This window comes from Panicum hallii, chromosome 7, assembly GCF_002211085.1.
Source record: "Panicum hallii strain FIL2 chromosome 7, PHallii_v3.1, whole genome shotgun sequence".
Taxonomy (NCBI): Eukaryota; Viridiplantae; Streptophyta; class Magnoliopsida; order Poales; family Poaceae; genus Panicum; species Panicum hallii.
Genome location: NC_038048.1, coordinates 30,556,819 through 30,673,096, shown reverse-complemented (window position 1 = coordinate 30,673,096; position 116,278 = coordinate 30,556,819). Strand labels below are relative to the sequence as shown.

Genomic DNA, 116,278 nt, shown 5'->3' with positions numbered 1-116,278 from the left:
GCCGCCGATGCTGGACATCATATGTCCACGGCATCTGCAGCCATCGGCGTACCAGAAATCGGTCTTGCATCCTTCCTATGATTCAGTTAGTATAGACGATGATCAGGACAGCGACGGTGGTTGCACCTTGGCTAAAGTGATAAAAGGCTAGGGTAAGAAGACCGCCTAGGAGAGCGGAAGCTCTCCTGGTAACGATCTTTTGCCCAGCCATCCGCGGGGACCAAGAGCCACTGTTCAGAAGCGCAAGGTGAGCGCCTCACCAGTTGGCGACGACATCGGAGCGTCTAGGTGAGTGCTTGTCATTGCATTCCGAGTACTTTTCCTGCTTTTGCTTGGGTATTTTCTGATTGAATTTCCTCCTTCTTGACTCTTTTTCGGAAGTTCCCCGAACCCCAAACGTACCAGGGGTACAGTTGAAAAGGAGATCGGGGATGAGACTGCAAGGGGACAGGGCGTGCCCACCGTTGTAGTGGACCCATCAAGTGGTATTGCTGAAGCCGTGCCGGAGCGATCGCCATCCCCGGCTGACCGCAATTTGATGGTGACCGTCGCGGTTGCCCCGCTGGGGCAAACGCTGCCCTCAACTAGCGAACCTGCGGCGATGAGTGCTCTTGGTACTAGACCAGTGCCCTGAGTACTTAAGAAGAAAGTATGGTCGATAAATAAGTCTGCACTATAATTATTCGAGTGCTTTTCCTTTGTTTATTGTAGGTTCTTATCTATCTGATAACAACTCATAATGTTGTTTCCCTATGCAGGCCGTCCTTTGCTCTGGGCTTGGAGCAGGCTGGCCATGCCACGGATGCCTAAGCCCTCGAGCCAGAGAAGGTGGTTGATGCGACACCAGCGGCCATGGAAGTTGTTGAACCGTTGTAGCAGCCAGGTGCCTGTGTCCCCTCACCCACAGGAACTGAATTTGCCGGTGAAAGCTAGGTGCCAGTCGCTGAACTAGAGCCAGCGAACATAGAGGAGCCTCAAGAAAATCCCATAGGTAGGTTGCATTGATCTGCATTTCACGCGAGTTTTTGTTGCTTGCATGTTTGCTTATGGAGTAACCATGTGACAAGGAGCCCGTAGACGCAGCAGCATGACCCTATCGAGCAAGACGCTGTGAGTAGTTCAACAATTGTAGCTCCGACGCGGCCGTCATTTTTAAGAGCGGCATCTCGTTGGAGCTCATTGATGACCCAATGCTCGTAAATGAATGAATGAAAGAGTTCAATGATTCATTCCGGGATTTGTTCCGGTTCTCCATGGTTAGTGTCCTGAACTATCCATATTTGCTGTTGTCGAGTAGTATTGCTTCTCAAACTTCTTCTCAATGTCGAACAGACCATGCCCAACCGATCCCGCATCAAGTCGGACAAATTGCGAGCCGTGGAGATCAAATTCCAGTAGTTGCAGATCAGGGAGCAAGATATCGAAGCACAAGCAGCAGAAAATGTTAAGGTGCGGTGTGAACTGGATACCTTGAAGCTCAAGCACACCTGGGAGGTTTGTCTGCTGAGGAAAGAGATTGAAAATCTTAAGCACAGAAACAGACTATAGGCCAAGTCTTATCGAGGTAATACTCTATCGACTACTTTATCCTTGCTTACCATAAGTGGAGAGTAGTATTTGAACTAGTAGAAGTGCTTCTCCATCTCCTTTTGCTAGCAGAACTTAATAATATCATAAGAAATAAGGATGACGAGATCACTGACTTGACGAATCTTGTGTACCGTCGTTCAGATGACATGGAGAAGTTGATTCAAGCCCTCCAAGATGTAGATGTACAACTCGTAGAGTGTATGACACGGATCAGGGAGATGACTGCTGCAAAAGAGGCAAATAAGAGGGAACTTGAAGAGATCAAGGGTGCTGCCCAGGTTGTGGTCGATATGTTGGGTCCGCGCGAAGAAGGAGTGCTGAGCAACAAGATGCTGTTGGAGCAACTTCGCGAACGCCCCCCCCCCCCCCTAAAAAAATTTCCAGTTATGTATCAGAGACCACCTGGACCTACGTGGAGCATATCTTAGGACTCTTCAAGTCCTATTGGTCTAAGGCCAACCTGGAGCCACTAGCAATTGGGATGTCTGTAGACTGCACCGAAGACAAGTTCAAGGAACTTGCTGGTAGCCTAGAAGCTAGTCGATAGCTTAGAGCAGGAGTAGGTTCAGATGTGCAAACATTGAATACTCTGTCGTAGCTATGTATAACTGTAAATATATGTACTAGATGCTTGCCTGGTGATGTGTTCGGTGTGCTGACTCATAGAGTAGGACCAAAAATTGAGGACTTAGAAATAGTAGAGACGCCCATATAGAGCTACCCAGAAGGCAACGCTTCTGGAGGTAGTCAATGGTTGTGCGTTCAAAAGTTACACCCAAATAGGGATGCAGATAAACTAGGGTGAAATCGTGTTATGCGATGTCCTAAATTGTTTTGTAGGCGTAGAAGCCTCTCCAACTATATCATAGTAACTAGAGCCATTAGTTCTGGTGAACTGTGTAGGGTAGTACTCGAAGTAGTCGGTTGTGTTCACAAGTACTCAGTGCTTGGTGACCCGTAGAGCCGTTGCGAAGTAGTCATGTCAAAACATACTCGTGGCATAGCCCCCGAGTATAATGGAAGACTTATCATAGTTAGCGTATTGTTAGTACTCGTGGTGCAGCCCCCGAATTCTTACAATGTAGCTAGAGAAAAAGTAGTCGTTTTAAGACTGAATCAATTCTTTATTGATGGCAAGATGCTGTGCTGCAGCTGACAACTTTGTATACAAGTTATCTAAGGGTAGAAACGGCGTATGTGCTTGATAATCTAGGAGTTTGGGACCTCCTGACCATTAGGGTATTGTAAGCGATACCGCCCTGGTCTTGTAACCTTGAGCACGATGAAGGCCCCCTCCCATTGCGAGTTGAGCTTATCCAGCCCAGTTTCATCCTGGATACGGCGAAGGACCAGATCTCCAACGTTGAAGGATCTTTCTTGAACATTCCGGTTGTGATAATGATGAACGTCTTGTAAGTAGCGGACTGACTGGAGCAGGACATTACATCTGACTTCTTTTGCTGAGTCAAGTTCGAAATGTCTTGCATCATTGGCCTCACCTTCCTTGTACATCTCCGGTCGTGGAGATTGCCACATGACATCAGCCGGTAGTATGGCTTCGGACCCATAGACGAGAAAGAAAGGTGAATGTCCTGTGGCTTATCTTGGTTGTGTGTGAAGCCCCCCTAGACTACTGATGAGATTTCATGGATCCACTTGCCACCCTTTTTGCTGTTCTTGTTGTAGAGTGTTTTCTTCAGTCCATCAAGAGTCATGCCGTTGGCGTGCTCAACCTAGCTGTTGGCCCACGGGTGAGCCACTGAGAAATACTTGACCTCAATGGCGCTACGCTCGCAGAATTTCCAGAATTTGTGCGAGTGGAAATTGGATCCTAGATCCGTGATGATAGTGTTAGGAAAGTCGAATCGGTGCAAGAGGTCGCAGGTGAAGCTGACCACTCGATCTGCGGAGAGCTTTGTAATTGGCTTATACTCGATCCACTTCGTAAACTTGTCGATGGCCACCAACATGTGAGTAAAACCTCCTGACGCAGTTGTCAAGGGCCCTGTCATGTCCAGGCCCCTAGCATGTGAATGACCATGAAGGTGGTATGGTGATGAGATTATGAGCCAGGACATGGGGTTGCCTGCTGAAAAACTAGTAGTTGGTACACTGGCGGATGAGTTCTTCGGCGTCTGCCAAAGCCGTCGACGAGTAGAACCCAGATCTGAAAGCCTTCCCAACTAGCGTGCGAGATGCAGCATGGTTCCCACATGCGCCTTCATGGATCTCCTGGAGTATTTCTCTACCTTCCTTCGTGCGGACACACTTCATGAGTATGCCTGATGCTGATCAACATTTGTATAGGTTGTCACCGACCAGAACGTACCCTTTGCTCCACCTTAAGATGCATGCAGCCTCGTTGCTCTTCTTGTTGATGCCGGGGGGTAGTTTGTGCTCCTTGATGAAGTCGATAAAAGTCACCTGCCAGTCAACCTTGATCATCACGACCTCTCGATCAGGTTCTATTGGACCCTGGATGATGATGCTTTGATCTGGTATCTTGATGGATGGGTGATGTAGCTCGTGGACAAAAACTCCTAGTGGGACATTTGCTCGATCGGAGCCCAGCTTCGAGAGCACATCCATCCCCACGTTGTTGTCGCGGATCACATGATGAATTTCCAGGCCTGAAAACTTGTTCTCGAGCTTGCGTATCTCTGCGATGTACGTGTCCATGGTGTCCATGTTGATATCCCAGTCCTTGTTGACTTGTTGGACCACCAGTAAGGAGTCACCGTAGACAAGTAGTCGCTTGATGCTCAGAGAGACTGCCAGGCGTAGCCCGTGCAGTAGTGCCTTGTACTCGGCTTTGTTGTTTGAGACCTCAAATAGTATCTGGAATACATATTTGAGTTGTTCTCCTTCTGGACCGATGAAGAGTAATCCAGTGCCACCGCCTCCGAGCTTGAGTGAACCATCGAAGTACATCACCTAATGCTCTAGTAGGTTGGCTGGAGCTTCCACTTGGTTTTCTCGCCATTCTGCCATGAAATTGACTAGTGCTTGCAACTTGATGGTGGTGCGAGGCTTGAAGTTGAGAGTAAGAGCCCCCAGTTCCACTGCCCACTTGGAGATACGTCCAGTGGCATCCTGATTGTGGAGTATATCCGCCAATGGGAAATCAATGACAACTGAGATCTTGTATGTGTCGAAGTAGCGGTGAAGCTTCCTGGAGGTGATGAGTATAGCGCAGAGTAGTTTCTGAATTGACGGGTAATGAACCTTGGATTCAGAAAGGACTTCGCTAATGAAGTAGACTGGCCGCTGCACACCAAAGGCATGGCCTTCCTCCTGGCGTTCCACCATGATTGCCGTGCTGATGACGTGAGTAGTCGCGGTGATTTAGAGTAGCAGGTTCTCGCCGGGTTGTGGAGCTGTGAGGATGGGGGGCGACAGCATATGATGCTTGAAGTCTTCCAGCGCTTGCTCCACCTTTTTGGTCCACTGGAACTTGTCCTGTCATTTTATCAACTTGAAGAAGGGTAATCCCCATTCTCCAAGTCACGAGATGAATCTGTTTAAGGCCGCCATACAACCTGTGAGCTTCTGGACATCCTTGATCATCCACGGAGCCCCCATGTCTGTAATGGTGGTGATCTTCTTCGGATTTGCTTCAATTCCTCGGTGACTGATGATGAAATCGAGTAGTTTCCCTTGCGGTATGCCGAAGACGCACTTGGTCGAGTTGAGCTTCCACCGGAATTTGCGCAGGTTGTTGAAGGTTTCTTTGAGGTCGGAGATGAACTCGTCATGGGTTCTGGTCTTGATGACCATGTTTTCCATGTAGGCTTCAACATTGCGATGTAGCTAGTCAGCGAGGCATGGTTGGATAGCCCGCTGATAGGTGGCTGCTGCGTTCTTCAGCCCAAAGGACATAGTTGTGTAGGCATATGCACCAAACGGGGAGATGAACACCGTCTTGATCTGATCTTCTTCCCTGAGAGCAATCTGATGGTAGCCCGAGTAGCAGTCAAGGAAAGGGAGCAGGACGCAGCTAGCTGTGGAGTCAATGAATTGGTCCATGCATGGGAGCGTGAAGGGGTCCTTCAGGCAGTGTCTGTTGAGATCAGTGTAATCCACACACATCCTCCATTCATTATTATTCTTTTTCAAAACTGATACAGGGTTAGCTTGCCACTCTGGGTGGTAGACTTTTTTATTAAAACCAGCCGTGAGTTGTTTTGCTAACTCCTTCTTGATGGTCTCCCTCTTGTCTGGAGCGAAACATCATAGTCGTTGCTTCTTCGGAGTGGCTTTGGGGTCGACTTTTAGGCGGTGCTCAATCAGCTCCTTGGGCACGCCCGGCATATCCGCTGGTTTTCACGTGAATGTCACGGTTGGCCCTAAGAAAATTGATGAGCGCGCTTTCCTATTTGTCACTCAAGCTGCGTCCGATCAGAGCGGTCTTGGATGGGTCGCCTTCTCGCAGCTGGATGGACTTGATGCCGACATTGCTGGGGTTCGGCTTTACCCTGGACTGGCTAGGCATCTGATTGGAGACCTCCATCTCTGTGTCGGCGAGCTTCTGTGCGGCCGCGAAGACTTCTGCAGAAAGTTCTAGCATGCGTGAAGTTGCAGCGTACTCGATCACCTCTTGGTCGCAGTCATACGAATTCTTCAAGTCGCCGCGGAATGTGAGGACCCCTGTCTTGCCTGGCCGCTTGAGTAGCACGTAGACATAGTGGGGTACGGCCATGAACTTGGGTCAACTGTGAGCCTGCCACGATAGGATCTAGGACGAGCGAGAATTTTCCCAGCTCGGAGAAGCGGGTCCACTAGTCCTCCCTGGAGAAGGAGATTGGGACCTCGCTGTATCTCAGAGGTTTCTGTGTGGCCGAAGATGATGTTGACGATGTTCTTTGGATCTTGGAAATCTTTAGCCCTTGACTCGTCACCCTCATCATCATCCTCCTGATCCTTGCGCTTGCTGTCTTGATCAGGGAGTAGGGCATTGAGTGACTTGCAGAAGCTGACGCACTCGAAGAGCGAATGTTTGGACTTCGGGTGCATCGGGCATTGCTCATGCAGGACTTTTCAAACTGAGTTTGATTGTTCCCCGACTTTTTGCCCCGCAGATTGCGCTCAACAACCGCGACATCATTGTCTGGGTTGCATTTTCAGGGGTTTCCCGAGTTGTTCCGCTGGCCTTTGTCGGAATGGTTGTTGTGGTTGCCCTGCTTGTCGTTGTTGCGCTTGGGGAAGCGCTTGTTCTCCTCGTCCTCCTTGTCAGCACACCGTGCAATCATGTCATGGAGTTCCACGACAATAGTCGGGCGGTTGCATCCGAAATTGTGGTAGGTGTGCTTCAAGAAAAAGCCATTCTGGAAGCAGCACGTCCTCGTTGGTGATGTTGGTGATGGTGGCTCGCATCTCGAAGAATCATCGGGTGTAGGACCTCAGGGTCTCGTTCATCTCCAGCTTAACATGAGACAAGTCATGACAAGTACCTGCTCGAATCATGGATCCCTGGAAGTTGTCGATGAAGGCCCTCTTGAGATCCTCCCAGGAGTCGATGGAGTTTGGCTTGAGGCTCTCGAGCCAAGTGAGAGGCATGGATTCCAAGGCAACTAGGAAGTAGAGCGCCTTGGTAGAGTTGGATCCACCTGACACCTTGATGGCAACGGAGTAGCAGCAAATGCACTGGCGTGGGTCTTGCTTACTGTCGTACTTGGGATGCTGACTGGTTTGAAGTCCTTGGGGTAGGAACGATCAGTAATGTTGGAGGTGAACGCGGGAAAGCTATCACTATCGTCAGTGCCATGGTATCTGTCAGGTTGGTCCCTTCTCCTTTCCTTAATGACGCACCGCGTGTCGCGACCATCATTGATCTTCTACCTTAGATCAGCCGTAGGGGCGTTCTGTAGGCTGGCCTCAGGCTAGGCTTCGCCCTAAGCCCTTGTGGTGTGCTGGCTGCAGGGTGGTCGCGGAGGTTGTTGCACCTCTTGGTCGACGTTACCACGCGCGGACTGCTGGCCTTATCGATTGTCGTGACCGCGCTGATTATCTTGGTTGCGCTGGCAGTTGTCGCCCCCCCTGATGTGAACCCGCTAGGGTTTGTTTCTGATCTTTCGATGAGAGGCGTGGGATAACTCGATTGATGGAGGAGACAACGTTCACGGCCCAACTACAGCCTTCCAAGGATGCTGTGCCTTAGCAACCGATACACCACCTCCTATGGTTGCCGCGATCTTGTGGAGCGCAACACCCGGCCACTAGGGCACTCGTCCTGCAAGCAATCGAAGAACCAGCAAGAACAAGTAGAACAAGTACTAAAATTACAAGATGTAATTAAAGGTTTCAAACCGAATCTTAATTATGGTGGGGTTCCAAAAATAAGTGGACGGGCGGCTGGATCATCACGCGCGTCTACAAGGAAGTAGCAAAAGCTAAACTTGCATCTAATAAAACCCAAGTGTTCTTGACGGCGGCTAAAGGTTATAAAGAAGTGGGAGAACGACCACAAGGGTGTTGGGGTTGTGTTCCAACCCTAGGATGCGTCTGAATTGGACTCAACTTGATACACGGCCCGTTGGGCCAAAATAGGGTGACGTAGCACCGTGGCTGAAAAGGACTCTGTAGTAAATCAACGATTGCGGTTGACTCCGAACAGATATGGAGGTGATTCTGAATTCTTTGGAAAGTAGATTTGACAAGATTTCCAGGAAGTACTTGAATATCCAAAACGGAGTCCGGATGAAGTTGTGGCAGCCGTCACAAGTCGTGTTTGTTCTGCAGCCCGAATCCAGCCTGCGTGATGCCTCTTCTCTTTTGATCCAATACATTGTTCCTGAGTAAAAAAAGAGTGCACATGTCTCCATTGTCTAAATATGATGAACCTGAGCTTAAGAGTGAACTTATTTGATGGGTACGTCGACGAGCACGAGCGCGAGTAATAGGACGAAGAGGTGTTGTCGAAGTAGATACTGGTGTAGGTGTGGATGTATCATTGGTGGCGATGTCCTCATTATCCTCCCCTTCTTGCATTTGAGTCATCCTCGACTCAATCTCATCATACTCTCCCAAATATGGCTTCAAATTTGCAATGTTAAATGTGGGACTAACCCCAAAATCCACAGGCAGGTCTAGCTTATATGCATTATCATTAATTCGTTCCAGCACTTTAAATGGTCCATCAGCCCGGGGCATCAATTTAGATTTTCTCAAAACAGAAAACCTATCCTTTCTCAAGTGCAACCAAACCAATTCACCAGGTTCAAAAATCAATTGCTTTCTACCTTTATCACCAGCAAGCTTATACTTAGAATTCATGCGCTATATGTTTTCTTTAGTTGTTTCATACAGTTTTAACATCAGTTCAGCACGTTGCTTAGCATCAAAGTTCAATTTTTCAGAAGTGGGCAAAGACATTAAATCAATAGGAGCACGAGGTATCAAGCCATAAACAATCTCAAAAGGGCACATCTTTATAGTAGAATGCATGGAACGATTATAAGCAAACTCAACATGAGGCAAACATTCTTCCCACAACTTAATATTCTTCTTTAAAACAGCCCTTAACATGGTAGACAAGGTGTCGGTGTTTAACCGGCTGCCCACCGAGGGATATACCCAAGGTGGTAAGTTTTGGGTGAGGAGACGCCGAGATCAGGAACTCGAAGGTGCAAGGAACACAAAGCTTAGACAGGTTCGGGCCGCAAGATGCGTGACACCCTACGTCCTGTATGGTGGTTTGTATTGCCTTTGGTGTTGAATGACCTAATGATCTTCTGTTTTGAGGGGGTCCCTGTCCTCCCTTATATATCCGAGAGGCCAGGGTTATAAAGATACTAACCAACACCAGTTGGGGAATCGTACCAGAACATACCTCGAGTAGATTCCATCTGTATCGGTTATCTCTATCTCCTATTTAAACGGGATAAATAAGAGATAAACGAGATAAATAAGAGATAAGACGGACTTAATCTCTTAGACCTCCTTAAACTACGTTACGTACCCAGTCCCGTGGCCCCGGGTCTGACAAGCCCCTGAGCTCTTCGTAGCTGAGTACTGCAGGCTTATCGAGTACTTTCGAAGCAGTCTTCGACTTCTTCCGAAGCTTCGCCTTGAAGTCCTTCTTCGAGTACTTGTTTGGCTGCATCGAAGTTATGAGGTGCTCATGCCCCAAATTTTTGTTATGGTGTGCGATTAAAAATCACACTCCATATGGAGTAGCCCCCGAGCCTTAGATTGAATCGGAGAATCAGGCTGAGGGTCCCATTAGTCTGTAATCCTCCTTATCCTTCAATGAAATTTGAAAAAATAAGTAGTCGATGCCACGTATCTTGCAGCCCCCGAGCCTTGAATCCAATCCCACAATTTTGGAGATAAGGATCTGAAAACTGTGGCGTGCAGGTTAAAAAATGACAACTTGAGAAATTACCACAATGATGATACAAATGATGGACATTAGATCATGAATCCGGAAAACCCCTTTTTTCGGGCGAATTAGCCCTGAAAAAATGATTAATCGAATATTTAATCCAAACAGTCCACCAAATGACCTCTCATCTTCGGAATATTCCCAAAAAACGACCCTTCAACTTCGGAACAGTAACTTTTCCCCACCCCGCTGGTTATTTAACCCTGCGACAACAGTGGGAAAAGACTGTGCTTTCAATCTGCATTTTGCCAAGAACCGCCAAAATCCCCAATCGGGACCAAGCGCCGCCGCCATCCCCCAAAGAGATCCTCCCGCTCCGACTTCCCCACCCCTCTCCCCGCAGCCCCCGAGCATCTCGTGACCAGCGAATCGGAGATGGCGCCCAAGAAGTTAGAGATCGAAGGGAAGAAGAAAGAGGCGCAACCATCGACCGCGGAGTGGACACACAGTAAGTGCTCCCTCAACGATCTAAATAAACTAGTTTCCGAGGGGTTGCTGCAGGAAAAGAACCTTGTCAACTGGCGCCCCTCTTATCATGAACCTTTCCCCATGGAAAATATTGACGAAATCATCACATTTCTCCATTTTGCCGAATGGGGATTGGCCCTCCCCACTTGTTCCTTCTTTCGTGGCCTACTTTATTATTACGGGCTTGAGCTCCATCACCTCAACCCAAATTCCATCTGCCATATTTCTATTTTCATCCATTTCTGTGAAGCCTTTCTTGGAATCGAACCCCACTTGGATCTATTCCGCTTCCTCTTCCGCGTCAAACCCCAGCCTACCACGAAGAAACTTTCCGTTGTAGGGGACGCCGGCATTCAACTGCGTCAGCAGGCCGGCGAAAGATACCTTTCATACAAATTCCCCTCCAACCTCCCCGGTTGGAAGAACCATTGGTTTTATATTGAAAATCATGCCCCAGCTCCCTGGGAAAACGAATAAACCAGCTGTAGTGAGGCCAGAGTGGAATCTTGAACTGACCAGAGGAGACCTGGATCAAGTCGAGGAGCTTTTAGAAGTTATAGAAGCGCTCAAGATGATGGGAGTGACCGGCGCGTCCGTTATGTTCTCCTTCTTCAAACGCCGAGTCCAACCGATCCAACAGCGCCACAAACTTGGATTTGAGTACTCGGGCACTGAAGATTCGTCTCATATGTGCGTAGAGGAACTGACAAATGAAGCCGCACTCCGTCGAGTCGGACGAGTACTTCTGGATGTGGATGCAGTCCCATATGTCCCATAGCTTTACACTGCTCAGAAGGCTCCAAAGCCGGTAAATGTTCGACTACTTTATAATAGGAACAAGTTCTGTTTCGCCCATGCTAACTGACCACCTTCTGCAGGGACACACGGAGTTGTACCGCAGCTACCCACCGCAGCCAGACATCCCTCGGCCAGACCACCTTCTTCCCAGCACCGCTGCTGAAGCCAAGAGAACTCGGTTGGCTGCGGGACAGCAAAGCAGCGAGTCCACGGAGGGTGGGAGCCCCCTGGCGGGGACGGTCACCGAAGGGGAGGTGAGAGGGGATAACTCCCCCGGACCAACCGTGGAGTTAGCCGCGGCTCTCCCTCTGGTGCCCCCGGGTCGTCGGGTAGTGCGCAAACGAAAGGCGCTAGAAGTTGAATCTCCCAGGTACTGGTTAGCTGTTTTGTTGGTTGCCAAATATCCATAATGTTGTGTACTGACGGTGTCCACGTGTAGTCTTCCTGCTCTACCACCCGTGGCCGGACCTGAAGAGGTGGAAACAGGTCTGTCCGCCACCGCGGCAGTAACCGTTGCCATGGCGGGGGCTGCCCAATCGGCTGATCGAACCCCGCCGCCAGCAGCAGGGACTCCGCGACGGGCCTTGCGGGTGAAAAAGGCCGTCAAAAAGAAGTCTAAACTGTGAGTTTACCTCTGGTCACATGAATATCTTGCTCTTTTCGGCTTGTGTGATAATGACTTCGGCATCATCAGGGTTGCAAGCGTGGTGCAGCTCCAGCTGGATCCGGGCACGGCTACCGCAGCCCCAGAGTCATCAACCCGAACTAAACCTTCCGGCGCGGAACCGGCCCCAGCCGCTGCAGCCTCCGAGCCGTCGGCGCCTGGAGAACCAGCACCCACGGAGCTGGCCCCTGAAGCAGATGCGACGCTCCCCGACTTGCCGCCTCCCAAGCTCCGACAAGACGAAGCCAACGCTGGTGGCGGGGAACAAGTCGAAGCCCCTGATGCCGCTCCTACTGATGGCACAGGTAAGCGTTTATCCGCTCGCGGCTAGCTACCGGGATCTGGGCGCAGTATATTGACAACCTTTGTACTTGCAGGTGTCCGGCAACCACCGCTCGAAGACATCGCAGGGTCCTCGAGGGATCCCCGTGAGATACTAAAGGCAGGACCGGGGTACGAGAATGTCATCAACACCGACCTGGTGGACGACCCCCTGCTGACAGCCGAAAATTTAAAGACCTTCAATAGCACCTTCAAGGAGTTGTACGATTTTTCCATGGTAGGACGTGAGTAATGTTCCGATTTGCATTTTGATGAGCTGTATTGACCCAATCTCTGCCTTTTGCGCAGCATGTAATCACTAAATCCTAGAAAAAATTGGAGAAGCTCGGCGCGGTTGTGAGTGGTGCGCAAGAGTTAGCTGCCCTGGACAAGCGCATCTCCGACGAAAAGATGAAAAATTGCTATCTGCAGCGGGAGCTTGACATACTGAAGCAGGAAAGAACTCGAGAGACTTGGCTACTCAAGAATGACCTGAAAAACCTCGAGAAGGCCAACTCCGAGCTCCAAAAACAGCTCAAGGAGCAACAAGCGGAGTACCAGGAGCAGCTCAAGGAAGAGAGGAAATCGCACCAAGGTAAGCCCTCGCATCCCTCGAGTGCTTTTCCTTAGTAATTTCCCTTGGTTGCTGAAATATCTTCGCCCAGAGCTTAGGAAAATAATAAAATACAAAGAGGAGCTGCTTACTGATGTGAAGAATATGTTGTATCGCCGTACAGATGATGTCGAAAGGCTGCAGAAGGTGATCGGCGATACTGAACGACAGTTCGTCGATTGCCTTCAGCAAATCAAAACGCTGGGCGAGAGGGACGAGCAGCAGCGGATGGAGCTGGAAGACCTCAGGGGGGCCGCCCAGGAGCTGGTGGACATGGTGAATCCCCCAGAAGAAGGCGAAGCGAGCTCGCGGCCCCTGCTGGAGCGACTCCGCGAAGCCCCGAAGAAAGTGCTCAAATTTCTATCTGAGGCTCCGGTCGCATGCGTCAGCAACGCCCTTGCGTATGTGAAATCCTTCTTGCCGAACGCGCGGCTAGACATATTTGCGTAGGGAATGGCAGCGGACTGCACGGATGAACGATTCGACGAGTACCTGCGAGAGGCCTAACCTGTAGCAGAGCAAATTGTACACAGTGTACTGCAAGATTAGGGTGTGAAAGACAAGTAATCATTCCCTTATGCAAATACTGCATTTGATATCTCTACTTGTTTGCGTGCCTTAGCTGAATTGGGATCCAGATTTACAAGGCTCAAGTAGTAGACGCTTCCCTGGGTGCAACGACCTGAAGGGTAGATAATATTCGTCTAACATATTAGCCACAACTCGATCGAGCGGGTCTAAACTTGTTAGGAAAGAACGCGAGCATCGTCGCAGAACTGCCGTGCGTAGGGCAGAAAAACAAGACTACCCCGAGTGCAGCGACTCTGGACGTAGTTAGGGTCGCTCCTTGTATGAGCGTGCTCTCTAAGTTAGATAGGACCTGGACGGACGGATCGGACTTGCTGGGAGCGAATGCGGGCGTCGCCGTTGGTATGCCGTGCTCTTGGCAGGGACGAGACTATTCTGGGTGGAGGATGTAGTCGAGGCAGCTCTTTGCACGAGCTCATCCAACGAACTGGGAATAAACGAGTCGAGCGGGTCGATTATGTTGGGGAAAATGCAACTGCTGTCGTGTGCGACCATCCAAGGTCACGGCGGAGATCGATATGTAGAGAATTTGGGTGGAGCGGAGGGTACCGTCAAAAAATGAAGTCAATGAGACATGATCGTGGCCATAGCCTCTGTAACCTTTACGACAGGAAGTCGATTTATACAAATGTTGCACGTGACCGCGGCCTCCGTGCGCCCAGAAGGGAATGTACAACTCGAATCTTGTGGCACATAGCCTCCAAATTGATTCAAGGAAAAGGGATCTTCTAAACCCCCGGGGATTTAGCTATCTCCGGACATCTTCTTATGGGTAGAACTTGCGCAAGTTCTGAATGTTCCAGGAGTTCGGGACATCCTGACCCTCAGGATATTGTAGCCGATAAGACTCTGGCCTTGTAACCTGCTTGACGACGAACGGGCCCTCCCACCTTGAGTTGAGCTTGTGTAGGCCAGATTCGTCCTGAATGCGATGCAAGACCAAGTCACCAACACTGAATGACCGCTCCCTGACATTGCGATCATGATATCGCCGGATCCCCTGCAGGTACCGGGCTGACTGAACAAGAGCGGTGCAGCGAGCTTCTTCCACAGAATCGAGCTCTAACTGCCTAGCCTCGTCCGCCTCGCCTTCATTGTACATTTTGACCCTTGGAGACTTCCACATGATATCGGCTGGTAAAATAGCTTCAGATCCATATACGAGGAAGAAAGGTGTTTGTCCTGTGGCTTTGGACGGCTGAGTCCGAAGCCCCCAGACAACATGTGGAAGCTTATGCACCCATTTGCCGCCCTTTTTGCTGTTTTCATCATAAAGTCTCTTCTTGAGGCCGTCAATTATCAAGCCGTTTGCCCTTTCCACTTGTCCATTGGCCCTTGGGTGTGCGACCGAGACATATTTAACTTCGATGCAAGCATTCTCGTAGAACTCCCAGAACTGGTTTGCCGTGAAATTTGATCCCAAGTCCGTGATGATGGTGTTGGGGAAGCCGAAACGGTGCAAAACATCTGAGATGAAGTCGACGACCCGATCTGGCGTGAGCTTGGCTATCGGCTTGTACTCAATCCACTTAGTAAACTTGTCGATAGCCACCAGAACATGGGTGAAACCGCCTGGCGCCGTTGTGAAGGGCCCGATCATGTCGAGGCTCCAACAAGCGAAAGGCCAGGATGGCGGTATGGTGATGAGGCTGTGAGCTGGAACATGAGTTTGTTTGCCGAAGAATTGACAATTTTGGCACCTGCGCACGAGATCCTCCGCGTCGGTCACTGCAGTGGGCCACCAGAAACCAGCCCGGTATGCTTTCCCCACCAGCGTTCTTGAAGCTGCATGATTTCCGCAGACGCCCTCGTGGATCTCCGCAGTATGTCGTAACCATCGTCCTTTGTGACGCACTTCATGAGAACTCCTGACCGAGTGCCGCGCCGGTAGAGCTTTCCGTCGACCAAGATGAAACCCTTGCTTCTGCGCAGGACGCGTGCCGCCTCTGCGCTCCTGGTGTCAATTCCCGCTAGTAGCCTTTGCTCGCGGATGAAGTCAATAAAAGCCTCTCGCCAGTCCTCCCCTAGCATCATAACCTCTCGACCGAGTTGTTGGGGACCCGTGTTGATGGTTACCTGTGGAGAAGACTTGATGGATGGCTACTTGAGCTCCTGGACGAAAACCCCAGGCGGGACCTGCGCACGTGTTGACCCCAATTTGGACAGGATATCCGCACCAACATTGTGCTCCCGCAAAACGTGGTGAACCTCCAAGCTGGAGAATTTGCTCTCCAACTTGCGCACTTCCTGTACATAAGCTTCCATTGTCTCCTTGTTACAGTCCCATTCTTTGTTGACCTATTGAACGACAAGAAGAGAATCGCCATACACAAGTAGTCGCTTGATCCCTAGTGATATCGCCAAACGAAGCCCGTGAAGCAAGGCTTTATACTCGGCTTCATTGTTGGATACCGCCCACAGGATCTGAAGGACATATTTTAATTGTTCACCTCGTGGGGAAATAAGCAGAACACCAGCGCCGCCGCCGTCGAGCTTGAGAGAACCATCAAAGTAAATGGTTCAGTGCTCTGGCTTGTCTACTGGAGTTGGGACTTGATTCTCCCTCCATTCAGCCATGAAGTCGACTAGAGCCTGTGACTTGATTGCAGTGCGTGGCTTGAAGTCGATTGACAAAGCCCCCAGTTCCACTGCCCACTTGGATATGCACCCCGTGGCATCTTGATTATGAAGAATATCCGCCAACGGAAAATCCGTGATCACAGTAATTTTGTACTCGTCGAAGTAATGGCGTAGCTTTCTTGATGTGATTAAGATTGCATATAAAAGCTTTTGAACAGCTGGATACCGTACCTTGGATTTGGAGAGGACCTCGCTGACGAAGTAGACAGGCCTCTGCACTCCAAACGCATGGCTTTCCTCGCTTCGCTCGACTACAATGGCACTACTGACAACATGAGTTATTGCCGCGATGTAAAGTAGTAGATCCTCCCCTGGCAACAGTGCTGTAAGGACCGGAGGTGACTGAAGAGGATGTTTTAGATCCTACAGGGCCCGCTCGGCCACCTCCGTCCATTGGAACTTATCTTGGCATTTCAGGAGCTTGAAGAAAGGTAGTCCCCTCTCCCCGAGTCAGGAGACGAACCTGTTTAGGGCCGCCATACAACCTGTTAACTTCTGCACAACCTTGATTGTGGCCGGGGCCTCCATATCAGTGATGGCCGTGAAATTAACAGGGTTGGCTTCGATGCCCCGGTTGCTAACGATGAACCCGAGCAATTTCCCTGAAGGTACTCCAAAAACGCACTTGGTAGGATTGAGTTTCCACCGAAATCTGCGCAGACTGCTAAATATTTCCTCCAAATCTGCAATCAAGTCGCTGGACTCCCTGGTCTTGATGACTACATCGTCCACATAAGCTTCTACATTCCGGTGCAGCTGATCCACGAAACACATCTGGATCGCACGCTGATAGGTTGCTCCTGCATTCTTCAACCCGAAGGACATGGTTTTGTAGGCATAAGTCCCATTCGCGGTGATGAATGCAGTCTTGATTTGGTCCTCCTCCTTGAGCGCGATCTGATGATAACCTGAGTAACAATCAAGAAAACAAAGAAGGACACAACCGGCCGTCGAATCGACCACTTGGTCAATGCGCGGCAGCCCAAAATGGTCCTTTGGGCAGTGCTTGTTGAGATCAATGTAGTCGACACACATTCTCCATTCATTGTTCTTTTTCTTTACAAGAACGGGATTCGCTACCCACTCTGGATGGATTACTTCTTTAATGAATCCAGCCGCGAGAAGTTTAGCGATCTCTCGTTTAATGGCCTCACGTTTGTCGTGGGCAAACCTTTGCAGGAGTTGCTTTTTAGGCGTAGCCTTCGGGTGTACATTCAAAGCATGCTCGATCAACTCCCTGGGCACCCCTGGCATATCCGCTGGTTTCCACGCGAATATGTCTCGGTTAGCCCGAAGGAAGCTGACGAGCGCGAGTTCCTATTTGTCACCTAAGCCTGCGCCGATGATAGCAGTCTTAGATGAATCTCCCTCTTGAAGCTGGATCGTCTTGAGGGCCACGTCATCAGCCGACTGGATGCTCGACTTGCTGGTCTTCTTGGAGGGAATCTCCAGCCCAGACTGGGAAAGCTGCTGCGCGGCCGCGAGTACTTCTCCCGAAGCATCTGGCACGCGAGTAGTCGAAGCATACTGGATCGCCTCCTGATTGCAGTCGTATGACTTCTTCAAGTCGCCACGGAGGGTGAGCACTCCACTGAGTCCTGGCATCTTAAGAAGCAGATAGACGTAATGCGGCACTGCCATGAACTTGGCGAGTGCCGGACGACCCAGTATGGCGTGGTAAGAAGATTCGAAGTTAGCCACTTCGAATTTGATGAACTCGATACGATAGTTCTCCCACGTGCCGAAGGTGACTGGGAGGACCACCGTACCAAGCGGGTGTGTCGCGTTACATGGAACGATGCCATAAAAGGGGGACTTGCTGGGAACCAGCATATCCTTGAAGTCTAGGCCCATTTTCTTCAGAGTGCTGACGAAAATAAGATTGAGCCCGCTCCCGCCATCGATGAGGACCTTGGTGAGCTTGATCGCCGCCACCACAGGATCCAGGACCAAGGGGAACTTACCGGGCTCCGAAAAGCTCGTCCACTGGTCGTCGCGAGAGAACGAGATGGGGACCTCCGACCAACGGAGTGTCGTTGTACCGCCGGCACAATGGATAAAATCTCCCAGAGAAGCAACTTCTGGTCCCGCCTGGAACCAAAATCCTCATCTCCCCCGAAGATGACATTGACGACCTTCGAGGCGTCTTGAAACTTCGAGTTGCGCCCGTGATCCTCTTGATCATCATCCTCAGGTTCTTTGTCCGCAGGCTTCTTGTTCTTCTTGCCACCACCGGAGTTGCTGAACGTCCTCCGAAGGTGGTAGCAGTCTATGGCGGCATGATTGGCACCTGGGTGCCACGGGCACTTCTTCTGCAGGAGCTTCTCAAACTCCTCCTGCGTCGTCGACTTCTTGCCCCACGAAGGACGATCGATAGCCGCGATGATATCATCTAGCTTTCGTTTCCGGGGTGGACCCGAAAAGTCCGGCTGGCCTTTGTCGTTGCGGCTGTCGTTTGGGCGCCTCAGATTGCTATCTTGACGCCGCGGGAACCGCTCCCGCATCTTCTCCTCCTGTTCGGACCAATCGTGCATCATATCACGAAGGCCCGCAACAGTCTTTGGCCTGTTCCGCCCGAAATCCCTGTAGATGCCCGGGTCGGTGATGCCGTTGTAGAAACAATCGATGATGTCGTCCTCCGAGATGTTCGCGATGGTGGCGCGGACGTCGAAGAAGCGACGTGTAACACCCTAAGGTAATTTCCTTAAATTTTAATGAATTTATTTTGGCTCAAATGAAATTTCCAGGTTTTTCTGAAATTTCTGTGGCATTTAAAGCAATTTATAACACAAGAAAATAAAACTAATTATAAGGTCAACATGTTTGTGCATTCATGCTGGAGCATTATTTTTCTTGTGTTGAGCTTGTAGGGTTTGAATTCAAATTTATTTGAATTCAAATAGTTTTGTTTGAATGTTTGAGTGTAGAAAAAGAAAAAGGAAAGAAGAAAAGGAGAAGAAGAAGGAGAGAAAACAACCCTAACCCTTGGCCCAGCCCAGCTCTCTTTTCCCTCTCCTTCTCCCGTATGGGCCACGTCGGCCCACTCACCCCTTCCCTCTCGGGCCCCCAGCTCTCCCTTTCCCCAACCTCTTCCCGCGGCCCAACCCGAGCTTCTTTTCCTTTTCCTCTTCTCTCGCGCTCAGCCGGCCTGGCCCACGGGCGCTCGCCTCTCTCCGCTCTCCCTCTCTCTACCTGGGCTGCGACACCTCGCTCTGGCCCAAACAAAAAAAAACTCCTGCGCGCAGCAAGCCCCGCCGGCCCGTCCCCGCTCCCTCTCACCCCTCCTCCGCTCACTGGCAGGCGGGACCCGCATGTCGGGACCGTCTTCTCCCCGAGCCAGGCTCAGATCCGAGGCCGAGCCCGGCCAGGCGTCCGACCGCACCGCGTCCGCCCGACCCGCACGTCGAGGCCTGAACCAGACCTATTTAAGGCGACGCCTGCACCTAGGGTTCCCCAAGTCGCCGCCATACCCCCCGCACGCCTAACCCGAGCCACTAATCGCGCTGCCGCCGCCGGTGCCGCGGGCCGCCGCCGTGCTGTCTTTCCACCGCTCTCTGCCGTTGCTCGGGCACCGTGGGGATTCCCCGGTGGGGTAAGGTCGCTCACTCGCCTCACTTCTCCCTCGGCCTCGTTTCCCCGCAGCCGCGCGGGCTCGCCGGAACTCCCGAGCCACGGGCCGCCGCCGCCCGGTCGCCACGGCCAAGTTGGCCGTCCCTCTCTCCCCCAAAACGATTCCCCGTGCGCTCCTCTGTCTTCTCGACCTGATCCCGTCTCAAACCAACCACGGGAGCGCGGGATCGCATGTCCTCCGGCGAAGCGCCGCCGCCCTCCTCTGCGTCCAGTCTCTGCCGCTGCTGGAGCTCCGGCTGGGGATCTTATCCACCGCCAGATCCTTTCCTCAGCCGATAGATTTAGATCCGACGGCCGTGATCAACCCAGCCCAGTCAACCGAGATCTATACCGGTCAGCTGTGCGTTTCTTTTGCAGTTTAGCCCTTAACGTTTTCGGGAATCAACCCGCGCTCCTGCGTAGTTCAAAAGAAATTGCTGCGAGGTCCTGTTTTATTCGTTTAAGCCCCTGAACTTCCTGGAATTAGTGGCCGCAGTCCATGTCTTGTGTTTTCACGCGCTAGCCCCTGAGTCTATGCTTTAATTATGTTTAGGTCCCCAGTTTTCGCACAGAACCCCCTGGAAGTTCTGTTTTCCTCGCAAATAGGTCCCTGGATCTTGTTTCAAGCGTAGTTTTCGCGTCTTAGCTCTGTTTTAGGTGTTCTTTATATCCACGCGATCGTTGTAACGCGTAGAATAGCTTTAGACCTGTTTTATGTGCTGTTCTATTGTGTGATGTACTGTTTCTTATATTTTGCTATTATTTGCATGTGTGTGCATGTGTGGCCCATGTATTGCTGTTACGATCGTGAATAGACGTCGAGCCATCGGAGCAGTACCAGGAGCAGCCATCTTCCGAGCAGTTCGAGCAGCAGCCGGGAGAGTACGAGGAAGGCAAGTATAACATGAACCTCTTATCACTTTTTAATACAATTTCATACTGCATTTTAATACTGTATGCCTATAAGGATTTCCTAGCCACTTTTATCCCGTATATTATACCTTGGGTTGCATTTTGGTTAGTTGTGCTAGGTGCTGCGCTCTCACATATTATGGTCCTTTTAAATTAATTTGATTAATGGTTATATGCAACTTAATCATGCGAGTGGCTCTCTGTGCTGTGTGCTTGAGTGGCTCACATCTCCTTAAAATATGTTTTTGTTAGAAACTTGGTTTAGGGGGGCCAGCACGGTGCTTAGTGCTTGGTTGGCTACTCTCCATAAGGACTGGTTCATAGAGCGACAACCTGGGACAACCGCGCAACCACAAGACTGGAATGGGACGGTCTTGACTTACTAATTAGGTCGTGTTGGTTCGGGAGTAACTTACTTGCGTGGGCAAGAGGGGTGGTAAGCTTCAATGGTTCCTGCTCCTCCGGCTTGGTCTGTGCTGTGTGTCTTGTACCCCCGGAGGTGGGCCCCATCGTCGCTGATCCAGAATCCTTAGCGGTTACACCTTACCAACGTGGTCCTTTGTAACGGTCTCGTAGTGTGCTTGCTAGCCATCTCACCTAGGGAAGTGTGATGAACAACTAGCGTAGCTCACGACTTGTGGGTAAAGTTGTGCAACCTCTCGAGAGTATAAAACTGATATATCAGCTGTGCTCACGGTCATGAGCGGCCCAGATCCTCCTTTTGATTAGTGGGGTTATCAACCTTTGATTAGAGAGATTCCACGGGTGGTTGTGGTTTGGATGGTTCTCAGTAGTTCTTAGTTAATACTGATTAATTTCTTATGCAATTGGGTTATGGTAATTCATCCACTTGTAGTAATTAGCTTTAATAAAATTTGCCAAGACTAAAAGCTAATGCAGTTGAGTCAGCTAGCCTAGAGCCTCATAGTCTGTGTTATACTTGTTGAGTACTAGTTTGTACTCACACTTGCCTCTCTACTCTTCTATTCTATTTCGGATATCTTCGACTGCTGCTCAGTGCCCGGCAACGTGGAGGACTACGTTAGCGGCTTCGACGACTTCTAGGCGTTTGTCTCCCAGTCGACGTCCCTGTGGCGCCCAGCTCTTCATGTATTCATTTTACGCTTCCACATTCCTTGAACTGATTCTTGATTCAGTTGTAATAAAGATATTCATTTTATAATTTATACGCTTTTATTCGTGACATGTGTTGTGATATCTTGATAATCTGTTGTATATATGCGTGACTTGATCCTGGCGCATATATGATTGCTCGATTTATGTTCTTATAAATCGGGTGTAACACTGCACGAGCAATCGCTCCCTGGAAGTTGTCGATGAAGACCTTCTTGAGGCGCTCCCAGGAGTCGATTGAGTTGTTGCTGAGACTTTCCAACCAAGTGAGCAGCGCAGGGTCCAAAGCCATCGGGAAGTAGACGACTTTGGTGATATTCGACCCCCCTGCGACCTCAATGGCCGTGGAGTAGCAACGGAGCCACTGCTGAGGGGCTTGCTTGCCGTTGTACTTGGTGATGCCGATCAGTTTGAAGCCCTCCGGGTACTTGTAGCTGCTAAAACGTGCAGAAAAAGCAGGGAATTGGTCGCTACAGTCAGTACCTTCAGTTTTGACTTCTTCGCGGACCTTGCGCATGGAGGAGATCACGGTCCGCACGTCGCGACCTTCATTGATGTGTTGGCGCAGGTCCTCTGGAGGAAGTCGATGATTGGCCTGCCGCGGATGACCCCCTGGTGGTGGCTGCTGCCTCCCGCCAGGGGCCTGGCTTCCGCGAGCGTTGTCGTTGCTGAGCTGGTGTCGAGGACGGCCGCCGGCCGTTCCGCTGTGAGCCTGACTCCGACTCTCGCCCATGCGCTCCTCCCTGATGGTGGACGCCGGGTTGTGCTGATCCAGCTGGATCCAGGCCCTCTGCGCATAAAGGAGCGCTTGACGCACTTCCGGATCATGACTGCGCTCGAGGATGGCCATCACCCTGGCGATGTTGGCCACCAGAGTCCTAAAACCCCGTTCGCTTACGGCGGCGAACCCAGGGTCAAGCTTGCGGTTCGTAGATCGCCTACGCTCATTGGCCCTCCTCCGCCGGATTGTGCGGGCCCTGTTCCTAGCCCGCCGCGCCTCACGATCGGCATCGTTCTCGTCGCTGGCGTTGGCCGTGATCTCATCTTCGGAGACCGCTTCGAAGTTGATGATGGGAAGATCCCCATCGTTGTCGCCTTCTTCCGCCATTAGCACCTGGCGGGAGGAGAGCTTTCATCAACTAGTTCAGTCAACCCCTCCGCCGCGGTAGCCAATGGCCTGCTCTCTTGAAAGGGCAAGGGCTCGAGATGAGCCACAAGTCGACCCTCTGCCTCGAGTAGATCGGAGAACATCATGCCCTTCCAATGCACGATGCGCCCCTCCGGCAAAGAGGTGATCACCAGATTGCTGGTGCCAGAACAACCCGAAGCCCCCCGACACGCGGTGGCTTCTGGCTCGCCATCCTGGAGCAGAAAGTCCAGGTCCTTCTCTAGCGTGGAGAGGAACCCAGAGATGTTGGCCTCCTGACGATCAGTGGCCGGCTTGCATAAACCGAATTGGGACCGGCTATGCAGATCCTTGGATTGGAATGAGTCCAACCCAGGGGAAGTTGCCGCAACACTAGAAGAAGTCGAGCTTGGAGCAGGCTCCATCTCGATCCCTGTTGCAGAAGCATGGAGCGGCAAGTTGTCGAGCCCGTCGATGAACTTGTCGAGGTCGTTGCAGGAATCCGCAGCGGAAATCTTTGGCCTCATGTCGACGAGGAATCGCTAAAAATTGCCCACACCGTCTGCGACGCAGACCCACGAGCCAAAAATGAATGTCGATCCCTGAGAGGGAACTGACCTGGAGAATTTGAAAGTTGCCATCGAGCTCGCCGATGGATCTTCGACGCGTCCCCCTACCTAGCGCGCCAGCTGTCGGTGTTTAACCGGCTGCCCACCGAGGGATATACCCAAGGTGGTAAGTTTTGGGTGAGGAGACGCCGAGATCAGGAACTCGAAGGTGCAAGGAACACAAAGCTTAGACAGGTTCGGGCCGCAAGACGCGTAACACCCTACGTCCTGTATGGTGGTTTTGTATTGCCTTTAGTATTGAATGACCTAATGATCTTCTGTTTTGAGGGGGGTCCCTGTCCTCCCTTATATATCCGAGAGGCCAGGGTTACAAAGATACTAACCAACACCAGCTGGGGAATCGTACCAGAACATATCTCGAGTAGATTCCATCTGTATTGGTTAGCTCTATCTCCTATTTAAACGGGATAAATAAGAGATAAATGATATGAATAAGAGATAAGACGGATTTAATCCCTTAGACCTCCTTAAACTACGTTACGTACCCAGTCCCGTGGCCCCGGGTCTGACACAAGGTTCGATTAACAACTTCAGTTTGACCATCAGTTTGGGGATGACAAGTGGTAGAAAATAGAAGCTTAGTTCCCAATTGTGCCCGTAAAGTTCTCCAAAAGTGGCTAAGAAATTTGGCATCACGATCAGAAACAATTGTGTTTGGCACACCATGCAAACAAATAATTTCTCGAAAGAACAAATCAGCAACATGTGTAGCATCATTAGTTTTATGACATGGAATAAAGTGTGCCATCTTAGAAAATCTATCCACAACCACAAAAACGCTATCACATTCCTTCCTAGTTCTAGGCAATCCCAACACAAAATTCATAGAAATATCCTCCCAAGGAGCACTAGGAACTGCAAAGGCATATACAAACCATGCGGATTTAAACATGACTTAGCTTTTTGACATGTAGTGCAGCGTGCAACAAATCACTCCACATCTCTTCTTATTTTTGGCCAAAAGAAATGACCAGCAAGTACATCCTCTGTCTTCTTTGCTCCAAAATGCCCCATCAAGCCACCTCCATGCGCTTCCTGTAATAACAACAAACGAACGGAGCTAGCTGGAATGCATAGCTTGTTAGCTCGAAACACAAACCCATCATTGACAATGAATTTGTTTCATGCTTTTCCATCCTTACAATGCAGCAAGACATCCTTAAAATCAGCATCATTCACATATTGTGTTTTAATTGTGTACAAACCAAAAATCTTGCAATCAAGTTGTGTCAACAAAGTATATCACCTATACAAAGCATCAGCAATGACGTTCTCTTTCCCTTTCTTGTGTTTGATGACATAAGGAAAAGATTCAATAAATTCAACCCACTTAGCATGTCAACAGTTCAGTTTTCCTTGACTATGAATATGTTTCAAAGATTCATGATCAGAATGGATAACAAACTCTTTGGGCCACAAATAATGCTGTCATGTTTCCAATGTGCGCACAAGAGCATACAATTTCTTGTCATAAGTAGAGTAATTCAGAACAGGTCCACTTAATTTCTTACTAAAATATGCAACAGGTTTACCATCTTGTAACAAAATACCACCGAGAGCGTAATACCCTGCATCCTGTGTGGTGGTTTGTATTGCCTTAGGTGTTGATATTTTTCGAGGGGGTCCCTGCTCTCCCTTTTATAGTCTGGGGGGACAGGGTTATATGGAAATCCTAACAAGATACGAGCTTAGGAGTCCTACCCGAGTGCTACTCGGGTAGTTTCCTTCTATTCCGACTAGTCCTACTCTGGTACAAGTAGTTACAACTAATGTAGGACGTGGGCCATGTCTCATCCCTTATTCTAGAATATGTATGCCATGTGCGCACACACGTGGCCCCGAGTCTGATAGGTTTGTCTAGCGAATGTGGATGTTAATACCTAGAGTAGGTGATTGATGCACCAGACATTTTGGGGCTAGCAAAACAATGGGTACGATAGGAGAAAGATCGGTAGATGACAAGTACCTTCCTCGAACGGACTCACCATTCAGCAAAGCTCAAAACAATTCAAGATAGCATATGATAGTTCAGATAGTAAAATATTATAGCTCTGGATAGGACATGTAAACCAAAGGGGAAACCTTCACCATGATTCTTTTTCAAGAAATTCTAAGAGGTTCCTTACTAGAGCATGCAATTTTATTCTCATTCCAACTATCTCAATCCTCACAACAACTTAGACTTAGAAGTCAAGCTCATGCTCCCACAAACTCATGATTTTCAATGATAACAATAATGATAACAATAACCAAGTGCCAACAAATTCAAGTACTAGGAGAGTAAAAAGCTGTAAACAAGGCACTTGCAGAGTATGAATAGAGCAACTATTCATCATTTCCAAGATAAGAGCTTACACGGATTTCTACACAAACAAGTTGGGAGTTCTTTTATTCAAAGCATGAAATATTTTTTGGGGGTTTTTTGAACATAAGACTCTAATACTGTAATTTATATTTTTATTATTTTTTTATTTACAACTAAGGCATGGCAACTCTTGAAATGGACGGGTCGGATGACTTACTTGGATACACCTCCAAGCTTAGATGAAGCTCAGTTCTACTAGTTGGGGTCGTGCTGCTGCTGATCGGGGTAGTAGTGGTGCTGGTCGGGGTAGTAGTGCTGCTGCTGGTTAGGACTGAGGCCTACATGGGTGAAAACACCGGAGAGGTCGTAGTGCATGGCCGAGGTCATCCCCCAGTTTTGCAGTGTAAGCTCGGTGTTGTGTGCAAGGTCCTGGCTGATCTGATCCTGCTGCTGGGCCAGAGCGTTGACTTGGGTTGTGAGGTTCATGATCCCCCGCATGATCGGGTTCTCATAACCATAACGTGCCGAAGCTGATGGTCCTACCTGTGGTCCATAAGAACTCTCATACCTAGGGTGTAGTAGAATCCCTGCCTAGTGCCGTACCCTGTGCTGCCTCCGGCGGCGGTGCAGCCACCTTGAGTATAATGCTCATAGGTGTCCTCGAAGCTCATGTGTGTTGTAGACGGTCTGGCCTGCTGGGAAGTGTCTGCCTAGGGCTGCAGCTACGATGGTTCTGCCTGATCTTGCTGGGTGCTGCGTCATGCCCGGCCTCGTGTTACTGGACCAGCAACACTATGGCAGGCCGGCTCCTTCTTCTCCATCTGTAGAGTTAGTCGCTTGACCGAGTAGAGAGAGAGCTCGAGCATGGGAGCTCGATTTCTCTATCGTACTCGGGATAACACATGAAGAGAGAGTTTTCCGGCCCCACACGCATCAGATGTCCCCTCACAAAATGCTCTAGGCCAATTTGGAGTTGGTACGCTTCCGTCAAGGCAAGTAGGTGACCTGAGCATTCTCCAATGCACCGACATGTGCAGCAATGAGTGTAACCAGAGAGGTTATGTCGATGGGGCCTCTGCCCGCGATCATCTTCTGCCAGTGAGCTAGCATGCTCATGACGGGAGAGTACCTCACCTTGTGGGCCATAGCAAAGAGACACTACAGCTCGGGAGAGCTACAGAGGCGCAGATCGGAGTGCTGGTGCACAACCATGCAAAGTCACTTTGCTAGCAGCCTAAGCGTGGGGCTATAGATTTGACACTATACTATTCTTGCTGCTAACAGGTTCTTCAGAAATTGAGTTCCACCAGGTGGTACGGTCATATTGATGATCTTTAGTGAGGGCATCAGGATCTACTAGGCACTTCTTATTAAAACCAAGCGCTACGCTAAGCTCTTTCACTGTTAACTCATATTGTTCATTAAAGAAATGAAAATATATTTTAGTTGTTTTGCCCATTTCTTCAATGCTAAGAGACATGAGGAATTATGTGGATAGGAGATGCGAACTTGCCTCTGTGATGTCGGTGAAGTCCTCCCAACCGGCATATGCGAAAACGGGGTTCATGTCTTGCTTCAAGCCCGTCTTGATGAGGAAGAGGGGCTCAAAGATCTTGACGTGGCTGAAACTCTGCTTCTTCAACAGTTCTAGTGCCTCCCGCTCGTAATCGTTCCGAATCACGATCTGTTCGATCATTTCCAGGATATGAATACGGATGTCGACGCGGCTCCTGGGCACTGCGGGAGTTATGTCCTCCTCGAAAATACTAGTTCGGCGGCTAGAGTCCACCGACATCTCATCCCGGAAGGATGCCGAATTCCACGAGTGCCTGGAGGAACTGGCGGAGCTGATCTTCTTGAGCATCTTCTTGAAGAGGTTTCACATGCTGCCTGCAAAAGATTAGTGCACGAATACCCGAAGGACTAACAAGAAAGATTAGTCGGTCGTTAGTCGTCCTTACTAACTTATTCAAGCATGCCACAATTTTATTCAAGAAGGGAAATATTTTTCTGTTTTCTTATTTAATGATGATTACTAACTTACTAATTGTTTCTGATTAGTACTAACCTTGATCAGTAATAATCCCTAGCTACTGATTTTTTGTGTGTGTGTGGGTGAGCTAGCACTAAGACACTTCACTTAACTAGCTCAAAGAGCTTGATTAAGCAAAGATGATTAGGAGAGGAAGAAGGGATCTCATACTCAGAGAGGTGCTTGTGTACTTGAGCTGGTGGTGCCAGGATGAACGTCGCGGGCTGCGGTTTTTATAGGCGCTCGACGGAGAGAGGCCGGCCGGCCTGGGTCAGGCTGGTCGACCTGAGGACGGCAACTAGCACACCACGGCGACCCCCTATGCGTAGACCTGCAAGTGCTCGTGCTCCGGTTGGTGGCAATGTGATGGCAACGGCGAAGGAGAGGCCGGCCGGCTTGCATGGGGCCGAACGGCTGCTGCTGCAGTGTCACGGGCACTCATTTTTTTGGCATGCTCTCTGCCCATCATCGTTCATCCCTGCAAGCACACTCAAGCCACTCAAATCCACGACGGGACATGAGCGGCGAGGAAATGGCCGGAGCCAAATGACTTGCACATGCATGATGATGGGCGCAATGCCCACTCAGTTCTGCTCCTGCACGTTAGTGCTTCTCCTGCAAGCTGCACCCTGACCAAAGGATGACAAGTAGGGCCAGCCGGCCAGCAATTTGGCCGAAACTTTTTGATCTTTTTTATGCAGTGCAATTGAAATAAAAGTTTGAAATTTAAAAATGCACTTTGCAGAAATTTAAACCGTCCATGATGTGGTTAGAAAAACATTATGCAAGGAAATAAACTATCCTATATGCAAATGCAAGAATAGATAACTACCATCTTATCTCATGGCGAGAGCTCGGGTTTTGAGTCCTGAGCGGGACTCTCCTTACCTTTGGTTTGATTGTCGTCGCCGGATGCAGATGTCGTCGGTGTTGACACTTTCTTTTGCCACATCTTTCTTGTGGGCTTGCTTGTTTTGATCTCTTTCCGTTCGAGCTCTAGAAATTTCTTATGCTGGATTCTTCGCTTTGCGTTCCGTTGGTTATGCACCTTGATCTCCTCTTGAATTCGAAGATTTTCCACAAATTCAATGAGGGCTTTGTTGGATGGGGTTGATAGCTTCTCCGGCTCTTTCTCGAACTTCTTCAGTTGAATGTCTTGACCTGGGCACATTATTCGACCTTCGGTCTGAAGGCGAACCTCTTTCTGCCCATTGATGTTGAGCTGAATTTCTCCAGCTCCCACATCAATGTGTGTATGCCATGCTCAAGAACGGCCTTCCCAATATGAGAGGGGTCTTGGTGTCGACTTCCATGTGAAGAACAACAAAATCAACAGGGATGAAGAAATTCCATATTTGCACCGGAATATTCTCGACGATTCCCACGAGGTAACGAACTGATTTGTCCGCTAGCTTCAAGCACATGGTAGTAGGAGCAAGCGTATGATGGTTAAGTTTATCATAAACTACCTTTGGCATGACGCTGACGCTTGCCCCCAGATCATAAAGAGCGTGCTTAAAGTGTTGAGCTCCGATTGAACATGTGATGGTGGGGCATCTTGGGTCCTTCTTTTTCTCCGGGAAAGGATCAAGTATAGCTACGCTACACTCCTCCGTAAGCTGCACGCCCTCGGTGGTCGGCAGGCACCTCTTGTTTCCAAGGATATCCTTAAGATACTTGGCGTACGTGGGAACCTGCATAGCATCAAGAAGCGGTATGTTGACATAAAGCTTTTTAATTACCGCGACGAACTTGCCAAATTGCTCATCGGCCACCGGCCACCTTCTCCATTCCGGAAATGGTAAGGTGGTTGTATCGTGGTACTCTCGAGAAGCCCTAGGGACTTCCTTAGTTTCTTCTAGGGTAGCAGTGGTGTTGGATTCATCGGCCTCCCCCTGCACTTCATCTTCAGCATCGGTATTTAAACGGTTGCGGTCATCCATCGTGTACTTGCATCCTATGGATTGGGTGGATCCTGCGTGGACTTTCCAACCCACGTAGTCACCGCATTCACACTTTCCTTCAGATTTACTTCTGGTTGCCGAGGTAGCTTTCCCTCATTATGGTTAGGGCAAGATGAGGCTAGCTGAGCCACTTGAGTTTCTATCATTTTAATAAAACTCAGCCAATTTTTAATAATAGAGTTAAAGCTCTCCATTTGTGCAGCTAGAGGCTCCAAAATTTTCTCATTAGCTTGAAACTTCTTACTAATATTATCATTAATTTGTTTCTGGCCATACACTAAGTCCTTAAGTGAGGACTGAAAACTGTTATTAAAGTGGTTACCTTGCTGTTGCCGAAGGGGAGGTTGGGCTTGGAGTTCCAACCTTGCTGAGGATGGTAACCTGAGTTATTGGGATTGTTATTCCCAATGAAATCCACAACCTTTTGAGTCAACGGGCAAGTGTTGCCCGAGTGCCCAGTATTGCCACATGTCTCACATGTGATCCGAGATCCATAATCTGGTTGACCTCCTAGTGTGGAGATTCCAGATTTTTCATGAGAAGTTCCATCTTGGCTGCCAGCATATCTTCTACACCATCAATCTGGTGCACTCCTTTAGCACATGACAGCTGCCTATCTCCCTTCCAACTGTGGTTGGAGGCAATCTTGTCACGAGCACCTTAGCTCTTGCAACGTCGAGAGAGAGGAATGCTCCTCCCACTGTTGCGTCTATGTGGTCTTGTGCTCGCTGGCTAAGGCTATAGAAGAAGTTCTGAATGATCAGCCACTCCTCCATGCCGTGGTGCGGGCATGCTGTAATGTATTCCTAGAGATGTTGCCAGGCTTCCGAGATTGTCTCATCCTGGAGTTGTTGAAAACTGGAAATCCTATTCCGAAGAGCATTGGTTTTGCCCACCGGAAAGTACTTGGCCAGGAATGCATTAGAACATGCATCCCATGTGGTGAATGCATCCTTATTGGTGTAGAACCATATCTTTGCTTTCCCAAGCAGAGAGAATGGAAATAGATGAAGATGAATGTTATCCATTGTAGTGACTTTTTGGTTGATTGTGCTGCTCACTTCCAGGAAGTTCTGAAGATGAGCGTTGGCATCCTCCGATGCCTTACCACAAAAGGGACTTGCTTGGACCATGTTGACAAGCCCAGTCTTCAACTCAAAGCCTTCATTGCCTTGGTCGGTGTTCAGTCTAGTAGGGATATGGCTGCTGGACGGGGCTGAGAACTGACGGAGTGTCTTCTGAGCCATGGGTGATGAAGCTGGTGTTGTCAAACCTTGGCCTAAGGAAAGTTTCTTTTGAGGTGGGATGACTCTTCGTCGGATAATTCTCCCAATTTTTTCTAGATTCGGGTTGAAGTTATATGGTAGATCGAAACCGGTCATACACTGCTCTGCATATATCAAAAAGACAAAGTGAGCAATGGTAAGCCCGCTAAAATTAGCAGCGATAAATCAGTAAATTTTATCAAAGTATTCAACGATATCTTTAGCCAATAGCTTTCCCAGCAACGACATCAGAAATGCTTGTTGGTGTTTCTTATGCCTAATAGAATATGTATTCCGTAAGCGCACAGAATCATCGTTGTAGCACTTCACCTTGGAGTATTCCAGGGTATCATAAATTTCCTCGAGGAAGCACTATGGTTTAAAGAGTATCAAAGAAGCGAATGATAAACTTTACCAGAGTTATCAACCAACTAACTTAGTGGGGGTAAGCCGGATATGATAAGGTAAGATAATGGGCAAGTATTGACCGTCTGGAGACTCTAAACCTTAGAGTGATAAGCAGCTGTGAGGACAACGATCGAGAAAGACTCATAAAACACTTCTAAACTAACAAGCTAGCCTCACTAGATTAAACGTTGCTTCTAACTTGTTATCAGGAACCAAGAGCTTACTTCGGCTGCCAGAGAGAGGAAGGACTGCAGAAAGGGGTGGGAGGGGAGTCCAACGGCAAACAGCAACTACTGCTATTAAAACACCCGAACCTGGTGGACTACGAGGGACGGACTGGGCTGTCACCACTTGCCACCTACCACACTGTTCTGTGGGGTGGAACACACTTTCTATCTAACACTAAGCCAGACACCACGTCTGCACTCGATATTAGGATTTCTCTTGTGGCTAACAAGAGAAATCCTCCTCAACCTAGGAAACTAACTTGAGCCCCCTAGTCTGGGCGAGAAAACCCGCGAGGTAAGATCCTGATAAATAAGAAAGATAACAAAGCCTAAGTTAGAGGAAAGGACTTCAGCACACAAGCTGGATAACTTGGAAAGATAAATAAATATGGAAAGTAAAGGATGACTCGAAAAGTAAAGAAGATAAATTATATTGATAAAATGTCAAAGGGAAAGATACAAGAGCTATACCAGACTTCCGATGATGACTCCGGAATTCCGAGACAAGCTCGACTCGACTCTAACTCCCAGACTACTAAACCAAACTCCTTGGTGTGTCTTTACAAGCTGTGATGCCCCTCTATTTATTGTGTGGAGGAGCTGAGGAGGACGTCGGTAAAACGGTTGTGACAGTTGTGTGAATCCTAAGTCGGTCGGCCTCATCCAGGCCAGCCAGCATGGGATGGTGGCCGCATGGCACCGCCCTTCTCCTGGATGGTCTTGATGCGCTTCTGGTGTCAGTGGAGGTGGCGTTTGTCCGAAGCAAAGCAATTGGAGGCCGGCCGACCTGGTCAAGGCTAGTCAACCTGACTCTAGCACCTCTCGTCTCTCCATTGCACCGACTTCATGATCAACGCTTGCATGTCATCCAAGGAGGCGGTTTTCAGATGTTTGCCCGAGTCTTGCATGCAGTTGGGCCCTTTAATCCATGGTGAGTGCCTTTTGGGTCATTGGATCAAACCATCTTTAAGTGCACGGCTCAGGATTAGTTTGAGTGTGTTTCCTTCGCCCTAGATCAATGGCGTGGTCAATCGTGGAGGTGCCAGGCCAGCCGGCCTAAGGGAGGCCCGTCAGCCCGGGTTTTCACCCATTTTGCCTGAAATTTATGCCACGTACTCCTGCAATCATAACTCATCCAACACTTGTGGAACTTTATTAGTTTAAATAAAATATGTATGGAACATGGTGCAAAGCTCTATTTATTCCGAGAAGTTGACGGACAAAGTGGGATTCAATGGCCATCAATAGAAACATGGACTCGTCCCAAAGTTAATGGAGGTAAAAATGACTTTATCCTTTATATATTTCAAATTCAACTCTTGAATTTTTCATAACTTAGGCCCCGTTTGTTTCAGCTTATAGTTGATTTTGAAGGCTCGATTTTGAGAAATCCAAAAGTCAAATGACTCTCAGAATCTAGAATCGAGAATCAAAATCAGGTGGATTCTCGATTCTGGGGTCATCTGATTTTTGGATTTCCTAAAATCGAGTTTTCAAAATCGGCCATAAGCTGAAACAAACGGGACCTTAGATAAGTGCTTTACCAATATACGTAGTGTAGTAAATAAATAAATGGAGTTTAGCCTCTTCTGCTTACTATGACTAGTTATTTCAGTTTTCTATTGGCTGCTTTAACTATAACTGAGGGGTCCAGGGACCTAGGGTCCCCAGCGGGCTCACTTCCTGTTGGCACTCTGGATGGTCTACGACCACGCGTGGATCAAACGGGCGCCCTCTTGGGCCGTGACTTTCTCCAGACCTCCAGCCCACAGTGCCAACCGGCCGGCCGGTCAGCTGGAGCCTCTGCCCGCGTCCCCGACCGAGGGGACGACCAAGGCCTAGGTCCGTACTATGGTCCCGACCTAAGACGTCAACCGAACTCCGCCATGCACGTGTCACTTTCCCTGACTAACAAGGTCGGGGGCTGACCGGGCCACGCACACTGACCGTCCCCGGGGCTAGGTGCTAACTTGCCGTACAGGCCAACCACTCCCTCCACGGGGGTTACAGTCCCCTCTGTTGCCACAGTGGGGGGATACTATTCCACCTGCCCATCCTCACGAAGGGACAGGACGCAACATCATCATGACATGGTGGACACGCCTCCACCACAAGAAAGTGACGGGGCGTAGTGCCAGGGACAGAGCATGACTACCGTACCGTACTTATCGTTGCACGCTCCCCCCCCCCCAACCTAAAAGTGTGCTAATGGATCCCGATTCGGGAACCCGACCGACCGAGTTCGAAGGCTGGTCCATGGAGGACTCGAGGCCGCCTCGCATCAAATTGAGCCAAGGGAGAAAATGCAGATGAGCCCCAGCGGCCCTCGCCCGACCTGCTCAGGCAGCAATTCGTGTCATCTCAACCTTCTCGTACGATCCGAACCTCGAGCCATGCCCACAGAATCTCTATCGAGGAGAGGCCAGCAGACCACCTGAGTCAGTTGGACAACTCAGGCATCTGCCAGGAGGCAGGTCGCGGAGCAGTGGAATGCCACCTGCGGGCTATGCTGACCCCGTCACAAACGATGGACCCGGATTCCAGTCGAACATGCGAAATTATGCTCGGGCACACCCGTTAGGAGCTCATCGAGCCCGTCACTCGAGCCATCAAGGCAAGTGATGCCGGTTCAACCCCTCCGATCATGGAGACCACAGATAGGGGCCACCTCCACGCATATACGCACACCACGTCATCGACCTGATTGCCCTCCTTCGTAGCAAAGGTGCGGTGAGTCGGGGCACCGCATTTCCACTCGAAAAAGATGACAAAATTCCAGCCCCCGACCAGACTCACGGACGGGCGCGGCAAATACAATACACCCCAGGATAAACATGCTTTATTCCTGGCGAATAGGTATTACAAAGTACAGTCAGCCCACGGCTGTTACAAAGTACGAAAAACCAGTTACCACTACCAGGGTGGTAATGCTGGTAACCTTGGGAGGGCTGCTCCAAGTACGGGAAGACTGGGAGGAACATCTTTCTTGCAAGTCTTCTTCATGCAACCCCTCCCTCAAGGATGCCTTGGTAGGGGACGACGGCGAGTAGTCCATCTACCGCCGACAGAATACCCATGCCGCCTCGGGCAGGCCTCGAAAGCAGACAGCCGCTGTCGCTGCAGCGTCTTCATTTCACGGACAGGCAAGAGCAACCCTCGATTGACCCATGGTCGTAAAGGGTAACCCGTCGCACGTTGTGCCTCCCTGTGACTTGGACAACATGATGCGACTACTCACGCAGAGCTAAAACATGGCGCGGTGAGAATAGCGCCTTTGCGATTAAACAAATCGCAAAGCTGCTCGGGGGCCTCTGACAGGTCCAGGGACCTGGGGTCCCAGCGGGCCCACTTTCTGCTGGCACTCTGGATGGCCTAAGACCACGCATGCATCAAATGGGCGCCCTTCTGGACCGTGACTTTCTCCAGGCCGTCGAGCCCACGGTCCTGACCGGCCAGCCGGTCAGCTGGAACCTCGGCCCACATCCCCGACCGAGGGGACGACCAAGGTCTAGGTCCGTACTATGGTCCTGACCTAAGACGCCATCCGAACTCCGCCAGGCACGTGTCATTTTCCCCAACTGATGAGGTCGGGAGCCGGCCGGGCCTCGCACACTGACCGTCCCCGGGGCTAGGTGCTGAGGATAAGGACGGACACACCGAAGTCCACTTGCAGTACAAGCCAACCACTCCCTCCACGGGGGTTACAGTCTCCTCTGTTGCCACAGTGGGGGGACACTATTCTACCTGCCCGTCCTCGTGAAGGGACGAGACGCAACGTCATCACGACACGGCGGACACGCCTCCATCACAATGGAGTGATGGGGCGTAGCACCGGAGATGGAGCATGACTACCGTACCGTACTTATCATCACACGCTTGCCCTCCAACCAACGGAGCATGACGCACAGGGACAAGATAAGACGGCCACCCCACGACGCAGGACTTGAACGGTGGTCATCGGAAGGCCCCGACTGACAGAGTTGGCGGTCCCGACTGACAGAGCTGGCGACTCCGACTGGCGAAGCAAGAAACACTCTCTATTTCTACCTCACTCTTTCTACCTTTGGTTCCCCTATAACGGAGACCCCCTTTTGGACTATAAAAGGGAGGGTCATCCGCTTAGGAAATGCACCTCTACAGATCTCGATCATACCACGTCATCCACTCGCAAGCTTGTAACTCCCCAGATTCTCACGAGCACCTAGACTCAAGCAATACAACCGACTGATCCCCGATTGGACGTAGGGCACGATTGCCTGAACCAGTATAAATCTTGAGTTATTGTGTGCTAGGCCACCTCCGATCATGACGCGCGATACACACTTCGAGTTGGTATAGCTGCCGGCTATTTTCGAAACCAACAATAACCCTAGCTCTATTTATTGGCTTGAACTAAGATATGTCTTATTTGAAATGAACTGAATGAATAAGTTGGAAAAGAAGAATCTTTCTTTTGGATCCTTGGTATTCTTGACTCTTTTCCACACTAGTTACCAATTAAGTAGTAACCAAGTAAATAAGAAACCATAGAGATGACAAACTGATGAAGTTATCTCTTTCTCTTTAGTCTATTGAAAGTTAATGGTAAAATAGGCATCTTAGTCTCTCAATTTTACCCTAACAATCAAGTTTGTCTCTTAACTTTCAGATTGGTCAATCTAGTCACTTAATTTTGCTTTTTGATCAAGTGTGTTGATGTGGTGCTCCATATTAATACAAAAAGTCTTTTTTACCCTTGACTTCTTCTTCCCCCCCTCAATTTCAATATGTGTCGCTGTGATCAATCAATCGTAGGATGCATATGTTCGTTGTTGGCGTTCAATTACGACACCTTTTTTATACTATTTAAGTGGCTTTTACATATTAATTCTTACATTAACCTGCCACTTGGTGCTTGAAATAACCTCATATTCGCATTGAGGAGGCGAAGAAGGAGATAAGGAGAAAGAGGATTTAACATGAATTCTTACACTAGCCAATAATTTGTTATATTGACCTATAGTAAATACAGCATAAAATCAAAACACAATTTGTCATGTTCTTTTAATTCGGATCGTTCTAGAGATGACCTTTTTCACTTTTCATTTAACATGTACTAAGCAAATATGCCCGTGTGTCGCTACGAGCAAAGTTAGTATTAACTATTGGATACGTATAGTTGTCTATGCGTTAATTTGCAGGGATCTAGCAAAGTAATTATCTTCAAACAAAAGAGGTACAATACAATGTGTGCATCTAATTGGCACCATTCTGGCTAGGGGTGAGAAAAAGAACCGAACGAACCCAAAAAAAACCAAAGCGTCACCAACCGACCTTTTTTTTTCATTTTTTCGTTTTCGTTTTAATTTGTTTGAATTCATGTCAGTTTTTATTTCGACGCTTTCCTTTATCTAGAAACCTCTTCAATTGAAACACCAATAAACCAAAACCCTCAACTCTAATGGCACGCATGACGCATACAAGTCCATACCACCGGTACGAGGAGGCTAGGGCCCATTATTATGTAGCATTTTCTTTTTCTATCGTCCTGCACTCACGATTGCATTTGGTTTTCAAAAACTAGTTACTAATGGTAAAACCAGCTTTTTTTTGAAAAGTTTGAAAAGCTATATATGTGGATTGCCTTTTAAACGAACAAAATGAATGTTACAGTCTGTTCTTAAAAAAATATTCATAATTTCTAAATATGAAAGACTCTTAAGAGTTGGGAATACGGGCACCCATCTGTATCTGATTAGGCCGCCTCCAATAAGCTTGACGACGTCGCTGACCAACGTAGAGCTCAGAGACAATAAACAACGGAAAATTTTCTCTTAGATATCCTCGATACCTATAGCTCTGGCAAACACACAGTCTAGCGGCTTTGGCCAAACGTGCTATGCGCTAGCGACCAAACAAGAGCTAGCGCATCAGATTTTGCATACTCTCTCTGCCACATCAGACCAGGTCGACGATATCGTCGCCCGATGGAGGCGGCCTTATGAATGGACACTATGGTGGCCACTCGCACGTCTCGGAACGGCAAAACAATTGACCTTGCACGAAACGTACTGGTATCATTGTTCCACAGGAAACATTGGTCCTGACTGCTAACACATTGGAATTGTATGAATAAAACAGTTGCAATCCTCTAATTAACCAAGGTCCATAGTACGAGGCTTGTGTCTGGTTCACACATGCTGGCTTCTTGCGTGCAGCAAGAGTCACTTTGCTGCTGCCAACCTTGTTCATCCACCTAGGCAACGAGTAATGGAAGCAGGATAGATGAAACGAACTTCGCACAATGTCAATGATCAATCGTGATCGCCCTAACATGATGACTATTTTACTTTTTAGCCACCTCTGGAAATCAGGAGTTCCCAAGATTTTTTTTAAAAAAAATGACACTTGGAGTAGTATAAAATTAAAACAGACGAACGAACACAAATGCAGCCGGCAGGCAGTGGTGTTTTACCATAAAAGAATACAACTCTCACTCTTTGAGGAGTTAAATAATTTCAACTTTGATCAAATTTATATAAAATAGTATTAGTATTTTATTACAAAATAATTATAAATTTTTTATGCTAAATTTATTTGAAGATAGAAATATTAATAGTTTTTTATAAATTTGATTAAACTTAAATTATTTGATTTCTTATAAAGCGAGAGTTAGATTAGAGAGGAGAAAGTATTTGTTTTGAGCGGGGACCTCTTTTATTGTGGAGACAGCGGGCCCACATCACCTACCTCATCTCCTGTTGTCCCGCCTGGCTCCTGCACACTGCCGAACACACGCCACCCGCATGAGCACGCCATCTTTTTTGTCCCCTGCTCTCCGCCTCCGTGCTCCGGGCTCACCGTGAACCACATGGCGGCAATAAATCAACAATAGGAAGCAGCAGGCTGACTAGGTCCAGTGCCCCTGCTCCACCGTATTGTTGGAGTTCCCTGTCGATAAGGGTACCCGCCCGTCCCCACCTGCCTCACGAAGAGCTGGCACTCACTGCCAACCACTCCACTTTGCATGTATTTCTCTTTCCTAATATTGCTTTAATATTATTTAGGGTGCGTTTGGATGTCGATATTGAAAAGTTTGGCATTGAATTGAGATCAATACTAAATTCGACCTGTATTGGAATTGAGTTATAAAAGTGACTGTTTGGATGCAGATGAATCAGTGAGATGGAATTCAACACGCTCGAGCCCATCCATCATGCTATCCATCCCCTCCTCGCGACGCCGAAAGCAGCGGGCGGGCTGCCGTTGGAGGAGCGGCACGGCCGGCTATCAGCAAGGCAGCAAGGCACTGGGAGTAGCATGGCCATCCGACGGAGGAGCGGGGCGGGCGGCGCGGGGCTGGGAGCAGCAGGCGGGTGGCCTGACACAGCGCCCAGGCCCACACGTCGGGTGGCAGTGCGTGCTTGATCGGCAGATCGGGAACAGCGCCCCCCACCCCCCCCCCTAGCGGGAGCGGCGCTTACGTCGATGGGATTTAAAATGATTCTTCTGTTTCGTAGCCAGGCCCCCCAGCGGGAGCAGCCCACTCGACTGGAAGCGGCGCGAGGTCCGAGCAGGAGCGGTGCGCGGGAGAGCAGAGCGGGGAGGGAGTGGCGTGGGGAGCACAACGACGACGGAGGAAGCGGCGCGGTGACTGAGGCAGGGAAGAAAGAGCCTAGGGGTTATATAATTAGTTTTATCATTAGTCTACATTTAATACTCCTAATTAAGTGATATGACTAAAATTTAGCCCTACCGGATTCAAACAGAGGCTTAATATGTTTACAATTGGACTACCAAAATTCTATTCCACTGCCTCGTCTTGCCTCGTCTAGTGATTTGAAGTAACGCTTTAGCTTCTAATATGCCAAAAATTTACAAACACTTCAGCTCAAATTCAGAGCCAAACTTGGCCAAAGTTTGTCCGCCTTGTTCTTTATTTTTTACTAGAATTCAATAAATTTTCATATGGCCTTAGTTCCTCAATTTCAGTACAAGCCAAACAAGCCCCTGCCTTGCTAGCTCTATCTAGGCAGCACGATTCATTGCATTTCAGTGTGGTCCACGGTGGACAGGTCTTTTCTTGCCTGCACGGAAATCTAGGGCAGGCTCCTCATTGCTCCTGCTAACTTTTTTGAGGCAAAAGAGTCCCGGCGTCGAAAGAGATGAAAGACCACATTTTATATACTTATTATATAACACTACTAGCGGATGGGAGTAAAGATAAAAAGAGCATGCAATCTGTTGACCATGCCACTTGCTAGGGCTAGGTCTGCCAGTCTAGTGTTCTCTCTCCAATAATTGAGATCTCTCCAATAATTGAGATCTGCCAGTCTGACACTATGCCACCAACAAGGGTTTTGCATAATCCATCATCAGTACAAGTAAGAAAAAAGAATTATAGATTAAGTTCACCTATAATTCTTTGTGTTCAGGCTATCCTAAGACTTTTTTTAGTGACCACTGAGGCACTGATCAAGCACATGCATATGTTCTGGAGATCTGTACCATCGAGGGGGAGATGAGAAGCATGGATCTGTGCAGCAGATGACAAGCTGACAAGGCTAGGAGCTGTTGCACAGGCTCTTCAACCGCTTTGTTGTGTGAATGAAGTCCAGGATGACTTGCAACTCGTCCAATTGCTGCTGATATTTAGCATTGGGAGGGCACATGCAAAGATTAGATGATCTATTTTCGTTGTCGTCCCAAGGGAATTGTAGATATGTTCTATCCTATATGGTGGCAAGCATTAGTTGGTTGCAGTACCTGTGACTGGAAATGTTGCTGTACCCCATGGACGAGCTCCTCCTTTGATGGATTCGGGTTCATGCTTACCTGCAAAGGTTTTCAGCATTAGGTGGAAACTACAGCATGCAAAAGTCTAAAACAAGGCTAGTTGGTTCAGCGCGAATGGAGCAGCCAGGCTACTCACAAGATTGAAGTGCTTCCAGTATCTCCACAGTGTGGGTGTTCCGAGCTTTGTCAGATTTACTTTCTGCAAACAAATAGAGTTGCAATACATTTGGTTCAGTGCAATATGATGCGATAAAAAAACACATAATAAATTAGGGCATTAGCAGATGGTTCAGAATGATATGTCACTCGCACAAACTTGGCCTTGGCTAGAACAAAGCAGGCATGCATGACAAAATGGGTGAGTCCACAAAACTGCCTAATGAAACAACAAATTCTACCAAACCATGGGCCATGCCACGTGATCCCAGGTTACAAACTTACAATAGCTCTGGAACTAGATGGCACTACTTTATCTATCAAATTGTACTAATCTACTACTACTGTTTTCAAACCATGATAGTGATTACCGCTCTCAGCTTCGAAGTCGAATGAAAATTGGCTCGGTTGCTCAACTTTGCGCAGGAGGACCATGGCTTTGTATGCCGAACTCTTGCCTTTGTTGGCTTGTGGTCTTCTATGCATGCTACTTGCAGAAAAAGAGCAGAAGAAAATCAAGCTCATTGAACTATTGGCAGTTTGAAGCAACTGCAAAAATGCAATTGCTGTTGTGTGGTCTTACAATAATCCATGTCTTTCTCGCCCATGTCGGAGCTGCTGCAGAATGAATTGTTGCCATCGATATCATCGTCATGTTCGTTGCCTGTTGGTGCTTCCAAGACACTCAAAGCATTCCTCTGCAACTTCACCTCTACACCATTGTTTAGAACCTGATTTGGCAAGAATATATCAGGAATTGGAACAAAATACCACACTCTGATGACATGTTCCACAAAAGCTGCACATATCTTGTCTGCTTTGAGTTCTAAGCTCATAAAAATCAGAAAACTTTGTGGTATATCTGGCTTTCTAAAAAGCAAGCATAAACCATTGAGACTTGGTTAGATAACATGATGATATTTCTAAAACAAAAAAAACACTTAAACCTGTATGAAATTGCTTAACTAGAATATCTACTTTCGGAAAAGTGAGGTCAATGTGGTTTTTTTCACTTGTTAGGCACCCATTACAAATTTACAATATTGACAAATCAGCAACTAAGCAACGTTTTAGTGGAATGATTAATAGTGGGAAGGAAGACTCGTGCCATGACCATGATGGTATTTCTAAACCAAAAAACAAAACTTGAAACAGTATAAAATTATTTGAGTAGACCATCTATGTTCTGAAAACAGAGGTCATTATTATTGTCACTTATTAGGCACCCGTTACTAACTTACAATATCGCCAAACAAGCAACTAAGCAAAGTTTCAGTGAAATGCCCACATAATTGGAAGGAAGACTCACCAACCAATGCCAGCCTCCAAGGCCAACAACCTTCTTGACAACGCCTTGTAGGCCAACCAAGACAGACTTTGTTCGGTTGTTCCCAGTGACAATAACCTTGGTATGCCGGGGAAGCACCGAGAGCTCCTCATCACCACTCTCGTCTCGCGGAAGTGATAGAACTCTGGAAGAACATCGTTGAGTCCCCATCATCATGTTGCCACCGTGGCCTGATCTCCTCCTGGTGAAAGCTGTGGAACCAAATTGAATTCAATCAGTACACAACCAACTTAACACATAAAAAAAGGATATGATTGACTTGCAACGGCAAACAATAAATAGCATCATAAATCCAATGGCAGAGCAATTTTCAAAATTAGCAGAGTTCACAATTTATTGCAGAGTGCAAGAATCAAGTGTCTAAAATCTGGTGGATTGGTTGGCTTTGCTAAAACAGCATATCCTGATTAAAACTATGCAAGCTGGAATCAATCAGATTGTATTGCTAATACGTTCTACATCTTTTCTGTGCCGGTGATTAGAATCCATCTCTTTCCACCCACTCAGATCATTTAAAAAAAAACTTTTGAATTGTAAGGATTCTAACCCCCAAATAATGCCAGAAAAATCTCTCAGCGTGCAACGAGTAATTTCCTATAAAGTTCAAGGAACTTTTCTGCAAAACAATTTGCAAGGGTCAGGCAATATATCCTGAAAACGACCAAGATGATGTGATGCCTCCATGCAACACGATACGGATCAGACTGGAGAGCATTGCTGACTCCCAAGCACCAACCATGATGGCGACCAATCAGCAGAGACACTTATCAGGCCCCACCACCAGCTAAGAGAATTGCTAGTTAGTTGCTGGATTAGCAATTTTGAAAGTGATGTCTCTAAGGAATATGTGCAAAAGCAACGTGGATACTAGCCTTCCATGCATAATTAAATATTTGTGAAATAATGTATATCTTGATCAGATAGTTCAAATGTGTTTCTGCAAAATTGCACAATTAAGTATCATCTTCACAATAATCTTGGATTCTGAATCAAAAAGTTATCCGGAGCCCCCTCATTCCCTCAAGAACTTAAAGTGGTAAATTTTTGCAGGCCCAGATCTTCAGTAAATTTGCATTGAAAGCGAGTGATGAGATTTCAGACAACAGTAACAATCCAGATCGATTATAATAGTGAATCTATAGTGCCATGTTGCAGTTTATTTTCCCCAATTGATATTAACAATTTTTCAATGCAATTCTAATCGTGATTCGTGAAGCTACAAGATCATAACTTCGATCTATTAAATGCAAGGATCTTACTCACCCAATTAAAAAAATGAATTTACTTTTAAACCCAAGATATTCACAATGGACAAGAAAACTGAAATGAGTTAACTTCACAGATCAAGCAGTTTCAAGATCTTATTGATGCAGCAAAGATTTTAATTTTACCAGAGCATTAAATTTGCATGCCAAGTTAGAGTTTCACTGGGATGAATTTTAGTTCTAAAATGGGATCTCCAACTTCAGTGAACTGAACTTGAGTACTCTGCCTCAATGAAATATTCAAGATACAGGATCCTAGTACCTGCAATTAATTGCACCTAATCTAGTTGCAGATTCCAACTTGAACTTCGAAATGAGCAAAGAAGATGCGAAATTCAAAATGTACGAGGCATAATTTATGAAGAAAATCCATGTCCAAGCAAATAAATTAAGCACAAGAAGATTGATCTGATCCAGGAGACCAGGATCGATACTCGCAGATTTGAGAATGCAACTCCAATGAGAAATTCCGGGCTCAGTCATGCAATCCTTCAACTCAACTGGAAGTAAATCCATCCAAATTGAACAAGATAAACCCAAATCAAGCCACCAAATCCAGCAGTTGAGCAGGGGAATAAAACTGCAGCCTTGAGCTACCACTGAGCCACTGAGGTAAAACCGCAATTAAACCCTGGAGACAGAATTCGATCCAGAAAACCAAACAAGGGGCGGATCCAGCATATATAGGAAATGGGTGCACATATGCACACCCGATAATTTCTTGCAAAAGAATCGAAGTTCGCGGGTATAATGCACATGTATGCACGTAATTGGGTCAGATCCGAGTACAGGTAACTTACATTAGGGTCTGCGGTGCCCGATTTCGCACCGCGGAAAGGGAAGAGGCCTGCCTGGTGGGTGCTCGTCGCCGGCGAAGGGCGACGTCGCTCGCCCAGCCGTCGCTCGCCAAGAAAGAAGGCCACGACAGAGAGAGAAGAGAGGGATGAGAGAGTGCACGGGAGGGAGGTGAACGGGGGAAGGAAACCAAGGGTCTCCTATTTATTTATCATCAGGCAACAGGCGTCCTAAACTTTCCACAGAATGGAACAGCCCAGCTGGCCAGCCCGGGTACATTTAACATTTTCCCTCATCCTACTCTATAGTATTTGTGGAGAAAATATAATTTAAAATAATTTATTTAACAATCGTTCAAACATAACCATGAAATGTGGAACATATTATATGTATATCTTTAGAACATGAGGCTCGATGCATCGACCAATATGGTTATTCGAAAGAAATCCAGCGTTTGTTGTTGGCCTGGCGTGAGCCTAAGGATGGCAATGGACACGAATTATCCGCGTACCCGCGGGTAAAAAACCGTTGGGTATGGATTTGGGTACCATTTTATACCCGCGGGTACGGATACGGGTAGCAAATAATATCCACGGATATTTTTAAAACGGGTAATAAAAATTACTATCCATACCCGAAACCCGAAATCCGCATCTGACATGTGGGTCCACATCAAAACCATATATATAACGAAAACCCTAACCCTTACTCCCCCACACTCCCACCCCCACTCCAGCCCAGGCTCCCAGCCGCCGCCGCCCCACCCGACCCGACCGCCCGCTCCAGCGCCAGCGCTCCCCTCCCCCCGGGCGCCCGCCCTGCGCCCCCAGGCCGGCCGCGGGCAGATCCAGCTCCAGCTCCGCCGGCCACCCCTGCGGGCACGCCAGGCCGGCCGCCCACCCGCCCCCCCCCCCGGCGCGCGCTAGGCGCCTAGGCCCCGCCCCCGCGCCACGCCAGCAGCCGGCCCCCCGGCGGCGCCACGCCAGCCCCCCCCCCCCCCCGCCCCCGCCCCCGCCGACGGTGCGCTCCAGCCTCCAGCGCCCCCCCCCCCCGGGACGGTGCTAGGCCCCGCGCCCCCGCCTCTGCGCCTCCACCTGCGCGCGCCAGGCTGCAGGCCCCCCCCCACCCCAGGCTGCAGGCCTCCGCGCCTCCAACCCCCCCCCCCCCCCGCGCCCGCGCCAGGCTGCAGGCCGGCCCCGCCTGAGAAGGTACATACTGTTGTTGCATGCTGTTTCAGAGACAAAAGTGATTCTTGTTCATCCAAACCGAAGTTCACCTGCGATCTTTCTTGCATGGAAATATAAATTCTCACTAGGAAAACAAGTTTTTATGCCTATTTAGTTACATGTTGCAATTAAGGATATAATTTTATGATGGACATGTGCCGATTTTGTTACTTTCGTATCAGTAGAAATTTGATCATTTAAAGCAATTCGTACTGTTAGCTTCGATCGTTAAAATTTTGATTGTTAAAAGTTTCTTCAATTAATACAGGTGTGATGGATACCCCTACTCATAGCACTCAACAAGGCTCTGCCACCGGTCCTCTTGCCCTTGTTGACGATAACGACCGTCGTACCATAGATGTGGAGTCCTCATCAGAGCAAGAGGAGCAAGGGGATGTACCTGCCTCTTCAGGCTCGAAGAGGAAGCTCAGATCTAATGTGTGGAGTGATTTTGAACCCGTAGAAGTTGATGGAGTATCGAAGGCTAAATGCAAACATTGCAAGAAGAAACTTTCGGGGATCACAAAAAATGGTACATCACATCTACATGCACATTTGAAATCTTGTGTTTATAATCAAAAGAAGAAAGGAGTAAAAGTACAAACTAATTTGAGGTTTGCTACATCAGAGAAGGGGCAAGTGGCCGTAGAAAATTATGTATTCAATCAAGATGTAGCTAGAAGAGCACTTTATTTTATGATTATACTGCATGAGTATCCATTGTCCATTGTTGATCACCATGGATTTCGTAAGTTTGTTAGTGCATTGCAACCTTTGTTTAAGTTGGGAACCAGGAATACTATTAGAAGGGATATCATGAGTTTTTATGAGGGGGAGAAAAGGAAAGCAAGAATATTTTTGCAAAAGACCGATTGTCGTGTTGCTGTTACAACTGATCTTTGGACTGCTGATAATCAAAAAAGGGGCTATATGGCCGTTACAGGACATTTCATTGATGATTCATGGACACTTAAAAGCTGCATATTGAGGTGATTCCTTTAGCATAGTGCACTTTCTTACATAAGTGTTATGAATGTTTTTTAATTGGTTGTTTTTGTTGTGTTCACTAACTGTTTTTCTACTGGTTGTACAGGTTTATTTATATTCCATGTCCTCATACAGCAGAAGTTATATGTGATGCATTGCACAAATGTTTGCAAAGTTGGGATATCGACCGTAGGATCTCAACGGTGACCCTTGACAATTGCACCACCAATGATAGTATGGCTGGTCTAATGGAGACAAGATTTGGTGCAAATCATATGTTATTAAGAGGAAGGGTGCTGCACATGAGGTGTTGTGCTCACATTCTTAATCTAATTGTGAGAGATGGTATACAAATTATTGCAGATTCTATTGCAGTTATTCGAGATAGTGTTGCTTATTGGATTGCTACACCAAAGAGGTACGAAAAATTTGAGAAAACAGCCATGGATGAAAATGTTAGATTGGATAAGATGCTGAATCTAGATTGCAAAACTAGATGGAACTCAACTTTTATCATGCTTAGTGTTGTTATCCGTTATAGGAAAGTTTTTGAACGTTTGGGTGACCTTGATAGAAACTATATGTGCCCAACTCATCATGATTGGACTTTTGCAACTATTGTTTGTGAGAAATTGGAAATATTCTATGAGTTAACCATGCTGTTTTCTGGAACAAAATATGTGACTGCTAATCTTTTCTTTCCTAAAGTGTGTGAAGTTAAACTCAAAATGAATAATTGGGGTCATGATGAGAATGAAATTATTAGAAAAATGTCAGCTGCTATGATAGCAAAGTTTGATAAGTATTGGACTGACATCCATGGGCTTATGGCTATTGCTGTGATTCTGGATCCACGCCTTAAGATGACAATGTTGCATGCTTGTTATATTGCTTTGTTTGGTGAAGAAGTAGCTGAACAACATGTCTCAGATGCCCATAAATTGCTAACTGAATTGATGAAGCATTACCAAGTGAAAGAACCAGAGTTTACAACTTCCTCTTCTGGTGGATCTTCTACTGTTAGTGCAGCTGCAGTGCTGTCCATTTTTAAGACACTTGCTGCAAATAAGAAGACTAATACCTTTGTTAGAAGTAAGAATGAGCTGGATCGATATTTGGAAGAAGAAACTCTTCCTAATTATGACAATGATAACTTTGACATTCTTGGTTGGTGGAAGCTAGAGGGAACTCGTTATCCAACTTTGAGGCTAATTGCTAGAGATATTTTAGCTATTCCAATCACCACTGTTGCATCTGAATCTGCTTTTAGTACAAGTGGGAGGCTTTTAAGTGATCATCGCAGTCGTCTTACTCCTAAAATGTTGGAAGCTTTGATGTGTAGCCAAAGTTGGCTTCGTCAGACTCTTCAAGATAAACAAGCTTTTTATTGCTTTGCTAATATGTTATATTTGAAGTATGTAGATAATAATGTCAATATAATTTCATTTTAGGTGATGAATCTATTGATAATGGAAGATTCAACAGTTTTTGGTCTTGCCTTGAAGATAACGAAGAGGACATCAAAGAAGAATCTTGTGTGTTGGGTGCTGATTCTGGATGAGATATTTATTTGGTCAAGTGAATTTTTGTGTTTGTAATTTTATTATTTGAACAATTTAGATTTAATTCTGCTGGACATTTATGTATTTTTTATGCAACTGAAAATCTGTATGCTAATTTATCCTTTGAATAATTCTGAAGTCTTGTTACTGGACAAACGGATATATCCGCGGGTAACGGATATCTGAAGTCTTGTTATTGGATAAACGGATATATCCGCGGATATCCGTTACCCGCGGGTAACGGATATGGATACGGTTTGCTATCCGTTGCGGGTAACGGGTATGGGTTCGGGTATAGTTTTTAGGTCGCGGATATGGATATCTAGAGGCAAGGATAGTTCACCCGTTGCCATCCCTACGTGAGCCGAGCCCTAGTTAGTATCTGCGCATGCACAACCTACACTTTATGAGTGGCCCCTATGCGTACAAAGGCCTCTCTGATCTTGCAACAGAAATGATTTTTAGCCTTAAAGAACTATTCCAAGTATTCTACCAGTGCCCTTCAAGACACGCGTAAGATGTATATTTTCTTAGTAGAGGTAGAAATTTCTTTCTTATTATTGCAGGAGTGTCCTCCTCAAGGATCCCGCGTGAAGTGAAGCGAAGTGGTCAGGTTCGGGTATCATTCAGTCCTTGTGCTGGCACATGAACTCAGGGTTAGCTCGGATTCGCTGACTAAACTTTAATCCCATTACATCGAATATTTAGACACCAATTAAAAATATTAAATATATATTAATTATAAAATTAATTGCATAAATGGAGAGTAACTCACAAGATGAATCTATTAAATCTAATTAATCTCTCATTAACACATGTTTACTGTAGCATAACATGGTCAAATCATGGACTGTACGTATAATTAGGTATCAAATCATGGACTGTATATATACTAATTAGGTATCTGTGTATTTAGTTTTGTAATTAGTTTATATTTAATACTTCTAATTAGTGCCCAAACATTTGATGTGATAATGATTAAAGTTTAGAAAGCTGTTTGGATCTTGGAACTAATTTTTAGTCCGGATCACATCGAACATTTGGATGCCATTAGAAAAACTAAACATGAGCTAATTGTAGAATCAATTGCATTAAATAAAGATTAATTCACGAGATGAATTTATTAAGCCTAATTAATCCATCATTAGCGTATGGTTACTGTAGTACAATATTGTCAAATTATAGACTAATTAGATTTGATGGATTCGTCTCGCGAATTAGCCTCCATTTATGCAATAAATTTTATAATTAGCCTATATTTAATATTTTTAACTGGTGTCTAAATATTAAATGCGGTAGGGTTAAAGTTTAGTCATGATAACCAAACATGCCGTTAGTCGGGGGGTGATCCTCCTCACTCGTAGCGGTCCATGTCTAATCACTGAACATAAAGAGTACATATGCTTATATACAATACATGCACATATCCGAAAGAGATTGGGCCAACAGACGTCGATATTGACAAAAGTCCCGTGTAGTTGCTAATTTTGTACAAGCTTAATACTTTTTTGTTTTGGGCTGAAATACCGTGCAAAATTCGGGCCGTGCCTTTCCTCCGCAGGCCTAATTCCCCGAAACAAAAGCCTGCCCTGCAGACAATCCGGCCCGAGCAAGCACCGGACGGAGCTAAAACCCTAACCTACCAAACGCCCAAACCCGACCCCAAAATGGCGCCGGCGACGGAGCCGACCGCCGCGGCCGCCGGCCGCAAGCGCAAGAAGCCGGACGGGCCATCCAAAACCCTCGCGAAGAAACCCTCGGGTCCCAAATCGACGTCCGGGAAGAAGAAGAAGGAAAAGCATAAGCACACGACGCATAAGGAGAAGAAGCCGCAGCCAACCGGCCCGCCCGCCAAGCAACCAGCCGAGCCGGACCAGGCCGCCGCCGGAGGTGGGGCCGCAGGGGGAGGGGTCCTTTTGTCTGCCGCGATGCCGCCGGCGCGGCAGCTCGAGTTCCTCCTCCGCAGCTTCGAGCGCGCCGGCAAGATGCGGCTCTCCCCCCTCGAGCTCGACTCCTACTCAGGTTGTTCATCCTCGTGCTGAATTCAATTGAATATAATCCAATTCGATACGTAAATTTGAGGAACGAAACCTGAAGGCCTGTTCTGTTCTGGTCCTCTGCAGAAAGGTGCATGGTCCCGCTTGCGGAGGGACGCGCCCAGGACGTGGAGAGCTTCGGTGACCATGTGAAGGGAGCATTCGGCAGGTCGTGGAAGGAGGAGCTCTGCGAGGGGCAGGTTGTGGAGGGCGAGATCGGCGTGGGCAGCCCTGCTCTCCTGGTTATCAGCTCGGCTGCTCTGCGATCCTTGGAGCTTCTGAGGTACCAGTCGCTCCTAGTACTAGAACAGCAATGTGCGCTGCATTTTTTTTATAATTCTTCTAGAGAATCAACATCTGCTTTTGGTTTGTAGGGGCTTAAAAATGTTCACCAAAGAATGCCGCCCGGTAAAGCTCTTTGCTAAACACTTGAAAGTGGAGGAGCAGGTATGTATTTTCTCAGCAATGGAAATTGGAAAGTTCATGTCGCGTACTATATCTGCACTCCATGTTAAATCTATTCGTGCATTGTCCAGAGTTGCTGTGAATATTCTGTAGAAGCAATTTGATTTCAGAATTGTTAATTTTACCACTTTAGCTATCTTGCAGTACAGATGTCCTTTTTGTGTAGATTACTAGGTTGGTTGCTTTAAGTGCTTTGGCCATTATAAAGAGCTTCAACCAAACTTCAGAACTCTGTATTGATAAAAAAAACATTGTTTTAACAAAACTGCCCTGTTTGTTGACTGAGCACTGACTATCACTCTGTTAAGCACAAAACAAAATCCAGTCGTAAGTGATATATCAAACAATTTTCTTTCATTACAGTGAATTTCTTTAGATTTGACATTTCGCTTGTAACAGTGCAAGTGTGCTTTGTCTATGTGAGAGTTCTGGGAATAACAAATTTTGCTGTATTTGAAAAAAAAATGCAAATGCAAATGTAAATGATAATATCAGACTGTTTGCTTACATAACCAGTAATAGTATTGTTTTACTTCCTACTGTTCTGTCTTTACTTTTCTCAATTCTAAAATTGGCATGCAGGTGGCAATGCTTAATGCTCGAGTAAATATTGCCTGTGGTACACCAAGCAGGCAAGCAATCTTGACTTTTTCAGTTTTTATCTATCTGACTTTTTGTCATTGTATTTGATCCACATCAATTGAGCTTATTTAGCTTGTGTAACCAAGACCAATTTTGTGTCGTAGCTCCAAAGTTCGAAATGGTAGTAATTGATGTTTATTTATCTTCTCACAATAAAGGCAACCTACTTTATTCGGTTGCATACGTGTTAATATTTGCTTTCCTTTTCTTAAAATAGCTTTGCAATTTTTGATGTCAAAACCTGTTGCCTGTTTCACCTTTTCTATCTTTAAGATAGCCCTTTGAAACATCTACCATAATCTGGCACTCCTGAAGCCTGACTGTAAATTCTCTCGTCCACCTATACCTATCCTTCTGCCTGCACACCTCTACACAGTAGCACTGCATAAGTCACTCTTACATGACATTTGGTTCTGGTTGAAAGGCTGACAGTGACAGCAAGTCTTATCTCTGGCTTGCCTATGCAATATCCTAGTGATGACAGCTCTTTGATAAGCTAGGATTGACCTATTGCTTGTTTTGTCTAGGGCCACAGCTATAGTTGGATCTGGAATAGAAGCTTGCGTTATCAAACCCTTCAAAATGCTTATAAATTATGGATTAGAGTATGGGGTATTGTCCACCAAAAAAAAATGGGATTACTGGTTTTGCTTTCTATGCCACTAGTTGCCATGAGATTGCCATTCCAGTTTGCACATTCTGTCTTTTGCTTTATCCTGTTATGTTTGTAGAAGGTTACTGTTCAGTACTTCAGTTACTTTGAGCTTGATGACCATGTTTTCAGTTTTCATTGATTTGTTAGAGATTCTTCCAAAGAAGCTTACTGCTTACTATAATTGCATTGAGAAGAAAGCCTTTTAAGGTTCATGCATATAATTTTTATTTGCATTTGCATACCTTCCATTCTACTAAGCTTTTGCTTATGAGCAAATAACTAAACTTTATGCTGATTATCTATTGCTCCAATCTTGGTAACATAATCACCCATTTTGTTACAGAAAAACTGAAAAACATGGGTATTAAGCATTTCTGTTCAAGTTTGATAAGTTGTCCGTGTCTACAAGATGCCTTTCTTATCAATCACTGGATCTGATCTTCCCCCCCTGAAACCATCTGGACAGCTGCCAGTCATTATACTAAGAAAATCACTGTATTCCATCAATATTTGGTAACTATCACTTCTGTCTATGTCAAAGGGATATGGTATGCTTTAACTTTTAAGTTCTAGAGAGTAACTAGATTCTAAAGTGTTTAGGTGTATGTTGTAATGTTGATGTAATTCTGTTCTGACATATGCGGTGTAACTTGATATATTTCCACTAGCAACAATTATGGTATGCTTCTCATAGTAGTTCTGCCATCTGTTGTCTCTTATAGTTCGTTCTCTGTGCAGGATCAAGAAGCTAATTGACATAGAAGCTTTGTCCTTGTCACGCTTGAAACTAGTGGTCCTTGACATGCAGAAAGATGCAAAGTCCTTTAACTTGTTTACGCTACCACAAGTCAGGTACTAATTTTGTCAGCAGAATTTAGCTCCCAGAAATTCGTACAATGTCACATCCTAATCTATTTGCGTTGATTACCATGCAGCAAGGAGTTCTGGGACTTATACAAGGGCTACCTAGATCCAAAGGTCCGAGAAGGGAACACGAGGATATGTTTCTATGGTGCTGTGTCTGAGAGAGACATTACCAAAGCACTTCCACTTGCTGAGTAAATGTCTGTATGAGTCCAGTTGTATGTGAGCTGAGATGTCTTTCTGCAGGCTAATGGAACCTTGTTAAAGCAGGTTTTCGATAGGTTAAGAAATTAGGAATTTTGGCCGTGTTCTTTTGCTCCCCAAGTGTTTTTTACCCCTGTTAATTGAGTGTAATTGTTGGTGCAATTATTATACAAAAGTGTTCAGAGCCCTGGCGTGGTGTTCAGACCTCAATCTTGACCGTCAGAGTAGTTCCAGAAGGGTTAAAAGCAGATTGCTACAAAGCCAAGTAGGGAGTGGCTTAAATCTGAATTTTCTGGTTCTGAATACCACTTTACCTGATGGTTCCGAATTGGTACAGCGCTAATTGTTGCGTGAAGTGTGCAAGTTGAACCCACGAATTTTGGTTTGTATTTTTTTGAAAACTACGAATTTTGGTCTGTGATGATAAAATTTTGAGAAGATTGCGAATATACCATTGTCAAACTATGGCTGGGAAAACACTTAACAGACTGGTAACGAGTAGAGGCTGGTCCCACGTGTCATGGGAACACTCCTTATGGCACTTTAGAAATTGCAAAGCACGGGAGCAACGTTAACAGTTGGTTCAGTGAAAAAATAACCATCTCCAGCATAAGGACTTCAACCAATTAAGTTATACTTCGGTTTGTAATACTGCATTGAGATGTATGTGGTCCTCATGGTGATTTTCATATTCCAAACTATAATAGGAGATTAATAAGCAATCTCAAAAGCTAGGAGATTAATAAGCAGTCTCAAAAGCTCTAAGGTAGGTTAATTATGTGCCTTAGTGTATCTCGATTGACAATAAGTATAGATACTGTTCTATACAGAGTATTCTTGATAGGGCGTACCTATTCGAATCTACCTGCAAAACATCACAGTCTATGAGACGTGTGATCTCTAGCAAGCTCATGAAGAGATCACGGAGTACAACGTATATATTCCACCTGTGAGGTAGGCTACTAGCCGCCATAGCAGGACTTCAAGAGAAACTTGTTCGTACAAAACTTGCAATTCAAGGTACGATCCATTATCAAGTTGTGGATAAGTGTAGCTTTGAAGCTCTACGCGGAAGTTCAGCTTAACAGCCTCCGTTGAAACACCAGTATATCAATCAATGGTGAGAAATAAGCAAAATTCTAAATGGCATTTGAAATCTGGATGGAATTTTGGGTTTGATCCATAAAGAAATTTAGAAATTCTAATAAATCTCAAAGGTCCATGTGTGCATAAGGAGTGGAGAGTCCAGCAGCTAAGTGAACAGGGGGCTCATCTTCCTTCTCTTCTTCTTCCTCCCCTCATTCTTCATTCTTTGTTCCTAAAAATGGAGGGAGACTCAGGGGCATATCCATTGATTTTGGGGAGATAGGGGGGTTTGATCCCCCTAGCCCCTATAGATCCACCCCTATACATAAGAAAGTGTTGCAAACTTTAGTCCCATTTTGCTAGTGGAGAGGCGAGATGACCAAGGTTGTCTCCACTCCTCCAAACTATAAGAAAAACACCACACGCGCACGCCACTCCACGCCTTGCAGGCTTGGGCTTGGGCTCAGGTTCTGGATCTGGCCTAGGTAAATGGTCCGTCGAAATTCAGCTCCTTGCCTTGCAAGGATGGGAAGCAGATTTTCGGAACCCTTCATCTTTGAGATCCTACACCGGAAAAGAGCAAATAAGCTTTTTGGTAAGCGCTCCACACGACTGCTAAGATTTTTACCATGACGCGTCTTCCAGACAACTCTCACGCTACACAAGCTGGTAGTCTTTGTCATCAACTGTTGCGGCGGTTCGTCGTCGTCTACGCATCTGCTCCGACCATAACTTACTCATCTGCAAACGCTCAATATGTATGCTATGATCTGATCTGTTTTTATAAATTTTTATCTTGAGATCCTGGTTATACTGTTAATGCTTTTATAACCAGGATATCAGGATACAAATTCCATTCTGATTATACTCTTTTTTTATAGTTAATGAAATACCTGCACTCTTTTAGCCTGTCTACATTTTGAGCCATTTCATCATCTCTATGGGCCAGGCATAGACTAGTTTCATAGGCCATTCCCCCAACGGTTACTACTACCAACAACATTGCACGCATGGGAAAAAAATGGTGTTTCCTTAAAAAAAAATGAAATAAAATGATCTTCGATCCCAATGTGTAACCAATTGTCTTCACACCATCGTTCCTCAATCAATTTACAAAGATCTTCCAAAAAATTGATGTAAGTCGTACATAAATATCATTGCCGGCTGTCTTGGTCGTTGTCAGGTAAAAATCATCAGCCTAAGTTACTTCTGCTTCGTACACAACCATGACGGAATGCTGCATCTCCTCCATGGAGGACCTCATGGTCCGCAACTGGAGAGGTCAGGGGAACCGGAGAAGACATAGATGAAAGATTTGATTCGATTGATTGGTACACCATGCTCGGGAGCGGGGCTCAGCGGGCTGGTTAGCCCACGTGGGTGCGAGGCCGGCAATCAGAGTTCGAATCCTGCGGATCGCGTTTCTGGTAAAGTATGGGACGGACCGGTCAGAATTTAAATCTCAATCCCTGTGCCACGTTTTCGGCTAGTCTAGTCTCTTATCTCTATATGACACTATGCTCGTACTACAAGCCATAGTCGATATGACACTATGCTCGTACTACAAGCCATAGTTGCTTTCCCAAATTCTGACCTTGGACCCGAGTGCGCGCTTGCATTCCCGGCCACCGATCGCGTGCTCTAAATTTTTTATCTTTTGTTCGAGGCCCATCTTGCATTCTGGTAGCTCGCGCTTGTGGCTCACGAGATAGATCCAGCACCTCTTCCGTACACCACCACGCCGTCGCTTTTTCATGGTACGGAGGACGACGACGCACCAGGGCGGCAGCGGGAGTTCCGGAAGAACCCACTGGCACTGCTGCCAACTGCCATCGCGATGGAGACGTCGAAGCTGAGGTTGGCACATCGGATTTGGATTGGAGCTGCTGCTTGCTGGTCGCCGTGCAGCCTGGCCACCACCACCAGCTGACCATCCCGGCACCGTCGCCCTCGGTGCCGGCCGGATCCGTCCATCCGTACCGCCACCACAGCCGCAGCTCAAGCTAAACCACCCCATGCCGTACACGTAGAGCCGTGTGGCCATTAAACTAGAGCTTAGGAGGCCATGATACGTGGTTTAATTAAAGTACAAGCCGGGGCCGGGTTTGGTGAGCTCCGGACGCCACCACCTGCACGGCGACGACGACCTGCTCTGCTTCCCTCCCTATCTCGATGCTTGCGTCGCAGCGACCGGATCGACGTGATAGTTTAAGGGATTATTATTTATTATGTATGTTATATATATTATATATGTATATCTTAGCTCTCTCGGATGCAAATAAAGGGAAGGGAACGGAACGGAACGGAGAGTTGACCTGCGCGGGCGCTGCCAGTTGCAGCAGCTTCGTTCCGGCCGCACAAAAGTCGCAGGCTGCCTCGCGTTCCCATGGTCGTCGCCGCCCACCACTCGGGCGCACCACCCGCAGCGGCGATGGAGGAGGCCGGGAGGAAGGTGGAGAGGGAGGAGCAGCAGCGCGGGACGAGGGGGAGCGGGAGGGTCGCGGCCGTCGTTGCTGCCGGAGGTGGCGGTGGCGGCGAGATCGAGATAGAGATGGAGGCCGCCGCGGCGGGTGGCGCTGCCGGGGCCTCGTCGTCGGGGCAGCGGCACGATGATGCGGAAGAAAGCGGCCTCCGGCAGGTTTGCGCTCTTGTTCTGCTGCCCTTCTTGCTCGTCTCTCGTTACAGTGGCAAGCAGTAGGCTTCTTGGCTAGTTTCAGGCTCTGGAAACAGCCATGTCTGTCGTGGGCCGTGGCAACTAGCTTCTACCTGGATCGAGCATTGTTCCAAGGTAGCTAGCAGGATGCATGGTTTTAATCTGCTGCTACTACCTAGCTTAGCTAGCGTAATAAATCATTTCTTTGGCAGGTAATTACTACAGAATAGAAAGTTGAGCAGCCAGTTCTGGGGGTACTTACTGCCTAGTCATCATAAGAGTAATAATAAGACTGACTTTTGCCTAGTCATCATACGGGAGAGTTCTGAATGAGATGGGACAACATGCTGTTTTTATGTGGGCCCTGGGCACGTCACAGCTTCCATGTTATGGAGACATCTGCTGACTTTTGCTTATCCCTAAATATGTTTTTTCTTTCTGCAGAGGCCAACATGGAAGAGATTTCTAGCGCATGCTGGGCCTGGTTTTCTTATATCCTTGGCTTACCTTGACCCTAGCAACGGTAATATGTCTTGTATATTGGAAATGTGAGCATACATGACACTAGGATATGAGTTACTGTTACATTTCCTGAATCATATGAGAATGTGAACTAATTAAGCTAGTACGTCTTTGCATACAGAACTTGTATTCCTTTTAGGTTTCTACAAAAGCTAGGCAAAGGTCCTCACGATCTAAAGAAATGTGAACTAAGCTAGTACATCTAAAAGTAATAGACTTATTCCTTCTCTTTTTTGAGTACTTATGCATCGTATTGTTGTATGATTGGAACAGTGCAGACTGATTTGCAGGCTGGATCAAGTCATAAATACGAGGTAGGCTCCCAACTGTTCTTCAGCTTGTCAATTTTATTTTTCACATATAATAGTTTATATATACCATCTCACTCTACAAGAATGAGAACTAAACATGTAATTTTTTTTCAGCTGTTATGGGTTCTCTTCTTTGGGTTCATTTTCGTATTGATCATACAATCATTGGCAGCAAAGCTGGGCATCATTACAGGTGAAACTATTCTTACTATAAAAGTTGGTTCTGCAAATGTAAGCCTTCTAGAAAATTTCCAAATGTCAAAGCAAGTGCAATAATAGGCAGGAGAAAAACTTACTAACAGGATTTGGCATCGGCTCCTAGTTTCTGTGATAGTAATTTACTTATTTCGAGTCCAGCCATACCTATCACTCAACCTAAATTAGTTTGAATGAGAATTGAGAACATTTTTTTGGCCACAGATTCTACTTGTTGGATCAACTAAGTCCTGAGCTAAATGATCTTGAAGCCTATATCTGTGCATGGGACCATTTGGAATTCAACTTTTATGAGAAATAGTTCTTTATTGAACATTATTGCTTCATTGTCGCAAATGATAATGCATCCCCTAGGTTCCTGGTTGTAGATAATGTATACCCAAGGTTCAAAACCATCTTGCCTCACCTTTAATTTGTTCTTTTGTTTTTTTATAAAGGAAGCGTTTTGTTCTTTGGCTGAAATTACTGTTTCATGTCTCCCTTTGAAAATATTGTGCCCTCCAGTGTTCCATTCTAGCTACATACACGGTTTCATGGGCATAGACAATGAAATTGATCCGCACCCTCTCTCCTACTAAACCAAATGGATCGTGAAAGCTCTTTATTAATGTGTTCCTACTTTTTTGTGGATCAAAGTATTTTGATCATTTCAACATAGATAAAGAAAGGAAAGATTCCAAATTACTCTCTCAAAGTTAAGATGGTCAAACTCAGGAAAAATCCTCAAACTATCTTTTTTTTTCCAATTTACCCCCACAATTATGTCAATTAGTCCAACCTACTCCTTAATAAGATTTTTCTTTATTTGTTTCTTGATGCACAAGTGGAGTTTAAGCTAAAATTCTGTTGGGTAATAGCGGGCAACATAATTTAAGTTAAAAGAACACTATGGGTTTTCACCATTATTTTCCGTACAATTTTCTGCCCCAAGGATTAATTATTATGAGATATTCTAGCCTATAAAAATAATTATGAAAAATTCATAATGTATTTTTTTTGACATCTGCTATGATGTCTACTCTCACTCTGCAAATTTTGAACTAAAAACTCCACTTGTGTATGGAGAGACAAAAGAAAAGACAAATCTTTTTAAGGGTAAATTAGACCAACTGATATAGTTGTGGGGATAAATTAAACCAAAAATAGTTTAAGGGGTTATATATCTGGACTATGCCCATACTTGACAGGAGTAATTTGTATTTTTTTCCTAAAAGGAATAACCTTCTTCTCATGAACTCTAACATGTACAACCTTTTATTGGTACCCCAGCAAATGACATGTTGATTTCATTGTAACACACAACAGGAAGGCATCTTGCTGAGTTGTGTATGCGTGAATACCCAAAGCATGTGAAGTATGGCCTTTGGTTGCTCATGGAGGCTGGTGTGATTGCTGCCACTGTACCAGGAGGTATTGAGTTTGTTCTTGTTCTTCTAGTGTCTCCTGATGTTGGTTGCTTTGAACGTATGAAAAGTATTTAAGAGCAATTAGTTTCTTTCTAGAATGCAATTAGATGTATCAACCACTTAAAAAATTATTTATTCCTAAAGTGAATGTGGATGGTGGTCTTCACTTTTGGGGCATTAATTTCTATCTATTATGATAGAATATGGTGATGTCTAAGTATTTACTTTGAAGTGTAATTATGATTTTGCCATCATTTTTTTAACTTTGTAAATTTTCTCTTTACTATTCACAAGTCAATGTGATTTTACCCCTAGTCAACGGTCACAACAGGAGCATATACGCAAAGACCAAGGGAAAAATCACAATGACTTGAGAATAGTAAAGGGAAAAAAATCACAAAGTTAAAAAATAAGCATAAAACCACAATTGCACTTCAAAGCAGAGGCAAGAACACCAAAACAACCCTAAGTATTCTACACTTCGTATAAGTAGCTGAGCGAGGGGCGGTTTAAAAAACACCGGTTCGACCTTTTAAGATAAACTGATGAAAAACATCCTAGGCAAACATATTTTATATAGTAATGATGGTGCTCAAGTGTGAATTTTTGCTGCTTGGGGTGCATATATATGCAGGTACACATCACAAGTGTCTATGTAGAATTAACATGGGTACTTTCATGTCATGTACTTCAAGAGACTCAGACATTACAAGGTGATTGTGCACACCTTGAACATTTTGTAAAGAAAAGAACATTGTGAAACATTATAGCAATCATAGGTGATAATTGAAGTGCAGCACTGGTTAAAAAACTCAAAGCCGACATGTAACAACCTCAGCTCTAAAATCTGCTTATATCCTATCTCCTGACATAGAACATGCCTGCATATGCATAGCACATCCCTTACTCTTTTGTCATTTTTTTTTGTGTAAAGCGGTTAACTAGGAGGTGGTATATTATAAACTAGTTGTCATCCACATTACAAGGTGACACTAAACCACTGCATCAGAACCAAATTTGGACCACATGGGCCAACAACGCCGATATTAACAGGCTACAAATGGGTTGGAGTGTTACCATAACAACACATACACTGCAGATGCGCAGAACCACCATGTTACCACTACTAATGGGCTACTAACAGGGTGAGGTAGCATGTAACTATGTAATTTGAGTACAAGCAAAATCATTTGCAAAACATTTTTTGTTGTTCAAACAATATCGTTACAAAAAATGTATTTTTTTACCATAATATGCCCAATAATTGCAACATCGTTTTTCTTCTTTGTATAGTGTTAGGAACTGCTTTGGCATACAACAAATTGCTCCACATCCCTTTTTGGGGTGGTGTTCTAATATGTGGAGCAAGCACTCTCCTGATTCTGACTTTACAGTGTTATGGGGTAAGATTCTCATCCTCACCACAAAATAGACAAGTAGTTAATGTACTCCGCCACCATCTAAATAACAGTGTAATATAGATCATGTATATTTTCATTGAAATAGCCTATAGGATCTATTTAGATGATAATATGGATATGTGTCTATCTTATCTTTCATTTTATTTCTAGAGAATAAAATAGTATTTTTCTCTTATAGGGATCAAATGATGTGAAATATCAGAAAATAATGATGTACGAAAGTTTTCATGCCTAAATAGTAACATATGTGGTATTTCAGATTGGCTAGAGTCTTAGCTAAGCTTGCTATGTTGTTTTGCTCATTTCTATTTGTAAAACTCTGATTGTTTCTTTTTGATCCTTGTTATACTTAATATTATCAGTAGGGGGATTGCCCCTCTTATTATTTCCTAGAAAATAGTAACATACATGATACAAAAGAAAACATAGTTCCATTTTGGTTAGCATTACTGACATATGGACCATCCTTTTTTTTCTTGAAGGCTAGGAAAATGGAGCTCATAGGTGTTATTTTTATTTCCATCATGGCTGCTTGCTTCTTTGTTGACTTGAGCAATGTCAATCCTCCTATGGGTGAGGTAATTCAGGGCCTGTTCATACCAAGATTGCGAGGGGCTTACGCTACATCAGATGCAATTGCAGTATTTAGTTCTCTCATTGTACCGTAAGTATCTATAATTTTGAACTAAGCTCTTGTCCTGAAATATTAAATATGCATCTCTCACTACTATTTGATATAATGCTAGACATAATCTATTCCTACATTCTTCATTGGTGCTATCAAGAAAACTACCAACTTCTCCTAAAGGAGTCAAGGTAAGTGATCAATATTCATCATAATTCACTTCCAGCAATTATAGTATTGCAATATAACTTCAAATCTAAGATCTTGCAATATGTTCACAAATTCGTGCACAATTTTGAAGTCATGTTTTTTTAGCAAGAATCATAAACAGGAAAATCATGCAATATTTAGCTATTTATAAAGGTAGTACATGGCACATTAGATTTTGTATAGTACAAATCGCAAGGTTGTGTTACAATTAAGTATCAGTTTTTGTGTTTCTTTTATAAAATATTGATATAGAACTACATTTTGACTTTTGTTGTATTCAGGATAAATTTGTGTTTCTTTTGTAAAACATTGATATACGGCTACAATTTGACCCTTGTTTTATCCAGGACACATCTACATTCTTCTTGATTGAGAATGCATTTGCTTTGTTCCTTGTGCTACTTGTAAATGTAGCCATTGTGTCAATTACGGGGACTATATGTGCCGATAATCAGTTGGTTGATGACATCATTAGCACATGTAGTGGTCTTACATTGAATTCCACATCTGTATTACTAAAGGTTAGTACTGACCGCAACATTGTGCAGCATTGTTGTAAACTTTATCCATATAGAAGAATATTAGTTACTTAGTGTCAGTATGTATTATATTAATAATGTTATGAATAGCATTTGTATTCAGTATGAGGGCTCTAGACCCAAATATATGCATCTACAGGTATTAAATTATGCACAACCCCCCTTAAATAATGGGAAAAATAGAAAAGGTCACATATATATACATCCGACAAATAATATTACCCCCGTTCTCAAATATATGACGTTTACGATAAGATAGCTAGTTCAATTTTGAACTAATTATCTTGTCCTATATATCTTATATTTAAGAATGGAGGGTGTAGCAGTCAAGCTCAAACAACTAGGTTTATTTTAGAGCTATATTATTAGAACTTTCCATTGCTACCTAATGGCCCCAGTCAAAGACCAAAATGAAAAAGGTTCCATGTTCCTTTTTTATTTTACTCCCTTGTCAGTCATCTATGGTCCTTTTATCCCCAAGACAAATTCAACAAGTTGACCTAAACTTATCAGGAACAGAATAGTCAATTAGCATAAACAAAAACAATCCCATGTGATTCCTCATTCTTTTTATTCTTTTGACACATGATCAAATGCTTATGTGCAGAATGTGTTTGGGAAATCAAGTTCGAAAATATATGGATTGGCATTATTAGCTTCTGGTCAAAGTTGTGTAGTGGCTACCAGCTATTCTGGACAATACATTATGCAGGTAATCTACAAAGAAATGCTATAAACGATGTCAATTTCTTGTGCATATCAAGATACAAGTTACCTCATATTTCTCCACTTTGTATAGATTTCTCCACTTTGTACTACATAATATATGTGTAGAAGAAAACCAATAAATAAAATTGCTACTACGGCTATGGGGTTAGGTCGAAAACTTGTTGGGTTGACATTAATGTTGCCTATTAATTGAGCACAACACTATGTCTTCATCGAAGCTGGGTTATAGCAAATGCATATCTATGGGAAAGTAGTGAGCACATGCATATGATGCACAGTCTTATACAATCAACTTTATTAAGATAATTATTTTACTAGCCAATAGAATTAAAATACTTAAATGTATTAAAAATCAACTCATAATTTAATTGTGTTTCCAATCCTTAAAATGTAATTTTTTTGTATTAAAAAATCTAGCCTGCATTTTTTAACGAAAATTGAAACAACTCATCAAGGCTATTTAGCTTTCACTACTACAAGTGTGTGTGCGCGCGCATGCGTGCGTCGCGCGCATGTGGTTGGGGGAGCGGGTGCGTTTGTATAATAGGTTTCTAGGTGGCTATAGAATTATGTCTATATAAACGTGAGCCTGAAAATGCATTTCCAGCACGGAGTCCAGTTTCTACATGGTTAGCTTTAATATACGCCCCCCCCCCCCCCCACACACACCAAAAAAGAATGATGTCTCTAAAAATGTTTTTTTAGTAGTGTTTGTTGTTGAACTTTGCTCCCAATCTTTATTAAGTAATTAAAAACTTTTGCAATCTTGATGTGGTACAGGGTTTCTCTGGGATGAGGAAATGCATCATTTATATCATTGCACCCTGTTTCACCATCATACCTAGTTTGATAATTTGCAGCATTGGCGGCGCCCCTCATGTTCGACAACTTATCAACATATCTGCAGTAACTTCTCTGACAATTACCTTGTCATCATACCGAATAAGCATTAGTTGTAAAGAATTCTGATAGGTTTTCTTCATATCTTGCAGATCATATTAGCTTTTGTGTTGCCATTTGCCCTGGTTCCTCTCCTCAAATTCAGTAGCTATTGTGCAATGATTGGGCCATACAAGAACACAACTGGTGTAAGCTATCTAATGCAATGGATTACTATCTGATTTCTCCATGAGATTCTTGATAACATTGACGTTGTTTCACTAGAGAGAGGAGCATTAACAAGTGGAAAGTTTTACATTGATATTTAGAGAAAAGCAAGATAATTTTTTTGATGCATTCACTAATTGTAAATCATTTCCTTCATGAAGATTGCATAGTTGAACTTTAGCTCCATTAACAAACATCTTTTAACTCCATTAACAAACATCTTTACCCGGATGTTTTGCTGTACTTAATATAGTATATCTTTTTGTTATATATTATACTTACATCAGTTTCTATCTTCACTTTTAGATTGTCCAAGTCGCATGGATCCTCTCCACGGTAATTATGGGGATCAATATTTATTTCTTTTGCACAAGCTTTATCAGTTGGCTTGTTCACAGTGAACTCCCAAGGATATTGAACGCAATAATTAGCACCCTTGTCTTCCCTTTCATGGCGGCATATATAGCAGCTCTAATATACTTGGTTTTCAAAAAAGTTAGTGTTTCTGTCCCATTGCCTTCCACGTCAGTTTCCAGTGAGACTGAAGTAGAAGAAGTACGGAGGCTTGATGATATCGCTGCACGTTGATATGTTTAGAAGATAGCATATAGATCTAATTCTTTCATGAACAAAATTCAGTTTTGTTCATACAACATAAATTCAAGGAAGACATCAACCAATGAAAGATGTATATAACTGTATATATAACTTGCTGATAGTTGTAGATTTTTTTTTATCTATTTAAGCATCTAGTAAAAGGAATCTCTGTCCATGGTGGTCACTAGTATTATATCACGGGACTACATGGAGCAACGCTTTACGACTCATCTGGAATGTGAAACAATTCTACAGAGCACTAGATCTAATTGTTTCTTGTAGTTCAGTTGTTACACTTCTCAACATGGAACAAGACATGCCGAGGGATCAGTTTTGTTGTTGGGTGAACTACAGAGCACTAGGTTCTGTAGGAGGGTCAGCAACTAGAAATTTCAAGCACATCCGGTTGGTTCAGGAGTGTTTTTGTTCTCCTATTGATTGAGTGTAATACTTGGCGCAAATGTACACGAGGGTTCCAAGCCCTGGCAAAGTGACAATGCCTTGGCCGGTAGAGTGGTTTCAGAAGGTGCGTTGAGCGCAGGGCTGTATTGGGAACATATTGGCATCATCTGACATGTCCAATTGTAGCACAAAGAGTAAAACTGGACCCAAGAAAGCTTTGATGCCGGGCTTGGCAAACATTTAGAGGGAAATTGCCGATACACAACTGTTCAAATCGTAGTCTACCAAAATACCACCAGATTGACTATGGCAAGTGAAGAACGGCCCAACATGTCAAATTTCACACTTTCCTAAGGCATGAAAGCGACATTTCTACATCAAACCTCAGTTGCAAATGGAACTGGCATGATACTAATATTCCTAACATCTCTACTCTTTTGAACGGGTTCAGTGCTAGGAATAACTGGGACCATATTAAGGGGTAGTAATTGGGAGGTGAGACATAACAGAGCGACGGCACCATCTGCCCATGGCACGATCCATCTACATAAGTAGCTACTCAAGTTGGGAAAACTCTGCACAATTTTCACAAAAAGTTTGAGAACAGTCTTTTGTACTCCCTCTTCCTCTTCGTGTTCTTCATTTGGCTTCCTCGTCCTGTCCACAGTTTGCTGTTAGTTCTTTCTAGGAAAAGAAGTAACCGACACATTTTTAAATTTTATATTACAAGGGGGTTGATAGGTAGCCTTTTTTCATGGTGAAAAACAATATATCGGAAAAAGAGATAACATTTAATTCCTAAACCAACCCTTGTGATGTAATGTAGGACCCGGAGCAAAAGAATAAGTGGAAATTTCTGCAGATTAGCAAACTGACCTTTACGGTGTGAATCATGTGTTTCCTCCTTATCTTCAGCGACAATCCCAGCAGCTGAGGAATCCTGGAATTTTTGACATCTCATTAGATTTACCAAATAGATGCTACAGGTCGTTACCGTTCAAAAATCAATGAGTCACGTGTTTGCTAGACAACATTTCGTATTAAATACCATCAAAGCTTCATATGACAGGACGATCAAGACAATGCTAACAGATAGGATCAGGCATACCACTATGCCCCTCAACTATGTTCTGTCGTGAATTACTCTCATAATGGAAACAAAGTATAAGATCAAGTATAACATACGACGGACAGACTACATTTGTGTATTGCGCATGGTGGCTGGGTAAGCAGGAGCTTCTAATAAGTTTCGGCTAAGCATATACAATGTGCATATTTAACAAAGTTTCTTTTACACCAAAGTTTTACAGGAAGCTAAATTAGACAAGACAACAGAAGGAAGACCCTAGTGTTCTTTTTTTTAATCTAAAAATGACCATGTTACCAGATAACTCGTCAACTATTTATTCATGTGAATACTTATTACTTAATGTCCCCTTTCTGTAGTGTTTAGTAATCCAACTTACCATAAAACTTAGACATAAATATGGTTCCCCAAATCTTCTCCTTAAACGGACTACCAAAACTTATTGCAATAATACATTTCCCCTCAGCATAAGCACATAACCCTACTCATCTTTACCAATTATCGTTCAGGGGACTAAAGTGTGGCAACAAGAAATTATGCATCTCTGTGTAAACCTACAACGATAGATACAGATATGCACATAACAATAGATAATAAAAGTAGAATGCTAAAACTGGTGTCATCAGGAAAGGTGTGAATCACAAGCCAAATCAAGTATCAAGGGTGTCACAGGTATAATTTAATATTAAATAATTTGAATAAGATTAGCTGTTGTTTAACTGATTTCTTCAATGTACGAAAGTCAGCTTACATTTTCATGAGAAGTCAGATCTGTAGTAGATGTGCCCCCTTCATTTGGTGCCATCATTTTACTGGATGCTTCGTGCTGGATATTTTTCTTCTTGTAGCGCCTCTTCACTGGCCCACCACTTGGCGTTCCAAAGACTTTGCCACTTCGTAATCTCCTGACCGTACTGTCTTCTGAACCTCTAACAGCTCCAAACTGTGGATTCATACCTTCAGTTGTTAGTTCTAATGCATCTGTAGTCCCCAGATTCACTGAAGCCTTGCCACATTTCGGAGTTTCTGGTTCTCCTAAGTCAGATGATGTAGAGTTCAGATTTTCATTAACTATTGCAGAGTCAATGGGAAGTGTAACCATCTCGTGTTCACTTGAACAGCTCTGCAGATTCCTATTCTCAGGTATATCTGCAGCTTCCTCAGCCTGACAACAATCTACTCTGCTTCTGTAGCCTTCCTTCTCAACTGGCACAATTTTGGATGGCACCAATATGCTCTCATCTACTTTTGAGTTGGGGCAGATGGAACCTGTACTTAGATTTACTGAAACAGAACTAACTGAACGATTAACTATCCCCTGTTCACTTGCGTCTATCTGCGTTCTTTCATGTTGATCACTTTCTTGACCAGTCTTACATGTTTCTCCAGGTGGTGTCAATGGTTTTTCAGGCATGCTCCTTGTGCCGCCATATAATCCCCAAGATGCAGCCATGTTGCTTGCATTACCATCTGTTAAGTTTGAAAGGCTTTGGATAGCAGGTCCATCTGTGTTGCTGCTATACCCTGTGGATGAGTAGAAATCATTCTCTGTGAAAGCATATCTCATTGAATTGGTAGACGTGTCTCTTAATAACTTCTCCATGTAATATTCAACTGAATGCCTTGGTGCATCTGCAGTAGATTCTGATTGTGATTGTTCATTCTGCTGCTCCATGTTTGGATTAAGAAACTTAAGCCATTGAAGCGGAAAGCCAAACTCGAAGCATTCGCACACCTGCATAGAGTCATCGGCATAGATGATAAATTTTCTGGTCTATCTCTTAAGGCACTCCAAGAAATTAAATTAGCAAGGATAAGCAAGATGGATCAAGTGAAACTATGGAAAGGATGCAAGGAAAAAGGAATGTAGTGAATTAGTGCCCAGGGGAACCCATCTATTTAGTAGCAAATCACCTTCCAAACTCTGGCTGCTGGAGACTAATCATTCATGAGGGGCATAGATAGAAAGCAAATACCTTTTGAGGAAATCCATTGTCCAGTGTTCGGGGAATGTTCAAGACACGGCCAATCCGTATGAGGCAACCATCCTCAGTCTCAATTGCGGTGTCGTCGTGGCGCTTCGCAATGGCGGCAGATCTGAACACTCGGCCTGCTACTTTCCTGTTCGCCTTCGAGGATGATGCTCCTTTCCTGTTTGCAGATTACACAACAGCACCTTGAGATCAATGGCGGAGCAACAACCGAAAGTCTCTCTTACCCCCAACAGGATGCGCAGATAAAGCAAATTTGGGGGGCAACTGGCCAACGGAATCGAAAAATGGAGCAGCGGGAGGAGGACATGCCTCATCTGCGGGGCGTGGGGGGTCCCGGCGACGCGGACCTTGCCCTCCTCGCGCTCCACCCTCTCCAGCCACCAGTCCACGAGCACGACCTAAGGCGAATGAAACGCGTGAGCCCACCGGCCCGCGCAGCGAGCGCGCATCGGAGAAATGGCAGGGTTTAGGGGATTGAGCGATGGAGGGGTAGAGAATGCTTACACATCGCTGCTCGTAGGAGACGCGGGGGGCGGCCGGGGCGGAGGGCTCCGGCGGAGTCCGTTGCTCTCCGCCTGTGGAGCCTGGTGGGGGCTCGGACGCCATTTCCGGGAGCGGTGGCGGCGGCGGCGCGGGGCAAGGTGGGGAGGACGAGCGACGCGGGCCGCGGCTAGGCGGCGTTCTGCGTTTCGAAAAGGAAAACGGTACAGTGGAGAAGGCAAGAGCCAAGAAGCCAAGAGAGCAGCGCCGCTCCCTGCAACCCCCACTTTTTTTCTTTTTTCTACACCGTGCCATTTCTTATTTTCTCCGCGTACACAATGAACAAATTTCTTGGCGTAAAAAAATCAACAAATTTCTTATTTTCTTATTATATAAAGTTTAAAAAGGAAATGCCAAACGTATAGCACTAGTTTAAAAAATTGTGGACCATGAACAAAATAAACTTAAACACAAGGCTTACTTTTGCCCTCTCGCAGTCGACATGTGCACTGATGAAATTCAAACATCTCATAGATTAAAAATACCCATCAACATCACAAATTCTTTTGTGCACTGAAATTCCAACCAAACAATATCCAGAAAAGCACAGCATGATATTTCCACCTTTGCATGCTGATCAAAATACCGCCTTGCCATTGTAAGGCACTGAAAGTGAGAGGTCCGGTTTCTTCAGAAACAGTGAAATTAAAAAAAAAACTGCTACTGCATACTAGAAACCCTACAAATATTCATGTCAATGGACACCTAAGCCTTACAGATAACAAGGTACAGCGAGCAATAACCCCAGAGAGAAGCCAGTCAGCATGACATAGACGCAATCCACCTGCAGCAGGGGTAGTTCCATAGTTACCACATACTTGCAAATTACAAGAAGCTACCAGCAGCATTTCATCAAAACATCACTAGAATGTGAGCACTTTGTTGAGATCTGGTGATAAACGCCTAGACATTCTCCTCTTAGAAGGAGGCTCCGAACTGATCCCTGCTGGAAGAATATAAACGGCGTCAAATAACGGTGTGCTTGCACGATTACAGGAGCTTTGCTTAAAGAGTCGCAACAAGAATGTTTTATAGACATGATAATATGAGAGATATCTGCATGAACCTTGAGGAAGTGGCGCTTCCAAGTTGGTTATCGCACTAATACAGCCATCCTGTGATAATGCATTCAATGAGAAATGTACCAGCAGGAGGAACAACTTAATGATCATATAGCCAAAATAAAACTAGACTAATTTTAACAATCACATAACACTTATGTGCTAATCCTGGGCATCATTGTTCTATGACAGTAACGGAAATTTAGATGAACAATTATGCTATCACTAACCGGGTCATAGGTAATGTTTTGGGATCCTGGATCCAGTCGTGGAACTACCAGCCGACCTGAAAAGAAATTCCTGCTTGGGTCAAAACAGAAAATTGTTTTGCACTTTGCAGAAGCGGAAATCCTGAAACCAAACAACTCACCTGATCTGGATCGTTTAATTTTGATAGATTCAGGAGTGGCAATAGACAATGACTTCGACTTACTGCGAGTAAGTGGAGAGTGATGCACCTTAGATCGTTTCATTTTGACAGATTCAGGAGTGGCAATAGACAATGCCTTCGACTTACTGCGAGTAAGTGGAGGGTGATGCACCTTACATTTGGGAGAAATTTAAATGAGTACATTTTGGATGCAAGCATCAAACATGCAAGGTAGACAAAATATGCTAAAATCATAATATACAATCAAATTGCTTCAAAAAATATCTACATTGTTAGAGACAAAATTATTCCAAAAAGCACACAGATCTAATCATTATGGTTAGATAAAAACAGAAATAAACTAAACCTGCTGGATGCCTGTTTCTAACAATCAAGTTTACCTTAAAATTAGAAATACCAAATCAAGTGTAGTTCTATGAAAACAAATGTGAAAACACAACAGCTTTAGCATCAATACCTAATACATTCAAGCCCACCTAAAAATTCCTGCCTAGTTTTGTCTTGGCAGAGCACATAGGCTGATAGGCATGCCAGTTTAAGCAAATACATATGGAGCTCACCCTTGAACAGCAACAGTTAAGTTCCGGCCATCAACAGATAAACAATTTACAAATGTACAAGCAGGAATCAAAGTTAATTGCAATGCCAAAAGGATAAGATATAGGTTCTTTACTTACATATGAAAGTAGAGTTTTAGTCATTCTTGATCTAGGAGTTCCCTGCATAACTTTATCTCCAGAACTTCTCTCCACCAATGCGCTTGTAGGCTGTTTTTCATGGTTAATAGCTCAGCTTCAGTGTATAAATAGCACATTTCTTGAAAAAAAAAAAGCAAATCAAGTACTAAAAATGGCAGGTGCATATTAGTTAGGAAGATTGAATGGAAGAAATATTGGAAACTGGAAAATTGCACCTTTTAGGTGAAGAGTAAAAAACTCACAGTTTCCACACAAATCAGATCTGAAGGAATTAAAGTTCCAGTATTTTCCTTTGGTACCGACATCTGACTTGATGCTTTAGTAATTCTTTTCCGTTTTGCTCGTCCCTTCAATGAAGACTTAGGGTTACTGACATCTAAATTAGCACAAGCTGCTATTACTTCAATTGGTACCACATCAGAATTTAGTGATTTGTGTTGAGTGCTTTGTCCATCCAAAACCTCAGCACTGCTTTTATAACATGAATCAGGAGCCCCATTAGCTAATTCTTCACAAACATTGTGATCAAACAAACCATCTGCAGGAGAAACCCTGTGAAGTATCAACTCTTTGCCCTTATGTGCATCTGCGGCCGGACTACTTTCCACAGCATCTGCTAGCTTAGGGTTTCTAAAAGAGTTTCCTTCAGGAGATACTTTACATAAAGAGTCTTTAGAAATATCAAGCATTAAGCTTCTGGGAGTTTCAGTACTTTCATCTTCCAAGTTGTGAAACATATGACCAGCAGTCTGACTGTAAATCAAACCAGATTTTTCAGAATGATCAACACACCCAAGTTCTCTTGCATCAGTGTGGACAGTTCCATTTGGAGTTTCTCTCTCATTATTGCCCTCATCACTCCCAGATGACCTTGTATGAACCATAGGTGGAGTGAGCAAATCAATATCACCAAGACATCCTTTTGTTGAAGCAGATGCAACCTCACAGAAATCCTTGCAACCATTAATACTGCCTCCCTTTGAAGCAGATGCAGTTTCCCCTGTCACTGAAATACCTTTACCAATGCAAGTGCTTTTGTCTAATTTTGATGTCCCAATTGACAAGTCGGAACACCTCTGGACAGGAATAGCAGTAGCATCATTGCTTGAAAACCTCTTAACAGTGTTAACAATGTTTCCCATGAAAGCAGATCTAAACAATTTGGTAAGGTTGCCTCACAGAAACTTCTTGAATGACGCAGGAGTTGAGAACTCATTAGGATCACTGGTAACAAGGAGATTGTTTAAGACTATCTAAAATCCTGTTTTGTTAGATAGAAACCAGAGCCATCATTCCAGGGTCCAGGCTAGAAAAAACCTATCAAGAAGTAGTTATGAACCTGCATGCATGATACATAGAAGTTGTTAGAATCTACTTGGTATATAATTTCAAGAGCCAACCACTATAGGTATTATGGGAAAACAGGAAAAAAATCTCACTGTGCCTGGCAACATGTAAATCCAGTTACTGCAGGGCATTATTGAAAGACATGTCAGAAAAATAACTATGAAAAATGCCAATTCCAAAATGTCAGTGATAAATGGTATGAGCTCAGCAAAAACCATCTGATTTGACTCTTGCAGGCTCCAAACAATATTCCGTGCACCTGATGTACATTTATGTTCCATCTAGCTATGGAATATATGGAACTTGCAGGCTGTAGGATACAAATCATAATGCGTCCTCTATTTACGGCCAAACTTTTACCAATTTTAGGACAATATAAATCTTATTGTACAAAAGGTTGGATAGGTGAACTGGGTGATGGATCTATGCATCAGGCCCCTGTTAATGTAAATAGGAATAATCCACATTTGGACGCTACTCTGTCGAACAGGTTGTACTTACATCAACAGTGGTTAGGTACGAAAGTTTACTGACCAAACAACAAGGCTTCAACGCCTATGGATGAAAGTGAGAAAGGGGTGCAAGTTTGGAGACTCAATGTAACCCTCCTTCACGAGTCTGAAATCTAATTTTAATACTATTTTCCTAGTAATTGGTACGGGCATTCCAAATTTCAGCCGAAAGCGCCCGTGTTCTTATCACACACACCTAGATCCAAACCGTTCAGCACTGCAGCAGGCAGGAAAAAGGCCCTACATTGTCAACCCCAATCCAAAAAATACTAGGAAAGAAAAAAAAGAGGCGTCTTCAGTGGTTGTGGGCAGGCCGAGACATTCTTGAATCCAAAGCAGTACGCGAAAACTAACGGTCGTGAAGAGGGCCGAAATCCTCTCACCTAGTACCAGCACCCACCACGCGGGTCAACTAGCAAAGCCCGCAAGCAAAGGGTGCGCTCCTCGTCCTCCAGAGGCGGTTCTTCTGGGTTCGCTTCCGCGCAGACTCCCCCTGTGGAGGGGGATGCTTTCCGCCGTCGCTGCAGCTGGGAGCTGGAAGGGCGGGGTGGGGTGGTCCCGAGACCTGGGAGGCGGGAGTGGGCGGAGGGAAGCTGCTGCTGGTGCGACTGCGAGCGCGAGGAGCGAGGCGACCGCCGCGGAAGCGAGCGGAGTAAATGCCGAGGGAGGGGAGCGGCGCACGAGGGAGGCGGGCGGGGGACGGCCACCGCGGCAGCCTGGGGGTGGGGGAGGAAAACCGACGAGGCGAGGCGAGGCGAGCGGCCGTGGGTCCCCGGCGGCAGGCGGGGACGGACAGATGGCATGGCGTCGCGGCGGGCGGGCGGGGGCGTTTACGAGGTGGGTTTCCGTTGGGCCGATGACGGGTGGGCCCCGCGCGATGGTAATGAAGCCGCCCAAAAAGGCTAGCCTGAACGGTTCAAAACGATCCGAACGTGCTTGATTTCTGTTTAGCAGCCCTGAAAATTTGGCCCAGGCCCATTTAGAATTTTCTTAAAGGAAGACTTGGCCCATTTAGGTTTTAGGTTCAAAAAAATGCCACCGCCTAGCATGGAGCAACGGAAAAAACAAGCATGGATCTCGTAAAGAATTCCGAGCACGCAACAGAAACCCATTCTGCAACCAAAGTGTGTCCAGAACACCACTCACTAGTAGTCAGGCAGGCAATTAAGGTTCACAGCCTCGGGTCAAGAATTGCAGCAAAAGGTGGCACTGGCACTGGTAACACAGGCCCATGCTTAAAGCCTTCATACACCATCCATGACAACGCCTAGGATCAGCGGCGAGACAGCTTTCGTACAGATTCTCTACCGAAAGCCAACCAACACCTGCACGTGCAGCCTTAAGTCCTAAATCCTACGAATCACGTCTGGGAGAAATGCTCACTGAGCCCTGCTCTTCTTCCTTGCATACGTTTTCAGCTTGCTCGGCGGCTCAGCCTCTCTCTTCCTCCTAGCATACGTTTTCAGCTTGCTCCCTGCAACCAGCCAAGGACCCACGTTAACGGATTAACGGTTCTCATGGAACATGGAAAGGCACGCGCTTGAAGACCCTAGAATGAAACAATGGGAGACTCGGAACAGACCTTTGGGCGAGGGTGAATCCAGACCGATGACACCGGTAATCCTGCCATCCTACAAGAAAAGGCACTTGATGAGACACTAAGCACATAAAGGGCTCGGGAGGGAAAACAAATAAATTTCAAAAAAATCAGAAAACAGGTTGGGTGCTGCTAGGCTTATGCCACGAATTCACCAACTGCCTGAACTTGCCCTGAGATTGTCTCACATTGCAAAACCAAAAATGACATCAAAATAGCAAACTTATCTGTTGCTGACGAGAATCATTTAAAAGACACATCCATGTCTCACTAAACTTTGAAAATTATATTATTGGGCAACTAAACAACTCTAACGCTTGGTTTATGCTTTTACTTAACTCACTGCACATTACTTCTCCCGGATCAACTTACTGGGGTTGTACAGAAATGAACCGTCATATTTCATACGTTTATAGTCATGTAAGTGCCTGCATCATATACTGAATTGAACGATCTCTTCTACAAATCCTAGTTGAAAGTTGCAAAACAGAAATTTGCACAAATTGAATGGCATTTGGCAAATCGTAATATTGCACACATTTGCTATCGCAGAGGTTAGTGAATGCGTTAATTTGCTCTAGCTTAAGGTATCACATGTTTTCTGTTAAGCATAGTATCTGTTAAAGTAGCAAACCTTGGACAATGTCACAAAACATTAAAAAAAATACTAACCATGTCATAGACAATCCTTTGGCATCCTGCATCCAAAGTGGGTACAACTACACGACCTGAAATTGAATTTCCATTTCTTTATACAATGAATAATGAAGAATTGAATATATGATATGAAGCTGCAGATCAATGAAACCAAAGACATACCCGATCTGGTTTTTCTCAGTTTGAGAGCTTCAGGTGTGGACATTGACAAGGATGTGGCCCTACCACGAGTAAGCGGAGACTCACGGGCCTAAAGTGATTCAGAAACATTGCAATAAATACACATATAAATATCAATTTCATGCTACTAAGTAAAGATAAATGTTCCCAACATAAGGTCACATCAAAAGTTTTTAACTTCAAATAGATATCGTAAAAATATGTACTTGACACATAAGGACACTTTTGTGACAGACCGATCTCAAGCAAAAGAATTGTCTCCGCTTGGTTTCCAGAATTGGATATGGTGAGGAGCTAGGCAAACAAATCTGGCAGGGAGCCCATGCGGAGCTAGTGGAGTGAGGCCAGGCCATTGTTGACGAGTGAGCCTACACTGACCAAGAGTTATGCTGGAGTGTGGCAGGGAGACCATCTGCCTCCACCGTTCTCCTGCATGCCACTGCCGTTCTAGTGCATGCATGACACAGCAACATGGCAGTGAAACAGCGACCTGTTCTTGTGATTGGATTTCCCAGAGCAGGCAATCAAACAGCAGCTGGAATTGATTTGGTCCAATTTAAATTTTACATGATTCCCTGGCTAACCAAACAAAATAACTGCATTGAAAACAATTTATGTTTCCAAATGAAAATCAGATTGGAACCTCAAAACAATTCATCCAGTCCAATTCCACAAATCAAACATGCGTGTTATAGATGTATACGCCATCATCAAGTTACAACTGCAAAAGGCTAAGGCTTGTGATCATTAAATTTCTGAAGTTCTAACAACTAAAAAAATGAACGATTGGACTTACATATGGAACTGGGCTGGTGAATGGAGATCTTGTAGCACCCTGCAACTTCTCAAGTGCAGACCTTTGCTTCTTTGGTGGGCCTGAAGGCTGCTTTCCAAGACGCAGATCAATCAACTTCGTTATACATGCATATAAATAATGAGTAACACAAATAGGATAAGCTGAAATATGCTAAATATGAACCTGTCACCATGAGCAACACAAATAGTATAACAAGTCATGAAACTATAAAATACTGAAAGATGCCTCTTAGCTAGCACACTCGAGAATCTGTAGACCATTATTAATGGTTTTACACATCTTATATGTGAGGTTTACACCATTCTTTCATGACATTAATACTTTGATATTAATGTGGAAACATGTTGCTACATAAAGATGATGTACTCATAAATGTCTACGAGGCATTGCCTTGTATAAAGCTATCAACTGGAATCTGCTTAGCCCTATGGTCCTAATAATGCAGTATGCTACAAAGATTGTGTGGTGTGCAAATGATTTATCAATAAACATAAGGGGCATACAGCACTGAAGACATGTAATAAGCTTTTCATGAGATAAAATTTTGAAGCGACTAAAAACAACGATCCTTTACCCTGAATGTTGACTATACATGATAATGTTTTTTTAAAGATCTATTATTGGGTCAGTATCACAGTTATAATTTTTAAAGTTATGTCTACAATTTAATTTCATCAAATAAACATCCAACATAACACTACTTTGGCCCTCTTTGGCACAGCTTGTGATTGTGCAGAAACCAATTTTATGGAGAAGCTAGTGAAATGCAGATTCAAGTTAGTTCATTTATGGAATCTGCTTACTAAGACACTGATTTTACACAGGCTCTGCTTAATCTGTGAAAAAGCCAAGCCTTGCCAAACAGGGCCCTTGTATGTACCAGATTGTCCAAACTACATTAGAGAAATGGAGTCCAAACAATGATTGGTTCATTGACACTTTTTGAGGGTATTTTAAAGGTAAAACCCTCTTTCTCCAGAGAGTACACATCTAAATAAACTGAAGTTGGCATATCTTGATCCAATACTACCTTGCCATTTGAAGGTACGTGTTGACGTTTTTCCTGGCAACCTTGACTCTTCAAAGAAGCCACTGGAGTTTTTTTACAACCTAAATTATGGAAAAGCACTCTATTAGAAACATCAGTGAATTTGTAGGAGAAATTACCTGCTGTTAAATATTTATGCGTACCTAAGAGTGAAGTATTGTCTACCCCTTTATTGACTGCATCATTAGTACATTCCACTGTAGGAGCTGAAGAAACATTAGTAGCAATGTCATCATGACCTCTTCCTTTTATAGTGCTGCCCACAGTCAAGCATGTTTCAACGCTATTCACCTCCTCGGACACAGCTGTACATCTTTCACTGTTACCATTCGAAGCAGCAGCATCTTCCTTTGTTGGAATATCACCAATGCATGTGTTTTTCTCAAATCTTGGTGTCCCATTTGACAGATCAGAAGAGTTTTGCACATCTAAACAAACTGAAGTTAGAATTTCTTCATCTACTGCTGCCTTCTTACTCAATGGAACCACTGGATCTCTCTTTTTTCCTAAATTAAGGGGACACAAATGCTATCAGAAACATCAGTGAAATGAAATATTTGGAGAGGAGGAAATATGAGCAGCCACTAAATAATATACTCTTACACATACTTGTGGATGGAAGATTGTCTGCCTCTTCATTACTAGCATCATTAGCACACTCCCATTCAAGCACTAAAGATGCATTAATGTCAACATCACCATCATCTCTTTCACTTAAAGTTCTGCTGGCAGTCAAGTTTATTTCCACATTATTCACCTCATTATATACATCTTCATCTTTTTCTCCATCATCATTTGAGGCAGCAGCATTTTCATTTGTTGCAATATCACCATCACAAGTGTATTCCTGAAATCTTGGTGTTCCATTTGGAAGATCGGAGGAGTTTTGCACGTCTAAACAATCCAAAGTTGGCACATTTTCATTTACTTCTGCCTTCTTACTCAGTGCAACATGCTGAGCTTTTCCCTGATCGCCTAAAACAAGGAGAAGCAAACATTGTATAAGAAACATCAGTGAAATGAAATATTGCTAGGAAAGGAGAAAATATGAGCAGCATCTAAACAATCTGCTCTTACATGTATTTGTGGGTGTAGCATTGTCTGCCTCTTCATTGCTAGCATCATTAGCACACTCCACTATAAGCACTAAAGATGCATTAGTATCTATGTCACCATCATCTCTTTCTCTTAAAGCTCTGCATGCAATCAAGTCCGCTTCCACATTATACGCCTCATTACGTGCAGCTTCATGTCTTTTTCCGCCATCATTTGAGGCAGCAGCATTTTCATTTATAGCAATATCACCATCAGTATTGTATTCCTCAAATCTTGGTGCCCCATTTGGCAAATGCGAAGATTTTTGGAAGCCAGCATCATTGTGTGAGGAATTTTTAACACTGTTACGAAGTTCGCTGAGCAAAGATGATCCATATGAATGAAATTGTTGCCCCTGCTGAAATTTCTCCAAGTAAAATTGTTTCGCATCCAATCCTGTTTGTGCCGCCTTGGGATAAAGCTGGTTGCAATTTCGCCACCAGTATGGAAATCCGAGCATGAACTTTTCACAGACCTGCATGCACGGTTTGCAGCCAGGACCAAGGCATTCATAAGAGTAGTGCATGCTTAATGACCTTTTCGGAAATGAATGCAGCATAAGTCATCATTCATCAACCAGAAGAAAATTACTCAAATCTAGAATAACTTTCAGTCAGCTTCCCATAGAAATACGGAAATAGCATCACAGGATAGATGGAGAAAGCAGATGGTGGAACATGGTCACTGATACAGCAGTCACCTCAGAAGTCGGTCAAATGGGCACTTAACTGGTACATGAAACAAGAAACACAAAACAGGATGTGCATACCTCACTTGAATATCCATTGGCACGCATCCGCGAAAGGTTGAGTGAGCCATAGATGAGAAGTACAATTCCATCTTCAGTTTCAAGAACGCAAGCCTCGTGGCGCTTTGCAATGGTTGCAGGAGCGAATTCCAGGACTGTTTGATTCCTGTCCGAAGTGAGCAACAGATACTGTTTTTATCAGCGAATGAAAGAATCAAAGCCTCACGCTCTGAAGAAGAAAAGCAGCCAACTTCTGGAAACCTTAAGCATGCTTAAATACACAAGCAGCATGATCTCTAAAAGTTTAGCGGTGCTTCAGTAAAGGCATTATTCACCCTCAAGTCTGCAAGGGATGAAATGCACGGACGACAAATAGCATATTCGATTCGTGGAATCAGTTTGAGCCAAGCATTAGGCCAACCATTTGTAGAGACAAATTACAGCATTTAAATTAGCATATTCTTCACAAGTACATGTCAACTCAGTCTAGGTATCGAACTTTGCAATTCCCATTCTGACAAGATCAAACTCCCAGAAAAAATAGGACGGGAACTATTTGGCACCGATCCTCACCCAATCGAGCCCGGATCTCCAATGAAATACATACCATCAGCCACAAAGGTGGCTCCTTTTCCCCCCTTTTCCTTCTGAAGAAATTACTCACCTTTCAAATATCCCCGCGACGGCGACCTTCTGGTCATCTCCTTCCACTCTGTCCAGCCACCACTCGAACAGCGTGACCTACACAACAGAAATGCAGGCCGGCGCGGGCGCGCAGCGCTCAGTCCCGTCAGGACGCGCGCATCTCAGAAACGAAGGGGAAAAGGGGGGAGAGGGTTAAAGAAAGGAAGGGGGGAAACAAGCTACGCGCGCACTAGCAGCATAGCGCGAGCTAAGGGCGTACGTACGCAGGGGTGCTCGGAGGCGGCGTCGGCGTCTTGGTCACCGCCGGTGGCTTGGAACGGCTTCCAGGAGAAGGAAGGGCTGAGCAGCGACGGCGGCATGTCCCGGCGAGGCTTCGACCCCCACGGCGTAATGGGGGTCTGCGGGGGCTGCATTTCGATCGGATTTTTCTTCTTGACGAAATGGCGAAGGGTGCAGGGTTTTGGAGAGAGGAAGAGGAATGAGGAAGAGGAAGAGAGTGGCTGCGTGGCGGCTGGGCAGGTGCCCCGGTCTTCGCAACATGCTCTGGCGCGCTGACCCTGACGGGTGGGCCTTGCAGGTTTTCTCTGATTACCGAGTCTACCCATTTTCTTTTTTTTTGAAAGATTAGTCTACCCATATTCTATAACCACGATTTGTCAAATCAGCCCGTTTGGGATAGCTTATGCCATGAAGCCAAAAAAAAAAACTAATTTCATCTGACTTCCAGCTCATTTTAAGATGGGCTTTCTAGTTTATTTTAATAAAACAACTTCGTGCTACATATCTCGATTCACATGAAACAGGTAAAGCTGAAGCTAAAATAACCTATGCCAAACGAGGCCTCAATTTGCACATGGTGAGGGGATGAAAAGCCAGAATTTCAGCACTTCGAATTAAAAAGGCCGTTACCAAGAATCATCATCATCAGTTCATAATTCAGCGGCCGTGGCGATGCAGTCCTCGCATCGCATGTATATAAGGAAGAATACGCCTTATAAAAGTCGAGTTAATAGATGTTACTGTTTCAGGCCAGAAGGATGATTGCAATCCTATCGATTCACATCACATGTACATTCATCTCCTACACCAAAACTTTTGGATATATATACAACTTACTAAGCCTCTCCTCTTTTGCAGGAAAATCGAGGACCCTCTCAGGAACAGAGGGACTGCTGTTCCATTTGGAATATTATCGACTTGGTTCAGAAAACGTAGAGAAAGAAGAATCAGCTTTCTTCAACAACATCTGTACAAGCTGGTTGGCGTTTATGTTAACGCTGTTCTCTCCCACTTGACTGCTGGAAGAACAGATCAATCGCACGCAGGAGCGTCTGCTGCTCCGATTGAACTGCACCAGGGTCTGCGTTCTGGTTCAGCATCAGGCCAAAGAGCAATGCGAGCATGTCATCGGTGCTCCTCGCAACCTTTTTAGCACTTTGCCCAAACATTTGCGCCTTGGAGCTTCCCTCATAGACCTGCCTTCTGCACACCTGCATGTCATGAACGAAGTGAGCCTGGTGGAAACTATACTTGGACCAAATCAAATTCACCGGGGCAGAGGAATTCAAAAGGTGTAAACTAACAAAAGGATATGATCCTGTAAGCCTACTTGTACAACTATACATTTTTAGATTACGAAGAGAATCGCACAAACCTGGAACAAGTTATGCAGAGCAACAATGTGCTCTTTACTCAGATATTTCCTAGCCATGAGCTCACTGAAGAGATTGACAATTTCTGCAGTAACATTCCTAGCAGAAAGATTAGCCACAATGCCAGATATCAGATGGCTATCAAACAGCGATGTTAGCCAATCTGGTACTTGGCTCAGCCTGAGCAATGAAATAGCTAGATTCGCTGCAAACTTCTGCTGATTGGTGAAAGATTTGGACGTCAAACCAGGAGCAGTCAAGGCAACTGCAAATTCCTCCATTATTAATCGAAACCATTTGGATTCTCTGGTCGCCACCTTCTCTTGGCTTCCAAATTTCTCCCAACCTAGAATCACAGAGAGACAGGCACCACAATTTCCAGCAACTTTACTTTCTTCACTGAAGACCAAACCCTCGGTCACTGCAATAATGGACTTCAGATACTTCACAGAGCATCTTAATTCAGCATTAGTACATGTTCTTTGATCTGAAATTCTCGTGAGCAACTCCAGCAGACATTGTGAAGCAATAAGTTTAATAGAAGGTGGACCGAAGTGCATGAGACGGCATAAATCATGGCATGGAATACCGAGGACAGAAAAAGATTGGATGTCTTCTGAATGCTGAAGAAAGTCCTGCCAGTCGATACTTGCTTCTAGAATTGTATGCAAGCTGAAAATAGAGACCACAATTAGTGCATGCTGAAGCAAATAAAATTAAGCATACAAGTAATCACTCATAGTTCATACCTTCTTAGAGAGAAAAACACTAATAGAAGTACAAGACTTAGGAGTTCTCCAAAGGCTGTATCCTGATTGTGTTGAAATAAAGATGGGCCTTTTGAACATGCTTTCTGTACTATAACATCCGTTAAAGAAACCAATGAACTGTTCAAGATTATGGCTTTTGCAGGCTCAACAAGAACTTTGCTTGCTGAATGATGCAAAACAAAGCATAATACCCCAATCAATATCTTGTGTTCTTGGTTACTAGATGTATAATCAATACCAGAATTGATAAACTCCAATAGCTGTAAACAAAAGCGGTTTCTGAATTAAACAAACTATAAATATAACCAGAAATGATGCAAAAATTGAAATACTAGCTAACAACGGATTCTTTTCGAAGGTTGCATGGACCTATACAAACAATTAGGGTTTAAGGACGGTTCCCTATATCCACAAGTTTACCCTAATAGACATCCCATGAAGCTTTTAATAACCAACAAATAATATTGTTTAAATGTGACTAAAACTAAGCTACGTGTGGCGACTTGCATGGTTCAACTCATATCAACAGAACAAGAGTACCTTCACAGTAAGAGGAAGCCATTCATCTTCCTGAGAGAATGTCAACGCACTTGCTGAACATAAGATGTTAAAGATCAAATAGGAACAAACTGTTTGGATCCTTGAAGAGTATGGTAAGCAATATATGTCATGGAATGAATCGACAATGCTGCATGATATAAACTGATCAGATGAACAAGGAGAGATGGTGACGATTTCAGCGATGACACTGACCACTGAGAAGACCTCATCTTCAGTACCCTCCTTTACTATCTGGTTTAGCAAGGACACCAGCAAAAACGAGATGACGGTTTCTCCAGAAAGTACCAGCTCTGCAACCATTTGTATGTCCACCAACTGACTGCTGTTTGAGAGCATGATAGTTTCATCTTCACAGAAAGTTTTACAAAAATTTAGCATCTGGAAGGCGAGTGGTTCCATGAGTTCTTGCTTCTGAAAGAGCCATTTTATTGCTATTGGATGGACTCGGATAGCAAGCAAATCCCAATCCTTTTGTGTCATTACATGGAATAGAGTATTCTCGGCTTCTGGACTATGTGGAATGCTGCAGCTATAGGAAATGCCCCTGACATAGGCATAAAGGTGGACCAGAAGCGTAAACATAACAGAAAAATTAATTTCATATGGGAAGTTTCCACCATTGAGGAGGATGTATTGCTCAACAGAAGCCAGAATTTGGTTGTCAGCAGCCAGCCTGAATAGTTGAAACAATCACCACATTAGCATTCTTTCTTATAAGTTATAAATGGCGAATCAAAAGCTGCGCAAGATGAGTACCTTTCATTGTAGAATGAACAGGCATACAGTATAGAAAGTATAGCACATTGGCATGATGCCAAGTTGAAGTCTTCTGTACTACATTGCCCAAGCAAATACATCAGTTCTGTGGGGTCTGATGGCAGATAAATGTGTGCATCTCTAATAGTTTCCCCGTAATTACAGCCCAAAACTCTGTCAACAATTGAACTAGTGACCAAATATACCACTGATTTTACATGATCAGTAGGAAATAAGCCCATGAGTCCAAATGACAGGCTAAACCATGAAGATGAAGCTAGCAACTCAGCAAATTTTAATGGCTTTTTGTCAGTTGCCCTTGACAAAATAAGTTGGAAAATCTGAAGGATCCCTGCCAGTGTTTCTTCATCATTACCATCAACCACAGCACTTTCAAGCCAATGCAGTAAAATCGTTCCACAAGTTCCAATGATGCTATCCTCAAGATCCTTCTTGCTAGAAATATTATATTTGCTCCCTTCAAGGCAGAACAGAAGTGCTTCTTTCAGAAGAAGAAGGGAATGAGGAATGGGGATCCTAGAATCATACTCATGTGATAGTGTTGAAGATATCGCATATCTTGATGATTCTTCAATAAATGATGGTAATTTCTCAATATCATGAGCATGAGGTGACTTCAGGATCTCTATTAATATTGAGCAAACCAGAATAAAGGTTTCAGAACTCATGCCATGTTCGCCATTGCCATTTCTTCTCAAGATTGCAGTTAAAGTACAGGCTATCTGTTCTTCTTGGGGCAGTGAGAGTATACCAGAACAATTGACCATGCAAATCCAAACAAGTTGTAAAACATGAGACTGGACTGGGTGAAATGGTATCTCTGCAACATAGTGAAGAACAGGAAGCAGAGTGGAAAATCCAATGGCAAGCTTTTCTTTGAATTTCTCCTCTGATCTGGCTAAAATTAATAGCACTTGAATAGAGGAGATGACAAGAAGATCATTATTTCCTGACGAATGTAAAACAGGAGTTCGACTTGGTAAGCCTTCAATATTCACAATGCATATAAGCTTTCAGAAAGTGGTTCATGACTGTGCTTGTACCTGATAACCTGAGAACCTCAAATATGTAATCAGCAACGTTTTCATCGATCAAAATTTGAAGTAGAGCACAAATATTTCCATCAGATGACAGGAAATGAAAGATCAAATCCAATGTCCCTGTCTGAACTTCTAGGTTAGTAGATAGCAGAGATCCTTTGACAGCCTCAGCGAATAGAACAAGAGAAGCATTTAGGGACATATAATCATTCTGCATGTGCTCTGGTTCTACGCAGTTGATTGAACTCTGATTGCTGAGCAACACAAGGTCAAAGGGTCCCTTTTTTGCTAAAGTAAGGAGCAATGCTGCAGAAGCAATTAAAAAAAGGAACAACAGTAACAAGTGAAGAAAAAGCACTGCAGAATTTCCAACATTGACAAGTTGTTTAAAGGAAAATCCGAATTTCATTAGTGTAAATGACTTGAAGGCACTATGTCAAAATTGTGAATTCTTTCCTCCAACTCTTAAACTATTGGAACTTTGTATCATATCTTGCAAACCGTCAGGAATCGTGCATTCATCAACTATGAAGGTGGTGTTTTTTAAAACATTCTCAAGTTTCTCAAACTATATGAAGATGATCATACAACTTTTTTATCATTGCCTAATTGTGGCTTATATATTTAGAATGTTCAAACAAAGACAATGTGTAGATTAATTAGTCACAAAGAAATTCTGTAAATTTATGTACAAATTGTGACAGAAACTAATCGTCAGAATTGTTTGTTGGAGCATATGAAAGTTAAAACATCAGATATCTCTAACTGGATAGAATATTCTCATAGCACTAGTATTTCTATTAAACAAAAAGAAGAAATACACTAACCAATACAATTCAAGCGAACAGTATCGTTTTGAGTTTTGAGTAGGACTTCAAGAGAGAGTTGAAACAAGTTTCTTCCAATTGCTAATAGGTCCACATCTCCATTATCACATATAATGTCCCATGGGGTGGCATTTGATATAGAGAGTTTGTATAGCACGAAGAGTATCTCTCCACGAATTTCATCGCTGTATAGAGGAAGTTAAGGATGTTGCCAGATGAGGTGCTTGGAAGGTAAGAATAAGCATCAAAGTTCAGTTGTTTTCACCTTGGTAGTCGGAGATCATTAACAAGATTTAAGAAAAGCGAAAGTTTATCTACTATATGTGCTGCAGCATCTTTGGTGGTGTTTAGCAAGACGCCCAAACAATGTAGCTGCAGTGACATAAAAGAAAGATTCAGACATTAGGTAAATCAATTTCAACAATATTGTTGCCTCTGCTTCAGAAAAAAATCATAAGAGAAGTACCAAGATGCCTCACATATTTAAGAGATCCAGTTTATGTCAGTCAAACGATGAGATAAAAGGACTGCATCCCACTTTGAACAAAATGCAGTAGTCCACCACAATTACCATAACAGGGCAAGGAAGCTGATCATCCTCCAACCATATCCTGAAACCTAACTGCAGATGTACTTCTGTGACAACATTTGAATACATCTCCTGTAGTGACACTAATCAATTAAAATAATGCTGCACTTAGTTAAGCTTTTCCCTACCACCAGTTACTATGCTTACTTCAAATGGTGCATTGGAGCTCAAGCATCTCATTAACTAGTGCTAATCTATCTAGTAGTATAATCAAGTAAGATCTTATCCTAGATTTAAGTTTGGTACAACCAAAACAAAACTAAGAAGATATCAAATGATGCTCCTCTCAGTTCATTAGCTCAATTCATATGAAGGCACAAGTAAATGTAAGGCAATTGATTACAGAAAGAAGAACAATGCATTCCATCATTTGTAGAAAACACAGATTATTGATATTGAGGCTAACGTAAATGGTGGAGTTGCAGAAAATTGTAGAGACATGACAATGCAAGCAATTATAGGAAACGAAATTGGCCTGATAGGAGTAATAAAAAAAAAGAGATTGCAGAGTGCTTAGACTATGCGACGTCAGTGTCAAGTTCAACTTCCGTATCTAGTGCAATAGGCCACTAGTGCTAATAAAGCACCTACTGACATAATAAGGAGCTGCCAAATCATGAGGCGGTTTCAGCAACACAATAATTATCATGCAATTCATGAAGTAGTCTACACTTGATCTCCACTACTCTACTCCACGACATTATTTGCAACGAAACTACTCAGGTTGAACGAGACTTCCGGAATCCAGTATCTCGCAATCTCTACTACTAAAAAGGGGTTAAGAGGGACAAAACCTTCCATCATGTGTCCACTGGTGCGACCATCGCCCCTCCCCCGTCGTCCAGCCTCGGGCTGATTTGCAGCATCCGTTTAAAAATCATCCGCATCAACAGCCATCGATTGATTTCCAGCCTCCTTCCACAAACTGCCTAAACCCTGGATCATTTTCGTTCAGCCCTCGTGCCCTGTCGCGCCATCTTCCCATCACGCCGCCGCTCAGTCACCCCGTCACCGCAGTCGCACTGTCGCCTGCATCCCCGGCGTCCTACGTCGCGCCACCGACCCGTCACCCGGTCCCCAGCATCCCTAGCGTCCTACGTCACGCCACTGCTCCATCACCCAGTCCCCAGCATCCCTAGCGTCCTACGTCGCACCACCGCTCCATCACCCCGTCACCGCCGTCGCACCGCCGCTCCGTGCCTGGCATCCTATGCCATGACGTCGATAGCGTAGCGCGGCCACCGTCTGCACCGTCGCGAGGTCGCGCGGCCACCCTGTCACGCCGCCGCTCCGTCCCCAGCATCCTATGCCGCGTCGTCGTTGGCGTAGCTTTGCCACCTTCCGTGCCGTCACGCCACCGCTCCATTCCGAGCTTCCTACGGCGATTGTTGCCGGTTTCTAGCCCACCATCACGATAGGGCGCCGCCTCTCCGTCCCCGGCATCCTACGGGGACCATCACCGACTTCTACGGCCTCTGTCTCCTCCGTCTCCTCCTCGCGGGGCTCGCCTTCCGCGTGGACGGCGGCGGCGCCACACTCCTTCCGCCCCCAGCCCCCGTGCCCCCCGCGCCCACGCCCCGCCTCACGGTTCCCGGAGTTGTTCCGGAGAACGATGGGGCGGCAGCGTCACGCTCCACGGACATCGCCGCCGCGGGGGTGCGCTACACCGGGATCGTCGCCCCAGCGGCGCCCAAGAAGCAGTCTCCGGGTGCTCTTCGTCCTACCGCAGCCCAGGCGCCACGAGCTGGCCTGCGCGGTGAGCAGCGAGGCGAAGGCTGAACCCCGGTGAGTCTCTTGGTCTCCTTCCCCTGTTCCCATTTGTGGGCGGTGGTGTGGGTTTGCCTCGCATGCACGCCGCGGCGCCGCCCCCGCCTAATCACTGCCCCGTCGCTCCACCAAGGCAGGCCGCGGGTGCCGCCTCTGCTACGCGGCTACCATCGCCCCATGCCTGCTCGCCGGCTTCACGTGTCCCCAGCGGGCCGCGAGAGCCGCCCCCACCTGCTCGCTCCCCGCCGCTCCCCCGAGGACATGCCGAGCTTCCGTCGCCCCCGCCTGCTCGCCGGCTTCGCCCGGGGCAATGGTCAGCTTATCCGGCGAGGACATGCCAGGCCCCCGCGCCGCCGTCGCACTGAGTTCCTCCTCGATCACCGGCTTGTGTTTAGATATTGAATAGCTAAATATTTTTTTCTCAATTCTCTGATGTCAGCCTCTTCATCGCGCTGCTTTGCACGCTCTGCTAGGAGAAGAGCATGTCCGGCATTGGGGCAGACCTTCCACGTTCTGCTCAGCTGGCGATGATGCGTTGGGGCAGCGCCGGCGTTTGGGTGGAGCGAGCCTGAGCTGGCAATGGCTTGATTGATTGCTACAATAAGAACAGGGATGTACGGAAGGCCTACAAACTGCTCGACAAAAATGTGGGAGAAGAACATTTCCCTTATGTGATCTCTTACATGAGCCTGATTGGACGCTGCTCAACAAGTTCAGGCGATTGCTAAGCAGCTCGTATGCATTTCACTCTTGTTCTGCGTTCTGATCTGACCAATCCCTTCATCTCCTGATTTTCTAGGCACTGCAGAAATACATATGCTTGTCTGCTGACGAGGAGGACTCTACATGTGTCAAACTGTGAATTGCATTGGATGTTTGCTTTGGTGCAATTTTTAGGAATCTGATTGGTGTACTGTGCATTCTTCACAGCATGGGTTCTTAACTTGTTGTGCAGGTGCTAAGCGAAGTTACTATTATGTGTTTATTGCAGGGAAGGTTCGTGATCTATCCAAGAAATTTTGATGGTGAAAGATGAACCTATTTTCTTGTTCCACATGGAAGTGTAGCACATAAGTGGATAAGCAATATTTTCTTTCTTGTCAATCAGGGCAATCACTGCGTCCTCGGTAGCAACCATTTTGTTTAAACATTGGTCTGGGTTCCGTGCTAAAAGGTAATTATGCCACAGAGCTATTCAGTTGAAATAGAAGCATAATCTCTTTGCCTGTTATCTTCGTATACTTGTGGTTTACGATTTAACAAGGGCTCAATTAACTGACCATTCTGATTGCTTCCAGAGACTTATATATTGTGCCGTCCAAGGCTGCCTTTCCTCATTCGTTGCATTGATCAATTTGGATTTGGACACAGAATAGTTAGCTTCATTTGTTCTATGCTTCCTGTTTAATGAATTGTTGCGTCACCGGTGTATTCAGTGCTATTCGCAAAAGGCCTAATATGCTGGTGGTTAGATTGATTAATTGACCTGCAGTTATCTACGCCGGCGGAGCATCAATGGCTTTCATGTGCGTGTCGCCATTGCTTTGGTGATGGTGCCGCATCAGTTGTGCAGAGCACCCCAAAAAACTGAATTCTGTAGTGAGTTCGTGCATGTGAAATTGATTTTGATAAAGGACACAATGGTTATGTAGGAGTGTGCTTGTAAATTCTTGTCAAGTATGCTAAATTTCTATGAGAACGAATCTGAATCGAGTGACCTTTAGCCATAACAAAGTACATGCATTTAGCTATGCAATTTAAGATATGTTTGACCCACTATCAAGATGGTTGTTAATCTCATAGGCATATTAACTTGGGAGCTTGGCACTCCACCAGTCCACATGTAGGTTTCGAGTTGGCTCAGCATGATCTTCACATTGTCTCAAGTGAAACAAATGCGGATCCTTATGATGTGGATTTTGGATTGAGTTTGGCACTTGATGACTTAGTGAATTATGCAGGATTATCATATTCTGTCCGTCATAGTTCCAATTCCTTTTTCTTATGAAGCTCATGAGTTTTCCATGATAATTTGGTTGAATCATTCTTTGATTTATTTTAACTATCCAAATCATCGAGCAAGAAGAAATTTAATGTAATTCTATTCTATAGTGCAAATGTTTTGGATATGGCATTTTTCAAGTTTGGATACTGCTCCATGGGCTATGGCTTCAGATCTGTTCGGTTCAGCTTTGGTCTTGCATTTTTCTTTTCCTAAGGATAAGGATTACAACATTGTGCTACAATGCACTACATTTAGAATGGGGCTTGTGAAATCACATTGTTCTTACTTTTGCTTTGTGTTATCCTTACCACTGTAGAATGACACTTTTTTTCTTCTCCGGTTCACATCGTTTCAATGCAGTAAATGGTCTCAGGGGCAACAAAGTGAAAGTGCATTTGATGATATCAAGGTGTTCACACTAAGTATTCGCATAGATCAATGTTCAAAAGATGAAAATGAGTTATACATTTAGCATATCGTTTGCTTAAATAACTATCCATTATCCTCCTTTTTAAATAAATGAATCATCATAGTAAAATAGCAATTTTATGGTGTCTCTCACTGAATTTTTCCTTTTATTATTGTCTTCCCATTGTTAGATGCCTCTATGTTTTGCCATGCCAGATGCCACTTATGCCAGTCAATCAAGCCACAAGTCAAGCAAGTGCAACAACTAATATGTTTGATGCCGCTAGCGAGATACTGAACTACAAGTTTCTATAGAAAATATGTGTACAGTTTGTGAGTATGATTTATAAATTAGTATTCAGATTATAATTAAATTTGCAGTTGTTTGGAGAGAAATCTTTAGACTTTTGAAAAGTATATTTGGTTCACATATAGTTCAAAGCCCCATATTTTTTACGCTCCTCTTGTTGCTTTGAACAATTTTCGATTTCCCGTAGCAACGCACGGGCATAGAACTAGTGTTTACAGTGAAAAACCATTTCCAACGATCCAATTTTCAGAGACAGCTAGCCTAGGACGAAAATGTGAGTGGCTAGGAGCCGCACACGTACCGTGTGGAGGTGCTTCACGAGAGAGCCGGAGGAGAGGACGCGGGCGACGCGGGCGACGAGCTCTGAGGCGGCGGGGGTGCCCACTGCTGCGGCGAGGTCGGCCGCGAGGTCGGACGCCTGTGAGGCGAGCGCCGCATCGCGGCGGGCGGCGGCGCCCGCGAGCGCCTCGGCGAGTGGCGCCGCGAGGAGGCGTGGGTGCGCGGAGCGGAGTGGAGCGAGGAAGGCCGGGTCCGCGAGCGCCAGGGAGAGGCTGGCGAGCGCGTGCGCGACGTGGTGGGACGGCGTGGAGGCGGCGCCCGCGGACGACAGGAGCGCCGCGGCGCAGGAGAGGCAGACGCGGCCGCCCGCCGAGGTCGGCAGCGAGTGCGACGCCCGATGGCCCGCGCCGCAGGCACGTGGCGGCGCCGGCGCCGGCGGAGGTGGCGGCGAAGTGTCGCCGTCGGATTCCATGGGGAAGGCAAAAGGGGGTTTTCGGAGATTTCGAGAGATCGAAGTTGCGGGGAGGTTTTAGGTTTTTTTTCTGTTTAGCCTTTTTTTAAGTTTCTCACGTTATGATAAAAGTTTTGCGAAAAAATTCTAGACGGTGCTATCACAATTGGTGTCCTTAATTAATAACATAGAGTCGGATTATTTGGCACCATGATGTTCCATGTTAGATCCAATATGGATCTGGCGGAAATAATAAAGCCAAACTACGTGATGTCATGCTATTTCGTTACGACAGTAAAGATTATAACATCTTGCTATTTTTTAACGGCATATGCTAACTATTCCGACACCGTTACCTAAAATATAATTCTGTGACCCGCTCTCTCCCTCCTCGTCTTTCTTCCCGATGTGCTGGCCTCCTCTCCCTCCCTCTCACCTCCCCCATCCAAATCCGATCATCTCCGATCAAATCCATAGGGCATGGACAAGATCAGAGTTAGTGAAGTCCCTTCCCTCTCTTGATTTTGTCCAACACAATGCATTGATTTTGCTAAATTTCATTTAACCTTAATTAGAACCGTGGGGCTTCAAATTTGAAAATAAATTGTATACGAATGAATTAGTTGGTGCAGAAGCTTGTTTTGATGGTTGTAATGTTGGGGATTCGGTAATTTTGCAATGTATTACCTTGAAATGAGCAATGCATAGGAGAGCACCATTTATACTTTGGTATGCACTGATCATGTAAAAGACAATGAGATGAACTGAGAAATGCAATACTTGAAATTGATGTAGAGAAGACAGGTATCACTGTCTAGGTATTTTAGTTGAATCAATTACAAAATCATAGTTAGATTTAGGCAAGTTTATAATGATGATAAATATGATGTAGTATGGTGGATTGATTGGTCTTATTATTTTTTGATAGATGGACAAATTTTTAATTTTATACCACGGTGGTGATGTGAAGCGAAATGAGATAAGCGTTGTTGATTTTAAGAATGTTGTTGATTTTAAGAATATGAAAGAATTGATACTGCTTTTTAGTGCAAGATCAGCATTTAGTGGTATCGTGGATAGGTTGAAAAAGAGATTGAGGTGGACGGGTAATGACGTGGATGTGATCTTGCAAGTGGTAATTGATGTTGGATCCTTAAGAGGTCTACACATTAGGAGACTGATCTCAGTATATGGTTAAGATTAGCGGGAGAATTACGTGCCAGTTGTGATGGATAATGATATTAGAGTATTGGACTTGTTTGTGCGAAAGGTTTCAAGAGAGGTTCCCCCTCATGGGTGGCCAATGGATCTGAACAACTCACTATGCTGAGGATGTTGGTGAGGTTTAGGTTGTTCCATTAGAGACAATATTTGCTTCAGGTTGATGGTATTGATGATGAAAATGAGGATAGAATATATGGTAGCAATGATGATCCTGGCCCCTACAATGGCGGAAAAGGTGATCAGGGCTACAAAAGTGGCAACACCAGCACTCCAGGTAAAAATGGTGTTTACCAGCCGACTTTACAATTCAACTTCAAATTTTATCATAGTAGTTGTGTTTATTAAATTGAAGTCTATCTGATCCTACTTCCTAGACGCTCTCTATGGAAAAAGAGTGATATTGATACCACTCATATTTTATTAGGTACTAGAGTAGCCTTAGCAACACAAAGAACACACAACTTGAGAAGAGCAGACGTGTGAAATTTGCCGATTGTCTTTAAGCTAATGACCTGACGCTCAAATGCAGTTAGATCGGCATCATATTTAGTGACATCATTCCACGCTTAAGGCATTTCAATTTGTTAATGGGGTTAAGGATTGTCTTAGGGTTTAGGGTGTTTAGGATTGGTTGAATTGAACACTAGTTTTCATCTTGAGAGCACTTGACAATTGACATGAATAGTTAGTGGCATTTGTGCATGTGAGTTTTATATTTAGTTTTATCCTCGTAGCCCTCACGAATGCACACACGCTGCACCCCTGCACCCTCCTTTTGGCAAATGAAAAGTATGCCACATACTAGTTACATTACATATCTACTTTCAGGCATGAGAAATTGAGAATCATTTGCAGCTATACCATTTTCTACTAACACATGCTGCAACTTCTTGTTCATTTCTGCATCATAGCGTTTTTTCTATCTTAAAAATGTTAATCTCCTATCAGCGATATACCATTGGAGGGTGAAATGCAGAATTTACGACTCCTCGATGGGCATCTTGATGCCCTTGATCTCGCGCGCCAGAGTCCGAAGCTCTTCGACCTCGTCGCAGGTCAGGCTCCACCCGAGCGCGCCGGCGAACTCCTTGGCCTGGCTGGCATTCTTGGCCCCGGGGATTGGCACTACGTTCCCCTGGCAGGTCAGCCAGTTCAAAGACACCTGAAACAGAGGTGTTACATACAACTCGTTATGATCTCAGTGACTTTGATTCGGAGATGGTCCAAGTTTTTGTCGGTGAAGCACCTGGGTTGGACTCTTGCCATAGCTTGCTCCAATCTCTTTGATCCTGCTCATAAGTGGTTGGAGCTGTGTAGACATAAGACATGAAGCATCTTCGGATTTCAGACAAAAAAGTTGAATTGCAGAGATTGAAGCTGCATGTCATGTAACTTAGCTAGTTCTAATTTACAGAAATCTGACCTTGGTGAGGAACTCAGGAGTGTATGTATTTGCTCGAGGACCGGTAGGGGGATTTTCTGGAGTGTATTTCCCTGTCAGAACACCTGTATATCTATATGAGTTAGTGCAGGAAATGAGATCTAGAAAACTAAACCTGTTTAATACTATCGGATAATTGGGTAGAGAAAATTAAGGGACTGGTTCCTACCTTGAGCTATTGGGGAATAGGCAATCAGGGTGATGCCGAGCTCATCACAAGCTGCCTTCACACCATTCAACTCAGGGGTTCTGTATATCAGGCTGTAATTCACCTGGTTTGCAGCAAGTGGAACACCCCTCTTCTTCAGGCGCGCATGTGCATCCCGAAGGCGCTTCTCTATATAAGAGAACATGATACTGATTGTTATTTCAATGAACTTTACTGAAAAGGATGCAGCTAATGGTGAACACTCAGGATCATTCGCAAGCCAAAGTGAGAACACAAACCGCTGTAGTTTGAGACTCCAACAGCCTTTACAAGGCCTTGCTCATAAGCATCCGCCAGGCCATCAAGGTACGCTGAAATGATTCATGATCAGTCATGTCAGAAAAAGAAAGTTAATAGATGTTAGAAAGCACAATAGGCAATCAGATTTGATTTTGCCAAGGGTATGTTGCGTTTGATATCTACCTTCATTCCCCCATATCCCAGGCCTGAAAAGGCGATAATAAGAATACCTCAGTTAAAAATGCAGATAATTTACAGACAGGTAAATGTATCAGAGAAAGCAGAGGAGCCGACCAGTGGAGTTGGTAGAGCTCCACCGAGGACAGGCCAAGACGGTCTAGCGATTTCTTGAGTGCAGAAAGAACGCTTCCTCGGCCAAATCTCCATGGAAGGGCAGCAAACTTTGTTGCGACAGCGACCTCAACCTGCTCCTTCTGTTGCCTTTCCTTGATGAATCTGATGGCAAGACACACATCACATGATGAATAACTACTGTTGCACAGCATCCTTTTGCAAAGTTTTGAAGGGAGAAACATCGGACAATGGCATTATACCCTCCTAGTAAACTTTCAGAGTTGACTGCTCCCATCAGCTGAAGGACAGAAAGATTTTCAGTTAAATAGATGTGCCATCAGAACTGAATTTGGGAAGAATGAGTGAGCTAGGTTTCTGTTTCTTACCGCTGTACCGTACACTTCTGCTGTGTCAAAGAAGGTCATCCCGTTGTCGATGCTCGCATCGAACGCTTCCTGTGCCTCCTTCAATCTCCTATCTGTCAAATTAATTAAAAGCAGTCAATTACCTTTTACATCCGCAACAGAGTGCAATCGATCATTGTCATTGGCATGCTAAATTAATGATGAAGGTCGAAGTAGCAGCAATATATAGATAATTCTGGCACAACTGAAACAGCCACACCTAAAGTATTGCAGAGATCATATGAAGTAGGAAAACATGCCAATTTCGTTTTGCCTGTGGTGATGCCAACCGTGCAAGATACGCATGACACAACACAACACAGCACATACTGTTTCCTTGCAGGCAATGCAACATGCAGTGATGTGCACGAGAAGCATGAGCCGAGGAACATCCAGGAAACGCTGGCGCCCAAACACGCTTTCTGCTCCCCGAAGGAAAAAAATAGCACGTACCGTCCCACTCGGAGTCGTTCCAGTAGGTAGTGTCGCCCCAGGACCAGGCGCCGATGCCGAGCTTGGTGACCGCGACGCCGGACTCGCCGAGCCTCACCTTGCCCTCGCCCTCCTCGACCACCGCGGCCGCGCCGGATGCCACCGCGCGGGGCGGGCGGCAGCGCGTCCGCCGCCCGCCGCCGCCGGGGGGCGGAGGAGGGCAGCAGCAGGCCACGCCGCCGGCGACCTGCAAGGCCATCGCGCGCGTCCTCAAGCTCGCTCGCTCCTTCGCTCGCTTGCTGCTCGATCAGACCACTCGCTCACCGCGCGCGCGAGAGGCAGGGAGGAGCACGCGTTCTCCGTGTCCGGGGCGAGCGGGGGCCGAGAGCTGTGGGCGCCTCGTTTTGATGGTGCCGGGACTCGGGAGCACCGGGGGGAATCTGCTCCGGGACGGCGACGGGTCTTGGCATGGAGCCCGGTGGCGGTGGCGGTTGGCGGGGAGGAGTTGCTGATAGTTTCTGTGCTCGTGTGGCTGCAGGCTTCTTGCTGTGGAGTACTGGAGTAGCAGAGTCTAGACTCGAGAGAGCTCGAGTCCCAGCTGCCACGTGAGGAACGTTGCGCTTCGCTTTCAGTATATCTACGGTGGCGCGTAGTGGTTCACTGGGACCAAAGCGAACGAACGGTCTAAAATTAATCGTGGGAGGAAAACCAATACTAAGAGCATATATGTTTGTTTGTTCTAAGATTATTAGATAATCTAGTTTATATAATCCCACAGGAACAACAAAACATATCATAGATTATTCTTCAGATTACATATAACCTATACCCTACATTATCATTATCTCATAAGCTGTCTGAGATATGCTTATTACAGATTATATAGTCTAGCATATGTATAAGCTGAATTATATAGTCTGAAAAGAAAACAAACAGGATGTAAGATAGATGGCAATTGCAGGTTAGACTACTAAGAGTATGTGTGCTTGCCCCATAAATCATATAATCTCACATGCACAACAATAAACACCACAGATTATTCTTCAGATTGCATATAATCTATGCCCTATATTATCATCATCCCATACACTGATGGAGACTGACGTGTGTAGCAACGCAGCTCCTGAAAGGCAGCGAACCGGGCAACCTTCACCTGATACGGTCGTGGAAGCTCCATGCCCGATCCCTCCCAACCCTAGCATGCATCACAGATTCACATCTACCGAGGCCTTCGAGGATGTTTGCTCGAAAAACATTGGCTGTATATGAAAGGCATGCGTCACATCTACGGCCTTGGATCGGTGCCATTTGTGGGCTCTCAGTTGGCTAACGAATGTTAGTGCATCACATCTCTGCTACGGCTTTAATCGGGCAACGACTGAATTTGCAGTCTATTATTAACCACAGTGTACTATACTATCGGCTCAACGCACACACCCCATAATATTTTGGTCATTTTCATTCGTCAATCATGATACCGGCACTACGGATATATATGTTGGCATGTAGATCGGCCCGCATAAATATTATTCGTGGCCTTTTTTTACTTTTATGAATCACAATACAAACATAAATATTCTGGTGACACTACCGGAAAAAAGATCTTTGCCGAGTGTCAAATATTTTGCCGAGTGTTTTTTTTCGAGCACTCGGCAAAGAACTTCTTTGCCGAGTGCCGGTCTTTGCCGAGCGCTTTTTTTAGACACTCGGCAAAGAAGCTCTCTGCCGAGTGACTTTTTTAGACACTCGGCAAAGATAATTTTCAAATCATATTTTGAAGTAGTAAATTAATTCAAATAAAAATATTTTCAACTACAAAGTTGTATAACTCATCAAGATGCATAATTCTTATTTTGGACATTTCTTCATTTGACAAAATAAATATACATTTGTTCACAAAACATATATATCTCTCTCGTAGTTTATGAAACTAGAAGAGAGATATATAAGATTTGTGAACAATATTAGAATTATCATGTCAGATGAAGAAATGACAAAACAACTAAAATAAACTTTATAGATCTTGAGAAGTTATAAGATTTTACAGTTAGCAACATTTTAATTTGAAGTCATCTTGTCAACAAAAACTACATCTGAATATAGAAAATTTAAAATTCGAATTTTGCAAATGACCTCGAATGGAAAAACCATCAAAATTAAAGTTGTAGATCTCAAAAAGTTATAAAAGTTTGTAGTTGAAAACTTTTTGATTTGAAATCATTGTGTCATATTAAAATACGTTTGAAATTTTCAAATTTGAAATTCAAATTTTGTAAACGATCTCGGATGAAGAAACTACCAAAATAAAAGTTGTAGATCTTGAAAAGTTATGCCACTTTGTAGTTCATAACTTTTTCATTTGAATTTATTTACTATCTCAAACAAATAATTTACACTCGGTTAATTATAATATGTGGAGAATAAAAACGTAATGTTGACACACGTGGTTCAATGGTGCAGTGGTAGAGGGAGTTATTTATGTGCAGGAGGTCGTGAGTTTGAAACCTATCATTGACGAATTATGAAAAATTGCTGAAAAAAATGTGCAACCCAATAGATGGGTGACTAGTTGGATGTGCATACCTCCCCCAATAAATTTGTTTTTTTCTGTTTCATTTTTTTGGATTTTTTTTATTTATATTTTGCCGAGTGCTTCTCTTTGCCGAGTGCTTTTGGCACTCGGCAAAGCTTTTGCCGAGTGCCCGACAAAAGGAGATGCATGCATGCAGGCTAGTGGGATTTTTGTAGCTTTTCATGATTGGCGGTGATAAAAATAAATTAGAAAACAGACATGCATATTCGGTCGGATGCACTAGACGGTTCAGCCTAATACGCCCGGCGGCCTGGGTGCATTACACCATAACACTATATATATATTGATCCCTTGTAAGAACTAGCATGTAGCACTATTATTTGTTTCATTTCTTTTCGTCAACATGTTCAACATATGCTAAGCCTTACTTCCACTTCTTATTTGCTAAGCTCAGCTTGTAAGCGCGTACGCATGTAGCTACAAAATGACGAAATTGCTTGTTGGCTTTGGTTGTTGGCGTGGATTATCTTGGGAAGGCGTAACGTAACGAATGGTTTGGATTGCCACGGTTGACCAAATTAAAGTAATCTTCCATGGAAGAAGGTTCATTGCAAGTTCTGGGATTGGGCAAGCCAGAGATGAGTGCTACTGCTATCTACCGCTGGGTGGTATCAAAAGATGCTCTTGCAGTGCATGCACCCAGTACGTACAAGTGGCCAATGCAAGTGGGTAATAGTACCGGCCAGTAGTGGTGTCTCGAATCAATCAGCAGCATTCAGCAACATGATAACAAGTTAATCGACATGGTCTTAGTCGTCTTGCTTCAACTTGCATTGCTGCGGTCCGTACATGCGATAATGAGGGTTTCAATGGGAGGGGATGGTCCCTGCAACAAGTGGTTCGGTTTTTTCACCCATATTATTAGGTACACGCCCTATTTGGACTTTATTTGTCATTTTTGCACATGACAAAACTGCGAATAGAATGCATACACACATAGCGTGCTCAAGTAAGTTTTCACAAAAACTTTTGTGTAAAAATGTGTCATATATATATATGTGTGTGTGCTCTACATACAACGCACACAAACTATATGCTAGTTCCACATTATTTGTCTCCTTTTGTGGAGCATACCAATGAACATAGTTTCAGACAATTTTTTATGTGTAAACTTGTTTCAACGCAGCCAAGCAGCAAGGTGCAGCTACCATGGGGTGCAGAAAAAAGCTAACTTTACTCGTTTTCTACAAGGAAAGGCTTGTCTAGAATGGTTGACCAAAGTAAACAACCCGGGCACAAGCTTCACTGCAAGTCGTCGCCAAGTCCAGTGCTGTAGCTATATCTCGATCAACCTCCTGATGAATCTGACCCGCATGCATCGGAGTCGTCGCCAGCCGTGTCTTCATTCCCATGTGCTTCTTTAAACCTACCAATTTCCTCTGCTCTTCTAGGCTTCCTTCTCTGAATAGCAGAGCAGCCATGCCTACCCTCCCCTTGTTTCTCGGCCTCCTCCTCCTCCTCCTCTCCCTGCACACTGTTCCTGCAAGCACCGCCGCAAAAGACAATGATACTCTCCTGCCAGGCCAGGCGCTTGCCGTCGGCGAAAAGCTCGTCTCCAGCAATGGCAAGTTCGCGCTCGGCTTCTTCCAGCCCGGCGCCGCCGGCAACATCAGTAAGTCGTCCACCTCTCCGGGCTGGTACCTCGCCATATGGTTCAACAAGATCCCTCTCCTCACCCCTGTCTGGGTCGCCAACCGGGAGCGGCCGATCGCCGGTCCAGATCTGAGGGCAACGCAGCTCCAAATATCTGGCGACGGCAACCTTGTCGTCGTCGTCTCCAACCAGGCCACCCAATCCGTCGTCTGGTCCACTGACATCGCCAATAACAATAGTAGTAGACCCAGCAACATGACAACCAGCGCCGCCGTCCTTTTGGGCAGCGGGAACCTCGTCGTACAGGTACAAGACCCGTCGCCGCCTAAGTCCAATGCCGTGCTTTGGCAGAGCTTCGACGACCCGACCGACGTCGCGCTCCCCGGCGCCAAGATCGGCTGGAACAAGGTCACCGGCCTGAACCGCGTGGGCGTCTCGTGGAGGAGCCGCACCGACCCGGGGCTCGGCGCCTTCAGCGTCGGGCTGGAGACGAACGGCACCCGGAGGGTTATGGTCAGCCGCCGCGTCCACCCCTCCAAGGTGTACTGGTCGTGGTCGCCGGTCAGCTCGCCGATGCAGATCCCGGCGCTCAAGGCGCTGCTGCGCATGAACCCGCAGACCAGGGGGCTGGTCGTCCCGGAGTACGTCGACAACGACGAGGAGGAGTACTACATGTACACCTCGCCGGACGAGTCGTCCTCCACCTTCCTCTCCCTCGACACGTCCGGCCAGACCAAGATGAACGTGTGGTCGCCGGCCGACCAGGCGTGGCACAGCATCTACGTCCAGCCCGTCGACCCGTGCCGCCCGTACGCCACCTGCGGGCCGTTCGCCGTCTGCACCGGCAGCTCGAACCAACCCTGCGAGTGCATGGAGACCTTCTCCCGGACGTCGCCGCCGGACTGGGAGCTCGGCGACCGGACACGAGGGTGCTCAAGAAGCACTCCACTGGATTGCAGTGGCAACAGGAGCAGCAGCTCGGCTTCGACAGACGTGTTCCACCCCATGGAAAGTGTCACATTGCCCTATGGCCCTCAGAGCGTGCAGGATGCGGCGACTCGGAGCGAATGCGAACGGGCGTGCCGCAGCAACTGCTCCTGCACTGCCTACTCCATTCAGGGCAGCAAGTGCTCCGTCTGGCATGGGGAGCTGTTCAGTGTGAACAAGAACGATGGCATCGAGATCAGCGCTGAAGATACCTTGTACATCCGCCTCGCCGCCGGAGATTTTCCGACCGCAGCAAGTAGAGGTACAAGAAGGCCATCTGTAGCTGGAGTGGCTATTGCCGCAAGCGTTGCCGGGTTTGGGCTGCTAATGCTAATCATGCTGCTGCTGCTCATGATCTCAAGGAACAGATTCAACTGGTGTGGTGGTGCGTCCTCACATGCCACCGGTCATGGTACCGTGGGAGTTGTTGCCTTCAGATACTCCGATTTATGTCGGGCTACAAGAAATTTCTCAGAGAAGCTTGGAGCAGGAGGTTTTGGGTCTGTGTTCAAGGGAGTGTTGAGCGACCTGACTCGTGTGGCAGTAAAAAGGCTTGACGGCGCTCGTCATCAGGGAGAGAAGCAGTTCAGGGCGGAGGTGGGCGCACTTGGACAGATCCAACACATCAACCTGGTCAAGCTGATTGGCTTCTGCTGCCAAGGTGATAGTAAGAGACTACTTGTGTATGAACACATGTGCAACGGTTCTCTTGATTCCCATCTGTTCCAGAGCAAAGGTAGGACAGTCCTTGACTGGAGGACCAGATTTCAGATAGCCATTGGAGTTGCTAGGGGGCTATCATACCTGCATCAGAGCTGCCGCGAATGCATCATACACTGCGACATCAAGCCGGAAAACGTGCTTCTCGACGAATCGTTTGTCCCCAAAATAGCAGACTTTGGGTTGGCATCGGTCGTAGGAAGGGATTTTAGCCGGGTCCTGACTACATTCAGAGGAACCATGGGGTACCTTGCCCCTGAGTGGCTTAGCGGGGTTGCTATCACATCAAAAGTCGATGTTTATAGCTTCGGCATGGTGCTGATGGAAATCGTATCAGGAAGAAGGAATGCAGCATCTGCGGATCACACTAGCGGCAGCTACTGTGTCGCCTACTTCCCTGTGCAAGCCATCAGCAAGCTTCATGAGGGAGATGTGCAGAGCTTGGTGGATCCAGAATTACGTGGTGACTTCAGCTTGGATGAGGCTGAGAGAGTTTGCAAAATAGCATGTTGGTGCATCCAGGACAGTGAGTCTGATCGGCCAACAATGGGTGAAGTGGTTCGAGTTCTTGAGGGTCTGCAGGAGCTTGATATGCCTCCGATGCCAAGACTACTTGCAGCTATAACGGACAGCTCTAATGTGGATTCAATGTATAGTAATTCTTAATGCTTTGAAAGTTGTTGCTATTTTGTTTGTGGCTACAAATATGTAGTATGATCTATGCGTGTAATTCAATGTTGGTACAAATGTGGATTCAATGTATAGTAATTCTAATATGCGTGTAACAACACAAAAAAAACATAACGTCTGCAATAAACAATTTCTTTATTGCATAGCTCCATTTAATATCTTATTATTCGAAATCTAAGTCATTTGGTGCATAAATTAAAAACTCAAACAATAATTAAAATATTACTATTACTAATTGGATATTTCTTTTGGAACCCCTAGGTTAATCCTCGTGAGATGCACGATAGAGAAAGATAAAAATTCTAGAAATTCTTACAAAATAGAAACATCTACTCCGTAATAGCCATCAGTTCGGTATAAGCTAATGATCATAGCCATGAATATGTTCTGAGTTCTAAAAAAATTCCCACCTTACCAATGATAAAAATGTAACCCCTAATTGTTTATAAATTACATATTTGTGCCATAAAAATTCTATTAATATTATTAAAAGAATATTATTCTTCATTCCTTGATTAGATGCCCAACATTCACCATCAGTCTGACCTTGTTCTGACGACTTTGCCTATGTGGATACATCTTAGAGGTCCACTACTATACATAAAAAGTTTATAGAGGCATCTTTTTTAAGTCGGTTGAGAAGTTCACCTACATCAAATATTGATGATGGGCACCATAGCAGGCGATCTATCCCCGAAAATAGGTTTCCAGGAGCGGAAAGCATGGTAAATCACCCCTAAAAATCATCATGATTTTCCAGGGTGGTTCCCTTGTACAAGGATTTTTAAGGATGGCGCGGAACATGGATGCCCCTCAAATACAATTCGCCCATTGAAAACAAGGTTTAGTTTTCGAGTCTTTCTTATTGAAAATACTACATTTTTTTCTCATATACCCCAAACATTTTTTACACATAATATACTAAATAAAAGTGTTTACTATTTTCTTTTGTTTACATGAATTTTTGTGTTCTTAGTGTCAATTTAAACTACAAGCATATCAAATCATATTCAAAAATAGATTAGCAAAATATATTTAAGAATATATTTCTCAGTTTAGCTCATATCCTCAAAAGAGATAAAAGGTTCATGTGGCCGAACCATCCAATTTAGACTGGTTCAATAGTGCCTGATCAACCTTAACTAGGATAATGTTGTCAATGCTCATGAAACAGTATAAACCCGGTAGTGCGTCGGGCCATTCTTGAACTCTCCATATTCTAACCGTCTCATAAACATGCATATAGGATCACTTGCTCAAAGCTTCACAAATACTACACACAGATGATAATTAAATAAAGGTACAGAGGTACGGAGTTATTACAACTTATAAAAATAAACTTAGTGCAGTACTGACACTACAGAAGTTAAAAGAAACCCTACAGTCTTAGGGTTTGCAGTTACTGATCTTGTAAAATATATTACAAGGAACTTAAACTCCAGAGGTGCAAGGACTCAGCATACACTTTGGGTCTTCCAGGCCTTCACTCACGGGCTTCTGCTGCTGGCTCTACTGAAACACACACACAAAGCACTGAGTACGAAGGTACTCAGCAAGACTGATCCAACAAACGGATATAGACATACATGATCAAGGGCATGCAAGGCTTTGTGGTGGACTAGTTTGATTGACCGAAAAACATTAAGTTACTATTTGTATATCCTTAAGTGACACCATTTTAAGTCATACAATATATTGAACAAAACTATGCATGAAATGTAATAAAGCATCAACAAAAGTACACTAGGTTCATCAAATCCATGTTTTAAGGATCATTCCATAAACATTAATTTTATGATGTTCAAGCACGATCAAGTGATACTCATGACAGAGAAGTGCAACGATTCGAATCGATTATACATCTTGCACGAGATCACTGATCACTTGACTCGTGTGCATCCCGTATCACATGCGGGACTCGTGTGCATCCCGTATCACATGCGGCAACCGTTCATCCCATAGTCTTAATAAGGATCTAAACCATGGTTACCTAGATCCGGGTTCACACCCCAGTATGGGATCCCCCGTCGGGCATAATATCAATATGAGTTTCAGGCGAGCCACCACCAACTTCCCACTTCGAGTGGTGTAATACATGATTCAAATTCAAATAACAATGAGGATTACATAGATTTACTGATTCCATATGGCAGCATGCAATCAGAACTTTCAAAGCTTGAACCACGTTTAAACATACCATAGCTCCTTATTGATCTACATTGGAAGAGACGACCAACACAGAACTCTACTTCTGATCAGAACCTCCACAACCAATCTTCCATTAAAAATTAATCCTTAATTACATCTTATGATGAACCAGAAGATTATTTGGTTAAGTGGTTCATTACTTGGTTAAGTGATTCAGTAATAGAGCTAAGCATTGACTATGGTTCATCTAATATTTCTTGACAGGTGGCAAAGATGTCCTTAAGTCAAAGAAGGTAAACATGCATAAAATTAGGGTTTCATTCAACTCTTAGACATAATTCAAACATATGCATCAACAGTAGAACATGTAATAAAGTTACTGAAAGTTAGTAGATCTCTGGTGCTTGCTTGGCTCTGCTTCAGGGTGGTTGATGCCGATGACGTTCTCAGGCTCCTGCTCGACGACGATCATCTCCTCCTCTCCTTAGGGTCCTTCTACGGGTAGCTCAATTTACTCGACGTCCACGAACTTAGGCTCTGGTTGGGAATGCAATACATGTTCAGTGTGCAAAACTTTTAGAAATTGAATTACAACTTTCCTTCATGATAAAGATGCAAACCAAACCTAAACTACCCATCTAAAAACCCTAAAACATTCTCCCTAATTAGTTTCAACCTTAAAAAATTAATTATTATTAAGATTTAATTGAATTATTCAACACTAAGAAAATCCTAATTTCCTATTTATTATTTTTCTTTATAATTCTTAATAGTTGGTTAAGCATTATCCAATTTTTATCATTAATGCAACAAGGATAAAAAAATAAATAAATATTAATTTTTATTAAAAAGCTAGATATTTTATATTTTTAGTTAATAAAAATAAATCACACAAACCTAATAAAATTGATCTCACTATTTTTAGAAACTTATGTGATTTATAGGAATTTAAACAAGATTAAATGCATATAAATCTATTTCTAATCTAATTCTGAATTTCTTTTCCCTACCCAGACTTTTCTCTCTCACCCCTCTTCTAACCCTCTCTCTCAACCATTGACACGCGGGCCCGGGCTCAGGCACAGTGTCACTTGCCTTAGCCGTGGGTACACGGCCGGGCATGGCGCGGAGCTAGCCGGCGGCGAGATCTCCGGCCACCTGACCTGCGCTGCACTGACGCTCACCATCGAGGAACGGCATCGCCAGCGATGCCACGTGGATCGGCCCACGACGGCTGGCCATACCATGATGACTCTGCGATGATGGGTGACTCTACAAGCTTCGCCTCACAGCTGGAGAAAGGCACATCAGTGCCGGTCACAGGAAACTTTAGTGCTGGTCCCCGTGACCGGCACTAAATGGCCGGCACTAACGTGACAGTCGTTAGTGCCGGCTACATTGACCGGCACTAAAGGGCGAGTGTTAGTGTTGGTTCCGAAATACCAGCCGGCACTAACATGCCCGACCCCGCCCGGCTCCTGGCAGCAAGGTTAGTGCCGGCTGGTATAACTGGCCGGCACTAAATCTTTTTTCCTATTTATCTTTTGTTTTTCATTTTTATACGTATGGCTATGCGTATTTCTACCGTATGCGACTACATAATCGTACTTTTTGCATTGCACAGTAATATTAGGACAGCATACTACACTAATATTATATATATATATATATTCATCATGTATGGAACACTTAGGAGTTCAAAAGTACTTGAGATATTACAAATTATTAAGAACATCAACTATAGTAATTTATCAGCTTCCCCGTCGTCGGATCTTTTTTAGCGACGTTTGTACGGACATCGCCATAAAATTCGCCCTTAGGATTTATGACTTCATCGAGCAGGAATCCGCATATAGCTTCTTGAATTGCCCTGATCCGAGCCATTTCAATAAGTTCTTCTTTCATCCACCAATGCTGTCATATTTTTCGATAAAAATATGAGAATTAAAGATAATGAATTAAAATGATGAGCAGATGTGATTGTGCTCACGTACATTGAATGCCTCCACTGTCATTTGCCCTTTTTCACTTGCAAAAGAGTTGATCCACTCGCATACGTAGTATCCACATAAGTTGTTTCCTTATTCCTGTCTCCAACACTATGGACAAATGTGGGTTAAGATATAGAATTTTTCTGATGTTTATTGCGAATGACATTAGTAGTGAGAGTATATTCATACCGGAAAATCAGTCACCCAACAAAGAGGCTCGATTTCACCTATGGGCAAGCCTATGTGTTTGCGGAGGTAGCGACGCCATGCAGTATTTACCACCTCGATGAGATCTTGGTACTTTGATTTATCTTGCCTTAACAAGTCGTACACCAAGACCTTGTGCTCGTCAATCCGAATACAAAGCAATATCCAATGAAAGCTGTGCATATACATACGCATAACCAATTAATATTGATTATAATAGTTATTAAATAGTATTATTAATACGAAGGGATTGAGAAAAAGAGGCTAACAAAGAATGACTCACTGATGGTTGTATGACAAGAGAATGAAGGGACACATGCTATTCTTACGCAACCCCCTATATATAACATTGACTATTTCTTCAGGCTTTTGCTCTACCATTTTCTCGTGTATAATATCGAGGTCGAAGAACCTGACGTTATGGAAGTTCTTCTTTTGGCAAATTTGAATTTTTGACCTACGGGACACAAGAAAAATGGGGATCAGTCAACACACAAGGCTAAAAATAATGAAACGAGAGACAATACTCACATGCACGACACACTCACGAGGGACTTGTGAAGGGCATCTTGATGGTATAAATCGTAAACTGCTTCAAACTCGATATATACATCATCTGCCCCCCGCCAGAAATGCTCATCTTTAATCTGGGCTGGGAACATCTCTAATTCATTAGCTTTAGATTGCACGGCATACCATTTGTGTAACTCGGCCATTCTCGTTGGTAGGAATGGTAGCAACTCTGGCCATATCAAAGGTTCACCAAGTACAAACTTTTTCTTGCCGCGGGCATTCTGTAGGGCCTCCCCAAGCAACTGAGCCCTTATTAGATCAGTTTGCAATATCATCCCAGCCATGGTCAACGGATCTCTTGATTCATCAGGACATTCTTCACGCGGCACTATCAACGGAGGGATCGATTGTTTGGACTGCTCTCCGAGCTGGGGAACGGTCTTTGCATTGATCCATCGATTCTTGGGGTTGTTGTAGCACTTTCTGATCTGCCGATCATAATCCGACTCCCTTTCTGTCTCCTTGGTGGGCTCTTTAATGAAGTGTTTAATGAAGTGTGCCTTCGCAACCGGATCTATTTCTGGCTTCTTGTTCGCAGCCTCCCTCAGTAGCTTGCGCTTCAGCAAGAAGGTTTGAAACGATTCTTCTGCCTCTTTCTCTTCTGGAGCCTTCGCTTTCTTCTTTCTTTGCTGCTTATGAGATGGCTGGACCGAAGGTACCGTGTATGCCTTCTGTTGCTGACTCTGATTCTGTTGTGCGGCTGGTGATGATGCCGAAATTGGCTCGCTTTGTGCGGCTGGTGATGGCGGATCCATGCTGGGGTCCCGTGCAGGCGGTGGAGAAGGTGGGCCAACACTAGGATTCCTGTCATCAGCTGGTGTTGGTGATCTTTGCCTTGAGCACTAAGCGGAATCTGTGGCTGCTTGCACCAATCTTATGTCGCGCTTTGGCCACGCAATCCACGTGTGTACGGCATGTTGTAGTTCTGTTTCTTCACGACCTATAGGGATCGGGAGGTCCAAGTCTTCCCAGCGTTCTTCAGTAATTCGGTCAACAAAGACTCTGGCGAATCCTTCAGGAATTGGCTGGCAATGTATTGTCTTGCCTTCTTCTTGGACTTCCGCATAACCCTCAGCACAAACTTTGAGCTTTTTCCCATAAAGAACCAGAAGCTCACATTGGGTCCTAACGGGGATGTCGTCGATGGGGTCCCTCGTCCTGTCGGCACCCAAAGTAGGGTGCTCTGTGGAAGCAACGCTGCTACGACGCTGAGAAGGGGTGCTGAACTCCACATTGGCAGATGGTTGGTCCGAGCGTTGCCCAACTGCTGCCACAAGTGACATTATCCGGTTTTCTAGGCTACAGATCTTCTCTGCCACTACTGCCTTGCTTCTGCATCGGCTTCGGTAGGTTTCGAGATCTCCGGAAAAGCCATATTTCCATGGAACTACGCCCACGCCTCGGGTCCGTCCAGTGTGTTCCGCATTCCCAAGAGCGTAAGTCAGCTCGTCATTCTCTCTGTTGGGCTGGAAGGTTCCTTCTTCCGTACGCTTCATTGCGTCGTCAAGTCTTTGGGCAGCCTCTCTTAGTACGTCGCTAGTCACAAACATTCCAGTGTCGGGGTCTAGTGTGCCTCCATGAGCATAGAAGTAATACCTTGCTCGTTTGGGCCAACTCAAGGTCTGCGGTACGATTCCTTTTGCAATTAAATTATTTTCCATCTTTTCCCATTTCGGAACAGCAACCTTATAACCTCCAGGCCCAAGTCTATGGAAGTTTGTCTTTTTGCTAGCATATTTTGCCTTAAATCGAGGCTGCCATGCTGTCAGCACTGTGCTTGTAATTCACGAATTCATTCCACCACTCTCGTTGCTTCTTCCAGACTTTATCAAAATCTGGTGTGAGGCCCTTGTTGACAAAGTTTGCCACCAATTTTTTCTTGAACGAGCCGAACTGAATTGCCATCTTCTTAAATGCCCATCCCTTTACTTTGTCAGCTTTGCCTGGGGGAAAGTTGAAGTGCAACGACACCTCTTTCCATAAAAAATCTTTCTCTGAATCTGGCACGATATCTTCAGGTCGATCAGAGACTTTATTTCTCTTCTAAAGCTTGTACTTTATGGGGACGTTCTCCCTAACAAGATATCCCAATTGATTTACAAAGGTCGTCTTAATTTGACCAGGGGCTAGTGGCTCGCCGGTTGCTTCGTTGATCTCCGTGATGGTCGTACATCCTACCATCTTCCTCTTGGAGCCACGTTTCCGTTTAGGCTTCGTCGATCCTGATGTCTGAAAGAATCGCAAATTTATCAAGCGGGTTGCTAGCAACTAGTGGACGTCGCGGCAAGTATTGACAAAACGTTTATCCTGATGCCTGAAAGAATCACTAAACTTTCATACCTCGGCTTCCTCAACATTTTCTTCTTCCTCCCCACTAATATCTTGCTCCTCGTCGCCATGATAATGCAAGTTTAAAAATTGGCTGCCATCATTCTCGTCCTCATGAAACTCTGGAGCTATGTGCCCAGTACTACCACAAATGAGCTCGTGCATTAACTCGTCTTGGTTGTCCGTAGGATCCATTTCCACTACCTGAAACAATAAAAAAACATTAAGTATTTTCTAGTACTAATAAAATGTATGTATTTGCAAAAATATTGTACACATGTTTATATTCATAAATGCTCACATGGTTATTTAGATCCAGAAATCAAAACACCAAGGTGCCGGCTTAAATGCACCAACCATCATCTTAATACTTAATCAAGTTACTGTGCACTTAAATGCAATCATTTACCGAGTAAACAAAGCAACCATACCATATTTTAATCCAAAATAAGTTAATATATTTTACAACTGAACAAAACAAATTCCTGAATTTATATATACAGAAAAGAATTATTTTGTAACAATTGACAGACGCCTCTCCGCGCGAGGTTGACGGCCCAGCCTGCCCCGCCTCCATGCTCGGGCCTCCCGTGTGCGAATCGGGGCCAGTGCATTGCCGGAAGATCAACAACATTCACACGGAACACAAAAAACTCAGGGCAAATCAGCATTGTAGATGCCATACTATGCTGACTGATCACTGGAACAGAAAAGCAAATCACAGACTATCATTGCAAGTTCTCAACTATACACCAAATATTGAACTAAAGCTAGAATTAGCAGTAGGCATAGACATTACTGAAAATTCTGAACATCATTTCACTGTAGCTTTCACCAACCCTAGATAGAACTGGCCACACTAAAACTAGATCAGGTAATCAAAAAACATCATTCACCCTGGACAGAACAAATAGCTTTCACCCTGGACACTGAAGATTCTTTGATACCTACGCATTGCGTCTCAGACTGAATAGCTTTCACAAATAATTCTGGACTAAACTACATGGGCCCTTACACACTGGACTACATAGGGCAGATATACATATGCCACTTACACAGAAGTGCTCATGTGCACATACCCTGTAAGGAGCAACTTGCAAGATACTAGAAGAGTTCTTCCATGCGTCTCCCCTATGGAATTTGATGATGAATGAATAGATTATGTGGATATGACTGTATTTGACTAATATAATATGACATAGATATGTTGATTCACACCATCGTCGTCTGTGATGCTTAGTGAAGCCAATGAAAAAGGTTTGAAATCCTATCAAACAAGTAGAAGAGCATCATTTGGAAAGTTGGGAGATAAGAATGTGCTGAAGCTGTAACTGAAAACGAGAATCACATGGGTGCACAGCTAATTGAGCATCTTCTACAACTCTATAAATAGCTCAAAGACCTTATGGTTTGCTAAGTGACTGATAACAATTTAGTTTAATAGCTGTAACGTTTGGGAGTATCCAGAGATGAATCTTAAAAGATTTTGATCAGAGCTCGAAAACCTTAATTTACTAAGGAAAAAACTAGTGCTCGCAATCTTCATATTCTTGTCTTATGCTTTTGAAAATCGTAACTAATATGATTCATTTTTTCCTTGGCAGGTTAGAATGGATCCTCGAAACAAAGAAGTTAATCTTGATAGTTTAATGTATGGTACAATTAGTGGGCTAACAGAACAAGAGCTAAAAAAACAAGAAGCGGAATACATCTACCGCTACCGTTACAATGGTGGTGGAGCAACTCAAGTTTGGCTGAGTTCTGGAAGGTGATAATTTTTCTAATATGCTGCTGTTTTGTGCAACTTGCAAGTTACAAGGAAGCTCCTCCGCTTCTCTATCAAGAAGTCACATTTTCATTCACCACTGGAACTGAAGTAAATTGACCTTGTGGCCACATGGTCAGTACAATAATGATTCAAATAGTAATCTCGGGAAAAACATAACCCAGTATTGGCTGCTTCACTTTATAACATTGATACAGTTCGTATTAGCGCTACAACTCTTATAAGTCTTAAAACCTCTAATTTATACTCTAGCGGCTTCAAGGATAATGCACAAGACGATCATATGCCCCCTTGAGTGTACCCAACTATGTAGAGATAATATTAAGACCACTATTTTCCTTGATTAATTTATGTAGTTAGGTATTTTGCATATTTAACTGCCCGTTTTTAGAGATCCTCATGAGACCTGATATTTGTAAAATTAGCTGAAATTCAAATTTTATTTTATGTTATTTGGTCATTAACATGTGTTTAACTGATTATGTAAACCCAGAAACTTAGAAATTTGCAGGGAGAGAAATAGGATGCAACAACGGTTTCCACTATGCTGCATAAGGTCAAGATTTGAATGAAAAAAAATGACACTGGTTTTATGACTCGTCAAATTGCATGCTATAGATAACTTCTTATGTGTAATCTTATCCAGAAGAAGTGCTTCTTATATAATACTGCCGTACTGTACCATTAATCATTTCACTTTAGAGTTGTTTTCTTTTATCATGTGCTACAATTGCTCAAGCAGCTGGAATAATTATATGTACACTAAATCCCAAATATTCTGGCCTCTGCAGGTTTGTTGTGATAGATCTTTCAGCAGGCCCTTGTACATATGGGAAAATAGAAACCGAAGAAGGCAGTATCAGTTATAGATCAATGCCACGGCTATCTCAAATAATCTTCCCAAGAGGACTTGCTGCCCCTAGTGCTAGTTCAACACAAGATATATTCATTGGGCAGCCTGTAACTGAAACATTCATTTCTTGAGTAATTAGAACCAAATGAGGTTTGCTAAGTGACTGATAACAATTTAGTTTAATAGCTGTGGGAAAGAAGGGTTCTGAAACAATGGAGGTGATGCATCTATGGAAACTTGAAAAATGCCCCGTAGAGGACAAGGTGCTCACCGCGAATCCGTTTTTGCGATCGGAGGGCGAGGAGGAGGTCCGGAGGGAGGGGTCGACGGTGGGGGCCGGAGCTTCGGGCGCCGCAGCAATGGCGCGAGGACGCCGAGCAGTGGCGCGAGGACCTCGAGGCGGCAGGGGCAGCCGGGCGGCCTGGTTCCGGGGAACGGGCCGCGCGCGAGGACGACGAGGAGCGCGGCGGCCGGAGCTTCGGGTGGCGACAGCAATGGCGCGAGGACGCGGAGCAGTGGCGCGAGGACCCCAAGGCGGCAGGGGCAGCCGGGCGGCTGAGCTGCGCGGAACGGGCCGCGCGCGAGGATGACGAGGTGCGCAGCGGCCGGAGCTTCGGGCGGCGGCAGCAATGGCGCGAGGACGTCGGGGCGGCGGTAAGTTGGGGGCGACGTCGATCTGAATTGGGCGAAGGGGCTAATTTGTTGGGGGGATGGCTCGGTCAGTGCCGGCTGACATTACCAGCCGGCACTAACGCGCCCACGTGACGTCAGATGGACAAGTTAGTGCCGGCTAGTGTTAATAGCCGGCACTAACGTGCTTAAGTTAGTGCCGGCTGGTAATACCAGCCGGCACTAACGTGTACCATCCGCGCGGGAATTGGCCACGCCAGTTCCCATTTACACTAAATTTTTAATATTCATAAATTTATTCATAATAGGCTTAATAATTAGAATAATATAACAAAATTTTATATCTTATTTTTAGCTACACAATAATTATAGTAATTATATGTACACAATAATAATAGTAATTGAAGTAAATTAACGAATATGCAACCATTATCAATTATGTGTAGCGTAAAGGGTTTATATGTGTATATGTTTCTGTTATTCATAATAAATCGAAAACATTTCATTTTGATCCATGCAAAATTCTTCAAAAAACTTTTCAATAGTAGCCTATACAATGATGTAATCAATTCGCATATTACTTGATTATTTGTTTGTAATTTAATGTTTCAATGCTTCTAGTAATGCAAAATTAGTGAATGTAAATAATATTTATACCATGCAAAAATATAATATTATCTGAAGATGATATTATGTCATAATTGGAGAAATAGTATCAAGAATTGAGATAAATACGATGCGGTGCGTTACATTACATCACTGATTGAGAGAATTCAATACATAATTTATATAAAACTACTACTCATTATCATTATCTACTGGAACATTGATAATCTTCCTTTGACGAAAGTGCCTTGAGCGTGGTCACAGCGTAAGTAAGGTGTGTCCTCTTTGGATAAGAGGATGCTAGGATCAACGTCAACTGAGAATGGAAGAAGGTCATCAATCTGGTCATAATCTTCCGAATTATCCGAAATATCCTCAACTCCAACAACTTTTCTTTTTCCTGGAAGAACTATGTGCCGTTTCGGCTCATTTCCAGCCTTGTCTGCTTCAGGCATCTTATCTGACTTCTTCTTCGGTTTGCTTGACATGTCCTTCACATAGAACACTTGTGTCATATCCTTGGCTAGAACAAATGGTTCATCTTTATATCCAATCTTTTTAAAGTCAACTATGGTCATCCCATATCGGTCCTTCGTTACACCTCCTCCAGCCACCCATTCGCAACGAAATAAAGGGACAACTATGGGTCCACATTAAAGTTTCCATATCTCCTCTATGGCACCATAGTAGTTGTTCTTTTCTCCATTACTGTTTACTATACACATACGGACACCACTGTTTTGGTTGGTGCTTTTTTTGTCTTGAGCTCTCGTATAAAATGTATACCCATTGATTTCGTACCCTTGGTATTGCTGGACAGTGATTGATGGTCCCCTAGCCAGCCATTGAAGTTCTTGATCAACTGTGTTGTTGCCCAATAATTTTCGTCTGAACCAGCCGTCAAAAGTTTTTATATGTTGGCGTGTAATCCAAACAAGATTCTTTTGTGGATTTTCAGACTGTATAATATTCATGTGCTCATCAATATATGGAGCCACCTTGGATGAATTCTGAAGAACCGTGAAGTTTGCTTGGCTGAATTCACTACAAGGGATGTTCACATTACATTTCTTTCCTAGTGTGCCTTTCCCTTTAGTCGCCCCTCATGGTGTGACACGGGGAGCCCAATCGGATTGAGATCAGGAAGATAGTCAACGCAAAACTCAATGACCTCCTCGGTTCCATAGCCCTTAGCAATGCATCCTTCTGGGCGAGAACGTTTACGCACGTACTTCTTCAATACTGCCATGAACCTCTCGAAAGGGAACATATTGTGCAGAAAAACAGGACCCAGAATAGTTATTTCTGTCACAATATGAACTAGAAGGTGTGTCATAATATTGAAGAAGGAAGGTGGGAAGACCATCTCAAATCTGACAAGACATTCGACAATGTCTTTCTGCAGCTTTATTAGATTATTTGGATTAATTGCTTTCTGTAAAATTTCATTCATGAATGCACAAAGCTTTATAACTGTCAATCTCACATTTTCCGGTAGAACACCCCTCAGTATAACCGGAAGTAATTATGTCATCAGAACGTGGCAGTCATGGGACTTCAAGTTTTGGATTTTCTTCTCTTTCACATTTATTATGCCCTGTATATTTGAGGAATACCCAGACGGGACCTTGATACTGTTCAAGCAATCGAACATGCTTTCCTTCTCCTCTTTACTCAGATTATAGCTGGCAGGTTTTAAATAGTGGCGTCCTTTGTCTCTCTTCTCGGGTTGCAAGCCTTGTCGTCTAGCTAGCATCCACATGTCGCGCCTTGCTTCCAATGTGTCTTTTGACTTACCATACACTCCCAGAAAGCCTAGTAGGTTGACACAAAGATTTTTCGACAGATGCATCACATCAACTGCGTTGCGAACCTGTAAGACTTGCCAATAAGGTAGGTTCCACAATATAGACTTCTTCTTCCACATTGGAACATGTCCCTGGTCATCCTTCGGAACAGGTTGGCTACCGGGACCCTTTCCAAATACTACCTTCACATCCTTGATCATCGAGAACACACGCTTTCCATTACGGAACAGAGGCTTACGATGAGTTCCGGGCTCTCCTTTGAAATGCTTCCCTTCGGTTCTTAGGGGGTGATCGGTAGGAAGGAATCGGCGATGGCCCATGTATACGCACTTCTTACAGTGTTTCAAATAAATGCTATCGGTTTCATCATAATAGTGGGTGCAGGCCATGTATCCCATGTTCGACTGTCCTGAAAGTTTTGAAAGTGCAGGCCAATCATTGATGCATACAAAAAGCAAAGCTCGGAGGTTGAAAGACTCCTATTTATACTCATCCCACACATGTACACCTTCTTCTTTCCAGAGCAGTAAGAGATCATCCATCAAGGGTTGCATGAACACATCAATATCGTTGCCAGGTTCTTTTGGCCCTTCTATAAGCACCAGCATCATGATGAACTTACGCTTCAGGCATAACCAAGGAGGAAGGTTGAGCATACGTAGGGTCACGGGCCATGTACTATGAGCGCTGCCAAACTCACCGTACGAATTCATTCCATCCGCACTTAGAGCAAATCTTATATTCCTTGGGTCGTTGTCAAATTGAGGATACTCTCGGTTAAGGTTTCTCCACTGGGACCCATCTGCTCGGTGTCTGATCATGTGATCCTTCTTACGGTCTTCTTTGTGCCACTGTATCAACTTAGCGTTGTCCTTATTTTTGAAAAAGCGCTTCAGACGTGGTATTATAGGGAAGTACCACACCAACTTTGCGGGAACTCTCTTCTTTACCAGCTCCCCATCAACATCACCTGGATCATCTCGCCTGATCTTATACCGCAATGTGCTACAAACAGGACAAGCTTCCAAGTTCTCGTATTCACCGCGATACAGGATGCAGTCGTTAAGACATGCGTGAATCTTCTGCACGTCCATTCCAAGAGGGCAAACCATCTTTTTAGCTTCGTATGTTGTTGACGGCAGTTCATTACCCTCAGGAAGCATGTTCTTTACAATCTTTAATAGCTCACCAAATCCCTTATCGGTGACACCATTAGTTGCCTTCCATTTCAGCATCTGTAGCGTGGTACCCAACTTCTTCTGCTCCGGTTTGCAACTAGGGAACAACGGCCTTTTGTGATCCTCCAACATCTTCTCAAACTTTAATGCCTCCTTCACAGTGTCACTGTCTTTCTGTGCATCAAGCAACGCCTGACCTAGCTCGTCAGGTGGCTCCTCTTGTGCAACATTTGCTTCACCCTCGTCCATTGGTTCATCTTGAAAGCCACCTGCTTCATGAATCCATGCCCAATCTGGAAGATTGTTATCACCATCATCATCTTCTTCATTATCTTCCATCATAACTCCAACTTCGCCGTGCTTAGTCCAAAGGCTATAGTTACTCATGAAACCATTCAAGGCCAGGTGATTCCATAGAGTTTCTCTTTTTCGGAATTCCTTTTTATTTTTGCAAACACTGCATGGACAACACATTAAACCCTTTGGCGACCTATTTGCCATTGCTGCCTTGAGAAAAGAATCTAAACCCTGAATCCACGCCGAGGTGCTCCATCTTCCGTGCATCCATTGCCGGTCCATCTGTACAAATTAAAAAAAAATCATGCTCATTATCCCTAAAAACAGGTTACTACGAAGTAATTCGAAAAAAATGTAAATGTGTCATAGGCCACCTATCTAGTAAATTTAAACTAAATAGCAAAATAAATTGGCACAATAACATATACACATGTCACCATGAAATAATTCAAAAAAAATCATTCTAAATGTGTGATGGTCAAACTATATAGTAATCATTCTCTAAAAAGCAACTAATCAATTCTACCTTGTTCAAATTAATGAACAAATTAATGAATCATGCTCATTGTCCCTCATCCTTAAAATCCCTAAAATTTTGCATAATAACATATACACATGTCCCCGTGAAATAATTCAAAAAATTACTCTAAATGTGTCATAGTCAAACTATCTAGAAAACCTTCTCTAAAAAGTAACAAATCGATTCTATTTTGC

General features: G+C 44.7%; 10 protein-coding genes and 1 non-coding gene across 20 annotated transcripts; 4 read left to right on the top strand and 7 right to left on the bottom strand.

Moving 5' to 3' along the window:
• Positions 1–3,882: 3,882 nt before the first annotated feature.
• LOC112900617 lies at positions 3,883–4,269 on the bottom strand. Its single transcript, XM_025969459.1, has one exon. It carries the CDS (start codon positions 4,267–4,269, stop codon positions 3,883–3,885), a length of 387 nt encoding a protein of 128 aa, XP_025825244.1.
• Positions 4,270–29,056: 24,787 nt separating this feature from the next.
• On the bottom strand, positions 29,057–29,755 carry LOC112900615. The gene is made up of 2 exons (XM_025969458.1): positions 29,555–29,755; positions 29,057–29,506 (listed from the first exon to the last, which is right to left on the bottom strand). Exons 1-2 carry the CDS (start codon positions 29,753–29,755, stop codon positions 29,057–29,059), a joined length of 651 nt encoding a protein of 216 aa, XP_025825243.1.
• Positions 29,756–30,550: 795 nt separating this feature from the next.
• Positions 30,551–30,659, top strand: LOC112901801. The gene has a single exon (XR_003230379.1). It is a non-coding gene; the product is annotated as a small nucleolar RNA R71 (small nucleolar RNA).
• Positions 30,660–39,998: 9,339 nt separating this feature from the next.
• Positions 39,999–44,181, bottom strand: LOC112900241. Of its 2 annotated transcripts, none has more exons than XM_025969027.1 (7): positions 44,021–44,181; positions 41,917–42,146; positions 41,191–41,338; positions 40,979–41,094; positions 40,588–40,650; positions 40,422–40,490; positions 39,999–40,300 (listed from the first exon to the last, which is right to left on the bottom strand). In XM_025969027.1, the coding sequence occupies exons 2-7, from the start codon at positions 42,109–42,111 to the stop codon at positions 40,220–40,222; spliced, it is 672 nt and encodes a 223-aa protein (XP_025824812.1). In that variant the 5' UTR covers positions 42,112–42,146; positions 44,021–44,181; the 3' UTR covers positions 39,999–40,219. The 2 variants fall into 2 exon arrangements, with proteins under 2 accessions (XP_025824812.1, XP_025824813.1); XM_025969028.1 differs by having other exon boundaries at positions 39,999–40,297.
• A 5,206-nt stretch (positions 44,182–49,387) lies between these two features.
• Positions 49,388–52,984, top strand: LOC112898751. The gene is made up of 6 exons (XM_025967031.1): positions 49,388–49,812; positions 49,914–50,109; positions 50,201–50,273; positions 50,874–50,923; positions 52,327–52,440; positions 52,524–52,984. The coding sequence occupies exons 1-6, from the start codon at positions 49,458–49,460 to the stop codon at positions 52,648–52,650; spliced, it is 915 nt and encodes a 304-aa protein (XP_025822816.1). The 5' UTR covers positions 49,388–49,457; the 3' UTR covers positions 52,651–52,984.
• Positions 52,985–56,031: 3,047 nt separating this feature from the next.
• Positions 56,032–64,492, top strand: LOC112901748 (metal transporter Nramp4-like). Of its 4 annotated transcripts, none has more exons than XM_025970723.1 (13): positions 56,032–56,380; positions 56,840–56,918; positions 57,191–57,231; positions 57,343–57,421; positions 58,750–58,854; positions 60,144–60,253; positions 60,754–60,935; positions 61,018–61,087; positions 61,454–61,627; positions 62,253–62,357; positions 63,235–63,280; positions 63,367–63,462; positions 63,788–63,928. In XM_025970723.1, exons 1-12 carry the CDS (start codon positions 56,129–56,131, stop codon positions 63,420–63,422), a joined length of 1,299 nt encoding a protein of 432 aa, XP_025826508.1. In that variant the 5' UTR covers positions 56,032–56,128; the 3' UTR covers positions 63,423–63,462; positions 63,788–63,928. The 4 variants fall into 4 exon arrangements, with proteins under 4 accessions (XP_025826508.1, XP_025826506.1, XP_025826505.1 ...); XM_025970720.1 differs by having other exon boundaries at positions 56,038–56,380; positions 63,155–63,280; positions 63,788–64,492; XM_025970722.1 differs by having other exon boundaries at positions 56,041–56,380; positions 57,196–57,231; positions 63,155–63,280; positions 63,788–64,492.
• Positions 64,493–64,791: 299 nt separating this feature from the next.
• On the bottom strand, positions 64,792–68,225 carry LOC112901749. Its single transcript, XM_025970724.1, has 6 exons — positions 68,066–68,225; positions 67,871–67,959; positions 67,544–67,718; positions 66,319–67,302; positions 65,357–65,420; positions 64,792–65,137 (listed from the first exon to the last, which is right to left on the bottom strand). The coding sequence occupies exons 1-6, from the start codon at positions 68,165–68,167 to the stop codon at positions 65,067–65,069; spliced, it is 1,485 nt and encodes a 494-aa protein (XP_025826509.1). The 5' UTR covers positions 68,168–68,225; the 3' UTR covers positions 64,792–65,066.
• A 326-nt stretch (positions 68,226–68,551) lies between these two features.
• On the bottom strand, positions 68,552–79,393 carry LOC112900614. The gene is made up of 18 exons (XM_025969457.1): positions 79,161–79,393; positions 78,917–78,993; positions 78,274–78,418; positions 77,487–77,979; positions 77,019–77,384; positions 76,553–76,915; positions 76,392–76,471; positions 75,341–75,454; positions 74,527–74,614; positions 74,380–74,435; positions 73,693–73,741; positions 73,492–73,584; positions 70,494–71,425; positions 70,231–70,320; positions 69,533–69,704; positions 69,393–69,448; positions 69,168–69,216; positions 68,552–69,047 (listed from the first exon to the last, which is right to left on the bottom strand). Exons 1-18 carry the CDS (start codon positions 79,308–79,310, stop codon positions 68,965–68,967), a joined length of 3,456 nt encoding a protein of 1,151 aa, XP_025825242.1. The 5' UTR covers positions 79,311–79,393; the 3' UTR covers positions 68,552–68,964.
• A 480-nt stretch (positions 79,394–79,873) lies between these two features.
• LOC112899639 (protein PRD1) lies at positions 79,874–90,432 on the bottom strand. 6 transcript variants are annotated; one of them, XM_025968188.1, is made up of 9 exons: positions 89,905–90,432; positions 84,790–84,896; positions 84,525–84,709; positions 83,701–84,003; positions 82,637–83,606; positions 81,860–82,553; positions 81,299–81,579; positions 80,552–81,221; positions 79,874–80,387 (listed from the first exon to the last, which is right to left on the bottom strand). In XM_025968188.1, the coding sequence occupies exons 1-9, from the start codon at positions 90,352–90,354 to the stop codon at positions 80,169–80,171; spliced, it is 3,879 nt and encodes a 1,292-aa protein (XP_025823973.1). In that variant the 5' UTR covers positions 90,355–90,432; the 3' UTR covers positions 79,874–80,168. The 6 variants fall into 6 exon arrangements, with proteins under 6 accessions (XP_025823973.1, XP_025823976.1, XP_025823974.1 ...); XM_025968191.1 differs by lacking the exon at positions 84,525–84,709 and adding an exon at positions 85,004–85,146 and having other exon boundaries at positions 89,905–90,040; XM_025968189.1 differs by lacking the exon at positions 84,525–84,709 and adding an exon at positions 85,004–85,185 and having other exon boundaries at positions 89,905–90,035.
• A 1,869-nt stretch (positions 90,433–92,301) lies between these two features.
• On the bottom strand, positions 92,302–94,973 carry LOC112901682 (uncharacterized oxidoreductase At1g06690, chloroplastic-like). The gene is made up of 10 exons (XM_025970641.1): positions 94,598–94,973; positions 94,127–94,218; positions 94,001–94,038; positions 93,741–93,902; positions 93,630–93,652; positions 93,446–93,517; positions 93,168–93,335; positions 92,981–93,063; positions 92,804–92,866; positions 92,302–92,719 (listed from the first exon to the last, which is right to left on the bottom strand). Exons 1-10 carry the CDS (start codon positions 94,833–94,835, stop codon positions 92,537–92,539), a joined length of 1,122 nt encoding a protein of 373 aa, XP_025826426.1. The 5' UTR covers positions 94,836–94,973; the 3' UTR covers positions 92,302–92,536.
• A 3,603-nt stretch (positions 94,974–98,576) lies between these two features.
• LOC112900424 (G-type lectin S-receptor-like serine/threonine-protein kinase At2g19130) lies at positions 98,577–101,243 on the top strand. The gene has a single exon (XM_025969276.1). The coding sequence runs from the start codon at positions 98,589–98,591 to the stop codon at positions 101,133–101,135; it is 2,547 nt and encodes an 848-aa protein (XP_025825061.1). The 5' UTR covers positions 98,577–98,588; the 3' UTR covers positions 101,136–101,243.
• The last annotated feature ends 15,035 nt before the right edge of the window (positions 101,244–116,278 follow it).

Excerpts from the sequence above, each read along its gene's own strand:
- LOC112900617 (XM_025969459.1), bottom strand. The coding sequence starts at position 4,269 with ATGGACACGTACATCGCAGAGATACGCAAGCTCGAGAACAAGTTTTCA.
- LOC112900615 (XM_025969458.1), bottom strand. The coding sequence starts at position 29,755 with ATGGATGACCGCAACCGTTTAAATACCGATGCTGAAGATGAAGTGCAG. Across the intron at positions 29,507-29,554 it reads AATTTGGCAAGTTCGTCGCG|GTTCCCACGTACGCCAAGTA; the intron begins GTAATTAAAAAG and ends GATGCTATGCAG.
- LOC112900241 (XM_025969027.1), bottom strand. The coding sequence starts at position 42,111 with ATGATGATGGGGACTCAACGATGTTCTTCCAGAGTTCTATCACTTCCG. Across the intron at positions 41,095-41,190 it reads CGAGAAAGACATGGATTATT|CATGCATAGAAGACCACAAG; the intron begins GTAAGACCACAC and ends TTCTGCAAGTAG. Across the intron at positions 40,491-40,587 it reads ACTGGAAGCACTTCAATCTT|GTAAGCATGAACCCGAATCC; the intron begins GTGAGTAGCCTG and ends AAACCTTTGCAG.
- LOC112898751 (XM_025967031.1), top strand. The coding sequence starts at position 49,458 with ATGGCGCCGGCGACGGAGCCGACCGCCGCGGCCGCCGGCCGCAAGCGC. Across the intron at positions 50,924-52,326 it reads GCCTGTGGTACACCAAGCAG|GATCAAGAAGCTAATTGACA; the intron begins GCAAGCAATCTT and ends TTCTCTGTGCAG. Across the intron at positions 52,441-52,523 it reads TTTACGCTACCACAAGTCAG|CAAGGAGTTCTGGGACTTAT; the intron begins GTACTAATTTTG and ends ATTACCATGCAG.
- LOC112901748 (XM_025970720.1), top strand. The coding sequence starts at position 56,129 with ATGGTCGTCGCCGCCCACCACTCGGGCGCACCACCCGCAGCGGCGATG. Across the intron at positions 56,381-56,839 it reads AAGAAAGCGGCCTCCGGCAG|AGGCCAACATGGAAGAGATT; the intron begins GTTTGCGCTCTT and ends TTCTTTCTGCAG. Across the intron at positions 56,919-57,190 it reads TTACCTTGACCCTAGCAACG|TGCAGACTGATTTGCAGGCT; the intron begins GTAATATGTCTT and ends TGATTGGAACAG.
- LOC112901749 (XM_025970724.1), bottom strand. The coding sequence starts at position 68,167 with ATGGCGTCCGAGCCCCCACCAGGCTCCACAGGCGGAGAGCAACGGACT. Across the intron at positions 67,719-67,870 it reads CCCCACGCCCCGCAGATGAG|GAAAGGAGCATCATCCTCGA; the intron begins GCATGTCCTCCT and ends ATCTGCAAACAG. Across the intron at positions 65,421-66,318 it reads ATCTGACTTCTCATGAAAAT|GATTCCTCAGCTGCTGGGAT; the intron begins GTAAGCTGACTT and ends CAAAAATTCCAG.
- LOC112900614 (XM_025969457.1), bottom strand. The coding sequence starts at position 79,310 with ATGCAGCCCCCGCAGACCCCCATTACGCCGTGGGGGTCGAAGCCTCGC. Across the intron at positions 77,980-78,273 it reads CCAATGGATATTCAAGTGAG|GTCTGTGAAAAGTTCATGCT; the intron begins GTATGCACATCC and ends CCGTGCATGCAG. Across the intron at positions 73,742-74,379 it reads AAAGGATTGTCTATGACATG|GATGGCAGGATTACCGGTGT; the intron begins GTTAGTATTTTT and ends CTTTTCTTGTAG.
- LOC112899639 (XM_025968188.1), bottom strand. The coding sequence starts at position 90,354 with ATGGAATCCGACGGCGACACTTCGCCGCCACCTCCGCCGGCGCCGGCG. Across the intron at positions 84,710-84,789 it reads AATGATCTCCGACTACCAAG|CGATGAAATTCGTGGAGAGA; the intron begins GTGAAAACAACT and ends TCCTCTATACAG. Across the intron at positions 81,580-81,859 it reads GGCTTCCTCTTACTGTGAAG|CTATTGGAGTTTATCAATTC; the intron begins GTACTCTTGTTC and ends TTTTGTTTACAG.
- LOC112901682 (XM_025970641.1), bottom strand. The coding sequence starts at position 94,835 with ATGGCCTTGCAGGTCGCCGGCGGCGTGGCCTGCTGCTGCCCTCCTCCG. Across the intron at positions 93,653-93,740 it reads GAGCTCTACCAACTCCACTG|GCCTGGGATATGGGGGAATG; the intron begins GTCGGCTCCTCT and ends TCGCCTTTTCAG. Across the intron at positions 93,518-93,629 it reads TGGGATATGGGGGAATGAAG|CGTACCTTGATGGCCTGGCG; the intron begins GTAGATATCAAA and ends GAATCATTTCAG.
- LOC112900424 (XM_025969276.1), top strand. The coding sequence starts at position 98,589 with ATGCCTACCCTCCCCTTGTTTCTCGGCCTCCTCCTCCTCCTCCTCTCC.